This window comes from Wyeomyia smithii, chromosome 2, assembly GCF_029784165.1.
Source record: "Wyeomyia smithii strain HCP4-BCI-WySm-NY-G18 chromosome 2, ASM2978416v1, whole genome shotgun sequence".
Taxonomy (NCBI): domain Eukaryota; kingdom Metazoa; phylum Arthropoda; class Insecta; order Diptera; family Culicidae; genus Wyeomyia; species Wyeomyia smithii.
Genome location: NC_073695.1, coordinates 206474560 through 206618738, shown reverse-complemented (window position 1 = coordinate 206618738; position 144179 = coordinate 206474560). Strand labels below are relative to the sequence as shown.

The 144179-nt window shown below is 38.8% G+C and overlaps 3 protein-coding genes and 1 non-coding gene across 4 annotated transcripts; 3 read left to right on the top strand and 1 right to left on the bottom strand.

The window, feature by feature from the left end:
- The first annotated feature begins 19044 nt into the window (after positions 1–19044).
- LOC129720366 (putative odorant receptor 83c) lies at positions 19045–20587 on the top strand. Its single transcript, XM_055671830.1, has 5 exons — positions 19045–19850; positions 19909–20008; positions 20067–20156; positions 20211–20363; positions 20415–20587. Exons 1-5 carry the CDS (start codon positions 19045–19047, stop codon positions 20466–20468), a joined length of 1203 nt encoding a protein of 400 aa, XP_055527805.1. The 3' UTR covers positions 20469–20587.
- Positions 20588–21328: 741 nt separating this feature from the next.
- LOC129725968 (putative odorant receptor 83c) lies at positions 21329–22975 on the top strand. The gene is made up of 6 exons (XM_055682459.1): positions 21329–22134; positions 22189–22288; positions 22346–22435; positions 22490–22642; positions 22700–22883; positions 22944–22975. Exons 1-5 carry the CDS (start codon positions 21329–21331, stop codon positions 22751–22753), a joined length of 1203 nt encoding a protein of 400 aa, XP_055538434.1. The 3' UTR covers positions 22754–22883; positions 22944–22975.
- Positions 22976–33524: 10549 nt separating this feature from the next.
- LOC129721623 (insulin-like growth factor-binding protein complex acid labile subunit) lies at positions 33525–128615 on the top strand. The gene is made up of 2 exons (XM_055674383.1): positions 33525–34187; positions 114197–128615. Exon 2 carries the CDS (start codon positions 114207–114209, stop codon positions 115833–115835), a length of 1629 nt encoding a protein of 542 aa, XP_055530358.1. The 5' UTR covers positions 33525–34187; positions 114197–114206; the 3' UTR covers positions 115836–128615.
- Positions 50036–50107, bottom strand: Trnap-ugg (transfer RNA proline (anticodon UGG)). The gene has a single exon. It is a non-coding gene; the product is annotated as a tRNA-Pro (tRNA).
- Positions 128616–144179: the final 15564 nt, after the last annotated feature.

Genomic DNA, 144179 nt, shown 5'->3' with positions numbered 1-144179 from the left:
GAAACGCGGATATTGGCGTCGGTTCGTGAACGAGACGTCGAGGGAGACATCGATGAGCACTCTTTGGAACACAGCCCGAAGAATGCGGAATCGCGTAACGGTCAACGAAAGCGAGGAGTCTTCAAGTCGGTGGATATTTGATTTTGCCAGGAAAGTATGTCCGGACTCTGTTCCTGAGCAAAACATTGTTCGCGATGCGTCTCCGGGCCACGACGCGATAGCATCACCTTTTACGATGGCAGAATTTTCAGTTGCCCTCCTGTCCTGTAACAATAACGTGCCTGGGTTAGATAGAATCAAATTCAACTTGTTGAAAAATCTACCCGGCAATGCCAAGAGGCGCTTGTTGAACTTGTTTAATAAGTTCCTGGAGCAAAACATTGTACCGCAGGATTGGAGGCAAGTGAAGGTGATCGCCATCCAAAAACCAGGGAAACCAGCTTCTGATCACAACTCTTATAGGCCGATTGCAATGCTATCCTGTATCCGGAAATTGATGTAAAAAATGATACTCCGTCGTTTAGACCATTGGGTCGAATCAAATGGTCTACTATCAGATACTCAATTTGGCTTCCGCCGATCCAAAAGAATGTATGATTGTCTTGCGTTGCTTTCAACAGATATTCAGCTGGCGTATGCTCGCAAAGAACAAATGTCTGGCAAATTCATGCACGATAAGACAACTTGCAGACGACAGTGTAATCTCTGTTACAGGAGCCAAAGCTGCCGATTTGCAAGGACCATTGCAAGATACCTTGGACAATTTGTCTGCTTGGGCTTTACAGCTAGGTATCAAATTCTTTCCGGAGAAGACTGAGATAGTAGTTTTTTCTAGGAAGCATGAACCTGCTCAGCTACAAACACAATTAATGGGTAAAACAATTTCTCAGGTTTTGGTACACAAATATCTTGGTGTCTGGTTCGACTCTAAAGGCACCTGGGGTTGTCACGTTAGGTATCTGATGAAAAAATGTCAACAAAGAGTGAATTTTCTTTGTACAATAACCGGACAATGGTGGGGAGCCCACCCAGGAGACCTTATAAGGCTTTACCAAACAACGATATTGTCTGTCATTGAGTACGGGTGTTTCTGCTTCCGCTCCGCAGCAAACACACATTTGATCAAACTGGAGCGAATACAATATCGTTGTTTGCGTATCGCCTTGGGTTGCATGCAGTCGACCCATACGATGAGTTTGGAGGTCTTAGCTGGAGTACTACCATTGAAAAACCGCTTCTGGAGCCTGTCTTCTCGCATTCTTATCAAATGTGAGGTCTTGAACCGTCCTGTGATTGAAAATTTTGAAAGGTTAATCGAACTTAATTCTCAAACCCGTTTTATGACATTGTATTTCAATCACATGTCCCAAAATATTAACCCTTCTTCGAATATTCCAAATCGTGTCGACTTATCAAATACTTCTGATTCTACTGTGTTTTTCGATACATCCATGATAGAAGAAACTCGTGGAATCCCGGATCATTTACGCGTGCAGCAGATCCCCAAAATTTTTTCCAATAAATATCGAAACATCAACTGCGACAATATGTTCTACACTGACGGATCACTTCTTGATGGGTCCACTGGCTTCGGTATTTTCAATAACAATTTAACCGTCTCCCATAAGCTTGATAATCCTGCTTCTGTTTACGTCGCAGAATTGGCTGCAATTCAGTACACCCTAGGGATTATCGAAAAAATGCCCACAGACCATTATTTCATCTTTACGGACAGTCTCAGTTCCATTGAAGCTCTCCGATCGATGAAAAATGTTAAGCACTCTCCGTATTTCCTGGGGAAAATACGGGAACATCTGAGTGCTTTATCCGAAAAATCGTATCAGATTACCTTAGCGTGGGTCCCTTCTCACTGCTCGATACCGGGCAATGAGAAAGCGGACTCTTTGGCTAAGGTGGGCGCAACAAACGGTGGAATTTATGAAAGACCATTTGCCTTTAATGAATTTTTCTCATTTGTACGTCAGAATACGATCATCAGTTGGCAAAATGCTTGGACCAGAGGGGAACTGGGAAGGTGGTTACATTCCATAATCCCCAAGGTGTCGACGAACCAGTGGTTCAAGGGGTTGGATGTAGGTCGGGATTTCATTCGCGTGATGTCCCGGCTTATGTCCAATCACTACAGATTTGACGCGCATCTCCGTCGTGTTGGGCTCGGGGAAAGTGGTATCTGTGCCTGTGGTGAAGGTTCTCACGACATAGAGCACGTTGTTTGGTCATGCCCTGTACACCGTGACGCCAGGTCTAAATTAATAGCTTCCCTGCAGGCCGAAAGTAGGCAGCCGGCTGTTCCTGTTCGTGATGTCTTGGCGAGCCGTGACCTATCCTACATGTCCCTTATATACGTTTTCCTGAAATCCATCCACGCCCCAGTTTAATCCTATTCCCTTCCGCCTACATCCAACCAGACGACAAGAACACGTTAAGACCCCGGATCCGGAAACAGCAACTAGACCCGCACGATACTCTCAGGTCCCGAGGGAGACAACCCAATATGCCAGTCCGTAATATCTTGGCCCAGCAGCGGAACATGTGCTTACCTATGGCAATGAAAACCATCATACAGTAAACCAGTGCTTTTAATGCAAAATATTATAGCCTTAAGTTACATTTAGTTTCAGCTCGTAGTCGGCAGCGAGGATAAAAAATTTGCTTTTAGTTATTAAGATACTTTAGAAAGTAAGCTACCAGTTATAATCGGCGCCGTTAAACATTAAATTGTATTTGTGCCGTGTCAAATAAATTATAGATGAACAAAAAAAAAAATGCGTTCTTCATGTGTTACAATATAGGGATTCCATACAATGCAACAGTATTCCAGAATTGGTCGGACGTATGTAAAATATAATAATTTGATTGTATGTGGGTCTTGAAAATTATGGCCGAAGCGTTTTATAGAGCCCAACATACTATTTGCTTTGTTGATTATTGTGTTATAATGTTCTATGAATGTAAGTTTGGAGTCTAAGACTACGCCTAGGTCCCTTACGATTTTGCATTTTTCTACTGGTTGGTTTTCTAAGAAAATGTCTGTTGGTGGTGTTACTGTTTTTCTGCTGAAGGCTATTGAATTACATTTTTGCCTTTCTCCTAGAAAGGTATAGCAATCACTGGAAAAACCGAAGGTATAAAAGTGTTCCCAACGGCCGAATGTCATATACCACTCGACTTCTTTCGACGAACTGAGCATTTTCTGTATGTATGTATGTGTGTGTGTGTGTATGTGTGTATGTGTGTATGTGTGTGTGTATGTGCAACTTTTTTTCTCACTCACTTTTCTCAGAGATGGCTGGACCGATTTTCATAAAATTAATTGCAAATGAAAGGTCTAGTTGCGCCATAGGTTTCTATTGAATTTCATTGAAATCGGATTTTTAGTTTAGAGGTTATGTATCAAAATGTAAAAATCACGAAACATCAATATCTCAGAAACCACAGAACCGATTTCAAAAAAAACTGGTTTCAAATGATTGGGCTGTTCCCAAAACCCTTAACTTTTGAATTTCGTTATGATTGAACATATGGTTCAAAAGTTATGTGAAGAAAAGTTATCCTGAGGTTGTTTAAACTCACTCATTTTTCTCAGTGATGGCTGAACCGATTTTCACAAAATTAGTGTCAAATGAAAGTTCTAGTTGCCCCATAGGTTGCTATTGAATTTCATTGCAATCGGATTGTAACTGTGTCCGTTGTTCATAAAAATGTGAAATCACATAATGAAAGTAAACATATTGACTTTCTCCTATAGATCACTGACTAATTAAAAGGTAGAAAAATGATTGAAATGGCCGAATGTCATATACTACTCAACTCAGTTCGAATAATCGAGCATTTTATGCATATATGCATGTATAGGTGTATATGTTTGTGTGTGGGTGTGTACGTGTGTATGTGCACCTTTCTTTCGCACTCACTTTTCTCAGAGATGGTCTGACCGATTCTTTCTATCTTGGTGTCAAATGAAGGGTCTATTTGCCGCTTAGGTTGCTATTGAATTTCATTGTAATCAAACTTTTAGTTTTGGCGCTGCGTCAGAATGTGAAAAACGCTCTTATATCTCAGAAGCTATGAACATAGTTGAATTCAATTAAATGGGCTTTCAAACCCTTAAACAATGAATTTCATAATGTTTAAACATGTGGTTTGAAAGTTATAGAAAAAAACGAAATTCGCAGACTGTTTAAAACTATAGCTACGATTAAAATATGTGGCCTCAACATCATTTAAATTTAATATTGTACTATTTCAATGTTTGCGGCCTTGCTCGGGATTGAAGTTGAGATTAAAAGTCATTTCTATCATTTCACTTTTTGCCTTTCTCCTAGAAAGGTATGGCAATCACTGCAAAAACTAAAGATATGAAAGTGCTCAAAAAGGCCGAATGTCGTATACCACTCGACTCAGTTCGACGAGCTGAGCATTTTCTGCATGTGTGTGTGTGTGTGTAACGCTCTCCCAATCTCACTCGATTTTCTCAGAGATGGCTGGACCGATTTCAATGAAATCAATTGCAAATGAAAGGTCTAGTTGCCCTATAAGACCCTATTGAATTTTATTGTAATCTGATTTCTAGTTTACATAACCTATCAAAATGTAAAAATCACGAAATATGAATATCTCAGAAACTACACAACCGATTTTAACAAGATTGGTTTCAAATGAACGGGCTACCTAAAAACCCTCAACTTTTAAATTTTATGAAGATTGAACATATGGTTCAGAAGTTACTGAAAGAAACGTGTTCTGGAGACTGTTTAATCTCACTCATGTTTCTCAGAGATGGCTGGACCGATTTTCATAAAATCAGTGTCATATGGCAAGTCTTGTTGCCCCATTAGACCCTAATGATTATTACTTTTCCTGTTATGTTTAAAAATGTGAAATCCAGCTATGAAAAGAAACATATTCTGATGACTACTTGGGCTCACTCACTTTTCTCAGATATGGTTGACCCGATTTCCACAGAATTAGTATCAAATGAAAGGTCTACCTACCTCATAACACCCTATTGAATTTTGCTGTAATCGGAATGTAACTTCGTCTGTAATGTATCGAAATGTGAAAACCACGAAACTTCATTATCTTAGAAACTACACAACAGATTTGAACAATATTGATATCAAATGAACGGGATAGTTAAGGGTTAACTGATGAATTATGATTGAACACGTGGTTTCAAAGTTTGGCTCCCCCATACGTTCCCTTTTCATTTGATTGTAATCAAACTTAAGCAACCGTTATGTTTTAATTTGTAAAACAAGGAAAGTCTATTATCTCAAGTATTACACGACTTATTTGAACATAACTAGTGTCATACAAACGAGTCATCTCTCAAACTTACAAATAACAAACTTCATAAAAATTTGATATACTGTTTAAATGTTTTGTAAAGAAAAGAAATTCAAAGACAATTCAACACTATAGCTGCTTTGATCAATATGTATGGCCTCAACATGATTTAAATGTGGTATCGTACTATTTGAACGTTCCTGGTATCGCTCGTGATTGAATTGTTCAAAATTAAGAGTCATTTCTTATATTTCGCTATTTCTGAAGCACTAACATTACGTAAAATTTCATATTCTATAATTTAATTACAACATCAATATATTAGAACCCAAAGAGTGAATATACCTTTTTGGATTTAAGCATTCATGTAAATCTATTTTTTTCAAATAATAAGTTTGAATGAGAAAGGCTGAGTCTGACCGCTAGTTGGATTAATTTAGGTTATGAGTTGCAATAGACTTTCGTTGCACCATGTGTAGAATACATTAATTTCATTCTGGTATATTTCGAAGTCTTTTGCATTGATTATTTTTTATAAAGAGCTTCATGTCGTCAGCATATACAAGCACATGCATTGATTTAAGGAGAAAGGAAATGTCATTAACGTGTAATATAAAAAGAAGAGGGCCCAGATGAGAACCTTGAGGAACCCCGGAAGTTACTTATATTGGGTTTGAAAAGAAATTTTGAAAGCGGACTATTTGTGTTCGTTTTGTTTAGTATGACTGCAGTCATTCCAAAAATTTTGTTTCAATTCCGTATTTTTCAAGTTTGAAAGGCATTAAAGGTATGTCGATTCTGTCAAATGCCTTGCTAAAGTCCGTATAAAAAGCTTCTAAGTGGTTGCCGTTGTCCATTAAAGTTAAAGTGAAAGTTATGAATTCCAAAAGATTTGTGGTAGTTGATCGGCATTTATAATAGTCGTGTTTTTGAGTTGTAATTTGGCTTTTTACTTGCTGAAAGATTTTTTAATTAATTATTGATTTAAATAATTTTGGAAATGCATAAAATAATGGCAATTCCAAGATAATTACGAATGTCAAATCTAGTGCCAGTTTTGAAAATTGGCACTAAATATGAGGGTTTCCAGAGTTATGGAAAAATTCCATTTTTCAGAAACATATTAAAGAGGTGTAGTAAAGGTGTAGTTCTTCTGCCAAGTTTATGAGAAAAATTGGTGCTATTCTGTCAGGTCCAGGACTTTTCGTAGCATCTAAATTTTTAAATGCGCTCTGAATTTCGAATTCAGATATTTGATTGACAGATAAAGAATTCGAATATTCGAATAATATTCGAATAATATTCGCTGACGTGGTCTGTTTCTTCAAATGTGATGTATATTTCTTGAAAAAAAAAAGTGGTAAAAAGACTACATATTTCATTACTAGTATGTCCTACATTACTGTCAAGATACATTCGTGATGGAAAGTTGTTATTTTGTAGTCTTTTTTGTATATTTTATGTGCTTTTTGTTTATTTTATTTTTTAGGTTCTTCAATTGTGGATTAAACCACAGTGGATATTTGTTGGTGTTCGTTCGTCTTCTTTTTTCAGTGGAACTGATCGTTGTCATTCCTACTTTATACCTATAAAAATTTTTGTGAAAATGATCGTTCGCTGATCTTGAACTAATGAAACTTTTAATCATTTCTGTTGACCTGCTGATCTTTCACCGAAAACACGGGAAGTGTTTCGATATAATGTTTTTTCAAGTGTACTATCGAAAAATTTATAACTTTGATGTGATGATGTGATTTTCTCTATTCTTTCGAGCAAAAAAATTATAACCCTGAAATTGCAATAAACTTGTTTTTCTTTATTTAACGTGAAGGCCAAACACCTGAAAAGAAAGCTTGGAAAGTGTTCGGTTGGTCAATGTTTCGACTAACATCTTCAATCAACCTTGTGTTCTCTTATTAAGACCGTTGGTATTACTTCGGAGATAAAAAACATATATGTAGCTACTCTTTCAATTGTAAAAAAAATCGAATTGGACCAACCGAATGAAAAACCAGTTTGAATTTTAATACGAAAAGTGTAGCCAACACGCCCCTGTGACCTTTCATGAAGATGATTCTAAAACGGGATTAAGGGTTAACTGATGAACTATGATTGAACACGTGGTTTCAAAGTTTGGCTCCCCCATACGTTCCCTTTTCATTTGATTGTAATCAAACTTAAGCAACCGTTATGTTTTAATTTGTAAAACAAGGAAAGTCTATTATCTCAAGTATTACACGACTTATTTGAACATAACTAGTGTCATACAAACGAGTCATCTCTCAAACTTACAAATAACAAACTTCATAAAAATTTGATATACTGTTTAAATGTTTTGTAAAGAAAAGAAATTCAAAGACAATTCAACACTATAGCTGCTTTGATCAATATGTATGGCCTCAACATGATTTAAATGTGGTATCGTACTATTTGAACGTTCCTGGTATCGCTCGTGATTGAATTGTTCAAAATTAAGAGTCATTTCTTATATTTCGCTATTTCTGAAGCACTAACATTACGTAAAATTTCATATTCTATAATTTAATTACAACATCAATATATTAGAACCCAAAGAGTGAATATACCTTTTTGGATTTAAGCATTCATGTAAATCTATTTTTTTCAAATAATAAGTTTGAATGAGAAAGGCTGAGTCTGACCGCTAGTTGGATTAATTTAGGTTATGAGTTGCAATAGACTTTCGTTGCACCATGTGTAGAATACATTAATTTCATTCTGGTATATTTCGAAGTCTTTTGCATTGATTATTTTTTATAAAGAGCTTCATGTCGTCAGCATATACAAGCACATGCATTGATTTAAGGAGAAAGGAAATGTCATTAACGTGTAATATAAAAAGAAGAGGGCCCAGATGAGAACCTTGAGGAACCCTGGAAGTTACTTATATTGGGTTTGAAAAGAAATTTTGAAAGCGGACTATTTGTGTTCGTTTTGTTAAGTATGACTGCAGTCATTCGAAAAATTTTGTTTCAATTCCGTATTTTTCGAGTTTGAAAGACATTAAAGGTATGTCGATTCTGTCAAATGCCTTGCTAAAGTCCGTATAAAAAGCTTCTAAGTGGTTGCCGTTGTCCATTAAAGTTAAAGTGAAAGTTATGAATTCCAAAAGATTTGTGGTAGTTGATCGGCATTTATAATAGTCGTGTTTTTGAGTTGTAATTTGGCTTTTTACTTGCTGAAAGATTTTTTAATTAATTATTGATTTAAATAATTTTGGGAATGCATAAAATAATGGCAATTCCAAGATAATTACGAATGTCAAATCTAGTGCCAGTTTTGAAAATTGGCACTAAATATGAGGGTTTCCAGAGTTATGGAAAAATTCCATTTTTCAGAAACATATTAAAGAGGTGTAGTAAAGGTGTAGTTCTTCTGCCAAGTTTATGAGAAAAATTGGTGCTATTCTGTCAGGTCCAGGACTTTTCGTAGCATCTAAATTTTTAAATGCGCTCTGAATTTCGAATTCAGATATTTGATTGACAGATAAAGAATTCGAATATTCGAATAATATTCGAATAATATTCGCTGACGTGGTCTGTTTCTTCAAATGTGATGTATATTTCTTGAAAAAAAAAAAGTGGTAAAAAGACTACATATTTCATTACTAGTATGTCCTACATTACTGTCAAGATACATTCGTGATGGAAAGTTGTTATTTTGTAGTCTTTTTTGTATATTTTATGTGCTTTTTGTTTATTTTATTTTTTAGGTTCTTCAATTGTGGATTAAACCACAGTGGATATTTGTTGGTGTTCGTTCGTCTTCTTTTTTCAGTGGAACTGATCGTTGTCATTCCTACTTTATACCTATAAAAATTTTTGTGAAAATGATCGTTCGCTGATCTTGAACTAATGAAACTTTTAATCATTTCTGTTGACCTGCTGATCTTTCACCGAAAACACGGGAAGTGTTTCGATATAATGTTTTTTCAAGTGTACTATCGAAAAATTTATAACTTTGATGTGATGATGTGATTTTCTCTATTTTTTCGAGCAAAAAAATTATAACCCTGAAATTGCAATAAACTTGTTTTTCTTTATTTAACGTGAAGGCCAAACACCTGAAAAGAAAGCTTGGAAAGTGTTCGGTTGGTCAATGTTTCGACTAACATCTTCAATCAACCTTGTGTTCTCTTGTTAAGACCGTTGGTATTACTTCGGAGATAAAAAACATATATGTAGCTACTCTTTCAATTGTAAAAAAAATCGAATTGGACCAACCGAATGAAAAACCAGTTTGAATTTTAATACGAAAAGTGTAGCCAACACGCCCCTGTGACCTTTCATGAAGATGATTCTAAAACGGGATTATCTGCGTTACATCATTAACAGCTGCTCCTCTGAGTAACATTTTCTTGATTACACATACGCCTGTTAGGATATCATTAAGATAGCAGCAATCTATGTGAAAGCGCTTTCGAGAGTAGAAAAATTTCAAAATCTTGCAATTTTGAAAATGCTGTATCTCTGGAACGCTACATTTTGTTTTTTGTTGATAAATGATTCCTATGTAAAATCGTCTGATAAACACATTGGCGTGGTCAAAGTCAAAATCGGAGGGGGGGGGGGGGTATTTCGAGGAAATTGCAAAATAAGTTTTAAATCGAAAAAAATGCAAAGTTGGCAACACTGCAGAAAAAATTGACCACGTAGTTCGATTCTACATCTAAAACCTTTCAAAATGATATGTCAATATAATCTGTAGCTTTACTTGGGCCCGAGATATCCGCAAATTAAAAAAGGAGTTTTGCTAAATTTGCAAAAAGTGGAAGCAGTCCCATTGACCGAGGGGTCCACCAATCGGTACAACACTTTATATTTATAAGTTTCGGCCCAAAATACACCGACTCACAAATTTTGGTCGAAATCGGAGATGGTCGATGCATTTCCTCGGACACTTGACATGGAATGACAAAAATCGGGATCACTTCGTTTTTTTGAAGAGGCTTTGCACACCTCTAGTACTTTTAGGTTTTTTCATCATAAGTTCTATTGTAACCAGTGGCGTAGCTAGGGTTTGGTGGGTCTGATGCGGTAACAATAATGTGGGCCCTCAATGAAAAGGACTGGGCAGTTTTTCCTTTCAGAAAAGGAATTGAAAGAAACAAAAAATTTAGTTTTTTCTACTTATTTATTCCGCAAAATCAAAGATAAGGTTACCTTAGATACTCACTTTCCGTGCTTTTTGATTGACAAAATCAGAAATTCAGTGGAATCAGTGATTTCACGTTCGATGGATAAAATGGCAAGGTTATAGGCGGGGGCCTAGCGTGGTTGGTAACGTCTCCGCCAACCACGCTCGACGCCTGGGTTCGAATCCCAACGTCGACATAGATGTCGATGGTTGTGGGGTGGCGTGATCCACTCACAACCAACCCAACTAGTCTAGATTCAATTCTAGCCGATACCGGGAGATTTTCTGAGGTGAAAAATCTCTGGGATCACGCCTTCCATCGCATGAGGAAGTAAAGCTGTTAGCGCCGGTCTGTTAATCAACGGGTCGTAAGTTAGGGTCCTGAGTGGAGCCGCCTCCCCGGGCGTCGGTGGTTGGCACAACAAAAGTGGCGGAACTAGACCGACGAAAAATAAGCGAGAATAATAAAAAAAAAGGCAAGGTTTGTTAATCGTTGACCTCAAAAAGTTCTTGATCAATTTTAACTTTGAGAAACTTCTTTCACAAGCTGCAATACTAATTCCCACATTCAAATGAATCTGAGAGCGATTTCTATGTTTGGTACCGAATCGATCAAAATTCATCTATATTCAAAATGTGAAGCCGTTTTCGTTCAATAATGAACTCGTCTCTATCGATTTCTCCTTCTCAAGATCCAGCTCCGCAACAGGATCCAAAAGAATGTCGGGTGTTAAAAAAGGGTATTTCTTAAGATCTTGTGGCAATTTTCTAGAAAAATTAATTTGTAAACTGACGATATTATTTCTTGTCTTAATTCTTTCTTATAACTTAGTTTAGCGTCTGCAGCTCCTGGCATTCTCTTCTTTAGACGAACACGTTTTTGGGGGTCTGGGTCTATTTCTAGTACAGTACCCTTTCTGCTGCATACTTTAGACCACATTCCACAATTTCTTCTGGTTTATCGGTCAAAAATTTATGTAATGCCAATAACTACTTAGCACACTTCTGTTTATTCAGACCTTTGTGCTGCAAGTATCTCTGAGTATCGTTGATTTTGAGCTTCATTTGGGATCATATACTATTTTGGCCTTTTCTGGCCTTTAGAAGGGGTTTTTAGTGATTCTGAGCTTAATTTGGGATCATTTTTTCATTCATTAATCATTAATCATTAATTTGGGATTATTTTTGCCTTTCTCCCAGAAAGGTATAGCAGTCACTGTCAAAACTGTTCGTGTGTATGTGTGTGTGTATGTGTGTGCATGTGTGTGTATTCATATATGTGTGAGTGTGTGTATGTATGTGTGTGTGCATGTGTGCGTGTGTGTGAGCGTGCACGTTTATGCGCGTGTGTGTGCGTGTGTGTGTGTCTATGCGCGCGTGTGTGTGTATGTGCATCTTTTTATTCTCACTCACTATTCTCCGAAATAACTGAACCGATATTCATGGAATTAATTTCAAATGAAAGGTTTTATAGCCCCATTTGTTGCTATTGAATTCTATTGTAATCGGATTTTTTGTTTAGAGGTTATGTTTAAAAATGTAAAAATCACGAAACATCATTACCTCAGGAACTACACAACCGATTTTACCAAAACTGATATCAAATGAACGGGATGACTCCGAAACCCTTAACTTATTGATTTTGTAAAGATTTAACATGTGGTTCAAAAGTTATGCAAGATTTAACATGTGGTTCAAAAGTTATGCAGAGAAACGTTTTCTAGAGATTGTTGCAAAATTAGTATATATAATAAATTAGATTGTTACAAAATTAGTCTCAAATGAAGGGTCTAGTTACCCATAGGTTGCTAGCGAATTTCATTGTAATCGGTTTGTAACTTTATCCGTTATTTATACAAATGTGTCATACGAACGGATTGTGTGTGTAAGTTTCATAACAATTTGATGGGGTTCAAAAGTTATTGAAAGAAACTCAACCCAAAGATTGTTTGGAACTAGCTGCTATGTTCAAAATATGCGGCCTCAACATTATTGGAATTTGTTCTATTTCTCGCGTAATTTTTCAAAGGGACCTAAGTAACAATGACAGATTCTCTCCTCTCTCACTTTGTTCCGTTAATTACGTCGTCATTATATATATTTTCTAAGCTTTCTTCCCCTTAATCGAGAGATAGTAATACTGTCTTGCTTACTATGCATTGAATGTTATGAAATATGGAAAAAATAACAATATTATTGATCAAAGAGAAAGTAAACAGAGAGAGTCTCTCAATGTTAGATAGGTCGCTTTGAAAAATTACGCGAGATTTGAACATTTCCGGCGTTGGTCGGGATTCGATTGTTCGAATTTAAGAGTCATTTCTATCATTTCACTATTTCTATAGCACGAATATTACGTCAAAATTCACAAATTATACTTAAATTATTACTTTGAATATAACATAAATAATCAATCAGAAAGCAAAACGTGGATATACCTTTATTAGATTGTATTTGGCACTTTGAGGATGTATTCCAGAAAGCGGAAATCGCAAATTCGTAATTCAACATGAAGTTTGGAGTTGATTCCTGGCCTTTGAGCATCATCTCGATTCCTGAAAAACTTGCATAGGGTAATGTTTGTCCTTTTAGGTTGATTTCCAGAAACTGAAGGTTCTATCAAGAAATTAAAATGGCGTCTGAAGTTGATTTCTTAGTATACCACTACCGCAATACTTATAATGGATTTGATTTTTTTTCGGTTTAGCAGTCTCAACAGAAACAGCGCTGATCTCTATGGCGTTATTGCCAACCTTTCGATCCGGTTGGTTGGGATCTTCATTAGGGCCCATTTTAAAATCTATTCCATTACATAAAGACATAGAAAATCGGACAACACACAGCTAAAGACCCTATACCGTACAAAAATAAAAGTAACGTTGTGTATCAGATTGCTTGCCCAGACTGCCAAGGTAAGTACAGGCACCAGTCAAACGTAAATACACTGGACGAACTGCTGTCCAATGACCACCAAAACGAAGACCACGAAACACAACAACTCTGGGGAAAGGCAGCAATGATTGATCACTGCATCCAGGACAACCACCGCTTCGACCTCAACACGTCAGCTATTCTCGACAGTGCCTACAAATCACAAGCTCTGCAAGTGTTGAAGATGTGTCACATCCAGGGCCGGATTTACGATTGTGGGGGCCCGGGTCCAGTTATAGTGGGGGCCTCAAAATAAAACAAAACTGTTTTTTATCGTACGAGTTTAAAGCATTTATTTGCTGTTGAAAAATTACCAAAAATTCGTTAGAATTTTTTCTTAAGCCCTATTTAGAGTTCCAAGCGAAGTGAAAATCTCATACAACATGTTCATTTTTTCACGCTCGTGAAAAATGCAACCTGCAAAAATTTCACTTCGCTTGGAACTGTAAACAAATTCGATCCAGCGAAATCGATGGTTGTGGATCTCATCATTTTCACTTGGGTTGATTTCTTTCACGAATGCAAGCGCTAGTGTAAAAAGAAGCAGCAAGCGAAAACTTGCGTGCGTTTCTATTCTGTCAGTTGCAGCCAATTTTCACTTCGCTCGGAGTGTAAACTCGTGAGTTTCGCTTCACTTAAACTGTAAACTGCAGGGTGGTGAAATACCTGCGTGTTCCACAAACGGGTTTTCACGACAGATTTCGCAAGCGAAAATTTACGCTTTTTCACTTGTCAAATTTTTTTCTTCGCTTGGAACTGTAAACTATGCTTTACGAGTTTTTTTGCAGAAAACTTATTAATTAAATAATCAACATTCAACTTCTTCAGTATACTCGTACTCGAAACTTAATAATGCTAAGTTTGACTGCCTTTCATTCTTCACAGTCGCACGCAACCTATTTTTAATAAGTTTCATCTTCAAATTTTTTTCTTGATACCTGAAAAAAAACTACCGCAATTTGAAAAAAATGCGATCCACAGGCAAAAATTTGCACACAATTTGAGAAAGACTGCGCAAATATAAGACGACTCTGACAATAATAGAAACTAGGAAAAAACTACACACATCTGCAGGTCAATAAAATCTGCACACGAGCTCAGAAAATCTGCATTTTGCAAAGCACATCTGGTATCCCTGATTCGGACAAGTTAGCAAAAGCAATGCATTGAAAAAACTTGTGGGTTATTTTCTTTCTCTGCTTTACCTCCCATGCGCGCTAAAGCCCTAGAGTTAAAGTTTGGCCGACTGTCACTGGAAAGTTCCAATCAAACAGTCAACAGTTTTTTCATCATAGTTTTAACATTGCTGATGTTCGATTGAAACGAGTTTTGACAGTTCGATTGGCGCTTTTAGTGACAGTCGGCCAAACTTTAACTCTAGGCGTTTAATGCACGCTGGTTCGATTCAAATGGTGTGTTAATGTGTGTCATTCCAAGAGAATCCAAGGTGAACTCTTATGGATGTAGTTGGGATATTGGCGCTCGCGAAAAAATAACACTGAAGGAAAGTGTCAGATTGAAATGGTCTGTTCAAATTTTCTTACTGCCCGCAAAAGTTGGATGGTGCGAAACCAGTACAAAATTATGCGTTTTTAGCGCAATTGTTGATGTGGTTTGGAACCAGTACAATGATTGCGTGTTGGGCATAACGCAAATAATGCTCTAGCGTTTTTTCAATGTATTTGTCAGCTCCAAACTACTACACCTAAACAGTTTCAGCTGGTATCAAGCAGCACTGCAAAGCGAGCGAGAAGCAAAACCTTTCTCCTCCTTTCTGCTTGAGAACGAGGCATATGCTACGCTTCTCAAGTCTTTTGCACACATGCTTTCCCCTGAGTAGCAGCAAACACGCACCGACAGTATGAGTGAGACTTACAACACTGGCAACAAGTATGTACAGCACGGGTGTCTCGCTCATTTCGTAAAGCGACGAGACGTCTCTTGCGCGTCGCAATCCGAACCGAAAAAGAAGCGAAAGAGCAACCTGCAAATAATATGTGATGTATCTAGTCTCGTCGCACGTACATGGAAAATCTACGAGCAAGAAGGAAGAGCAGTCACTAATACACTCGATGTGAGAAATAAAGTGTCGGTATATGATACATATTCTGATTTCAATCTATGTCAATGTATTCGCAGTACAACTGCTGCTTTATCCTTTTCACATGTTTATTGTGCGATTTTAGTGCAAAATTTGTGCGAATCGGGAAGTACAATGATTGTACAAGACTTGATTTTTTGCGTGTGTAAATCGAACTTTTGATTAAATCTCATTTTTAAAGAGAAAAAATCTTTTTGTCGATTTGTGGGGGCCCGGGGCCCGGCCCCCCCGGCAGCCCCCGCCCCCCCCCCCCGTAAATCCGGCTCTGGTCACATCGCAACTAAAACCAACACGGTCAACCATCGGACTGACACCGACAACCTAAACTGTGCGTACGCAAAACTCCTACTCTCGATCAGAGATCGAAGAGAGATGAGGAATGCGTCGTCAAAACATAGTTGGACCGAACACACAACTCCATATAACACCCCCCAACACAAACACAAACCCCCATTTTTTTCGGGAAACAGTTGAACCCAAGTAGTAGCCGCTAATTAGCACGAATAAACAATTAAGTAAAGTGTAGATAAAAAGTGAGACTAGAGCTGGAATAAATGTTTTTAGATGTAGTGCAATTCCCCCCTTTCAAACCTGACTTACACACGTAGGATATTTTCTGTAACTGTACAAGCTGATTGATGTCGAGTGATTTTTCTGTTTTGTTGTTAGCTAAATGTAATTTATGTCCGATTTTCTATGTTTTTATGCAATGAAATAAATTTTAAAATAGGCCCTGATGAAGATCCCAACCAACCCATAGAGATCAGCGCTGCTTTTATTGAGACTGTTAAGCCGAAACAAAAGGGGTCTTCACATGGAGCTCGTGAGCATGAGCATGAGCATGAGCATGATTGACCGCCCGCGGTTGCTACTCCGTTATTGCCAGATCATCTGTAATTACACAAAGAACCAACAGATGATGTTTGGGACCAACATGTATCCTCAATGTGTAAAAACAGGTGACCTAAATCTTTATATTAGGCAATACCAGCGCCGGCCGCATCCGAATGCAGGTCAAAGAAGGAATTTGTATAGGAATATGTTGACGTGATACTCGCTTTATTGCTTTATTGGAAGCCGAGAACACCTCTGCACTTCCACGAGAAATCACTGGGATGTTGGAGAAAGGGAAAGGTATACAGCAGGGTTCGTTTTGGTAAACGATGCGCTATATTCGAATGTCGGGGTCTTCAGAACAAGTGCCGCACCTACAAGTTTATTACATCCGCCACGATATTCATAATGTGATTCGAACTTATTTAGTTTGATAATGTAACACCGGAACAATAAAACGTACGCGAGGATACAGGACCTTTGACTAAACCGAGACCACTTAAAATTACCGTATATCTCCTCGTAAGGTGATCCTCTTTATACCCAAAACTATTGCGCGTTGTTGATCTATCTGTAGATAATACGACCTCATGGAAGGTATCGACGCGGAGGTTGAAATGATATTTATCAATTGAACGAAATCTACTTCGATTTGCGATGTATTAATTTAGATGCAACGCGCGAGCAGTCTCCGGCTCAACGTTGATGAAGATCAGAAAGATATGATGAAATACCTGGGTTGACTTCGCGAAATCACCTGACGCCGGAAGTCCATATATAAGCAAAACCCGCCCGGGCTGAATACGCGTTTACACCGAAGCGTTACGAAAAACCGTTTTAATCCCGCCGGCCGACACGGACGCGCAGGAGCTCGGCGTTTACGTCGATTATCTCTTAACGATGTACGAGTTGCCTAATAAATATGAAAATTGGCAAAGTTCCATGCATCCAAAGCCTCAACAATTTAAAAAATGCAAATATACATATTAGCCAGAATATATTTTTAAATTTGTTGATAAAGTGCCGAACTAGTCATAAATATAACATATTATGTTATAACAACTGGTCAAAAGCTAGAACAATCAAAAAATCAAAGCATATGATTCCGGAGAAACACATACTCCAAACTCCACAAACCACACTAACACTTTGTGGACAAAAACAAAACTTGTTACTGAAACCCTGCGAGAAATATACCGCGCACAAAATTTCAATGATGAAATCAAAATCTCTCTGTATCTATTTTCTCACAAAAAGTAAAACTAGAAACAAGCACCAAAATATCACTTTACAATACAGACAAGACAAAACGTATACTTAGCTTTCATATCTTCATTTTCCAGTTGTTTTCATCGTTTTTGGACTTTTCTTTAAATGGCAGTACAGTGGCAACATGCATGTATGCCTTCACACACTCGTTTAATCCATAGAACATTTCATTCGTTGAAAAGAGATAGCACATAAACACTGTAAACGGCGATGCGTGGTTTTGCTCTTATTGGCAAATTTTCAATTCAAGTTTAATTAGTTACTGGCCAAATATAATTTGCACTATGCCAACGGATAAATTCCTAATGAGCATTCAGTCACTATAAAACTATGTGGAGCAGCTGCTCGAAAAACACTATTCTTATTGTATGCAATAACACCACACACTCCACACTTTCAAACCGTCGCCAAGACAGCGATAGAAAATAAAACAAGAAAAAATAAACACTTCGGTGAATCTAAAAAGCAACGCAATGATATTCAATTTTCACAATTAAATTAACTTTTTTGTGTGGAACTTCACACTTTTCGCACTCAGCACATTGCAATAGAACACCTTTATGTATGTTTAACAATTCTTTAAGTGTAAAATAACCGAAAATCACCAAATAATATGATGATTTCAAAGCAGGAACCAGCTCAAAAGGGGTCTTCACATGGAGCTCGTATACAAATACTCAGCCGTAAACTGTGTATCTTCCATTACTCGTCAATGGAGGTGAGTATTTTTACGGCTGGGTATTTGTATACGAGCTCGACATGAATACCCATAAAATCAAATTTAGTGTCACAGTCGAATCCTCGTATAAAACTTATAATGGAAGACATTTGGACACTTTAGAATACCCAGAATAGACAATATTTGGTCATTTTAGGATGTATTCCAACAACCAGAAGTAGTTATTTGGTTGTTTCGCGTGATATATTGGAATCATATTTATTTGAATGATATTTGCCTGTGTTTGTACCAATGTATGTTCGTAGGTGTGTTAAAGTTTTGAATGTTCGGTATAGTTTTATTGTTGGCTATCAAAAGTTTGTTAATTAGAGTGAAAAATTAATCCAGTAGATATTATCAAGGAGTAATTTTTTTCTAAAAAATGAAGTGTTCGTGTAAATCTGTTGCAACAAATAGTAAATTCGAACGAGAAAGGCTGTGTCTCACCGCTAGGTGGATTGATTTATGTTATTTCAGGTTCAGAAAGTATTGTCCTACAATTAATCCAATTACTAATTCATTGGGAAGAATAGAGATCTGAAATGCTACCAAAGCATAAGCCATCGGTTCATCATGTACCTGATTTAATTACTCAATTAGTTCAGCTAATTGTTGTATTACAATAATTATATGTCTGTGAAAGTTACGTTCCTGTGCAGCTGTTAGAACTTTCTTATATGATTTGATCTTGTTCGTGCTTTACTCAGTTCAATTCTACTCTTCCACAATGGAGAGGGTTAAAGAAACGAAAATTTTCTGCAAGATTCGTGACAACATGACCGACCCGCATAAGGTATACTGCGATCTAGTGATGAATCTGAACTCGTGGGGTCATTACGCACTCGGCATGAATATTCTGGATTTGAATTGCTCATTCGTAAATCCTCGCTATATTTTTCTTTTATTCATAATGGTCAGTTTCCTTTACGCGGACTTGGAATCGTCGATGTTGGCAGCGGATTTGGAGGGATTCGTGTTTAACATTGCAATGCTCGGTTTTGGCTTGCAAGGATTCGCAAAATTTGACGCGTACGTCTACCGGAAGAGGGATATGTATGAGGTGTTCCACATAACAACCGATATTTTGATCAAACATAAGAAAACGGAAAGGTTGAATCGGATTATGATCGACTGCATGTCTTTTAATACTATGCTTTGGACATTCTACAAGGTTCTTTACATAGTAGTGTTTATAGTGTTGTGCACGTTTGGAACATTGCTAACCGTGTACAGTGGTGAATTGCAGTTATCATTTGGGTTTCAGTTTTCATTTATTGATACTACCAACAAGTCTGGATATGTTGTGACCTACCTTTATCAAGTTACCTGCATTTTTATGCTAGTCGTCAGCTCATATTGCAATGATATGTTGTTAATGGTGATATATATCAATGCGTTGTCCATGTTTGACTGCATCATCAGTGATCTGAAAGAACTCACAAAACTTTCAAAGCTGGAGAAAACACCCGCCAATAAATGCGCGATGACAGATCAAATAAAGTCAGTAATTAAGCAACATAAGGATGTTTCAGAGTGAGTTTTTGGTTATTTATTATTAAAAAGACATTTCAAAAAAACAATTTTCTTTTAGTTATCTCAATCAATCCAATAAAGTTTTCAGTTTATATTTTTTCATGAGCCTCACATGTCTTACTGCTGCTATTGCAGTTTTAATGATTGTATTAGTGTGGGTAAGTATAGTATTCTTATTGTAAAAAATTCTGTAGAATATTATATTATCTTTTCCAGGCTCACTGGTATGCAGCAATATTTTTGAGCGTGCTTACATCGTTTCAGATTCTTGTTTTATGCCTGCTGGGAACTTTACTTTTAATGAAGGTGATAACAATTTTTTGCGATAAATTTTAAGGATTATGATATCATTTTTGTCAGGAGGAGGAATTGATTCGGGAAGTGTACAATGTCACTTGGTATGATCTGACCATTCCGGACCAGCATTTGTTACGTTTGATGCTCTTGATGTCGCAGCACGCCAAAGGAATTTCGTACCGCTTTGGTGTGATGAACATAGAAACATATGTGAAGGTACTATAATGACTAACTTATAATGCAGTCTGATATCTTTCTATGTTCTAGAGCCATAAGCTGATTTATAGTCTGTTCACTATGCTGGTCACCACCCAGAAATAAGGAGTATAGCGTTTTTTGCTAGTAGCATTGTAATATTCGTCATGTTTGTTAGTTCACTCAGCAGCACAAGCTCACGAAATGTGATTGATCTCATGCCTTTCCAGCATGGACGGGATAAAGTCATCAACGACCATAGTTAATGAAGTCTATTTCTGTATGTTGTTCAATATAATTTTTAGCACTTGCTATTAGTTTTTAAATAGCACAGATGATTTCGATGCCTTAAACTAGTTAAAACAGATTATTTACATTAAAGGTGTTTAGACATTATTGAAATTGTTAATTTTTCCTTTTTTTTGTGTAAATATCACTTAACTGAGTGGATTAATTCCAAAGTTATTAAACATTTTTAAGCAAAAAATATCATTGCTTTCATAGTTGTACTAAAAAAGAAATACAAATGTTCGTTTGAATTTCAACAATTTCAGGACGATTTTGCGTGGGATTATACAAAGTGATCAATAAAATTTCAAAGTCAATGTTTGTTTTTTGCTCGATTTCGCAATTTCGGCTGCTAATTTTCATTTGTATATATTGTTAAAAGGATTTGAAAACGAGAAATTTTATTATACACTGGAATACCATTGTTTAGCTTCTGGTAAATCAGAAGAATCTTTCCTCGGAATGACTAAGCTGGTTATCCCTTCCCTTTGCGTTCAATGCTGAAAACTGCATGGCTTGAATACTTAATAACATTCTCTGCAAGGCTGCTAAATTCCTCCTGATGCATCGTTTTAATGACTTAATTTGTAAGGTTTATTATTTCACAACGATAATTGTCAGTATGTGAATCTAACAACTGTTGGGATTCTAGAATACCAACTGATATCCTTCGTTAGAGTATCAGTTCACTTCTCACAATGGACTTGGTTAAGCAAACAAAAATTTTCCGCAAGATTCGTGCCACCATGTCGGACCCCCATATGGCATATCACGATATGTTGTACCGTTTGAATCTTTGGGGCATTTACGCACTCGGCATGGACGTTCTGGACATGAATTTCTCATTCGTCAATCCTCGTTTCATTTTCCTTCTAGTTATTATGACAAGTTTCATCTACGCGGATTTGGAATCGTCAGTGCTGGCACCGGACATTGGAGGGTTCGCCTATAACATCGCGGTGCTCGGTTTTGGTTTGCAAGGGTTCGCAAAGTTTGACGCCTATATCTTCCGGAAGAAGGATATGAACTCGTTGATCTTTAAAGGCAGTGCTATTTTGGCTAAACATAGGAACACGGAAAGGTTGAACCGGATTATGATCGAAAGCATGTCCTTCAATATGATGGTTTGGAAATTTTATAAGGTTCTATATGTGACGGTATTTATAGCAATGTCATCGTTCGGAATTATGTTAACCATGTACAGTGGCGAACGACAGCTGTCTTTCGGGTTTCAGTTTTCATTCATAGATGTTACTCATTTGGTGGGCTTTGTCGCGACTTACGTATATCAAATTGTTGGTGTGTTCATGGTAGTCGTTAGCTCATATTGCAACGATAACTTGATAATGATTGTTTTCATAAATGCGATGTCCATGTTTGATTGCATCATAAGTGATTTAAAGGAACTCTCGAAACTGTCCCAGCTGGAAAAGTCACCTGCCAATCAACGCGCGATGACAGCCCAAATAAAGTCGCTAATCAAGCAACATCAAGATGTACTAGAGTGAGTTTTTGAACATTCATGAAAATTTTCAATGATCTTGTTCAATTGTTTTAGCTATCTAAACCTTTCAAATGAAGTTTTCAGCTTGTATTTTTTCATGAGTCTCACAGTTCTCACGGGTGCAATTGCAATTTTGATGATTGCTTTAGTATGGGTAATTCCTTTATTCTAGTTGCAGATGATTTTACATAACTTATAAGCACGTTTTCAGGCTCACTGGTATCCAGCAATATTTCTAAGCGCGCTCGCCTCATTCCAGATTCTCATCTTATGTCTACTTGGAACCTTACTTTTAATGAAGGTGATCTGAACTGTTCGGGTATATTTTATGGAAATATTATTTTGTTTATTCTAGGAAGAGGAAGCGATTCGAGAAGTGTACAATGTCACCTGGTATGACCTGGATATTCAGAACCAGCATTTACTACGTTTGATGCTCTTGATGTCGCAGCGTGTCAAAGAAATCTCATTCCGCTTCGGTGTAATGAACGTTGAAACGTATTTAAAGGTGTGGTGTAGAGTACCTTTCAATAAAGTTAAAACTAATTGTTCTCGTATATTTCAGAGCCATAAGCTGATTTATAGTTTTTTCACCATGTTGGTGGCGACCCAGGAATAAGAATGGCACAGCGGAAACTTTTACCAATTTTACTATTTGAAGAGCTTGTTCATAGCTTTTAAATGTTTTCGTCACCAATTTTGTATACTTATAGTTCTTTCACTCTGTAATCGATTCGTCAAATTTGAACGTAGGAATTTGTAGGATTTGTAGCAAAGTAATCAACTTTTCATAATTCATATTACTCTAGGCAACAACACTTTCTCAACTCTATTTAAAGTCACGTTCGAAGATTGTTTTAAGGTAACACGATTGAAATACAATCAAAAGTTTCAAAATGCTTGAAACCTTAAATTTAGAGTTCCCTCTAATTTTCAAAATTCTTTTGCAAAAAGATAGAAAGTTCTGCGTTGAGTGTTGAAAGTGCAAGCTTGACGTAGGACTACCTGGTTAATGTACGGATTCTTTATAAAGGGTGTTACGGTTGGTCAACATTTGCCGTATTATTTTTATTGTGCATCATGAAATACCTGTACACCGCTCATTACAAATATGTATGTGTATAGTAACATGCCTTATGCTTGATTTTGGCATTTGCTCTTCAGGTGTAAAAACGGCGTCGAAACGAGAGAAGCAACGCATCCAAATTCTACTCAAGCATCGCGAAAATCAACCGTCACTAACGTTGTAAAAGTTTTTTGAGAACATAACAAGCAACACAGTTGAACCGTTCTATTATATCTTGGTACGCTTGTGACATGTGACAACGATATGAGCGGTGAAGTGAAACGACGAGTTGCAGTTGCAAACAGAACATTCCACGGACTACGTAACCAGCTAAGGTCCCGTAGTTTGCAAAGTCACACAAAACTAGCGCTGTATAGAACGCTGATACTCCCGGTGGCCATTTACGGACATGAAGCATGGATGCTGAAGGAAGCTGATCGACAAGTGCTCGAAATTTTTAAGCGTAAAGTTCTGAGGTCGATATTTGGCGGTAAATTGGAAGATGGAGTGTGGCGCAGGTACATGAATCACGAGTTGTACCAGGTATATAAACATGCTGATATAGTGAAGGTAAGACAGGCTGGACATGTAGCCATAATGCCTGACGAGAGAGCCCCAAAATTATTTTCAGTAGAGAACCAGGAAGAGGCCGTCGACTCCGTGGTAGGCCTCGCACGTGGTGGAAGAAGATGCACGATCTGCTGGTGTACGAGGAGACTGGAGAACGCCTGCCCTAGACAGAAGAAGCTGGACATCTCTAATTAGTTCAGCCCCAGAACGGTGAACGGTCCGTTAGCCAACAAAGTAAAGTAAGTACGTAAGATAGAACGGAATAGACAGGAAGAGGCGTCAGTAGCATCGCCAAACAAATGACAATGTGCATCTCTTTAATGCACGGGAATCGAATGATCATCCTGTTTTTTGTATGAGAGGCGACGGTTGTTCTACATTTAGGAGCGAAAGCTATGACGCACGCTAAGGAAGCGAAATCAAATGAAAATTTTGATCGTTTACAAGCCGACTTTCAACACAACATCTTCAAGCGGAACGTCAAGAAGACACGCTAGACAGTTGTTGAAAAGATGCAGTTTAAGGCTAACTGGCGTTCTGCGGCGAACAACGTGATTAAAACTTGACTAACTTTAAGTAACTTTTACAGAAAATACTCTGTAACTCTGTACCCAATGAAGATAGGAATTTTGCTTGTTCAACAAAGTTTCATATTTTTGCACGTTATAGAACTTTGCCGAATTAATCATTTTTCTATCTCTTAACATAAAAAAAAGTTAGTATTTTTAATATATGAAAACCTACTGTAACATATGCTCGCCGTACTCTAATATGGGTGTATTAGGACAAATGGAACCTAAAGGAGTTTATAGTACTTTAGCTTAACTTCAAGGAGAAGTATTGACATCATGATTCCACTTGCCCCTTTTAAACCTATACGTTCGTGAAGTTATCGAAAAAAAAGCTAAAATATTATATTACTTTGTAAGGAAAAGTTCTGGAGATGTATGATCTGTGGCAAAAATGTGTGTTTTGTATGCCCTAACAATTCATTCGAAAAATACTTTCGTGTAATATGCAACTAACAAAAGTTAAGTACAAAAAACTGAAAAAGGACGCAAAAATTTTGATTCGAATAAAATGATGCACTCGTATTTGGATTAGAAAACTATGTATTTATCTCAGCTGAAAGAGTTGCTCTGCCAAGTAATTTTCTAAGAGGAAGTATCCATTTAGGCATAGGCTTCATTCAACCTTATCCACGCAAAGAAAAATCAGTTTTTTTCTGCGAAAAATGACCTTAAAACTCTTATTACCCAGTACTTACTTTACTTTACTTGGTTGGCCGACGGACCTTTTACCGGCCTAAGGCGGAACGAGTTAGAGCTGTCCAGCTTTTTTTATATTGGGCAGCCGTTCTCCAGTCACCTAGTACACCAGCAGATCGTGTATCTTCTACCATCGCGCACATCCACCGAGTGCGTGGCCTACCACGGAGTCAACGGCCTCTTTCTGGTTCTCTGCTAAATATAGTTTTGGCGGCATTCTGGTCACATGACCAGCCCACTGAAGCCTTTTCGTTTCTTTGCACGTTTGCTCTTCGTTTTGCACCTTCAAGGGGGATTATAAACAGTAAGTTTATTGTTTATTTTTTATTGCTCATTGTTTATTCGTTTTCGATGTAAAATCGTACAGACTAAATCTTAAACTATGTGTCTAATGATAGTTTTAAAAGACGTTTTCGACATACCATACTCGTGGAAACTGCTTACATTATTGTATGCTATTAAACCGGAGCTAAATGGACTAAAATAGCCGTTAATAAACGGGTCGTGAGTTAGGGTCCTGGGTGTGGAGTCGCCTCCCTGGGCGTCGGTGATTGGCCACAACAGTGGCGGAACTAGACCGACGAAAAATAAGCGAGAATAAAAAAAAAAAAAAAATAGCCGTAATTAGTTCTATGTACGGAAAGATGGCTGAAAAGCTTCGAAAATTACGTCGAGGGATATTAATGTTGATTTGCTGCAACAGTTCCGGACAGTCGATGTTCTCTTCAATGATGTCGAATATAAACATCCGCTGCAGTTTGATTCGACGAGCCGATAAAGTGTCTAAGCTGATAAGCATACAACGTGCTGAGTAATCAGGTAGAGCCATAGGATCCCTCCATGGAAGTCTGCGTAATGTCCACAAATTTCTTTTGTATTCGTTCAATTTTAGCAGTAAAAGTCACCTGATACGGTGCCCAGATTGCAACCGCATACTCTAGGATGCTGCAAACCACGTTACAGAAAAGCATTTTTAGAGTATAGACTTCAGTGAAGTCGGATTTTTGCCTTCGTAACAACCCCAGCATTGCAAATGCTTTGCCTGTAACGATTGAAATGTGATCGTGGAACTGCAACTCAGAATCTATTGTGACACTTAGATCGCGAATGGACTGGGCCCGTTCCAGCGTAATGCTATTGATGTATGTGGTATGGATAATTGATTGCATCTAGGCGACGAGTAAATGTGATCAATTTACATTTAATAACATTCAAGTTCATTCCATTTTTACGACACCACAATAAGAGCTCATCCACATCGCTTTGCAAGGCTAAACAGTACAGCTCGGATGAAATTACTCGGTATATTTCGAGGGCGCCAGCAAAAATTTGTTCCGGAAACCTCTGTCGGGAACAAACACCATTTACGAACAAGTTAAAGAAAAGTGGACCAAGCACGCTCCTTTGTGGCACACCGGAAGTGATGACGAATTCTCAGGAGTACGCTGAGTTAACACAGACTGATGCTTTACGATTTGTAAGGTAGGTAGCCATTCGGTGATATGTTCTGGTAATCCCATATGCTTGAGCTTTTCAAAGACGTAATTGTGTGGAACAACATCGAACGCTTTAGAAAAGTCGAAATAAAGCGAGTCAACTTGCTTTCTGTTTTCGACTTCTTTGAATAAGTAGTTCATGTAACACATAAGGTTAGACGTGTTGACCTACACCGCAGAAACCCATGTTGGTGCTCTGATATCACAGATTTCATAGCTATGTAGAGTACAGTTTGAATCATTGTTTCGAATACCTTTGCAAGTGAAACTCCACGATTATTTTTCACTTGATGAGTACTGCCTGACTTAAGAATAGGCACAATTCTAGATAATTTCCAGATATCTGGGAAAGTCTTATATAAAAGCGATAGATTGAAGAGACAAGCAACAGGAAAAGCCAATGAAGATGCACAATTTTTCAGGAACAGTGGCGGTAATCCATCGACCCCGGCTCCTTCAGTCGGATCAATGTGTTCGAGTTCTGTTTGAACTTCGTTGGTTGAAAAAGTAAATACTGGGAGATTGATGTCATACGTTGGTACTCGCTTAAAGGAGTCTGGATGCAAAGCTGGTGTCACTGTGCTATAAACACTGACAAAGAAATTGGCAAATAGGTTGGCCGCTTCTTAATTGGAGTTAGAACTTGTTCCGTTTTGTTCAACATTGGATGGTATCCTGGGGCTCGCCTTCAAAGACTTGACATGTTTCCATAAAGACTTCGGATTCTGCCTCAAGTTCTGTTCTACATTCTGTATATATATCCTTTTCAGCAAGGTGTTCATTATATACAGCTTCTATATCACGAAGAGAGTTGCAATTTTCTGTGGTTCTTGATTTAAAATAACGTTTTCGCATTTTTCGAAGCATGTTTCTCATTAGGCGAAGCTAAGCTGTCCATCAAGGCTTACGCATTGGAACGCTGGAAAGACGTCTTCGTATACGCGGGACATTTTCAGTCAGAACTTCCAACAGTTTTTCATAGAAGATAGACACATCCACATCAACTGAATCGCCTGTTAAATAGTGCCACTAGTCGATAGACATAATGAAGTTATTTAAAGCATCGAAGTCACAGTTTCTAAAGTTTAACGCCATAAACCAGTTTGTTGCTCATTTTCCTCGAAAAAAGTCATTGTTAACATCAAGTAAAATGACTAACGGCTTGTAAAGAGTATCAACTCGTAAGAGTGGCTGAGCGGGTTCAAATACTTCCACCTCATCAGGTACGTTAACAAAAGCTAAACCAAGCAACCGTCCCATTGAATTTGTAAACTGGTTAACTTGTAGAAGTCCGTAAGCAAGCATTGATTCAGTGAGTTCTAATTCATGTTCAGAAGATGCATTAATGGGTAAATAGCCATGAAGATCCTAATCAAGTTGCCGCATGAGGTTCGGAAAACTAAAGTCTCCCAAAACCATCAGAATATCAGTGTCTTTTAGACGATCAGAGATGTCAAGAATTGCCGCACAGTGACCCTTGTATAGATCAATGGCAGAGTTTGGAGCCAAAGTTGGAGAACGCATCCCCTTCTTCAGTCCATCTAACGTTACGAACGTGACTGATGTCTCGCCAGCTATCCGCAGGCACGATTTCGATACCTCCAGCGTCATACGACTCAGCTTAATTAGTTTCACCGGGAAACCGCATTTCAGTATGATCTGCCACAGTTCGTTTCTTTTCACTGATTCATATGATGGCTTAAAATCCTTGAACAGATGGTGAGTCTGCAAGTTTTACTCCCGGAACTTATCGAGAATCTGTCGCAGAGTGAAATTTTGGCTGTGGAACGCCCCTGTCAAAAACCAATCTGGTATTCGCCGACGCAGAATTCCGTTAACGGTCTCAATCTGAAGAACAGGATTCGGGAGAGCACTTTTCTTTGCCGTTTGTTTCATTCCATGTTTCTAATTTCGTTATTCATGGTTAGGAGAGGTTTCGGTATGCTACCTTACCAGGGTCGCGATATCTACATCCTGCTCATCGGACTGCCATCTTAGATGTAGCTGGCGGAATACAGCATTTCATGATTCAGCCGCCAGTTCTGGTCAGACGCTGTTGTACGCCACCCCTAACATGGGGATACAGTCCGGTACCCCATTACCAGTTAGCATACTACCAAAGTTTAAACAATTATGATTATTTTGCCGAGACTTCGCCAAAAAAAAGTAAGCTTGGCGAATCTCGTCTGATTTTTTTGCCGAATTTATCGTTAACTCTCTAGTGCCCAACCTATACGCAAAAGTTGGATGGTGTAAAACCAGTACAAAATTGTGCGTTTTTAGCGCAAAAGTTGATGTAATTTGGAACCAGTACAATGATTGCGTGTTGGGCATAACGCAATTTCTGCTCTAGCGTTTTTTCAATGTATTTGGCAGCTCCCAACTACTACACTTAAACAGTTTCAACTGGTATCAAGCAGCATTGCAAAGCGAGCGAGAAGCAAAACCTTTCTCCTCATTTCTGCTTGAGAACGAGACATATGCTACGCTTCTCAAGTCTTTTGCACACACGCTTTCGAGATACTCTTTCTTCTTCATGCATTCCCCGCAGCAAGCACGCACCGCCAGTATGAGTGACACTAACACCACTGGTATCATGTATATACAGCACGGTTATCTTGCTCATTTCGTAAAGCGACGAGACCTTGCGCGTCGCAATACGAACCGAAAGAGAAGCGAAAGAGCAACCAGCAAATTTCTAGTCTTGTCGCACGTAAATGGAAATTCTACGAGCGAGAGAGAAATTTCTCTCGTCGCTTGAGAAAAAAGCGCGTGCAAAGGATGACGAATAATACTTATTCACAATTTACAAGTGTTGCCATAAAAAAATCGGCAACGCTTTTGTGGCTTTGTGGGATGGAGGGTTTTGCTAGTTTTGCGGTGAAGCTAGCGTTGATTACAAAATGTTGTTAACATAATTTTGTTTCGTTTTTTTTTTTTGCAAATCATTCAATGGTACTTTTTAATGACCAAATCCATCGAGATAAATCGTTCGAGTATTATAGCTATTTAAATCTAGTGAGTTCACAAGTCGTTGTTTGCTGCTTGCACTGCTCCATGAGTAGCAGTCACCAATACACTCGACGTGAGAAATAAAGTGTCGGTATATGATACATATTCTGATTTCATTCCTTGTCAATGTATTCGCAGTACAACTGTTGCGTTATGCCTTTAACACATTTATTGTGCGATTTCTGTGCAACATTTGTGCGAATCGGGAAGACACAATGATTGTACAAGACTTCAACTTTTGCGTGAAATTTTTAGACGGACTTCGGTAAAATCACTATGAATCTTTATAAACATTTTTTAAGTATTTATTGAAGCTTTTTAAAAGTTTGACTGAAGTCCGTCTAAAGGTTGCACTGGGCACTAGAGGGTTAAACACTATTGATGCCGATGTCGGCAAAAACATTACTAATATCTCGGCACGAATTTTGCTCGTTGCCGAGTTTCTCATGAACGAGTTGTCTAAAATTTGTGCAAATTACAAATGTTTAAAAAGTGTAGTACAGATTCGTGCGAAGTGGCAGGGACCAGAGAAAGTTAAAAATCATGCAAACGCCTCGGGTGCGAACAAGCAGTAAGCAAAAAAAAGCACCTCAAAGTAAAATGGACGCGGTACAACAGAAACTGCCAGAGAAGGACGTGAGATTTTTGAATATTCTGTAAACATTCAATATTTAAAATGAATAAATTTATATACTTACTAAAACTCATCGGGCTAATAAATTATCTTTCGAAAAACAAACTACTGAAAATTATTCTCTACGATTGGATTTCGCTAAAAAATCGGCTCTTGGCTGTGCCGAAACAATCAGCTTATATAACCATAAGGTCGTTATACTAGTTTGCCGTCTCTCGGTTATATTTGCCGAGAGCGCAGTCAAATGTGTACCAAGATTCTCGGCAAAACAGATTTAGACGAGATGGTTGCCGATCACTCGAATTGCAATTGCAAATTGCACAAATAATGCCGATATTTGACGATTTTTTTAAGTGTGTATGCTTACGTCAATGATGTTTTGATTAAATAGCAATTACAACTTGACAATAACCTGTTTTCAACATATTTTCCCGCATTGGTACCCGAGATGTGTTTTCCAACTTCATTCTAACAAGGTGGCTTGTTTTCATTAAGTTATGTAATACTTCTTATAGTGTCATAACTTGTTGTAGTAGTTTTAATTTTTTTTCTGGTAATATGGATGTCATGGTGTAGGTAACGTCAACTAAAATCTAGCTGGTTGTACTAGAGGAGTTATCTCAACTATTCTATTACAGCATGTGTTACTTGGAAAGCTTCTCGATTTAAAATGTTTATTTGGAACATTTGAAAGTTCTAGAAAACAAATATTTTAAAAATTGCTGCAATTATTGTTGCCTTTGGAAGAGCAACCACTGGCAAAACCAAAGGTATAAAAGTGGTCCCAATGGTCGAATGTCATATACCACTCGACTCAGTTCGACGAACTGAACATTTTTTGTATGTATGTGTGTGTATGTGTGTGTATGTGTATGTGAGTGTATGTGTATGTGAGTGTATGTGTATGTGAGTGTATGTATGTGTGTGCATGTGTGTGTGTATGTGTATGTGTGCGTGTATGAGCGTGTGTATGCGTGTGTGTAAATGTGTGTATCTATGTGTGTATGTGTGTATGTATGTATGTGTGTGTGCATGTGTGTGTATGTGTGTGCATGTGTGTGTGTGTATGTATGTGTGTGTATGTATGTGTGTGGGTCACCTATATTGCCTTCTTCATAACTTCAAATGTAAGTCATAGGCAAGCTTCTGAAAAAGACAGCATATCTATGACAGCAAGTTTTCAACTAATTCGGCTGTCATTGCATTGCCGAGCTCCCCCGTACGTTCGGTACATCACCCGACAGTAACTAACGACAGCACACACATGCAGTGCCAAACGGGCTGTTGTTTTTCTTTCCTTATGTCTGTTGGTTCTTCCAAGCTGTCGCTAATGACAGCCTATATATATATATATAATAATCTTTGACATCCTTCGGCACAAATCCGAGCGGGATGTCAGGTGATTATGAGGTCGTTAGAGTGAAAAGAGAGAAAAGTCGTAAGTATAGTGTCGTTCTACAGTCTTTTTCCTAAGCCTGGTTATAGGACAACAAATGTAATTAGTTTATGAAGGTAAAATTAGAACTAATAAGCGTTTTAAAATCAATGATTAGTTGTCACAAACTGGGAAATAGGTTTCCTCGGACCTTTATTTGCTGGTATCGCCGGGTCTAGTTGCTGGTTCTGAATCGGAGGTCCAATCGTGTTCTTGCCGTGAAATTGGGTGTAGGCGGAAAAGAGTGGGACTTAGATGATCTTATTGATATGATTCCTTCGTTTCTGAGGTGAATTCGATGGTAGAACGGCCAAATACCATTCAATATAAATATTTTCAGAACTAGGATGATGCCCAGAGACCAGAATTTATCTCCAGATGTCATTTTGAAATCATCACCGGTCTCTCTAATACAGTCTAAATAGGCTAAATAAAATACACTATGGAAAGTGAGTTGTGCTAAAAAGACAGTGACATATAAGAAATGAATTCCAAACTTGTACCCTTTAACACCGAGCAACGCCTTGAAGGTTCAATTAGTTCAATATAAAAATATATAAATTCGTAACGCAGCGATAAAACCATACGAACCCATACATAAATACTTACTGTAAAAATCTTAGAATTGATATACTTCAGTAATAGAAAATATACTGTCACTCTTTGAATGATTGAAATATATTGAAAAATCTGACCTCGACTTGATTTTTATAAACTGTTCTCCGTAACTTCGAACCACAAGTTTAATCTTCATGAATTTCATTAGTTAAGGGCTTTTTTTGAATCGGGTCAGTAATCTTTGAGATATTAGCGTTTTGTGATTTTCACAAAACGGTGTATCTTCCATTACTCGTTAATGGAGGTGATTATTTTTACGGGTGGGTAAATGTATACGAGCTCGATATGAATACCCGATATGAATTTATAAAACCATGCAGTTAAAACAAACTAGATGACTGTCAAGTGTTTTATAACGTTATTCTATAGTGATGCACAAAAAACCTATAAACTTGATGTCTTAGACCCCTCTGAATTATTTTTGTATGTTCTGTACGAGTTCTGATAGATAAATCCAATTGTACGAATATTCAAAAATTGTGCAACGGGACGGAAACATATAGGTACGTGCATGTCGCATAAGTTTGAGCATCATTAATAATGCAGCAAAGAAACAGTTTGAATGTTGCGTGCATCAATGTTTCATAGCACAGGTAGACGACGACTTCTAACTGCTCGAATCGCTTCCCAGGACACACGATTTTCCCTTTTTGAGGTTGTGAAATATTTCACTCTGCAATCTCCACCAGGAGTAAGCATGCCGGGTCCGCCTGCAAGAGGGCACTTTCGGAGCAAAACAATCCTTTGATACTGGCGCTCGTTCTCTTCGTTCACGTTGTTGTGGTGAGGAAAACTTAACGAAACATTCGCTCTCTGTGTCCTTTCGGACACAGACATATTTCACTGCAGATTCACTATGGCGAGAAATTTTCCTCATCGTTGATAATGACAGCACAGAGAGAAGGGCGAAGAGCAACAATTGCAGGCCGTCTCGTTGATGCTTGGTTGTTGGATGGAAAACAACCGGATGAAAGTCTCTCCCTCTCTCTATTCTGTATCGACAACTTTGGGTTGCTTGCTCTGTTGCGAAAGGGAAAAAAATCACCCCTATATCGTTATGCTGCCTAAAGCGTAGCTACGTTAGGGTGCATGAGTGAGAAAAACTATATCATATTACTGTAGGATAAGAGTGGGACAGAGAAAATGCGAGAGCGGGCGAAACAGGACTCGGGATGCCGTGCGTGTGCTGTTTGTTGTGGGTCAAACCGTACCGTTCGCCGTATTCGGTACGGACAGAGTGAGTGCACCGCAAAAGGATGCTAGAAATTTATGCTACCGAGAGAGAAGAGATTAGTCGGAGCTGGATGTTTCATAACATTGGGTCGTCCTGGAGGGCCGTGTGTGAGCCTAGTCGAGTTCGTATATCGAGTGTGCAGAAAAGTTCTTCCTGGCTGGGGCAGGGGTGGTGTGCGTTTGATTCCCGGTTGGTGTGAAAGATATTTTCCCATTGATTAAATCGAAGCGAAGAAAAAGTGATTCCGGTGCTATCGAATGATATGAATTGTGGTTTGGGGCAAGCGAAAGGATACGTGCTTGAAGAAGGCTCGGATAAATAGGCTAATTAGAAGGTTACGACCGAGTATTTGTGGTTTTTTCTTCGTTCGAAAATCGTGAAGAACTGGCCAGAGGGTCCGCGTGGTGGGAGACGAAAGGGAGTCTTTTGCGGTTCCGAGATTCCAGTCCGGGTCAGGACGCTAATTTCGCTGTAGCGCGTTGTGAAAGTGCTATGCAAATTTCATTTGTGCGGATGGGCGTGATTCGTTTGTGAACTGAAAATATACGCAAAGAACTGCCGAACAGGGGTTGGATGTCAGCATGCCAATCTAGGTTCCGTAGTATTGCAACACAGGAAAGATTGTGCGGTACTGGGAAGCAGGACGTTCGGTTCGGGGTACTGAGTGGAACCATCATCTAACCCTAACGAAGGAGCAAGGAAATAGCCAAGCAAACACAGGTTGGTAGTTATTACATTCTTTAAATACTGCTCATGCTTTCCGTTCATTTCTTTGTTAAGTCATGAATTATTTATAACGGAACGTTACGATTTCTTTGGTCGTTGTTTTTCCCAGAAGCTTTTCCAGCACCCGTGGTTGAGATCGGTGCGTAGCCGCTGTCTGTCGGTATCGGCGATCCCCGAGTAGCTCGATTTCCACTTGTGGAAATATTTGCTTAGGACCACCCTGGCCCGGGCTGTGTGGGTGGTGTTGGGGCTGAAAAGCAGAAAAAAACATTCGACAGTGTGAAGAGCCAATGACTGGCAGCAAGACCGTTCCGGAACATTGGAAAGAGGTTGTTGATGGCGGTACCCGCGGGGTGGGGTCTACATAATGATTTCAGCCGTCCGTTTTGCAAACGGTCCTTGACCATTTTACTTCTTTTCGCATCTCCTCCGACTCCAGCCTGCGAAGGTTGGTATATGAAACAACCCACGCACCCTCATTTTCACAATGGATCGGTGGTTTCGAAGAATCTTGAAAGTACAGTGTTAGACCTTGTAAATTACTGAATATTTCAGGACTTCAAAGCCCACTGGCCAAATTAAAGGTGACGTTAAATCGTACACTTTGGCAGCCGGAATGGCACGTGACTGAGTCGTTTGGGTGGAATGGCATTGGGACTAGATGGGTGGTGTTTTATTTTGACCGAGGAGAATCACGTTTTTTTTTTCAATAAAAATGAATGTTTCTCATAGTGTTTTTCATTAATAATGTATTTGAGACGTTTGAGTGACCGATTTTGGTCAATTTAGATACTTGCGTTATGTTAAAATGAAGGTAACAGTCGCTCAATTTAAAGTGACATAATTTTCGATTGGTGTCGATTAATGCAATTCTAGCGACTGTTTTTTACGGAAATTGAGAAACGCTTCCTTAATACGGTTGATTTTTTTGACCATGCCAATAGAATAGGGGTTTGTTCCTCATTTTGACTTCAGACTCCGAGTTAGTGTTTTTTCATTAGTAAACTATAAGATTTTAAGCCAATTTGTGATATTTAAACATTGGATTTCAGTTTCAGATTATGAATTTTGGATTTCGGATATATAAATCTGGATCCAGGAGTGTTCACTGGGGACTAATTATGGTTTTAAGCCTATAAATTTCAAACAATTGAGACTTGTTGATAATGATATGGACATTGTAATTCGCTAATTTGAGCTGTGGACTTTTGATGGCGGGCTAAGAAATGTTGGTCTTAAAACTGAAAAACGCGGATTCTAAAATGTAAAGTTCAGAGCCTACTATAGAATTATGAACGTGCTGTTTGGACGTTTGATTACGAACTCTAGATGCTGGATTTTGAATACTGGATTGAGGTGGAAACCTGATTGGGGAAGCCTTAGAGATAGCCCCGTGGTTCTGTGGTTAGCGATGTCGATCGGCTAGCTTCCCAATACGGAGGTGATATCGCCTTGACAGTTTAAACGTTAGATTCTAGGTTTTACACTTTTGACTTATGACAATTCAGATTCTAAAATCATGAACCTTATGGTATTAAATACTCGTAATGAAGTATGGATGTCGAATTCTTATCTCTGAAACTATTTATTAGATGTAGATAGAAACCTGTAATTAAAACGTTAGATTCTGAACCTGGGAGTGCAAATTTTGGAATTCATACTGTGCATATTGACACTATGGACTCTAAATTTTATTCTGGGGACTTTGATGTTTTCACCTTCAACCCACGACACTAGAACAAGCTAGGTCCAAGAATAAGATTTGTACTTATGACTTTTAATGTTTACTTTCAGAATGAAATTTTGGATTTTGTAAAATAAGATGGAATATGAATTGTTTTTTCATTGATTTCGGATTAAAGACTTTAGAAATTTGGCTTTGTAATAAATGCTCTATGCCCCGTAACTGGTAAGGAAAGCTTCCACTCTACTACGAACGAAAATGGCCTGAGGCTTGTTAATTTCGCTGCAGCTAGGGAGATGGCTATCTGTAGCACTTATTTTGCACGCCGGAACATACGTAAGCACACCTGGATGCACCCGAATGGAGAGCTTTGCTCTCAAATTGACCACGTTCTGATTGATGGACGATTGATTTCAGACGTTACAGACGCGAGGTCGTTCAGAAGACCGAACGTTGACTCGGATCACTTTCTCGTAGTAGCCAAAATCCGCGCCCGGCTGTCCAACGTGTTGAAATCCGAGGCAACGAGGAGGATGCAGTTGAACATCCAGCGGCTATCAACTGAAGGAGTGGCTGCAGAGTATTCGCAGAAGGTTGATGAACGGATTGAGGAAAGAGTAGAAGGGAACCTGAATGGACAGTAGAGACACATCCACAGTTCGATCAACACTACAGCGCGAGAAGTGTTGGGTACAACTGCGGCAGCTGCGTCCAATGAGTGGTTTGACGCTGAGTGCCAGCGAGTGACGGAGGAGAAGAACCGCGCCAGGGGTCACATGTTGGCCACGGCTGTGCCTTGTCAGAGCGTGGGTAGATATCGAGATGCTAGAGCCGCTGAAAAGAGACTCCATCGCCGGAAGAAACGACAGCATTGGGAGCGTATTCTTGCGGAGGCGGAAGGTTGCTTCTTCAGGCATGATGCGAGGAGCTTCTACAAGAACGAAACGGAATCAGGAATCGAAACGTGTCAGCCCCTGTCATGTGAAACTATAGGGAGGGGAACCTGATAACCGATAAAACAGAGGGGACCAGGCGTTGGAAGGAACACTTCAGTGTGCTGTTGAACGGTGAGGGAAACAAGGTCTACAAAAAAGGTCATCGCCTGGACTGTAGCAATTATCGGGGCATAACTCTTCTCAATACCGTGTACAAAATTCTCTCCCGCATCCTGTTCCACAGACTGAGGCCGTTGCAGGAGACCTTTGTTGGAGAGTACCAATGCGGTTTTCAAGGGGGACGCTCCAAGATGGACCAAATGGTTACCTTGCGACAAATTCTCGATAAATTACGAGAATTCAACTTGCAGACGCACCATCTGTTCATAGACTTCAGGGCAGCGTACGATTCAGTTAAGAGAAATGAGTTATGGCAGATTATGCACGAACATGGATTCCCAACAAAGCTGATTAGGCTGATACGTGCCACCCTTGAAGGTTCTACATCAAGCGTCAGGATAGCCGGTGAGATATCGGACTCGTTCGTGACGTTAGATGGTTTGAAGCAGGCTGACGGGCTGTCGAACTTATTGTTTAACATCGCATTGGAAGGTGCTATACGGAGAGCTGGTGTGCAGAGAAGCGGCACCATCATTACGAAGTCGCACATGCTTTTAGGTTTTGCGGATGATATCAACATTATTGGTATTAATCGTAGAGCAGTGGAAGAGGCCTTCGGACCTCTCAGGAGGGAAACGAAATACATGGTGGCTGGCAGAGGGCGTGGTAGTCCGTCGGAGGTTGGTGCTGCGGTATTGCTAGATGGGTAAACATTTGAAGTAGTCGTCGGATTTATTTACCTGGGAACATTAGTGACATGTGACAACGAGGTTAGCCGTGAGATAAAGAGGCGGATACGGCCGCAAACAGGGCCTTTTACGGATTACGTAACCAGCTAAGGTCCCGCAGTCTGCAAATCCGTACTAAACTTGCACTCTATAAAAACCTGATTCTTCTGGTGGCTCTCTACGGCCATGAATCATGGACGCTGAAAGAGGCTGATCGTTGAGCTCTTGGTGTATTTGAGCGTAGATTTTGCGTTCAATCCTTGGCCGCAAACTAGAAAATGGTGATTGGCGCAGACGCATGAACCATAAAGTGTAACAGGCATACAAATCGGCGGATATAGTCAAGCGGATAAAACACGGCAGGCTTCAGTGGGCTGGGCATGTAGCGAGAATGCCGGATGAGCGTCAAGCGAAGGTTATATTTAGCAGGAATCCCGATAGAGGTCGTCGACTTTGGGGTAGACCCCGCACTCGTTGGATGTGTGCTGTCGACGAGGATGCACGCGAAATAGGTGTTAGGGGCGATTGGAGGATAGCTGCCCAAAACCGAGGGACATGGCGACGTATTCTGGATTCGGCAATAGATCGATAATCGGTCTGTCGCCTTAAAAGTAGTAATAAATGCTCTATCTTTGAATCCTAAACATACGACTCCTAAACATTGAACTATGTTAAAATTTGATCAATGAGTTTTTTGCCAAGTTTCTTAGTCTTGAACTATAGACGTATCTCTACCATTGATGTTACTCCGCTTGTTATGAATCTGAGCTGGTGAATTTACGTTTGACATGGCAATTCAGTTCCTTTCGCTATGTTAAAATCGATAACGGCGCCGCAGTGGTCCAAAATACTACAAGGTATACAGCCCTAGGGTTGTATGAAATGGTGACGTGTGACTAAATACTGTAATTACAGACACAATAAATTCGTTTGTTAAGTGTCCTTAAGTCAACAACACTGCAATGCATAGTATTTCGCACGTTGCTATCCGAGCTCTTGCATAGTCGGTTCTTCGCCATTGACGTTGCTTCGTTTTTTTTTAAGGGGGGGAATTGTTAGTAGCTTAAGTATTTATGATAAATATTAGTAAATAATGAGTATGTGTGTCCACTGTCCAATCACAAATGGTGACTTCTCAACACTGTTAGAAATTTGTAATTTTAATTGTTAGGATTTGTTTGCTTTCGCATTTAGGACTTGTCATTCGTAGGGATTTAAACCTACTTGTCAGCAAAGGGGAAGTAAACTTACAACTAACTTAATTGCTAACTTATTGACTATAAAGGGAGCTTATCGTAGCAATTGAGGATTGCAACGATTTTTGTCGAAAATTGTTAATAATTTTATTTGACATAGCTTCTAATGGTTCAACACCAGTAAGTCTATGTAATTCGAGTGTACCAAACCAAGGAGGACGCTTCAAAATCATTTTCAGAATTTTATTCTGAATCCTTTGTTGAACAGCAACCTGACCAGATCGGTACAGCATAGGGCATTGCTGGTCTAAAAATTTGTTTGTAAATCAAAAGTTTGTTCTTTAAACAAAGTTTAGAATTCCTGTTAATGAGAGGATATAAACATCTCGTATATTTGATGCACTTGGCTTGTATACTATCAATGTGCTCTTTGAAAATAAGTTTTGACGTTACTTCGTTTATTACGTGTTACTGGTGTTACTCTAATTCGCACAGGATTCGACCTGCTGGCTGGTAAAACTTGTCGTAAAAGTGTGGTAGTGAAAGGTTGTTTCATTGATTTGAAGTGCCTTAGGGGCCGTTCAATAATTACGTAAGCATATTTTTCCACTTTTTCGACCCTCCCCCTCCCCCATTGTAAGACATCGTAAGATTTTTTGATACCCCCCTCCCCCATAGTAAGTTCTTACTGCCAGCATGTATAGTTTTTTTATTTTAGTTTTATCATTATGAAGCAAACACAGTACTTCGTTTCCTCTTCTGTCCTTTATTCGAGTAATCCTGTTATTTCCTTCCATGAATTTTATCGTCCACGCTTTCATGAACATGGGTATTTGAACAGCTGCAATACCAATATTTTTCTTACGTAAGATAATCAATTCTCCCCCCTGCCTCCCCTGTAAGATAGCGTAAGAAAATTGCATACCCCTCCTATTTGCTTACGTAAATATTGAACGGCCCTTTATGCGACTTCCATAATTCATGTAACGCAAAAACCCCAATTTTTGGACCCCCCCCCCATATGTAACGAAACGTAACGCCAACGCCAACCCCCCCATAAAAATTACGTAACGCTGTAGAAGAATTTGCTTAACAAAAATGCTCGCTTTTGGAAAGTCTCTTCAGAGTTTTTTTTTGTTACGTAACGCTGATCTTACCTCCCTCTCTCCCCTATGTAACAAATAGTAACGCTCAAGGATACTCCCCCTCTCCCCTATGAGCGTTACGTAATTTATGGATGCCACCTTATTATTTATTATTTAATAAATAACATATATCTAAAAAATAATTGTGTTTTGCATAAAATGAAATGAAGAAGCATTTCTCACCGATGTTTTAAACTCTTGAATCTGATGAGAAATGGCTGCGATATAAGAGTTTAAAACGCGTTCGTTTTCAAACCCGGACCTTCTTGTAAGACGTAGTCCTGCATCAAAAACCGCATCGACTCAACATTAGAGAAGTGATTACTCGTGACACAATTTGGCTGTGAAACAGTCTGTTTTTCAGTGATTCCCGTAGCAAAAGCTCCATTCGAGAACTTGGCAAAACATATCGAAATCGAAAATAAGAATTGCAAATTTTGCAGCTTGTTTTTATACCCGCTTTAGCAGCGTTGTTCCTTAAAGCTGTTGACCGAAGCTACACCGGGTTGTCGGGCGGGAAAATTGCTTCCCATGTCACGCATCGGAATTTGAATTCTCTTAGGTTTTCTTCCGGATGGCAGTAAGCGGAGATGAAAGAAAAAAAATGCCGCGCCCGTGATAAATAACAGTGCCACGGAGAGGCGGAGGGGCGCAGCGGTTCGGGTAACGACATCGATATTGAGATTTGCGGAAATTTTATTGACTGATTTTTTTCCCTGTGCCGGTGGCTTGATAGCGGGCCAAGAGGTGGCTGCAGAGCCGCAGCAGAGGGCACTAAAGCTGCTCATGCTCGGCTGGAAGGTTTGGCAGCTGCGAGTGTTCAAAGATTTATCGGTGATGACGTTTGGGACGCGACGTTGTTCGCTAGCTGGTGCAAAAAAAGAATCTGCTCCGAACATGCCGCTTCGAATCAATGTGTACGGAGAATAAATTCGATTTATGGTCTTTGGAATAAATTTCCCAAAGTCGATCGGAATGAAACCATCACAGTCCCGGAATCGGGGTGTCGGAGCTGCGCTGCGAAAACGATGCGGGATTTCCGGGGCACGAATTGAATTTTTGGTGGGCTCAGTTAGTCAATTGTCGATTTGACAAGAGAAGCGCAAATTAAATTTTATGCTGATAAATTCGACTGTCATGACACGATATGTGGGATACGACAAAGTGCTTCCTGTGTCACACGGGCCTCATGTGGGACGGGGCGGAGGCTCAGATTGAAAGGTCGGTAGGCGCGTGCTGGCAGGGAAGATATCGAATTTCATTTGATGACTGTTGAATGCAGGTGCTTTCGAACCTTGAGACTAAATTGAAATTGATTGTTGTTGTGGTTTTTCATCGAACCGAATGAATGTGGGTCAGAGAAATTGGGAGTTCGGGGGAAATAATGATTCTGGATTGTAAACTTATTGGATTTTGGTGTTAATAATACACATTCTATGCTGCAGCAGATTTCAATTCACACCAAGTGGTTATTAGAATTACTTCGCATGTTTAGTAATCAGCTGAAAGACAGTAATTTCATTCATGCCTCTAAACAAAGGAAGGAAATTTCCCGTCAAATAACTTTCTAATTGGCTGCTTTGTGTTCCCTGGCTGATAGGCACACGCAAGGCTCGGCTTTCGTCGGTGTACCAGCAAATCCCTTCTAAGCTTTTACCGATTCGAGTTCAGCCGCCGACAGACGCCGCGTGGGCAGAGTGGCCCTTAGCAGGGCACTCGTCGGAAAGCAATCATCGTAATTAAAGTTCATCAATTTTCTACCCCAAGCTCATCATGGCTCTTGTCTACCGGCTGTGGACTGTGCGCAAACGTAACCTCAGGGGCTATTTATGCTCCTTTTGCGTTCGTAAATTCGATTCGGCTCGGCTTAGACTAGTCGACGTTTTGGCGGGAGATAGATATGGCTCTGACCTCTCATTTTTCCCTCTCCTTTATCTCTCCGTGGGAATAATCATTCATTAATAATAATTCATTTTTCTGAACTTTTTCCTGATACTTCTCTGCTTCCTCGTAGCTTTGCTGCTATACCTACAGGATGTAGCACATAGTCGAGAAAGAAGCAGCAGCAGCAGTTGCAGTGGTAATTTAGACTGCGGCTGTAGAACGACCGAAAGGAATAAATATATCCGAAACGGCCGAGATAGCACGTTTTTATCGCTAATCTATTTTACGACCGTTGCTGTTGCTGCTGCTGTTGCCGCTGCTAGGCAACTAGGCTGGCAGAACGAGGATGTTTTCGCCGAATTTTCGGGCCGAGAGCATACGGTTGAGATGGGATTTGTATACATGTATAGGCAGCTACAAGGAAGGTGGACGTGTAAAACGCTCTTCTGCCGGTGCAATTACGGTAATTAACATTCGTCGGTGCAGTCGTAAATTACCAAGTTATTTATGTCCCACGGGAGAAAATAAAGACATCATAAATGGAAGGAGTTACGGTTCTTGTATACTTCGCGGGGTGTGTGACGCGAGGACAGTGTCATTTTGGGAATCATATTTCCTCGATTTTTGTAATCTTTTATTGACTCACGGGTTAATGTTGCTTCTTTGTTCTTGTTAGTTGAACGAGAACAAATTTAGGAGAAAAAAAGGCTTAAGCTCAGATAATAACTCTTAAAAACTCTGTTTGAATCCTACACACACTTAGAATTTACTACCGAAGCTGGGTAATTTATTGCCGAGAATGGCACCACTGAGTGCTCGTTAAAAAAAATCGGTTCAACTTAACTGAAATTTCGGTACAAAATATTACCGAACTATCACTACCGAGATTTTGGATATTTTGTACCGAAATTTCAGTTAGGTGGACCGGGATTTACGAAAAAACGTGACAGCTCTCACTTTGTTCCAAGCCCACGTGGCTGAAAGCTTCATCGATCTAGTTCCACTGTTTCTCAACACGATATGTTTCGTACATTCGTATTGCATATGAAATAAAACCTTGAGAAAACATTGAGAAACTGAGAAAACCACAGAAATTATAAAAAAGTATGAGGGTAAGGTATGTGCCTAAGCGCACAAACGCAGGTTCGACGTTTGACTACGAATCGTATGATAAATTTATCTGACGGTCTGTTGTCTCTTAAACTAGACATCAACATAAATAAAGTTATTCAAGACTCAAAACATCTACAGACAACGCAAACCGAGTAAATTTACACAGTACGAAGTATTACGTACGGCCAATATAAAACATGTGAAATTGAAATAACGAGCATTCTTTCATAGCTGCTGGAAGCAAAGCACCAGTTTATATATATTTATGGAACCAATGCTTGGAGACGTTTCATTGATGTCTGCGTTAGGGAAATGCGCCAATCGTATGAAATGTGTATGGGAAAATTCGACCTTGAAACTTTTCCATAATTTTCATCGTGTAATAATAAAATGATGGTGATGATAATCATTTTATGAAAATCTTGTATGTTTCAGCTTTCCAACGATACATAAATTTTTAAATTCGGTACAGTTATGTAAGAGCTATTCGCATTGGTAATCTTTGATTTCGCCAACATAAAACGTTATTTTTTTACCTAATTTCTATTTTTACAACGACTTTTACCAGTTTACACTAAAGTTCATAAAAGGCAGATAGTGTGTGCAGCTGAGGAAGCGAAAAATAAGCGAACTGAAAATATGGTACAGATTTGGAAAAATATACCGCATCCAGACGTTACATGCTTATTTTTGTTTTCACAGAATGTACTCCAGTATAGTGAGGAAAGACGTACTCCTACGTCAACAGGCGGAGCCACAACACTGCAGTCTAAAATAAACATCGCGACATGTTATTATTAAAACAGCTCAAATACAAAAACCTGACAATACAAAGATGGTATTATGGCAGATCGAATATCGTACGGAGTCCGATTATGACGCATGTATGCGATAACGGAATGAAATTTGCAGTAGCATTAATCAGCTTTTTTGAGATTATTACACATATTAGAAAGACGTTAGTGAATGATTTTCATCACATTGCAAATATTCACCACAACTCGATCATACTGTACATAAACAGCTGTATAAACAAAACTAATTCGATTTTGAACAAACGTTCGGCGTGTTCTGGAGAAAATGCTTAATAAGTTTCAGAAAATGTGTTACACTTCATTCGAAATATTGAAACGTTAAGGGAGACAGGTAATTTGACTTCCAGCAGCATTTTGAACTTCATTCTCCTATCTGCCACCAGTCAACAGCATCCCAAACAGAATTTTGTTATCCATCAGCCGCACAACTGCAATATGTAACACGCAATAGCGTTGCATAACTGAGAGTACGGAATCTCCGGATATCTGCTTCAATCCAACACGAGAAAAATTTAATCGTCTTCCTCTTATATCGCAATACAATGTTAATTTGTTGCCTGATTGAAAGCTTTATTAAATGGGGAAATGATTTAAAATGAAATAGGGTGGAGCCACTTACAACGTAGGTCTAAGAAATATTGCCAATAGAAATTGAGCTCGTGATTTAATAGTCACTGCTTTTTTAATTGATTTTAGTCCATTTTTCAAGTGTACAATTGAGAGATCAATAATCAATGATTATGGCGTTGGTCGATTTTAAGTTATCTAGAACGAGATGAGCCAAATTGAGACATATATTCAGCGTTGCCAACCCTTCAGTTTTGGCTCAGCAGAACGAATCCATACATGCCATTCGACGATTATCAGACGACCATTGAACAACAAAACACTGATTGGAAATCCCATGCTAGTTTTAAGTTAGACTTAATTTCAGCTCGTAGTCGGCAGCGAGGATAAAAAATTTGCTTTAGTTTTTAAGTCATCAGATATAATTGGCGCCGTTAAACATTAAATTGTATTTGTGCCGTGTCAAATAAATGTTATGTGAAGAAAAAAAAAAAAAAAACCCTTCAGTTTTTCCTGGATATCTCCAGTTTTTTTGGGCACACCAATGATTTTATTCCCCTTACATGTATGCTCTTTCAGTATTTGGTGCATTCATGACAGAATTTATATCTAGTGACTAGAATCACTAGTAGTAAAATATTGAAAATAGCAACTAGGGTTTGCAATATTCCCGAGAATAGATTTCCCGGGAAACGGGAATGATAAATCTCATTGCCCGGGAACCGGGAAAGAAAAAAATCCTTAGCAAAAATGAGATTTCAAATTAAGTTTATAAAAAAAAAGTTTCAAACAATCGTTAACAATTTAATTATCAATTAAAGAACAAAATTTATTCAAGTTCACTCCACAAATTCATGAACAATCGTCTATCAATCGCTTCAGTTCCGCTGACAATTTTCCGTTAGGCCCAAATAATGTAGTTCCCTTCTGTAAAACTTTGCTTAAGATCGCAGAATCACCGCTGGGGTTTGATTTCTAAAATACTTCTAAATCACCGATTCCAGCTCTTGGTACATTTCATCTGAAAGTGAAACTGAAGAGTCCAATACTTTTAGTTTGTTGAAGATAAAGCTGAGTGTTTGGCAGCCAGATTTTGGAGCATTTGAATGCCTTCGTAATTAATGTGAAATCGCGGCCACGACCCAAGTTACACTGACTGAGTTTTATTAATTTGTTTATTTCTGGTCGCATTGGTTTACGGGTTCCAATTTTTTTTTTTCAATTTACAGGTTTCAAAATTTTTTGTCAATAAACAAAGAAAAAATCAAGCTACTATCCGCTTAGTAGTAAACTTACTAGCAAAAAAATACATGAGACGAAGAAAATATTTCTTAATTCATCGTTTACCGAATGAGACAGCATATATTTTTGACAAATAAATTAAGCAAATAATTTGATATTACACGGCAAGCAAATATTGATCGTCGTTTCAAGCAAATATTTGCTTCGTATAATGCACACTATGAAGCTGCTCTACACTTCTACGACGTAAGTTTCGTGTTTTGATACGAAATTTAGTTTTATTGCAATATTGTATGGAACTTTTTCCGAGGAGCTCGGGAATCCCGGGATCCCGGGAATCAATATTTCTATTCCCGGGATCCGGGAATCCCGGGAAAAGGCAATTCCCGGGAAATCGTTCCCGGGATTGCAAACCCTAATAGCAACACATTGTTTTTTTCCCCTTCCTGGTTAACATGCAAAAATACGGGGCAATTTATGTATATATTTATTATTTACACAAAGTTTAACCAACACCGAAACAAATTTCTTTGAAGTTTTACAATTAGATTTCCTGTTTTATCCAGTTTTTTGTTTTGAATTTTCCCGGTTCTTTTAATGTAGAAAGATGGGTGATCAATCTACCAAAGAGGGGGGCGGGACACGAGGCATATGGACGCTAGGCATATGGATGTGAGGCATAATGGACACGAGGCATACTGCCACAAGGAATAACAGACGCGAGGCCGAATGGACGCGAGGCCGAATACAATGTTGTACGATCGCATGAGATCCAATTATCGTGACTATGTGCCCCGGATTTGCAACATCCATATCAGAATGTCAGAATTGAAAAATATCCATCAGAATGTCTATTGAAAAATATGTTGCACGTTTGATGATTGACAAAAAGCGTCATACAACCAGTTGTATAAAAAATTCAGATATGTTTTACTCTACGTTTGTAGTTCAAGTGTAACTATATTCCTAAGGAGTTTACGACCCGCCGTCGGTACGGCGGCCTCTCGCACACAAACGACTGATCTACTGGTTTGCTAGGTCTACTCAAACAGAGTTTCTTTCCCTTAGTTAAGTCCGAACGAGCGGTAGCGAGTCAGGACAGCATTCGCTCGGAAGTCACTCTGAAGCGGAATACATGTTATTAAAAGAGGGCTGTGATAATGATGACGATATACCGTATTCCGGCTGACTTCCCCTCGGTCTTGTGTCCATTCGGCCTTGCGTCCATTCGGCCTCGCGTCCATTTGGCCTTGCGTCCATTCGGCCTCTCGTCCATTCGACCTCGCGTCTATATGTCTCGTGTCCGTATGCCTGCCGTCCATTATGCCTAGCGTACTATGCCTCGCGTCCGTATGCCTCGCGTCTGTATGCTTAACGGGGTGTCATCACCATGGAATGAGATAAAAAAATACTTTTCAATCAGAATAAGATAGACGCAAGGTATCTTCGACAGAGTTTTAGGTTATCTCAAAACCAGAAACTTTACCGAAGACATCATGTATCTATCTCTTACATATTACGAGCAACATTAAGTTTTAGAAGGTACTAAAAATCACAACTTTCGTTCTAACTTTTATCGCAGATTTTTTGAAATTTTTAAACCTTAAACTAAGTTATAGCCATCCAAAAATGCATTTGTTTTCTAAACATTGTTTTTTTTATCTCCCAAAATAAAACAGTTATTTAACATATTTGTTAAAATGCAAAGTTTTCCACATATAAAAATGCTTATATCTCAGCCCCCAATAAGATATCAAGGACCTATTTTCGTGTAAACTTTTGTCATAAATCCCGCTTTGCAATGACAATTTCAGTAGTTGATTAAATTTTTTTTTATTTGTGTTTTGAAGGATTTTGTCTGAAAGTTATGGAAAAAATTATTTTTTCTGTGATGTTTAATTGGCTCTGGGAGTCAAATAACTGAACGCAATGCTGAACCATGAAAAATATTCAAAAACAACCCCACAAAAATGAAAAAAAAATATATGGAAAAATGTAGGAATCGAGCAGAATTGTAAAAAAAGCAAAAGAGTGGGTTTATAGCATAAAGTCATTTTTTCATAAATCACGTTTGGGCAACCTGAAAACAATTTTTTAGAAAGTCGAAATGCTCTACAAAAATGCTATAATAACATTATTTTTCAATTTAGGGCTGAGCACCTTGACTTTTTCAACACCAATTTTCTTGGTACACCCTAGTATACAACCTATTATACCTTGATTTCGAAGTAAAAGTGCTATTTTATTACCGATAGCTTAGTTGCTTAACTAATGATTTAGAATGTTTTGCATAACTAAACTCTAAACATTGAGGTTATTTTTATTCGGAGTTGATTCTAAAATTTTACGGCTTCATTAAGACTTCAATTTTTTTTTAATGTTTTTAAATAGTCTTTCCTTGAAAATATTTTATGCAATGTGTCATAAAGTTGGACAATTTATGAATCTTTTATTATTTTCTCAATGGTCATTTATTCATGTAAACAATTCACCAGCTTCTAGCGCTCCATAATGGCAGTAGAGCGTCTTTCCCGTGACGTCCCGGAAATAGCAAAATATTTTCTGCAATGAAAATTATTAGTGAATCGAGTTTAAACTGTAGACCCTTTCAAAACTGCGTACATATCTGGGCAATGCTGAAAAATGCACTGGAAGTATGCACTGGAAGTAGGTGAATATGTTGAAGTTGAAACCTCGGTTTTTGATGCCAAATACCTTAGAAATACATGACTCGTAGACATCTGGTACTTTTTCGAAAAATATTTTTTAATCGACTTTCTAAGACCAAAAAAATCGATCTTAGAGAATCCCAAACCCAAGAAATGCTCTTAAATTTTTTTTTAAATCAAACCACATCTCGACGTTACATGCATTTCTAATACATTTGGTCTAAAGAAGTCGATTTCTAAAGTGTCAAAAACAACTGATTGTTTTTTTTTATTTTGACATTGACTTTTATTTTGACATTTTGACATTGAAAATAGTTATCAGTTTGTTTATAAAATCCGATCAATCTTTGTTCATTGTTTTAATGTTTTTTTTATAATTCTAATCATTGAATCATGTTTTCAATTCTTTCACAGCACATAATATGTTTAAAAACTTGGCCTTTTTAGAAGTCTTCATGAATTTAATTGAATCAATAAATCTGGCGATATTTGTGTTGCCAAATCACCAGAAATTCCAGCACTGACGTATGCATTGCTTACTAAGCAGAGAGGTTTGCATATTACAAACACGCATTATAGCGACCGCCATTATGGTTCATAAAAAGTTGGATTAATATGACTAAATTCAGTGATTTTCCTAAAAAGATACACAATGATATCTTTCGAAAAGCATAATGCTATCTTGATGTAGACTTTCGAGTAAACATTTTTTCCAATAACATAAACAAAATTACCTCCGATAAAAGTCGTGTTTTTTAGCGCCCTGGCAAAAATTATTCACTTCCAGTGCAATCAAAAGCTGTTATTTGCTTTTGAAAGAATCCAAATTCCAGGTAGGCTCTTTAGGGACGAGTGTTAAAGTTACCCATAGCACGCCGTTTGCAAGAACAGCCCCAGCAGTAAAATTTTATGAGTAAAACCCGCTTTATTTACATACCTTTTTATGACCTTGCAACGCCACATGGCACATTCGAGCAAAACCAGGCCGATTTCAAACTCTCATCAGCCGGCCCCGTGATAATCAGCAGTGGGAGCTTACCTTCTGCTGTTCTGTCGGTTCACGGTGGCGATAAATGATATACCTACCCGAGCTAATAAGAGAAAATATTGAGGCTTTGAAATGATTCTACACCGTAAGCAAGCAGGGTCACGAGAGAAAGTGAGAGAAAGCACAAACGAATGTTTGAAACTACCCTCTCTCAGCTAAGCGATCGTCGTCAAGTTCGAGATTTTCAATCAGCCGGAAAAATATCCATCCCGATAGCAATTATTTCGAGGATAAACACTTTTTCGATTTCCTATGCGTGAAGAAAGAACGATTTTTGTTTGACGGACGCTTTTTATGTGTTCTTGCCTGCGGCAAGTATAGGACAGTGTTTTCACGATTATTTAGCTCTTTCCGGAAAAAAGTTGTGAAATACAGAAATAAACAATCATTCTGTCAACATTTTCCTTTGCTCTGTTACCTAGCAGGAAACTTTATGTTCATTCAGACCTTTTCGGTTCTATTATCTTTCTCTTTTTTCGATTGCAGACCTCCTGGTGGTGAACGATCTCCTAAGGGCGATATTATACGGATCGGATTAGTCGAAGTTTTTTTAAACGTTATTTTCTTGTCATGGTCAGCTGCGTGTTTACGGTAGACTCGCGCAAAAGAAAGGTTCCATAACGAGATGAATAATCGCCCTGGGAATTTGCTTTGAAACTAAAAAATGTCATTAATTGAGGAATAGTACAAAAATATGGGCTCAACCGGGATTTGAACCCGGGACTTCTCGCACCCAAAGCGAGAATCATACCCCTAGACCATTGAGCCACTGTTATGGATTAAATTGATTCCAAACACCGCGCTTCAGCAAGGTGGAAAAAGAGCGTTTACAACCAGAAAATTAAAGCACGACCGTGACAGTTAAAATATATGTTAAGTGATTTTTCAATGAATTCATTTTCCGCTAAACGAAGTAAAGTTCGATGTATTTTCCTGATATCAAGCGGTCAATGGTCTAGGGGTATGATTCTCGCTTTGGGTGCTAGAAATCCCGGGTTCAAATCCCGGTTGAGCCCAATTTTTGTTGAACCACACCTTTTCTAAAGTATGTCTAATCTCTTTATCTCGTTTATTGTTTGAAATTGGATGCACCGATAATATCTATAATTCATTTTAGTTTTCTTTTCAAGACCGAAAACAAAATTGTTGTATCCCATTACATGATTTATCCCACGATTGGAAGTCTTGTAGAGCACTTTCGAAAACAAATTACCCGCTGCAACGCAGCAGCCAAGATCTAGATCTTATGTCTTTTACCATTTTTCTTGGTTGCAAACCCCAGCTCCGATTCGGAGCAATTTGTCCTTCATCGTTACCTGTGTACACCAGTCGTTAGCAAGTCACACGCCAGGAGTTCTCCGTAGCTCCGCTCTATGCTGATGCTGATGGGAAGCCCGAGGTGCGATAAGTCAAACGCTATCCTGCCGAGAAATGAAACGTATCTTCATTAGCCGTGTTTTCTTGTACACCTTCTTCATTCTGGCCTACAACTGACGCAGAGAGAAAAAAAATGACCAACGGCTCTAGAACATCAAAGTTTTCTATGCTTTTTTATTTCATTTGTCTTTCCTTGTTCGCTGGCAGAATCCTGTTTTGGGCAGGTAAAAATCCTAGGTATGTCTATAAGCCTGTCGGAAAAAAATTAATTATTTTTTGTGCAGTTTCTCTGTCTGTTTTCCGCATTGGCTTTGATTTTTTTTGGTTGAGCTGCGTAAATGGGCAGCAGACCTTGGTGCGTGTGAACACCTGTTATTTTCGGTCGTAAATCTTCGTTGTTTTATGGACCTCCTTTTGCATGTCTTGCAGTGCGATAAAACAACAGAACATTGTGAAGGGAAGAAGAAGCACGATACTTTTTTTTTCGGATATTGCAATCTCATTAAATGCTATTAACATTGGTGATTTAGATTTTTTCCCGCTGATAGGAGAGTGAAAGAGAATGGTCCAGCCCAGGGCCGGCGAAGATGTTTAAACTTACGCCAGATGGGATTTGTGATGCGGGGAAACTTTCCGGCTGGTGGAAGGATATAATCCTTCATAACTCGCGCGTTAGGTACTGAATGAATCAACAGAAGGATACTGTTCGAGGATGTGAAATATCATTTCATATTTTATGTTTCGGGAGAATTGTGGAACTAGGGAAGACAAGTGAGAAAAATATATGTAGAAATTCCTTTTGCTGGCAGGAGCGGAATGAATAGAAGCAATCGGTCTTCATATTTTTAATCCGTATCTTATGATTTCATTGCGTAGATATCGTGCGCGTGTAGATAAATACAACGTTTGATGGATTAAATCTCTCGGAAGGAAAAATGCAGCAAACAAAATTATCTGTTGATGAATCCTTTTTATTTATTCAAAAACTGAGTTAGGCGGTCATTCATTCCTTGGTGGTAGAAAAATGAACAACTGTGTGCCTTATTTCTATAGAAAAAAGCCAAAATTTGTTTATACTTCCAAGAATTGATAAATATCCATGCAGTTTGAGTGATAATGACTATAATTAGAAACGAATAACACCATAGATGTCATTAAATGTTGCAATACCAGGATATGTGTTAAATATTCAAAATTTTTTCTGCGAAGGCACTTCAAATTTCTTGAACATTTTGTCAAACTTTGGAAAATCATTCTAGCGGTTCATAAATTATGATTTTTCAAAGGCAGGTCTACTTAAAAAAATGAATATTTTGGCTAGTTCAAAAAAGGCCCAATACAAAAAAATGAGGTTCTAAAATTTCACTCCAAGGAACGAATACATAAAGTTTAAATAAAATCAAAGAGTTGGTATATGCTCTTTCAACAGAATTCATTGGTTGACAAAAGCGAAAAGAAATTGCCATAGAGCTCGAACTAGAAAAAAATTGGAGACTCTAGCTTTTGAGCCGTTCCTTGGAGTTTCGTCCAATTGCCGCATAGTAATTGCTTTTCGGGTTCGTCTTTTCTCTGTTTGCTTACAAGAAAACTTCATTGAAATATCTGAAAACTTGACACACTTACGAGGCGTTTAAAAAAAATGCGCACAAACTTTAATAAAGCTATGACACATTGAAATAAAGCTACGATAGATTAAAAAAAAATGTTTTTGCTCTAAGTTTCTGACGTAGAACTACGTTTCTCTTTAGCCTACCACATATAGGTGTAAATTGAAAATATATTACCTGAGTCTTTTTTCGTTCGTTACGAAAATTAAAAGCGAATTATTATATCTTTCGTTAAGTGAATATGAATGAATGTGGAATATGAGCACTCTTCGACTGAAAAAGAGTGCTTCTGGTCAAACTAGTAGCATTCTTTTGGCGAAAGGTTGCGCCAGTATCAGCTGGCTTTCCGAATCTGTTTTCGGCTTAAACGAATCACTTGCCCGGTTGGTCACATATCTCAACAACAGTGCGATATTTTTCAGTGTGTGTTGTCAGAGTGCCTTATTCCTACACTGTCGAAGCAGCACAAAGGTTGCGATCAGCATCATATCCAATTTTGAACAGCAAACTGCCCTTTACACGACAACTAAACAAGTTATGAAAGATTACCCATGTTTTTGAAAGGTCTCAAGCTATCACAGACATATATTTTGTACTCCAGCATGGCACGAAACATGCAAATTGTTTCTTATTAGACTCCCAGTGTTTATTTCATGAAGAGTTTTATGATTCGAGTAAGCAATAGTGATGACGAGTGATTAATGAAACACTCTCAACAGTGCATTTGTTAATAGTGTGCGTAGTGCGGTCGGGTTTGCAACCTCCTTCTTTTTGTTTCAATTTTTATCGTTAAAACTGTTTTGGAACGAACTAGAGGACTTTTTACTTGTTTTTTTGAAGTTGTGGGTTTGAGTCCCATCTACTGAACTATATTTTTCGTAGTTTCTACTATCACATTTCCAGTTAATTAAATTTTCTATCTTCGTTACTAAATTTACTACTTGAACCAAAAACTAAAAATAGCATGACTTTGCTTAGAGTCAAAAAAATAAAAATTAAACAATATCTATTGTAAGGAGTATTTTTCAAAAACATGTTATTTTTATATTCGGGTTAATTCAATTTGAAAACATGGCAAAAAATTTAACAGCATACATATTTAAATTCTAGGTATTTTTTAAAACTAGAATTTATTACCTTCAATTTGATCCAGAAAGATTAAAAATCGCTCAACTGATTCAAAAGTTATGAACTTTTGAAAATTCTTTTTTAAATAAAATATATCGAAAAAAGTTGTTTTTAATGGTCACCATATGAAAAAAAATTATGTACCCCATGTAAAAATAAAATAAACCCTCCTAATTTAAGTTAGGTATTAAATTATGCGGTCGTTCGTTTACCGTACCATGTCTAGGGTTATTGGGAAGAAGATTGATTGGAAGCATTGATGATGAATATAATTAATATTCGAAATACGTATTTGTATAGACAAGTAATATTTTCAATATTTATTTCTCTAATTTTCTAGTACAGTTTAATGGAAACATACAATTCATTTTTTCTGATTTTGTATATTCTAAATGAAAAATATCATCAACTTTGAATAAAATTAAGGTATTACGATGTCAGCCTTACATATCCCTTATCTGTAAAAGTCCCAAAAGTCTTACAAAGAGTTTCATTCAGAAGTGTCTTGAGCAAAGTTTTTTGTGATATCATTATTTACAACTTTGCTGAAAATACCATTTCTCTAATGTGCAAAACTGAAAAGTTAAGTTTTGCAGCGCCCCTAGTGGCTGAATCCCAAATTAAAATTAATTGTTAATTTTTTTGGATGATAGTATGCCAATAAAACCACTATTTGGATAGTAAACGAAAAACTTCACGATTTTGAGCTAATTTGAGAACGGTCTGTGTAAAAGTTATTTTATTTGTGTCTCCTACAATGATGTGTTTCAATGATATAAAAATGTACACAGAACATTGATGCCAAATGCTACAGTTGTGTAGATATAGGAAAAAAATGTAGAAAAAAAGTGTCTTCAGCAAAGTTATTTGTGACATTATTATCCAAACTTTTCTAAACTATTTCACTAAAGTGTAGCACTAAAAAGCTAGATTTTGAAGCGTCACTGGAGGCGGAGTTCCAAACTAAACCTTGCTGTCATTCTTTGAGGCTTTTGATATTCTATTTTTTTCTGAAAATAGTATGCAAATAAAACTAGTATTTGGAGAGTAAATTAATAAAACTCATGATTTTGAGCTCTCACACCACTGCACACTATTTCCAAAGCTGCAAAAACGTGATCGAAATTCTTTTGACCCAAAATAACTGTTTTTAGAACCAGTCAGCGTCTTCAGCAAAGTTGTTTCATTAATTATTCTCCGTGTTTTAGAAGTTGAAATTTTGTGATTTATTCACTTAAAAGTATGATTTTGATTCATTTTTGCATTTTAAAATCCAGTTTGTTCGGCAAAGTTGTGGCACATTTCATAGAAATAACATTGCCAAAATGGAAAATAATTATTGGAATAACTTTGCTGCAGACACTGTGGCTCTTAAACTAACTTTTTTGGGTCAAGAAAATTTCGATAACGTTTTAGCTACTTTGAAAGGAAACAATGTGCATCAGAGCCTGACAAAGTCATTTTCAATTGACAATTATTAGGTTATAGTGACGCTTTGACCCGTCCCTTTCAATTGAAAAGCTTTTGTATCATTTTCGAACACTTCGTGAGTCACATGAAACCCAGTCGAAAGCTCTTGCTTTGATTTCGACAACTGAAGGGCTTGAAATTAAAACAAATGCTTTTCATTTGAAAGCGGAGTCACTCTCACATGACGATTCTCTATTGAAAATGACAGTGAGCGCTGACGAAGACAGGGGGCTTCCATACAGTATTCACGCATATATAGGAAATAGGGAGGAAATATTGATCGGAACTTGCATGACGTATTTATAGGATGCCATTGCCGTTTTAATTACGGCTTGCGGTATTAGAAAACTATCATCAAACGACGCGATGTGGTGCTAATTTTAATTGAGACGCTGAAGGAAAGGAAAGAGTCTCTCTCTCCGTCAATTGAAATAGTCATCAGTTTCATTTGAAATGATCCGTTGAACAACAGACAGGAAAGAGAGAAAGAAGTGATTCGATTTGATTCGATGACAGTAGCCGAAAGAATCAAGTAAAAATTGAACTGTTCTAATCGAAATGACAGTGCGAGATTTTCAGTTTTATTGTTTTGTTTCGAAAATGTAGAGTCCTGGTGTGCATAGCAACATAGGGTAAACTACCATAGATGGACCACGTCCTTTAGTGGACCTTCGGTCAGATGAACCAAATTTATGCAAACACTCAAGGGATTTCCAGAGAACGTCCATCGGGAAACACCTTATCCAACTAATGTGCATTAGAATCACGAGAAACATTTGAAGATTCCAATTTATAACAAGACAATAAACAAGTTTTTGTCAGGGTGGTACACTGAAGGAAGTGGTCCATTCAAGTTATTGACTATTCTTGATGGGGTTGATGTTCTACGCAAATGTTTTTATGGGTTCAAGTTGTAATTTTGTGCCATTGATTTTTTTTGGATCAAAACTAATATTTGAAATAAATAATTATAGAGTATAACTAATATTTGAAATGAATAATTGTTTATTAAATTAATTGCTTTGCATTTAATCCTTTCACGTTATGTTTGTAACCGCAATGCAGTTTTACAATTTCGTAACATACGATAGTAAATTTTCCTCCCAAATCGAAATCCCGCGCATTGCAATGAAAAAAGGTTATGAAGAAAAGTAATATATATAAAATCACAACGGGTCAGGATTAGCTTTTGTCTACCGAATAACAGTTAACGGGAGATTCATTCACAATTACGTTGATAGACTTTCGTTATACAAATCAAGAACAGAAAATCATTTCGTCCACTAATTTCCTTATATTTTTGTAGGATAAGAAAAAGTGATATCCATCGACGCTTTTGACTTTATTTTTTCCACAAATCCCCCGTACTTCGTTACGACTAGAATACAACACGAAAACGACTTGCATCTGTGGAAAAAAAGATCTTGCGATTGCAACCAGCTCCCTTCACATCGTAATTTTTGTTTTTCATACCATTCACCTGGCCAGCACGAAAACACCCACCAGAATACGCACCCATAATTATCTCATTCTCAACAATGTGCTAGGCCCAAGAGGGGTTTGAACATTTTTATGAAGCAATATGGTATAATCATATAATTTGGGCAACCTTTTTCGCTCCGGCTGCAATACAAGGCAACCCTCACGGTTTCAGTTAGATTTTTTTTTTTGCTCAAAAACTCACATTAAGCAGGATGTGGCTGCGAGTGAAACGAGCTTGTTGATGTCGATATTTTTTTTTGCTGCTCTCGAAAAGTTTCCGCTGTTCAGACCAACAAAAACCCACAGAGCTAAGAAAATGTTGGCGAACGGCAGACAAGAAGGTTTGAAATCACAGCTATTTGCTTCGTTCGTGTGGTAGTGCTGCACCCCACCTTAGTATTGCGCCAATAAGAATAGAAATCCCTTTTCGGATTTCTAGTTTTCTGTGGGAAAAATTCTACACACACACAAAAAATTGTTAGCGAACAATAAGCATGTTATTTCGCCTGAAACTCAGTTTCGATAGCGCTTTTTAGACTTTTACGTGCCAGCTGGTGAAGCCGAAGATGAAAAACCTGTCGGAAAAGTTACGCGAAACTTGGGAAACCTACAGCCAGTTAGAGAGGTCCGTTTTCTTTGCATCGTCCAATGGTGGAACCAGAAACCAAGCTCGAACGGAAATCGATTGGCTATTGTAAGCCATGAACGTTCCGTTCCCAGTGCTGACCTTTTCCTTCCTACCCAACGCTCGCTCGGTTGGTTCAGCCGGACCTTTTCGAAGGCTATTATTGCCACAAGGTAAAAGAGAATTTAGCTCATCATAGCTGCGGGTCAGGTCAGCCGACAAGGGACTTGATGATGCGAGCAAGGCAGAACTAATCGTCCAAAAATAGAGTGAAGCCTCGTGAGGCCGCTGCTGCTACCTCACTCGCAAATGGTTCCCAGGAGCAATTGGTGCCCTTTTCTGCTGCGAGCTGATGGTCTGGTCTATTGAGTCACTATGCAGTAAACAACAACAGTAGCGGGCACTGCAGTTTTCGTTATGTAGGTTGGGACTTAAAACCAGCTTTAAAATAGTTTGCTTTAAATAGAAAATGCTGTCTACATTGGGCTACTGACCAGTCGGTAAGTCGGTTGGGATAGCTAAATGTGTTGTGCACTTCCTTCGTGAAGGTTTATAGACTATATTCATTATAAGTCACTTATGAGTTGTATCAGTTGTCCTGATAGGTTAGACTTCCAAGAATCTTATTCAGTTGAACCATGAGCTCAGTGCGACGATTTGTATTCGATCGATTTTTGCATACACACTTAAAGTGGGGTAGGTCGGACAAGTTTACCGAACTGCACGAAAATTAAGAGAACCAATAAAAAATGAGACCAATCTCGCTTGATGTAGTGTCCACCTTTTTCTGTTTTATAGTGCAGTTTGGCTCTTCGGAAATTATGAACAAAATCTCAGCTTCAGCATTCAGTTTAGTTGATCGATCATGATTTGTATAATTTGAAAACATGAATTAAATTCCAAATTTTCAGGGCCATGGATCTATTTCTTAGTTTGATGAAATTAATTTGAGGATGTATGAATAAAATTTATGGTTTTATAAGGCGAGAAAAAGATTTTGTCTCGTGGCTTCAATATAAACGATCAAAAATTTCGTAAGTCAAAATCATGAATTGAATTCCTAGTTAAGAGAGCCACGCAATGCATTCTGAGTTTCATGAGTTTTATTCACCATCAGCAGCTAGCATTGCGTAGAAACGAGTCATTATATCACATTAGATTAATGAAATTATGAATCATACATCAACAGAACGACGTGTTTAATCTGCATCTCGCCTCGAGACCAACTGGAAGCAACTGGAGCAAACACAACTATATTATTTCGAGCTGATAGCACTGATTCATTCTCGCTGCGACCATCCACCGTCAATTGCCTATTATGAATTCAGGAACAGTTAGTGGTCTTTATACCGTAGGCGGTGGTGAGCCAGCCTGTGGCTGAAAACTACCTTGAAAAAGAGATAAAAAAATCTGCTAGTTGGCCTTGGGGTTTTTACAATTATATTTATCTTTACTGGTAGCTTTCAATTGGGATCGAAGCAAGCTGTGATCAAGAACGGACGTGAAAATGTTTCTCGTCGGAATTTTTCTTCGTTTTTTCAAGTTTTTATAAGTTATATATTTTCTATCTGGAAAAGTGATGTGTCTACGTTTATTGAATGAAGGCCGCTGTTGTTTCGGTGTGAATTCCGAGTGTTTGATTTGAATCGCGATGAAAAGTTCCGAGGGTTGTCGAGTACGGTTGGAGATAGTGCAATAATGTCGACGTATTTTAATTAGTCTCCCGTCGCGTAATCGTTATATTTCAAGTGCAAAGGGTGGAGTAAAAGGTAATACGAAATGTGGCGGTTTCGTATTATCGGTGAGAGTGACGTCAATGTTGAAATCCGTGAAAGATTCGTGCAATTTTGTGGCTAATTTGTGAGAGCTGCATTTCGTTTTCGGTGGCGGAGCACGTTTCCCGCTAGCCCTTGCCTTGTCATAAGTGTGTGTGAGTTGAGCGGGGGCCTAGCGTGGTTGGTAACGTCTCCGCCAACCACGCTCGACGCCTGGGTTCGAATCCCACCGCCGACATAGGTGTCGATGGTTGTGGGGTGGCGTGATCCACTCACAACCAACCCAACTGGTCTAGATTCAATCCTAGCCGACACCGGGAGATTTTCTGAGGCGAAAAATCTCTGGGATCACGCCTTCCATCGCATGAGAAAGTAAAGCCGTTGGCGCCGGTCCGTTAACCAACGGGTCGTGAGTTAGGGTCCTGGGTGGAGTCGCCTTCCCGGGCGTCGGTGATTGGCACAGCAACAATGGCGGAACTGGACCGACGGTAAATAAGCGAGAGCAAAGAAAAAAAAAAAGTGTGTGTGAGTAAGTGCAATGTGAACAAGGAAAAGCGAGAGAAGTGCGAGTGCAGGATGACCGTTGCTCTCGCGTGCGGCACGTTCTCGCACTAGCATGATAGTTCAGAGAGGACGCGGGAATTAAAGGATAAGTATTAGTGTTGGTGACGTTTTGCCTGTGTTTTTTGTTTGATTTGCATGGCAAAAGGGAACCAATGTTTTTTTTTGTTTTTTTTTCTCTGCTTTCATTTTGAGCAGTTTTATGCACTTGTTTTATGATTTTTCTAGCTTTTGAGTGAATACTGGAACACATAGACAGTTTTTAATTTAATTAAGTAGAAATCTTGTCGGTTAGCATGGCAAAAAAATTTTGATTGGGATTGTTTTGGCATTTTCTTGAATCTAATTAGTACTCGGTCTTGTTAGATATGCATATTTGCATTTTGTAAAAATTTCTAGCTATGAATGCATGAAACTTTGCCAGTTTTTCATACTCAGTAGGTATCTTCGCTTCGTTAATCAAGAAGTAAGTGGTAATCAACGCGAAATACCGTGTCTCCGCGTATGCGTCGGTAAGAGGGAATAGAGCGGTCGCGCATAACTTTCCGGGGTAAACGTGTTTTCGGCCCAGGTGAGCTTTGCTCAACTATGGATTTCCGATGTTTTGTGACTTCCGAGGTGTACCAAACCATTTATTCGCAGACTGTCCACCCGTAGGTTCTATTTCAGCACGCAGTGATTCGGAGTAGGTTCAGTTCGTTCGATAAATATCGTAAATAATTAATCGCGACAAAACATCGTAATTAATCGCGACCAAATATCGCAATTATTTGCAATTAATATCAGGATTATACGCGACTCGTCTGTCAACGCACACATCCTTTTTTTCTTTTTCTTTCTTTTTTCGTTCGTTTCAAACGGCAATGGCCAAGCAAATAGGCCGTTTTTGAAGTTCTCTTGCTGACCGCTTGCAGTATGTGTTGAGGGCCTATATATTTCTTGTTTTTGGTTAATGCATATCTGGTTGCTTCGTAACATTGTGTAGTCAGCTGAGATAAATCAATGAGAGATACGTTTCGGTAGTTGCATAATGACTTCATAAACAGATTTTCGAATATTTGAGTCTGTCTTGATTAGGCTATAGGTCCGGTATCCTCGCGTGTGCGTTATTTTTGCGGTGTTACATCATCAACCGGAATGAGTTCGGATCGCGTTATGATTTCCGTAAAAGATATAATGAACTCGTACGCGCGATATTTGGTATTATGAACCTGCTATTAGAACTCAGCGAATCGTTTACCAAAACGAAATCTGCTGCAAACCTTACCCTTTTCTCCAACATCCCAGTGATTTCTCGTGGAAGTGCAGAGGTGTTCTCGGCTTCCAATAAAGCGAGTATCACGTCAACATATTCCTATACACACTCCTTCTTTGACCTGCATTCGGATGCGGCCGGCGCTGGTATTGCCTAATATAAAGATTAAGGTCACCAGTTTTTACACATTGAGGATGAATGTTAATCCCAAGCATCATCCAGTGGTTCTCTGTGTAATTACAGCTGATCTGGCAATAACGGAGTAGCAACCGCGGGCGGTCAATCATGCTCATGCTCATGCTTATATTTATCTTTACTGGTAGCTTTCAATCGTTTCTAACTGGCTTTCATTCCTGACATCAGTCATCTAACTGTTATAAGACAAACTTTTTCTAGTTTTCATTGTTCTTTGCTGTGAGTAGTTTACATGATTTAATTGGTTTGAGTTATTGAAACATCTGTAATCCCTTGTAAAATATACTAATTTACTATCACCTTGCGTTAGCCTCATATTTATTCGGTCTTGTAATTCAACCACCTCTTATAAATTCAAATATTTCGTCAATCCATTCCAGCTTGAAATAATTCCGACTTTATAAATTCGGATGGAAGGATTGAAGGTACCTACTAATCCCGCGATTGTTCTATACACAAGCTAGCTACGAAATTTGTATAATTACAAACGGTCACATTTCGAAACCGCAACTTAGTAATTAGGCTTCGGTTTTTGTTTATTATCGGTTCGGTTTATATCAATTGGGCTCCAATCGAACAACCCACATCGAGTAGGCCCACATCGAGTAGGCCCACATCGAGTAGGCCCACATCGAGTAGGCCCACATCGAGTAGGCCCACATCGAGTAGGCCCACATCGAGTAGGCCCACATCGAGTAGGCCCACATCGAGTAGGCCCACATCGAGTAGGCCCACATCGAGTAGGCCCACATCGAGTAGGCCCACATCGAGTAGGCCCACATCGAGTAGGCCCACATCGAGTAGGCCCACATCGAGTAGGCCCACATCGAGTAGGCCCACATCGAGTAGGCCCACATCGAGTAGGCCCACATCGAGTAGGCCCACATCGAGTAGGCCCACATCGAGTAGGCCCACATCGAGTAGGCCCACATCGAGTAGGCCCACATCGAGTAGGCCCACATCGAGTAAGCCCACATCGAGTAGGCCCACATCGAGTAGGCCCACATCGAGTAGGCCCACATCGAGTAGGCCCACATCGAGTAGGCCCACATCGAGTAGGCCCACATCGAGTAGGCCCACATCGAGTAGGCCCACATCGAGTAGGCCCACATCGAGTAGGCCCACATCGAGTAGGCCCACATCGAGTAGGCCCACATCGAGTAGGCCCACATCGAGTAGGCCCACATCGAGTAGGCCCACATCGAGTAGGCCCACATCGAGTAGGCCCACATCGAGTAGGCCCACATCGAGTAGGCCCACATCGAGTAGGCCCACATCGAGTAGGCCCACATCGAGTAGGTAGGGACGTTGCGATATCATTAAGCATCGATACTTGGAACCAATACTGGTATCGAAAGCGGGTGCTGATACTCCGATATTATCGCGAAAAAAATATCGATACTGCAAAGCATTGTTGTTCGTTATCATGCTCATTTGAGGTAACACTCATATTGCTGTTTTTGCATATTTATTACTCGCGATATAAATAATAGGATTGTTCAATTTAATTGAACCTTTCTTTTTTACCTAATTAACTAAAACCAATGAGCTTCTGAAAATGTTACGCTGATTATGCTCTCCAAATACATCCAATCTTTTCTGATCCATAAAGTTATTATCATAACACGTATCTTACAATTACAGTCGCGTCGCAGTAATATATCAAGCAGAATAAAACACTTATGTAAATACGAATTGTGAAAAATCTGTTTTTTTAATCGATCAATTTCCGCAATGGATTTCTTGCAATAAGTTTGGGGATACATTCGATTGGGGTTAATCATTTGTGGAACGGTAAATTTCAGTTATAATTCTTTGCCAACTTTCTTTTCTACTAAATGATAAGTAATCTTGTCTTGGTTTTGCCCTGGAGCATAAACTGGAAAAATATGAAAGATTATAGCTTTTAAACCGTTCCTGTGACTTTTGGTGCTTCTTGCCAGCTCGCATGTGTGTTAAAAGGCCACAGAGTTCGTCGTTTCTCAGTTTGCTTACTGGTAAAATTCATTTAAGCCTCTGAAGGCTTCGAGCTACCAGATTTCATTTTTATTCAGTTTGAGCTCTAAGGCATTCCTGTGGCTAGGGGCACCGGAATTCACTATATATTAACATGAAACGAACAAAACATATGTGAGTCACAGATTTTGTTAACAAATTTAATATTTTCCAAGCCACGAATCGTTAATTGATTCTCACAGTTTCCCATGAAGATGTAACTGATCAATTAATAAGTTGCTCTACTTCTTTGAGACTGCACAGACCAAAATAATCTCAACTCACTTTAACTACTTTACTACAAAATATGTTTCAAGAAATGATCTCATAACAAATGTAATTTTTTTTCTATGCATCGAGATGACCGAGATCCGGTCAATTTAATATTTTTTCAACCAATTGAAATCTTTTTTTTTTGCCATTTTACTCCATTCTCGATTTTTTGGCATGCGATCCTGCTAAAATAGGACGTTATCCTATGTCAAAAAGGAATTTCTACAGGCAGTGTAGAGGTACGAAAGCACGAGAGAAACAGCAAGTTTTTTTTGTAGCAACATTACACTTTGATCTTAGCCTTTAGGCCGAGAAGCAATTGTAGCAACGTTGTTTCGGTTTTTTTTCTACAGTAGTGTATCAACATTGGCTAAGGATCGCTTGCTACGCATCGATACCAAAGATCGAGAATCGGAAAGAAAAGAATCGATTCCAAGTTAGTATCAGAGGTATTGTAATGTCCCTAAGAGTAGGTCCACATCGATTAGGTCCCAATTTATATTGTGAAAATAGTATCCAAGTTTGATGAATTTATGTGTTTTATCTAGAAAAATACTTCGTAAAAATATTTTATTTGCTTTCTGTATTTTTTTTAAAGAAATTGCATAAATTCGCAATAACGTCAATAACGAACAGGTTTTCAGATTTTTTTTTAAAATGCTAAGGAAAAAAAATAGAAAAATCTTATCGCGTTTATTCCTCTTTTCCTCTTACTGTTGGTCGTGAGGATCTCTAATAGCGCCACTCGGTGCAGTCCCGGATCCAGCTCCGGATGCAGTGGTCTTCGGCGGGGCAAGTGTTTTTTGCTCCTTGGAATTTAGTTGTGGGTAGCAGATAGCGTAGCTCACCCAATCCGGTGAGCAAGCACCAAAACTCATTCACTCGATCGGCGGGCCAACGAAACAATCTTCGTTGGAACCACATTCGCTCTCACGCAAACTGTAAAATAAACTTAGCTTTCTCAGTCTTTTTTGGAGATATTATACGACTACTACACTTCCCTTGAAAAAGGCCGCCTATAAGGACCGAAACGTCGGGCGATTTACACAGATGGTCATATAATATTTCTGAAAAGGACTGTGAAAGTCAAACTAATCCCCTCCGCATGAATAATACCAGTAGTTAATTTTACACATTTCCAATATGGCTTATGAGAACAATGGTTTCTGTAAAAATAAACGCACAACATCACGGCTCGAATGTTCCGTACGATCGAGGTTTAACTGATGATTCCGATATGGCTGTCTCCGCTGCTGATCAAAACAAACCCGCCGGGACGTCCAATTTAGTACCGGTTTTTGACAGTTAGAGAATCGCGGCCAATTTATCATCAAACATTAGTTCACAAACATGGAAACTACATCTGCTTAAAGAGAACATATCGTTCACGAACGAAAAAACGAACGAAATCAATTGAACTTTCGTGAATGATATTCAGCGCATAGTGGTGAAAGATTGTCTTGTTTCCACACCCTGCGAAATATGAATCACTCACACACTTTGCATCATGTTCTTTTATGAAAAAACTAATGTTGTCTCTGTTGTATTATTTCAGCAATGCTTATTCAATGAGATATGTACAGGTGAGGAAGAAGTGAGAGAGGGGGGCTTCATAGCCGCAAGGTTACAGAGTCCGCTTTGACAAGTAGGGTAGTCCTGGGTTCGGAACTCAGTAGAATCCAGGTCATTGCAAGTCAACAGACTTAAGCATGGATTTGTTCTTAGGCTCCCTACTAATCCTTTCTGAAATCTACAAAACCTCGGCTATGATCTCTTGACAAAAATAAGTTTTTCTTACTATAAAACTCCAAAAAATACATTTCTCCAGGTAACTGGGATAGTTGTTCCATTATTCATCTCATTAAGCCGGTATTCACGAAGAATGCACGGATTAAACACCAAATCAAGAAATCATTGAACAAATATACAAAATACGCTTACGTGCTCTTATGGAATCGGCCAGCATGGTATATTTAGTAAGCTTAGCTAGCTTTATCCTGAATTTTGTGAAACAAAGCATTTATCACAACGCTCCCATATCCATCTCAAAACTTAAATCACTTATCAATTATTCATCTCACGACGCCCCTATATTCATCACACTGGTAATCATGAAGTTCGTGTAGGTTACCTAGGTATCTGCTGCAGTTGTTTACGTGCAAAATTGGTAACAAAGGTAACCACTGCAGTGCTGTCGATTAATGTCATTTATGTCGGAATAATTCAACATTTTCAGTATGATATTTTCGTATTACCAAAAACTGATTTGGCAACTTTTGATTTTATTCAACGCAGTGAAAACAAATGAAAGGATTTGTAAAAATTCATCTCATATATTTCTGCTAATTCAAGGAGATTTGAGGTGAACATTTTAAAGATTAAAGTGTTCTTAGTGTAGCGAGTGATTTTGTCTAGTGATTAAAATAGAAAGTGGTTCGCTAGTGATGAAACAAACTTTGTTTGGCTGTTGAACGAGTCCCGTTGTAGCCATGTAGAATAATGCGCGGATTTTATTTTCTGAGATAGGTGGTTGAAATAAATGAGTTTCTACTATATGAGAAATCTAAAATGAACTAAGAAGAAGCCATTCCATGGTTTAGTTCAAGGTTGCATATTCAATTTCGGGGTGTCAATTCCATTCAATTTGCCGCGTGCCGATAGCTCACTCTACAAGTTTATAACTTGATGTACGACAAACTTGCAGTCCAAAAGTAATGCTACAAGTTTGTTGAAGAAAGAAATGCTCTTACTCTTGTACATAAAGTGTGAGAGCCTATATTCAGCGGGATGTTCGGCCAATATTCGCGGTGAATATTATAATATTCCCCTATAATTGGCGATAATATTGGTCGGAGGCAGCGAGGCTCGGAAAAGTAAACTTAAAAAGGAAGGGTGAAAAAACATACACACAAGCACGAATTACAATATTTATGTTACTTACTCGTAGTAGTGGTAATACTAACAATAGAAGTGCGGAATACAACAAATACCCGGGCGATCAATGTTTCTGGTCACAGTGATGTGTCCATAAAGAAAAAAGAGGAACGAGAAGACATTTGTCTGTATTAGTGGCGAAAAATAGGCAAAAAACACGAGCTTTCATGATGTGACGCAGATCTCCGTCAACGAGCAAATGCCATTTGAAGTGGTATTCCGTATTGTTAAATGGCACAGGAAGGAAATTTTTGTTTCGCAAACCATTTTTTTTTTGTGGACGCCAGAAGCACAGCACAAAGCAAAGGAAGGGGTGTGGTGCAAAAAATTGCTACACGAAGCGCTCATGCTGAAGATGAAGTGCGTGGTGAATTTTGATTTCGCTCTTTACATATATTGATGAGATTAATAAAATTTTATTTATTTTAGTTCGAGCATTTGATAGAACCATTACAAACTTTGATTGACACTTTTAAACTAATTTACTTTTTAATTCTATCACATTCACTTTCACTTATTACTTTTACGATATGCAAATACGTATTCCGACGCTTACTCAGTGTCTTCATTAGTTCTTACATGGACTAACACAGTCCATATGCCCATAACTTAATATTTTGCAGATTTAAATTTGTGTTTAACCTAATCATGAATACTATGTTTTATTATTTTTGGTCTTTCGACTTTTCTAGCGAGTTTTCTGAAATGTGAACTAGCTAGCTTAACCCGCATTTAAATCGTAGAATTATTTACAATTTTTATATTTACTAGATTATTTTTATATTTAATAGACAAACCACCCACACTTCTGCGCGGCCCCAAGAACATTTTTATTGTTTGCTAGTTTAACTCTGTCACACACATTTGTGCGTGGCCCCAACAGTCTTCTCATGGTTTGTTGTTTAAAATCGGATCTTCAACGTGTAATAAAATAGTTCCAATTTCCAATATGTTCAAACAAACATCAATGCTAATAATGTGCACTTTTCGTAGAAAAAAGTCAGATATTAAAAAGTAGACTTTTGGAGATATTCAATTTATAATTATTTTTTAAACTTTTTCTCAAGACAATTTTTTTTCTTATGGTGTATATTTTTCCTGAAACGTTGAAAATACTATCTACAATTTTGCTGAAGACATAACATAATTTCGAAAGTTTTGATATTATCGTTTCCTACTTTACCGTTATCGAATTGTGATAGATTGTAGTACCGTAAAACGGATTATCATTGATCAGCGGGGTAACATTGATCAGTTTCACCCTTCTCATGTATAGTTGAAATAAAACTGCTCTGTGATTACTTTTGCTAAATTTAAGTATAACATCTTAGTCTTGTGCCATTCGAGGTCTGATCGGTTGTATCGGATGAAATTTTTTATTGTTTTTTTTTTGTTCACACAACATTTATTTGACACGGCACAATACAAATTAATGTTTTACGGAGCCAATTCAATCTAATGCCTTATGGTCTAGAATATCTTATACTAAACTAAATCTAATACTAAAACTAACATGTTTTTTTTTATCCGAGATTCGTTTCGCTGTTAAATGGGCACCGTGATGCTCTTCAAATAGCTATAAACATGTATGTTTCGCTGGCAAGTTTCGCTGAGCGAGGATATCACGAATTGGCACATACGGCTGTATTCCTCGGGCCCTGAGGGTATCCAAAAGTAGAGATCTGACGCTTTTTATTGTTTTGATGACCAAATTTTAAAATTAATTTGACCGTTATTTTTCTTACTCTCAGTAAGTGCCAAAAAGCATTTTATACTAGTCGAGTATTGAGCAGTCAAGGAGATCGTGACGTCAATCCGGGAAGCGTCTCTGAACATGTTATCTAACATTTTTAGTTAAGAAATGTTTCAAAACTATTTGAAATTGAAACTGATCGAAGTTACCCCAGTCGCTTTTTACGCGGGTTTCTTTTTACGCGGTTTTTTTCACGCGGATTCCGGAATTTACGCGGTTTTTTTACGCGGATTCCGGAATTTACGCGGTTTTTTACGCGGATTCCGGAATTTACGCGTTTTTTACGCGGATTGCGGAATTTACGCGGTTTTGTTTTGTACGCGGCATGTATCCCCCGCGTAAAAAGCGACTTTAGTGTATTTTGTTTTTATTCGATCCGAATCTCAAATGGATAGTTTGTATCTGAAATAAGAACAATAAATCGTTCCCTGCACAAGAAACACTTCGAACTACATAATATTTTTCCATAGGAAAACGTTTCAGCGCTCATCACTGCCATAATAATGCTGTTTTCAACCATTATATTGTGACAGCTCGGCTATTATAGCGTTTGGTACTGCCAATAAAATAAACAAGTAGAATACCTTTCCGCCATTCTTGTTTTCATTTCTTCATCCTGCCAAAAACCTGACAGTCTTCGCACGTTCCAGCAATGATTCAAAACTCAAGAGCCGCAGCCAATTGCGTTTGCTACGGCGGGGCGTCATTTATTTTCCGCAATTTCGGCGGCTGAAAAAAGACGGGAAACCTCCCCCTAAATCGCTTTTCACACCACATTCACGCTATATAAAATAAAATATAAAATTTAAAACTGCTCATCAGCGTTCTGTCACTCCTGCTCTCGCTACATAACAAAACGCAACCACGGGCAGACAGCAAATTGCACAAAAATGTACAAAGCAGCTAATTGCATTATCGAGTCTAGCAACTTTGCAGTGTTTCCGCCCTATGGTACATTTTCGCTCACTTCCGCTGTCAAACGCGGGGTGGACGGGCTCTTCGGTTAGGCCCACCGCGGAGCGGACAGACGACGCAAACACGAACATCCTTTGGTACACGAACTTTGTTTCTTTCTCGCGTACCGTACCGTACCGTACGGGTATCCAAATGCCACTACAAGCCGCGCACTTCGCTGGTGGGGGAGATTGATGAGCAAATAAACATAAATTAAATTTTCCCTTGAAGCCTTCTGATCCCTACACGCTTTTGGCTGCTCGCGTTTGTAATTGCACCGTTAAATAGACACCGGGGGATTACGCGGGATATCGACCCGACCTGCGCTCCTGTTTTGTTGAGGCACGGAAACGAATCTTTTCTTCGAATTTTTTAGAGCTGGATGTAGATAAAGTATTTTCTATTCTGTAGCTAAATATTGTAGCTGTAGCTTGTTTAGTTGAAAACGACAAAACAACAAAGAGTTTGCATCACGTACATTCTACACGTAACCAATCCCTCTAAAGTTCAACGTCTCCACAGGAGTACCTAGGCAGGCTTCGCGATTCAAATTAGAGCTAGTCCCACTCGAACACCGTCGTTGCACTTTGGCACTCTAATCACGTGCCGGAAAAATCGCGACATGATGATGAATATAACCCACGCCAGTGCCACCCCTAATTGCGACTAAGGGAATGAGTCCGAAAGAACTTTTAATCAATCCTCTCCCTTTCCCACCCTACCGACTCCAAATTCAAACCACTCGACGCAGCATGACACACAGTTAAAGTGCAGTTGACCCATACTTAATGCCGAGTGCCGCTAGCAGTCGGAAAATTCGCTGCCCCTCGCCTCCCGCGCTGCGTGGTGCCCTCAAACTGTCTGCTCTGCTGCACGTTGCTGCTTCGAAGCGAAATTAAACCGCCCTCTTAGCTTCTGTTGCCGCTTCTGCTGTTCCACTTTAAGATTGACATTTTTCCAAATGCAATGTGAAATAAAGCCGGCCGGAACATGTGTTCGTTTTGGAAAAGCATTGGCTACGCTTTCCGCTCCCCAACAATCTGCCTTCCAACATTCGACGAACAACCAAGCGCCTCACTGCACCCTGCATAGTGAAGAGAAGTGAAGTTGTGCAAATTGGGTTCGCTTGACTTGTACTTCGGGTAGTTGAGCATATTAACTCTACCGCCCCCATCCTGACTATTTTCCAGGCTTCTTTCCCTACACTAGAGCCGACATCGTAACGGTCTAGCCGGGGTAAATTCATATCGAGCACGAAACTGCTTGTTTTGCAAATGCTTGCTAAGTGGAAAAGGGGTTCTCGATTTTAAAGTGCACGATCCAAATGGAGATGGAGTCTCCGTCTGAAGGCAATGAAAGTTACTCGGAGTAATACTTTAAGTTCAAGATTCTTTTTACAGAGGCTATTTTGAGCATTATTACACTGTAGGTTTCAGTTGGTTTTTGTTTACAACAGGAGCTGGAACGCTCTGATTGCTTGAGATGTGCAGCACAGAACTCGTACATATTGGATTCCCGTCTCTGAAAGGGTTCTGTTTTTGGTTAATTAAAATTAAACTTGTATCAAAAGTAGATACTAGTAAACTAATGACTTTTTTTGGGATAGTTTGTAAACTACTATCATCTAGTTGAAGTGTTCCGTATATATTATCTTTTAAAGAAGAATATGCCCTTTTTTCTATAGAAAAATGTGTTCTTTTTTAAATTGCAATACTTCGGATTCGCTCAATCCACTAAAATAACAAACTATTCTTAGAAGATTAGTTTGATAGAGCAATAGTACAACGAGTTGAAGCTAAGCTAACCTATAATAATTGAAAAAATATTAATAAAAAATAGCTGTAGAGGATATTGAATTGAAACCTGTTATTTTTTGAAAATATATTATCAGTAAATAGGTATAATTGCGACTGGACGATGAATTCTTACTTTACATAGCTTTTAGTCATTAAACTTTTTTTAAAACAACCGTTTTGGGGCGTTAGCTGCATTGTACAGTGTTGCGTTCAGTTTATGAAATACTGCGAAAATATAACACTGAAAACTAGAACTATTAATTTTATTGCGTCCTCAGCAATGGGTTGGTGTACATTATACACTTAAATTTTTTTTTACCTAAAAAAACGCTGAAATTCCGGAATCTGCGTTAGAAAACCGCAGAATTTCCAAAATCCGCATAAATTTCGAAATCCGCGTAAAAAACTCTATTTGCTAAACGTTTTAATTCATTTGTGCTAAATTGTTTCGAAAAAAAAAATGAATAGCTGTGCTATTTACGAATGCGAATCGAGCTGAATATGGAAGGAAAATAACTTGTTCATGTTATCAATCAATAATCAGTAACTGAATTGAGTTACCTCGTCGGACACTCTAAATAATCGTTTTGAACACGAAAAACCAATACAAACATACCGTGTAAAAACGACTTTGCTGAAAAATCCGTGTAAAAAACCACCTAAACTCCGATATCTGCGCGAAAAAAAGGCGTGAAAGAAACCTTAGTGTATATTAGGAAATGAAAAAATTAAAGCAGTCATTTAATTCGAAATAAGCTCATTATTTTATCAAAGATTTTGATTTTGATTCAAATTATTTTAAGCGTCAATGGTTGCTTAATAAAGTTTTGGGAAGCTAATAATCTTAACCCTCTAGTGCCCAGTGCCGCCTTTAGACGGTCTTCAGTTAAACCTCCAAAAAGCTTCAGTCAATACTCAAAAACATGTTTATAGAGATACATAGTGGTTTTTTCGAAGTCCGTCTAAGAATTATTTTGGGAACTAGAGGGTTAAAAAAGGGGTGAAGCATCACTTATCTCAGTTTCTATTGAATTAGTCCGATCTCGATCTCCTTTCACGGTAATAACTGAAAAAATGATTCCGGTTCGGTTTTTGAAGTAGAATACTTCTCTCAAGAAGTTTGACTACATAGGGATGTGAAATGAAAATCTAAAACCGAAAAAAGTGAAAAATATGTCCAATTTCAAATGCTAATAAATCGGTTAGTATTCGGTGGATTTCCTTCGTTCTTGCAGCAATAGATTGGAAAATCTTCTAAGATTCTTCCCAAAATAAGATAATTGTAATTTTATTTTTCACACTATTGTACTATTGAAAATAGTCAAGCCTTGTCAAAACGAAAAATTCGACCTCTGATTGGTCGTTATATGCTTGCTTCCCAAGCACGGTCGACAGGATCATATACCTTGCAATTGAAAACATGCTATTTGGCCTATATAAGAGCCTGTTTCAGCCGGAGCCGCTCATAATAGTTCTAGACAGCGACAACAGCAGTCGTCCTTCCTTAGCAGCAGCACTAGCCCTGTGGTTGATCACCACGTCTCAGGAGCAGCGCGGTTTTTCTCAGCGTGTGTCGCCAGACAGCCATTATTCCCCCCGTGTTGGGGCAGCATGAAGATTGCCATCAGGAAATCCAATTTCGGAAATCAAAATGCTTTTTTCAAGGCAAATAAACAAGTCATTGAAGGTTAATAATTTTTGTCAACGCACGCAAGCATTCTGTGTTGCATCCTAGCAATTTAAATTTGTCGCACCCGTCTAATTTACTGAATGTGAAATAGCTTCCACAGTGCATGTTGTCCGTGTATCTTAATTCCCCCAATGTTAGGGCAGCTCAAAGGTTGTAATTAGTAACCAACTTCGAACCGCAACATGCTTTTTTCAAGGCAAATAAACAAATAATTGAAGGTTAATAATTTTCTGGCATCAACACAAGCAGACATTCTGTGCGGGATGCAATCAAATTCTGTTGTAGTTGTCTAATTTTTACTTTATTTAGTAAACCCCCCACTGTAGGGGCAGCGCAAAGGCTGCGATCAGCATAACCGACCTTGAATAATAAACTGCCCTGTTAGACCGCATTCACAAAAAAGTTAGTTCGACTATGCAGAGCTAATATGAAGTCGATTCAATCAATCAGCAGTAACAGAATTTCGTCGTCTCCCAGTTGCCAAGTTGCAACATGATGCAACACGCAACAGCGAGCAAGCGAAATCGCTTGATGTTATAAACCGCAATAAGATACGGGTTAAAATCGTTGCGTGTGTAAGAGCACCATCGGTGTTTATTCGCTGGATACAAAAATCAAATGCGAATTGTGGAATAATTCGTCTAAAGAACATAAGGAAATGGTAAACCTGAACTGAAAGGCGTGGCCTATTACGTAGCACCCTTCGTCTATAAAAGAGTGTTTCTGGGAAAACTAGCTACATTCATTAGTCGGAAGGTGAACTGGATGGACCGTTCACAACGTTGAACGCAGTAACAGCAGATATCGGCACTCAGCAGTAACAGACCATAGCAGCGGGTCGCGCCTGTGGCTGCCTTCACTGCCTTCACAAATCACTTGCCCTGTGGTTGGTCACCACGTCTTAGGCCTCTGCCAGACTGAACGCCAACGCGAGCGATCGGGCGAGATTTTTGCGGTACATCAGCCGGCACTTCCTCTAATGGAAAAGTGGGATCATTTTGTTTAGAAGAATATTACTGTCGGTAATATTACAGAGATGCGATTGCATCATATCCGATATGGAATTGAACAATTGTTTTTTTGAGGACAAATAAAACACTTAATTTGAAGAGTTAATAGCTTTGGGTACCAGTAGCAGTATGGTAACAGCCTCAGCGGTAGGTGCAGCCGGTACTTCCCTAAGGCCGATGAAATAAGGAAGTAAATGGAAGCGGCACGGCGAAACAGTTCGGGTGTTCTTAGACGCGCGTCATTTTTCGAACGATAGCGGCGGTATTAGCGGTAGATGCATTTGCCAATACTTACTCCAGCCGTGTCTAATTTTCGATGTGAAAACACCTTTCTATTGTGTTGGGCGTGCGCATTAGGCCTCTGCCAGGCTAAACGCGATAAGCGGCGCGAACCGATACGCCGGCCGTAGGTTAATTCAAAGCCGTAAGTAGAACTGTGTAAAAGTATTCTACTTCAACCTTGCGGTCGTGGCTTTGCACACAACCCTCCTGTAATTTTCTTGTTGTCACCGTAAGGTGAGATTCTTAATAAGGCCGTAAACAACATACCTTGGCTTGCAGACATGGACCTGAAAAAAATCATCAAGATTTCCGTCCTCTGTGCATCGTCCTTATTACGAAAATACTCATAGTGGTCATTGTTTGGTCATTTTAGGCTGTTTTCCGGAAACCTTGAATTTCAAGATTGCGTCATATTAGGAGTTGGTCATTTAGGGTTATTTTTCAGAAACCAAAAGTCACCATATGGAACTTAAAAAAGGCGTCTGGGATTGAGTTGCAGTCTCCCGGGTATCATCTCAATTCCAGTAGTACCGTATTAGGCGGCAAAAACGTGCGGACATTGACACAAAAGATCAAAAAACTACTGGTTGCAGTGGGGTTGATACAAAATGAAAATCTCACCCTGGATGGCAACGACTGGCAGGGCACTTCGTATTTTACTTCCCCAACGATGGAAGTGAGCTTCTAGGTGAAGTTTTTTTCACACACTAAGCTCCCTAAGAAGGTGCTGCTATGGCCGACAATCAACGAGAAGGGGATGTCAAAGCCGCTCTTCTTTCGCTCCGAACTCGCCGTGAATGAGGGAATTTTTAGTACGAAGTGCCTGCCGAAAGTTGCGTTTTCATCAAGAAGTACCATAAGGGCTTGGTGTGAAAAAAACTTCACCTAAAAGCTCACTTCCATCGTTGGGGAAGTAGAATACGAAGTGCCCTGCCAGTCGTTGCCATCCAGGGTGAGACTTTTTTCCCCACTGCGACCAGTAGTTGTTTGATCTTTTGTAGCTTTGTCCGCACGTTTTTTCTGTTCGCACATTTTTTTTATTCTTTTGCAGGGCTACCTATTGAGTAACCTGCTTCGTGTTATAGTGCTTTTTGTCTTCTCCTTCAGACCAAGTAACCTATCAAATCCTCCTGCATTATCATTCTAACAGCGTGAGACGTGATATAGTCTATGATATTATCGAAACTTTAGACCAATGGTTATTACATCTTGAGGGAAAGTTATAGTGCTTTTTGTCTTCTCCTTCAGACTTAGTAACCTACATACACATTTTGGCATTAGTGATTTATTTTCTTTGAACGATATGAAGTGGAAAATTATTCTTATTTTTATTAATTTTTGGGAACCATTAGTCGACTAATCTTTCTAGTTTTTGTAATAGTTTTTAGTCCACGTTTAATTACATGTTCAAATTATTTTACTTATATAATTTTCAGTTTTTTTCATAATAGTTTATAGCATTTCTCATTCATTCTCGTATTCAACCTTTTGATTTTTACCACTTTATATTGTTTTTCTACGTTCTATTGCAGCCAAAGCCTCACAATACTTCTTCATTTATTTATTTCGCCAAGCAAATGTAGACTACATACAATATTTCATTACAATTGTTACTTATAGTGTTTTACAATGTTCTTCTTACGTGCTAAGCATTATTTCTAGTGTAATTCAGACAGTTTTAAATTTGTTTTTTTTACATTGTTTTGCCAATGATTTCTTGTAGATTATACTGACGCATCATTCGATTTTTGGGACCATTTTTTGCATAATTAGTTCTGCACTTTGTTTCTGAAAAAAGTTTTCTTGTTCTAAGATGCCGTGAAGGTGTATAAAAGCTGAGTTGTGAAGGTAATGCAGATGAGTCTATACGATTTTTTTTGTTCACACAACATTTACAGTCTCCCCACGATTATGGATCACTTAAGAAGATGTATGAATTCAAAAAATCATTTCTGACCAATTTTATTATTCATAAGTAATCTCTTAATGTTTTCAGTCATAGAAATATGTAATCTTTCACTTCATTGAGTATTTGTTTCCATATTTTGTGAATATTTCTCAGAAAGTATATTTATTTCATAACTAACCAAATACACAATTATAGATCACTTTTGAAAGCGGTTTTAATTATGAGCCAATTCGCATCATATTATGGATCAGCATAATAAAAACAGCTTTTGGCAACGAATTTATTCAATAAACCTTATTCAAATTATGTAATTTGAAGAAAAAACATATTTTAAATCGTATTAAAGATCCCGCATGGCCTGGCCACATTTTATGTGGCTTTTGAGGGTGCAGTTAGATCGAGAGTCCAGGTCTGTCGCTTCCGAAGATAGCAATCAACCATTATATACGGTACATCATAACAATTTCCCGCTTTACGTAGCTTTCCTGTCCCTCGTGCCTTAGAAATAATATTTTCCAAAGGCTCAGCACTGTTTAGCTTCCGTTTAGAGCTCAAAAGAAGTTGAGAGGGGTTTGTAATTGGTGAAAATCACATTTGAATCGGAGTGTTTCATATTTATAAAGAACTATCTTGTCTCGGTCCTTATTATGGAACACTTAGAAAATAACTAGTTTTTACAGAAAAATCGTTATTAACCATCAACATATTGATGAATCGTGAAGAACTTACCTTGATCTTTGTGTATGAGTTATTTTTTTCACGAGAATTAGCGATAATATCACATATGAACCTTATGAATGATAAGCGTGCTACTTACGCTGATTGAGAAAAACGACAAATATTTTGATAGATTCTGGAAGACAATATTTCACGCTTATGAAAAACACATCAATCTAGGAATAAAAACGATGTTTTCTGTGTTCAAAGCTAGCAAATATGGCATAGTTTACTGCAAAAATGTTACATGCCTTCGAACCGTTAGTTTAACTGAGTTAAGTAACATGAGACACAAAAGTGATCCGTAATTGTGGGAGTTCCATAATTGTGGGGGGAGTGTATTTGACACGGCACAATACAAGTTTATACGATTTGAAATAATGTAATTGACGAAAAATAGCATTGCAAATTCGCGGCGTTGTTTAAGTGTTTTCAGATTCATGAGCATGCAACGTGCTTTATACGATGGCAGAGGAAATGCAGTCCAATTCAAGTTACGGAGCACGTATAGAAGGAATTGTTTTTGGACTGATTCTACACGTTCTTCGTGTGTGGCAGCATAAGGATTCCATAAGAGATTACAATATTCTACAATTGGTCTAACATATGTAATATACAATAATTTGATAGTGTACGGGTCTTGAAAATTGTGGCTGAACCGCTTAATAAAGCCCAGAATACTATTTGCTTTACTTATGATGGAGTTATAGTGTTCTGTAAAGGTTAGCTTGGTGTCTAGGATTACTCATAAGACCCTAACAATCTTGCATTTTTGTACAGTTTGATTTCCTAAAGGTGTTACAATAAGTAGTATTTCAATTTTTCGACTGAATGTTATTGCGTTACATTTCTTGACATCGAGTTTGAGTAGGCATTTATTGCTCCAAGTGTAGAATAAGTTGACTTCTTTCTGAAATTCTTCTGCGTCGCTAGAGTTGCTGATTCCCATGAAGAGTTTCATGTCGTCTGCGTAGATCAATATGTTTATTTTTTTAGTATGAGGGAAATATCATTTACATACAATATGAAAAGAGGTGGACCCAAATGCGAACCCTGGGGTACAGTTCTATGCATTTATTTTGACCATCTCTCTTTTTTGCACATTGTTATGCATTTCTCTTCGTCGTATGATTTCTTCTATTGTTTTGTTTTCCAGCACGTTTTTTGATTTCTTGATATTGAAGGAGCATTTGATAATACATCTTATACATTTCGCTATTAAAGGGGTCAGAATAACTGTATTATTGAATGGAAATTGGCGATGCTAAAAGATCAAGAAATCTCTACTGATCTCGGGTCTTCAGTTGTAGACGAACTTCATACAAGGCTAGCAGGACATGGGTACGAAGTGATTAGCTTTGCAGACAATGTAGCCATAAAAGTTCGTGGGAAGTTTGATGACACGATATCTAATCGGTTACCAAGCCTACTCTAGAATGAGCTCAAATTTAGTTCGCAGAAAAAGTCAAACATCTCGGCGTAACTTTGGAAAACAAACTGAATTGGAATTCCCGTCTAGACAAGGTTGTTACTAAGGGTACAAATGCCCTACGAGTTTGTAGCAGGCCCGTGGGAAACTACAACCCAAAACTGGATTTATTCGGCAATCACAAAAGTCTCACTTATATGGTGCCCTAAAACTAACGGGGTATCCGCTTGGTAAATTGCAGAGGCTTACCGTAGATCAATAACTGCGACAATAAAAAGTACACCATCAGCTGATTTGGAAGCTCTTCCCTACATGCTACCCTTAACAGAAGCAAAGTAAAATCTTGGTACTACATTCCGATGCGGAACTTGACCTTCTGTTTTTTATACACAAACTTTGCAGCCGACTGTTTAGTGTACAGGACAACTGCGGGGCTAGCGCTATGATCCTTCTGACACTAACAGTCTCTCCCTAACCGAGAAGAGCGACTTTGACATCCCTTTCTCACCGATTGGTCACAGCTTGGTGTGTGAAAAAATCTTCACTTCCATCGTCGGGGAAGTAAAATACGAAGTGCCCTGCCAGTCGTTGCCATCCAGGGTGAGATTTTTTTTGTATGAGCATCATTGCAACCAGTAGTTTTTTTATCTTTTGCGCTCTGCAATTTGAACGTTATAACAATGTTTTAGACAATAACCTGGCTGGTCATTTAAGGATCCTTCAGGAATTCAGACTAAACTCCGATGCTAAAGTAATAGAAGATTGGATGACAACGAAATCAAACTATGACATTACCTTCAAAGTATTTAGTTAAATAAAACCGCTATGAATGGGGAGGCAGGAAGGCCAAATCTGCGTCAAGGTTTCATATGTTTACACTGATGGATCTAAAATGGGTAAAAATATTGAAGCCGGAGTGTTCGACCCTGGAATCAGTAGAGCTATATCAATGAGACACAGTTCAACGGTTTTTCTAGCATAAATTCATATCATTACTGAATGTAAACAATTGTTTAACAAGGGAACAAGCAAGTCTCCTTCAGACAAGCAACTTTTGATGCACCTAAAGCTCTTACATGTAAATCGAGGCTAGTGTGGGAATGCGTTCTTCCTTCGAGACAATCGGCAGTAAGAACAAAGTTACTTGGCACTGTGTGCCCGGCCATTGTGGCATTGAAGGAAATGAAAAGGCCGACAGCCGAGCAAGAGAAGATTCAGCATCAAATTTTACAGGTTCCGAACCATTTTGTAGAGTTTCTGATTGTGCAGTCCTCAGACTGAATTTAGATCTGGGAAATGTCCATGATAGCTGGAAGGGGAGCTCCGTAGCCGCAAGGTTACAGAGTCCGCTTTGGTGAGCGGGTGGTCATGGGTTCGAATCTTAATAAAATCAATCCATTTGGTTGTCAAAAGGACTTTAGCATGGATTTATTCTCAGATTCCCCACCACGTATCCTTCCTTCAATCTGAATTCTGCAGTACCCTCGTTGACTCTTCGTCTAACAAAAATAAGTCCCTATTATAATAAAAACTGGTGTGAGTAACATATGAAAGTTCTCTCCAAAGAATTTGTAAACTAGGCGATATGCTTAGGATGGACAGAGACTCGGTATAGTAGAGCAGTAAACTTGAAAAGGAAAGGTAAAACTTACACGCAAGCACGGATATGAATGATAAGCGTATCTCTTTACTTCAATAGTGATACTGCCTATAATATGAAGTGCGGAGTACAGAAAACACCTGGGCAATATCACAATAGATCTAATCTCTGGTCGCAGTGATGAGTCCACACAGAAAAAAATGGTAGCTGGAACGCCATAGATACATCCCAACAAGTTAACATATGCTCTGCAATTGTGGAGTATTGTTCAACCGAAGTAAGTTCGGAAAAGAGCTACTAGAGCCCCTTGAAACTTGGAACTATGATCCCTCGAAATTTGGCATTATGATCTCGGTATTAGACTTCATAAAACGAGGTGATCCTAACTGGGAGCGGGTACTATGTCAACCAATGTCCCTCACACCTTAATTGTGATATGATATTTGACTAATACCAAATCAAAAATGAGTCTCCATTAATGGACGTTGTGTTTGGCTCTACGACAAACAAAATATATATATTTACATTTTCATTTCATTCTAACTTGAAGTTTCTTAATTCCATTATTTGGCTGGTCATGCTGAAGGCGAATGCACTTCTTTTACCTAACTTATTTTGTTTGCAACTGTTTTGCTTTAGACCTAATTTCTATTATCTTACTGTTTGGTCCATTTAATCTATTAAATAAAAATAAGTTGGTGTCTGTATAGCGGCGTTTCACTTTAAATAGAATTAACGGATTTGAATGATTTTTTGTGTGTTTGTTTTGTCTTGATCTTCGACGAGTTAATAAGCCATAAAAATAATAATAATCAACTGATAAAGTTTGAAAAAAAAAAAATTGAAATACATTTTCACCTTTTCCCGCCTTTTACTCCAAAAACAACGTCATTAGACTACTATGATTGCAAGCTATGAGCGGTAGACAAGCTGTTAGCGTCGTTGTTGAGTAAACAAGCACCTGTTGATGATTCTCATATAAAGTGATATTCGTTTTCGCTGCCTACCACACCTTTTCTATGCGAAAGCGCTATAGCGTGGTAGCAGCAAACTCGACATGCATGTGAATACTCTCAACGTGGCTTTGATTTTATTCAAGGGCATATACTTGATAATGTAAATTAAATTTCTGGCTTATTTGAGCAAAGTTGCATATAATCGTTTTATTTATCTGATTAATGAAAAGAAAGAACAAGAATAACACTACATGTGACCCTCCCAGCTGGTCTCGAGGTACGATGCTGGCCTAACAAGCCAGTTGTCGTAGGTTCGAGTCTCGGCTCGGGAGAGACTGTTAGTGTTAGTAGGTGGATCGTAGCGCTGGCCCCGCAATTTTCCTGTACACTTAACAGTTGGCTGCGAAGTCTGTGTATAATAAACAGAAGGTCGAGCTCCGAATCGGAATGTAGCACCAAGGCTTTGCTTTGCTTTTGTGCGATGATTTAATTTACCATTGCTCGGATCTAATCAATCTGTTCAATTTTCTCTAAAATGCACACTGACTTAGATCATTGACATATGCTCATGCTGCAAAGTTTCTGTTAGCTGGTAAAAGAAACGTGTAGTTTTTGCTTCTCAACAAACATTGATTTCTGTTCATGTTTCGTTAAATAGGCACTATTGCATTCCTACAAATCTCTGGATTTACAATTAATTGTTTAATGTTGAATTGAAAACTATAATGTTGCGAAGTGTCAATTGCACTGTGCTTAGGCAGCAGATCTGCCTCAAAAAGCAGATAAAATATTAATGTCATTGAAGCGAAAATTTCGAAGCTCCGTGTACCTACCAATTTACCATTTAATTTCAAACGTCTGTATGTACCTTCGCGCTCCGCAGCTGGGTGATATTCGATAATGCCCGAAGCCCTGATAACTGGTGGCATTAAACCTCAAACATGCATATTCTCGCATAAACAGCTCACATGGTCACTTGAAGAACAATTCGTATAATGTATGCTTAAAAAAGAAAAAATACCCGTAAAATGGTTGGCCATTAGGTTTTGCGAGAATTTTTGTTTAAGACAAAACCATATTGTCACTATGCCATGGCAATAACGAAAGTCAACTGGAAAGTTATAAAACGTTAAATTGATATTTCCCGCCCTTCTGAGATTCTGAGAGGTTTTCTGTGAGTTTTAGTGAGTAACGATTTTTTGTTGCCTTTGATCGGAAAAATTCGAAACAAGTTTTCATCACCGGGGCGTACTTAAACGATAGCCTTCAATTTTTTTCAATACTTTATGGAATAGTTCTATGCGATTTTCGTATTGGTTTCTGTTGATGCCACTTAAATTCAACGTCGGTTTTTGTTAATTTGTGCTGTGACTGTTTTTCAAAAAAAAAGAAGACACTGTCGGTACGTAATAACATAATAGATTAAAAATAAAAATGTGTTTTTGCAAGAATTCTGAGGAGTACTCATACTGGTTTCAGTTGGTTTCGAATAATTTACTTCCACATGTAGTGGGAATGCTTCCTAACGAAGATGCCGCTAAGGGTATATTATAAAAGGAATGTTCCCTAATCTACATGATCAAACTGATTCTTGCATATCTTCCAGTTGACTTTGACAAATGTTTGCTGTGGTCGAAGTGTTTTTTGTTCAGATGAAGTTGTTGTAAGTGGAATGTTCAAATACTTAACATGCCGTTGAATTAAAATTAAAATCGTTGTTTTTGTTCCAGTTTTGCGAGTTAAGACACGAGTAGTAGCAGGTCAATGAAAGTGTCAGGCTCCGCAACACTGTAGATAAAATATTAGAAAGTCAGGAAATATACGAGTCCCGAAGGGAAGTTGATCGGTTAAGAACAAGACGAGCTCGAAATGCGCCGACGTTCGACACCCCATATATCTCAGAATCGTCAGTTACACACTTAGTTTTCATAGTCTTTAAACGAGTCTTGAACAAAAGAAAAAAAAGTATAGTAACTTAAACACTCAATTGAGAGAAAAATGCTAATCAAATATTTTAAAATACAACTGTTTTATAGATTCAGGGTAAAATTTACCACCGAACAGGTGCATTGCTGCCACTACCCGGTGGCAAATGTCCTTGAGCGACAATTCTGATAGGAAACTGCAAAGGAGAAATCGTAATAATCCCGCGTATCCCGATTACTCCTACCGATTTGCCGTTTAATTTTAAATGTCTGCAATTTCCCGTGCGTCGCGCATTCGCGATGAATATTGATAAAACCCAAGGACAGTCACTGAAAATTTGAGGCATAAACTCCGAGTATTTATGCTTCTCACATGGACAGCTGTATGTCGCATGTTCACGTGACCCGGACCCCGACATTGTGGAGCAAACCAAAATCGCCTTTTACGCGGGGGATACGTGCCGCGTAAAAAAAAACCGCGTAAATTTCGGAATCCGCGTACAAAAAAACCGCGTGAAAAGCGACCTTAGTGTATATAGAAAGTGGCTGAGACCGCCTTGACCACTTTTACTTTACTTTATTTGCATTAAGCCAAGCTTTTGAATAATTGAATAAATAACGTAATAATTTCAGAATATTCAAAAAAATGACTGTTTATTTTCAGACATGTATTGAAATAATTTTATTATGGTTGAAAGGTGCTTCATAATGTTCAATTAAATAAAAACTCAGAATTTTACGAGCGCTGGATTGAAAAAAACTAAAAATACTACCGAACTAAAACATATCTTGGGTTTGTTTTTCTTTAGCAGCAGTTAGATATTTCAGTTTTTGCAATACAACAATCAATAAAACTCAAGGCGGCGGTACGAAGTTTGCCGGGTCAGCTAGTTTGTTTATAAATGGGTTTTGTGCATTCTACTGGTTTGTTATTTTAAATGCTTTAGATATTTTTTTCTATTTTCAACTTTTTTTTTGAACCAATTTCATATTTGGATCCAACGAACCATTTGAACATTATGTCGTTGGTTGTTCAGCCGCATTTTAATTTTTTTTCTAGTCCTCCTCTTTTAAAGTTCTCCTTTTTATTTTTATGTTACGTTTTCTAGTCGTTTAGTTGTTCTTCCGTTTCTGTTTTTTGCGATTATGTCATGCCATTTGGACAAACAACTAGGATTTCCCAAATTTTGATTACTCTTGATTATTATAAACTCTCCCTGTCCAAAGTTTATAACAAGTTTTTAACATCAAATTATGACCAAAATTTTCAAGAATTCAAAAAAGTAACTGTGATTTGTCTCCCGACTTACTCTTTATTTGCACTTTGCAGTTTTTGTTTGATTTTTTTTCGGATCCTGCGCTGTTCGGAGAAAACATATTGTAAAGTATGTTTGAAAAACGTAATCTGGAGATCTCCCTGCAACACAACTACCTACGTCGAAAATCTAAGGATATTGTAATTTTCCGGTTTACTGGTGTCTCATCAGAAATATCACTAAATCTATAACTTATCTTGATTATTTATTTATTTTATTCGCCTTATCATGGGTGTTAAGAGCTTTAAACCATCCTAACACCCTTATTCCTCAGTTCCATTCCCTAACAACGTAAATCGTTGTGACACCGCCGCAACCGACCTGCGATTAGTTGCGAATGACGAAGTCAGAGCAGATTACACTCCTCAATCACACGCCGCAAACCGTATGCACTGCTAAGTGGAAGAGGTTGGGGTCAGGCTTACAAACCTGAATTCATCAAAGCGTTCTGTTTGCCTCCAATCAACCGCCGATACCGGGACACGTTCCGTACAGTGCTGCTACGGTACGACGTCGCGAAGGGTGAGTCAGTCAGGTTCCCAACTCTGGGTTGGGACGAACGATCGAATACGGCTGAGGGTTTCCGATTGCACCCTTCCCTCCGGTAGAGCTCCTTCCAGCATACCAGACCGGTGTGTAGATGGTTGAACGGATAAATATTCATGTTCGTATGATGCGCAAAAAAAAGGCAGCGCTACCGTTCGGTTCGGCTCGTTCACCACCGAAATACGAGGGGTAGCGGTAATTGCAGTGTTTGTTTCCGAAGGAAGCAGAAAGAAGGATATGATTTGCATACCTCCGCACGAATGGGGATCAGTAATTGTCTTCGTGGTGTAGCACATTAGAAGGGAAATTTTCTGTGGCAGTTTTATTTATGCATAATTTTGTTTATGATAATGTGACACAAACGGATCAGTGGCGCAATTCTAATGCTCGCTTAACGGACTTGACGATAGGCCATAGTGGAAGGAGAGGGGTTTGACGGCAATCAGATAGGCACAATGTTTTTGAAAATCTTTTAAACATTAGGGTTTACGTTACGAGAGTTAACATTTTGAATTTTGGAATTCAATGGTATTTTGAATGCGAAGCCGTTCTACGCTTGGAACATGTCTACGTGCTTTGAAAAAGTTCTGGCTAATTGACACTTCTGCGCTAATTGCGTGCTATGATAATCTTCGTTTCTTCTTTCGTCCCCCGACCTGAACGCTATAATAATATTCATTTTTTTCACTAAACATAATTATGCTTCGAAGTTGATTCTATCGGATTGACCGTTCATAGCAAGGTGTGAAAATTTACATTGAGCTGGAATATGAAAAAAAAAGTCCTGTCGCCTTTGTGTGACGGCTAAGGCAACACCTGGTCAGTATTTGAAATAATAGGATTCATGTTTTGACTTGAATTTATTCAATTACAAAATTTGTTACTAATTTAATCAACTTTAGTTTGAATGAGAATCGATTCTCATACCCATTTGTGTTCCTGTCTTTGGTATTTCTTACCATAATGTCTGGGTTTGTTTAATAGATATGCAATTATTGATGTGACAAAATTTCATTGAAACCTGAAACGGTGTTGCCAACTTCATAGACGAGTTTGCGTGAAATCCCCCCGAAAACAAATCAAACTTTGCATCCCACGTTTACCGCCCTTTTTGCTCAGTACTAATCAAGCCGCACCCAGATGCGGCCAAGTGTCTCTTGGGTGGGAAATCAATGCCGACAGCAGGCATCCATGTCGAAGCTCAGTGATACGTGTAACTAAGAAACACGAACGGAATACATTTTCGCACCGGCACACAGAACTTCCGAAGAGTCTGATCCGCTACGTACGGGGCTCTCGCAAACATAGCCAGCACACGCAGACCGACAGCCGGGACGAATCGTAGTCCCAAAGGAAGACGGATGAGTTGCCCATCGATTTGCTAATTGATATCGACAGTTCGGTGTTGCACTGAGAAACATTTCTACCCGCATATGGGGCCGAACGAATGAGATTGATCAGACATCCTGGCAAATAACGAAAAAAAAATAAGGAAAACGTTATTTGTTTGACATAGGTGGGACTAATTTGGTAAAATTAGACACTTGAAACGTCGTTGACCTAGCCATTTTTAATCGACTAATGAAAAGCAATATGTTTCTGTTAGGATTCTCACACCTACGATGACTGGTAACGACAGTCGCTTGTCATTGATGCTTTTCAAGAGCAACTCTCCTGCTGAGGATGAAAATATTTTATCGCCCACAAGCAATTCACCGTTTTCGTTGATAAATGGCATTGCGGAGGCGGTATAATATAAAATAGTAAATATCGTACCCGTAGAATGGACCTAAAATGACCCCTTTAACGGCTGTTTACTCTACAGCCTCAGTACAAGGCATTGAGTATCATGTTGGTGGGTGATGCAGAAGCTTATCAGTTATCCTTCTGTAAGCTAAAAGGGTGATTCAAAACTTCGCCAGTGGGCTTTTGGTTCGTGTTTAGGATTTAGCCCAATACGCAGACTGTAGGGTAGGGTGTCTTGAAAATCAGTTAATAATAGAAAGGACAAACATGAATGAGAGAATAATGTTTTCAAAACAAAGATTTAAAATATTATATTACAGGTTATGGAATTTTTCAGACGCAGAGAAGCTTCAAGGTTACAGAGTCGGCTTTGACATGCAAGAAAACCTGTCTGATTTTTTTGTTCCATTCATACTTAAAATCGCTATAGTTGTTCTTTATCCGAAAATTTTAGATCAGTATTTTTTGACGTAGAATTACGTCTTACGAAAACAGAAACGGAAACTGTCCACTTTTTCCTTTTTTCTTACAACAATCGATTGGAAAAATAGTTACGCGACCACCAAAATGCGAAGAATTGCGATTTTGTGACACTAACCGCAATTGGTGTGCAGCCGGACTTTTGTACTATTGGAAAATGTAGAGCCTTGTCAAGCGCATGTTTCGACCAATCAGAGCTAAAACAAGGCCTTCTTCCCCAGCACAACCGACGCTAAAGTATACAAACGACCTCATAACCGACTTGTTGTTGTTGTTTCACTCGCTCTAGTCGACAAAGACACACCACTCTCAGTAGTGCAGAAATTTAGTTTTCATTGTATTACTGATTACATTGATCACTGCATCAAAAGGACGGTTAACGCTTACTGGAAACTGGCTTGATGCGCAGCTCGCAGAGCGCCAGCTGATTTTAGCGCAGCAAGGTTGAGCAGGCGACTCATTCAATGGCAGCGTTCCACAGCAGACGAACCAACCGGCGGGCTGCAGCACTGCACAGTATTGCTGAACGTGCCCGGACATATTAGTAATCTGGACCGGATCTGTCGCGTCGCGTTTGCTTTCAGCCATTTGACCTCTCACCAGCCTGGCCAGATTTACGGATCTGGCAGACAAAATCTACGGATATTCTAACTTATCTATGGGAATCTAGAGATTTTTTAGAATATCTACGGAAATCTACGAATTAAGTCAGTTTGCTATCCTGTGATGAATGTATAAAATAAATTTGAAAATCCACCAACCATCCGATTCCATTTAAAAAATATGGCTGTTAGTGACCATGCTTGTCTTTTCTCCTCAGAAAACCTCTAGAGTGCAGGAGAACATCTTGCACGGCGAAAACAACTGCCGTCACACTGAAGAGCGAATCAACGCTCATGCTAGAAGAGAGCGACAAACGATTTTTATCTGCTGAGCTTCCTGAACGCACTGCGGTAAAATCTGAAATCTCTCTCTTGCGAGACAATGAACTATGGTGTACTTTCTCACACGTGTGGACATCACGCACAATAATTACACTGTAGAGCTATCTGCGGTGCGTTTCACAGTTGGTTTCTTGAGCATGGCAGAAGAGGAAAAGAGATTGGGAGAAAAAAAATAGACTGCGTTGCTCGTGCCGCTCATGCCGGTCGAATTTACTCTGGTGGAATTCGTTTTCGCATTGTAGCTACACGAGGACTACATTTTTGCCCGGTAGGTTTTTTTTCACCTTCCGGACTACTCGCCAGTGGACACTGTTGTGTACTTCTGCGTTTTCTCTGTAGAGTGATTCACCCCTCTTGCTTCTATCAGATTTCGGGTGAGCTGGAAGTGTGTTTGTCTCTCTGTAAGCTGGTTGAGACACTTTGGAGTGAGAAAGAAGCAGTGTGATGAAAGCGTTTGCTACACGCAGACACATACTGGAAGGGAAGTACGCGGTGAATTTTTTCTCCCTTTCACATACTGAGGAGAATGAAAAGCATGTTAGTGACATAGAAATATGTACTTTATTTAGCCTTTCATTCGAAATTTTACCAAAATGAAAAAAAAAAAAATGCGCTGACATCTCTGCCACTCACAGCTGTGAGTGTGCTGTATGATCATTATGTCTCGTTTGCAGTGTGTGCGGAGCGGAGAATAACAAGAGAACTAGAGTTATCCCTTTTTTTTTTTTTTTATTTTCGCTTATTTTCCGTCGGTCTAGTTCCGCCACTGTTGTGGCCAATCACCGACGCCCAGGGAGGCGACTCCACACCCAGGACCCTAACTCACGACCCGTTTATTAACGGACCAGCGCCAACGGCTTTACTTCCTCATGCGATGGAAGGCGTGATCCCAGAGATTTTTCGCCTCAGAAAATCTCCCGGTGTCGGCTAGGATTGAATCTAGACCAGTTGGGTTGGTTGTGAGTGGATCACGCCACCTCACAACCATCGACACCTATGTCGGCGGTGGGATTCGAACCCAGGCGTCGAGCGTGGTTGGCGGAGACGTTACCAACCACACTAGGCCCCCGCTCGAGAGTTATCCCTTGTCAATCCAAAATCAACGCCTTTCTTTAAGGCGAGTGTATTCCCAAACCTATTGCAAAAAATACATTAACATAAGATCGCAATTCTGGGTTAACCTTGCGATCGTGTCTTATAAACAACATTTTCAACTGGTTGTTTGGCATTTAGGGTGACACTTTCAGTCATAGAGTTGCCCAAAAATCGACCTTTTTAATATACAAAAAATTAGTAACTTTGGCATAAAAAAAATATTATAAGCCTTTTTAAAAATATATCACTTGTACTTTAAAGAACTAAAACCGTGCGAAAATTATAATATAAGCCGTTTTTAACCGGTTTGGAGGTTTTGAGACTCAGGAGTCCCTATCGTTTGATTTTTTTTTGATTCTTCAGTAAATCATTTTACTATGGAGACAGAACTTTCAAATCCCGGATATCCACTAGAACCACCATGCGTCTCCATTGGCAAAAGCTACTGCGAAGCAAAAATAGCGAACAATAGACTCTATGAAATGGATCTTGAAAATTGGGTTTCATAAAAAGCAAAATGCAATTTGTGTCATGATACTGTATTATGCAGTATGCAGTAACTTTTTCCAAAGGAGACGCTTGGTGGTTATGGTGAACATTAAAGATTAAAAATAAATCTATCTCTAAATATCATCTAAATATCAAACGATAGGATCTTCTGGGTCTCGAACCCTTAAAAATAGCAAAGACGGTTTGTATTATAATTTTCCCCTGGTTTTTATAGTTCAAAGTACAGTTTGATATTTGTTTTTGAAAGGTCCCTTTTTTTTTTTTTTCTTCACATAACATTTATTTGACACGGCACAAATACAATTTAATGTTTAACGGCGCCAATTATATCTGATGACTTAAAAACTAAAGCAAATTTTTTATCCTCGCTGCCGACTACGAGCTGAAATTAAGTCTAACTTAAAACTAGCATGGGATTTCCAATCAGTGTTTTGTTGTTCAATGGTCGTCTGATAATCGTCGAATGGCATGTATGGATTCGTTCTGCTGAGCCACGATGTCGTGAGTTGGGACAGAGGCTCGTAGTCCTTGGGTCCTGGTTCTGTTGTGCGGGGTCTGGTTGCTGGTTTTGTGCTTAAGGTTCAAACGTGTTCTTGTCGTTTTGTTGGGTGTAGACGGAGGGGAACGGGACTAGACTGGGGCGTGGATGGATTTCAGGAAAACGTATATAAGGGACATGTAGGATAGGTCACGGCTCGCCAAGACATCACGAACAGGAACAGCCGGCTGTCTACCCTCGGCCTGCAGGGAAGCTATTAATTTAGACCTGGCGTCACGGTGTACAGGGCATGACCAAACCACATGCTCTATGTCGTGATAACCTTCACCACAGGCACAGATACCACTTTCCCCGAGCCCAACACGACGGAGGAGCGCGTCAAATCTATAGTGATTGGACATAAGCCGGGACATCACGCAAATGAAATCCCGACCTACATCCAACCCCTTGAACCACGGGTTCGTCGATACTTTGGGGATTATGGAATGTAACCACCTTCCCAATTCCCCTCTGGTCCAAGCATTTTGCCAACTGATGATCGTATTCTGACGTACAAGTGCGAAAAATTCATTAAAGGCAATTGGTCTTTCATAAATATCACCGTTTGTTGCGCCCACCTTAGCCAAAGAGTCCGCTTTCTCATTACCCGGTATCGAGCAGTGAGAAGGGACCCACGCTAAGGTAATCTGAGTAGATTTTTCGGATAAAGCACTCAGATGTTCCCGTATTTTCCCCAGGAAATACGGAGAGTGCTTAACATCTTTCATCGATCGGAGAGCCTCAATGGAACTGAGACTGTCCGTAAAGATGAAATAATGGTCCGTGGGCATTTTTTCGATAATCCCTAGGGTGTACTGAATTGCAGCTAATTCTGCGACGTAAACAGAAGCAGGATTATCGAGCTTATGGGAGACGGTTAAATTGTTATTGAAGATACCGAAGCCAGTGGACCCATCAAGAAGTGATCCGTCAGTGTAGTACATATTGTCGCAGTTGATGTTTCGATATTTATTGGAAAAAATTTTAGGGATCTGCTGCACGCGTAAATGATCCGGGATTCCACGAGTTTCTTCTATCATGGATGTATCGAAAAACACAGTAGAATCAGAAGTATTTGATAAGTCGACACGATTTGGAATATTCGAAGAAGGGTTAATATTTTGGGACATGTGATTGAAATACAATGTCATAAAACGGGTTTGAGAATTAAGTTCGATTAACCTTTCAAAATTTTCAATCACGGGACGGTTCAAGACCTCACATTTGATTAGAATACGAGAAGACAGGCTCCAGAAGCGGTTTTTCAATGGTAGTACTCCAGCTAAAACCTCCAAACTCATCGTATGGGTCGACTGCATGCAACCTAAGGCGATACGCAAACAACGATATTGTATTCGCTCCAGTTTGATCAAATGTGTGTTTGCTGCGGAGCGGAAGCAGAAACACCCGTACTCAATAACAGACAGTATCGTTGTTTGGTAAAGCCTTATAAGGTCTCCTGGATGGGCTCCCCACCATTGTCCGGTTATTGTACGAAGAAAATTCACTCTTTGTTGACATTTTTTCATCAGATACCTCACGTGACAACCCCAGGTGCCTTTAGAGTCGAACCAGACACCAAGATATTTGTGTACCAAAACCTGAGAAATCGTTTTACCCATTAATTGTGTTTGAAGCTGAGCAGGTTCATGCTTCCTAGAAAAAACTACTATCTCAGTCTTCTCCGGAGAGAATTCGATACCTAGCTGTAAAGCCCAAGCAGACAAATTGTCCAAGGTATCTTGCAATGGTCCTTGCAAATCGGCAGCTTTGGCTCCTGTAACAGAGATTACACTGTCGTCTGCAAGTTGTCTTATCGTGCATGAATTTGCCAGACATTCGTCGATGTCATTTACATAAAAGTTGTAAAGAAGGGGGCTTAAACATGAGCCCTGGGGAAGACCCATGTAGCTAATGCGAAAAGTTGCCAAATCGCCATGCGTAAAATGCATGTGCTTTTCGGACAACAAGTTGTGCAAAAAATTGTTCAAAATTGGAGAAAATCCTTGTCGGTGAAGTTTACCCGAAAGAATGTCAATAGAAACGGAATCAAAAGCCCCCTTAATGTCCAAGAACGCAGACGCCATTTGTTCTTTACGAGCATACGCCAGCTGAATATCTGTTGAAAGCAACGCAAGACAATCATTCGTCCCTTTGGCACGGCGGAAGCCAAATTGAGTTTCTGATAGTAGACCATTTGATTCGACCCAGTGGTCTAAACGACGGAGTATCATTTTTTCCATCAATTTCCGGATACAGGATAGCATTGCAATCGGCCTATAAGAGTTGTGATTAGAAGCTGGTTTCCCTGGTTTTTGGATGGCGATCACCTTCACTTGCCTCCAATCCTGCGGTACAATGTTTTGCTCCAGGAACTTATTGAACAAGCTCAACAAGCGCCTCTTGGCATTGCCGGGTAGATTCTTCAACAAGTTGAATTTGATTCTATCTAATCCAGGCGCGTTATTGTTACAGGACAGGAGGGCAACTGAAAGTTCTGCCATCGTAAAAGGTGATTCTATCGCGTCGTGGCCCGGAGACGCATCGCGAACAATATTTTGCTCAGGAACAGAGTCCGGACATACTTTCCTGGCAAAATCAAATATCCACCTACTTGAAGACTCCTCGCTTTCGTTGACCGTTACGCGATTCCGCATTCTTCGGGCTGTGTTCCAAAGAGTGCTCATCGATGTCTCTCTCGACGTCTCGTTCACGAACCGACGCCAATATCCACGTTTCTTTGCTTTAGCCAAGCTTTTAAGCTTGGTATCAAGCTCCGAATACCGTAAATAGTCGCCAGGTATACCTCCCGTCTGGTAGGCCTTAAACGCGTCGGATCTTTGCGTGTAGACATCGGAGCACTCTTGGTCCCACCACGGAGTGGGAGGCCGTTCTTTGATCGTTACGCCGGGATATTTCTTCGTTTGGGCTTGCAGCGCGGCGTCGAGAATCAAGCCCGCGAGGAGGTTGTATTCTTCAAGTGGTGAATGATGTTGAATCGACTCGACCGCTTTTGAAATCATTTCCTCGTATAACTTCCAATCGACATTTCGTGTGAGGTCATACGGAATGTCAATTGGTCGCATGCGAGTTGACCCGTTAGTAATTGAAATAAGAATAGGCAGATGGTCGCTACCGTGAGGATCGAGGATTACCTTCCATGTGCAATCCAACCGTAGCGACGTCGAACATAAGGATAGATCCAAAGCGCTTGGGCGCGCTGGAGGTTTCGGGATACGTGTCATTTCACCGTTGTTTAAAATAGTCATGTCGAAGTCATCGCAAAGGTTATAGATTAAAGAGGAGCGGTTATCATTGTATGGGGAACCCCAAGCCACGCCATGAGAGTTGAAGTCTCCCAAAATCAAACGTGGCGAGGGAAGAAGTTCTATTAAATCAAAGAGCAGCCGTTGCCCAACCTGTGCTCTGGGGGGAATATATATTGAGGCAATACAAAGCTCTTTACCTTGTATTGTCATTTGACATGTAACAACTTCGATGCCTGGAATCGAGGGGAGGTTAATACGATAGAAAGAATAGCACTTTTTAATCCCTAAAAGTACTCCTCCATATGGGGTGTCTCGATCAAGGCGAATAATATTAAAATCATGGAGGTTGAGATCAATATTTGAAGTAAGCCAAGTTTCACAAAGGGAAAATGCATCGCATTTGTTTTTATTTATCAAAACTTTAAACGAATCAATTTTTGGTAAAATACTTCTACAATTCCACTGTAAGACAGAGATAGAATCCTTCATATACGCAGTTGAATTAGGCATCGAAGGATACAATCGCTGCAAGGAGAGGCCATTGGGCAGTCAACTGCTTCAAAAATGATCTAACTGTTGGGAGGAATGCTGTAAGAAAAATTTTAATTGGATCGGGTACATTGAAAGTTTCAAAAATCCAGTCCACAATGTCAGAAAATTTCACTAATCCAGAGTTTGTTTCATCAACTGGGAGTGTAAAAGGAGCAACTGGGGTTTTAGATGTTCCTGGCAGTGCAGGGAACTCCTTCTGGGACTTTAAATTTGCCAGCCCAGGAGGAGTTTGCTTCGGTTTTTCCGCAGCACTGTTTGGTTTGTTTGTAACCTTCATTTCACTTTGAGAAATCTTAGGACCTTTTCTGGGAAGTTTAGGAGAGGAAACACTTTTCCTCTTTCTAGACTCCCCAGGATTGGCGTAAGATGCTCCCGCTGGTGAATCGTCAGAATCGGTTTCCTCAGAGGGCAACAGATCGAAGGGGTTCGAAGTAACGGGAGAAGTGGTAACGGTCTTCTTCAGCATGTCAGCGTAGGAACGCTTTGAACGCTCTTTGAGAGACCGTTTTATTTTATCCCTGCGCTGCATGTACACCGCACATGTCGAGAGCTCATGCAGATTTTCTCCGCAGTGAATACACTTTTCAGCGTTAACACTGCAAGAATCTTCCGCATGAGACTCCCCACACTTGCCACAACGTGCCTTATTGCAGCAGTAGGCGGCTGTATGGCCTAACTGCTTGCAATTCAGGCAGTTCATGACGCGGGGCACGTAGAGCCTCACAGGGAGACGAACCCGGTGGATCGAGACGTGGCTTGGTAGTGCAGACCCGGCGAACGTAACTCGAAACGAGTCTGACGGAGTGTATACTGTTTTGCCACCGATGATCGATGCTGACCGCAATTGCTTGCAGTCGAGCACCTTTACTTCGGGACACGTTTTGTTCTTAAAGCACCCTTTGGCACTTTGCAGTATACACTCGACGGACAGACTCGAATCGGTTATGACACCGTCGATCTCCACGTCTCGTGCGGGTATGTAAACGCGATACTCGCGTGTGAAGAGCTCAGAGCAAGCTATATCGTTGGCCTCTTTCAGGTTACCGACCACGACACGGAGCTTGTTAGGCCGGACCTTGGAAATTTCGGTCACGCCCTTGTACTCCTTCGTCAGGTCTTTAGAAATCTGCAAGAGGTTCAACTTTTTCGATTTCGGTCCTGCCTTTGGCCGAAAATAAACAGTATAGCTGCCCTGGGCTCCGTCTGGGTAAAGCCTGGGGCGAGGGGGGACTGAAGAATGAACAGGGGAGGGGGTAACAGAAGGGTCAGGGTCAGAGGGGTTCGGGGATGGTGGCGCGGGAGGCGAGGGATCTACATCCATCGCGCTATGTTTAGCGCACTAGCGCTGACAAGAACACGTACCTTTTTATTTCTCCCTTCCAGTAAGGTTGGTTGTCCGATCGTTCGAAGTAGCAGCCGTTACAGCCAGCAGCACCAATACAGCAGCACCAAACAGCCACCAGCAGCGAGCCAGGTGTGAGATCACTCCACACAGCGATACGACTCGCTGACACTGATGGCTTCTTCTTTTTCCTCGTTTGTGTCTCGTCCACTGCTGTAGCACAATCCAGCCAGCAGCCAAATCGGCTTACGCACCAGCTGGCAGTCACGATGCGAAACAGTTGCACAAAGGAACGACCTTGAACCCGGATTTATTTCACTCGACCAGGCAAACAATGCCAACACTTGTTCACACGTCTTTTGTTTTATACTCTATCGGACCGATCACCAAACACGTCCAGTACTGATGCGTGTTCGGCACAGAATGAATGAAAGGTCCCTTAATAACATTCATTTTAATGCCAAAAGATTTCAAATCGGTTTAACGGCTCGAACGTTATAAATCATGAAAATTGAAAATTTGGGAAAAGTCGATTTTATGAATAACTCTATGGGTCTAAAATTTTTCTTTAAAAAAATTGAAAAATTGAAGCGATTTTTACATAGAATTGCTGTATAAAATTCTCAAGAAATAGGTAAAACTTAGGTTTGTGCAGATTATTGAAATGTTTGAATCTTGAATGTCTTAAATAGCATTCAAATGTAATGTTTGGTGCATTCAACCATATGCATAATTTGTATTCAGTTGTTACCACTTATCTATTAGTTATAATAGCGTCTCTATTTAAAAAGGTTTACAAATCTTAGAAAACACATTTTAAACGCAAAACAAATGGAGAAGATATTGTTACTTTCGAGCAAGATTTTTTATACTTTTTGTGTCTTATTACCGCTCATTCAATAAATTTTTTTTTCAATCAAATTACCGCTCATTCGACACAAAAAGTATTATACTAAAAGTAACAAAATCACACAACCAAGAGCCGAAATGTGTATGTTGGTAAGACTTCACCTGCTGCTTTTGTATTGATGCAACCTTTGGGTTCATTTCAGTTTCCTTTATTCACACATATGCAGAATCTCTTCCGTAGCGCTCCAGGCTCAAATGTTTAATTGGAAACGCAACTGTTTTGTTCACTAGCTCACCTCACTGTTTGTTTTTCTTGTTTGCTTTGGCCTGTTAGTTCGGCTAAGGCCGCTCACGGCCCATCTGGCCATACCTCGCTGTCTACCGCTTGAAAATGAAACAAAAACACTAAGGTCTTTTTTTACGCGGGGGATGCGTTCCAAATTCGTATGGACCGGCGTAAAAAAGGCTTTTTTGAGTTGCAAATACAATGAAGGAAATCATTCTAACATGTTGGAACCTCGTTTGAATATGATAGTGGTCAATCTAGAGACCAAAATGTAATATTTTGAATTTTAAGTTTTTATATTAAAAATTGCGATTTTTTTTCGAAAACTGATAAATGATCATTCGTTGCTTAAAATGGAAAACGTGATTGAAATTAGGTCGATATCTTGTACCGTTTTTGAGTAATGAAGGAGAGCAACCTCGTAAAAAAGCGCGTAAAAAAAGACCCTACTGTATTACATTACGAGCAGCGTTGTCGGAAATGATTGAAAAAGTATTACTAGAGCGAATATGGGGTTTATAGATTGGCACGAGATTTTTACTATCAAATGAGTTTTTTGTCACGGTTAACAGGATGAAGTTTTAGGAAAAAAAATCAAGAAGAAGAAAACTTTATTACATGCGGACCTGCAAATCTGTTTGGCATCTATAATGCGAAGAGTGTATATTTTCAACATGGCTTGAATCCCCTAGCAGAATTTTCTCTAACGCAGTTAACAGATCGTGAAGTTGTTTTAAAATGTTTATGAAATCCTTGAAAACATCTACATTTGCAACATGACGGAATAAAAAACTTCTTGTCATATAATTTCTTTACTCCGTATGTCTATGACAAACAAACTAATACATGTACACTGGATGAATTGGAGATGAAAGAAACTAGTAACAGGTGAAAAATATGTGACAGTCTGTGTTGTTACTTGAGTGAAGATGAATGTTATTGCTTTTTAAGCAACAAATTTGTTACAAAAAGGAGAATTTTTCGTTGTTGCTTTTGAAGTGCTTTAGGAAAATAGTTGTGACAGCTATTATTAGATACTCGTGATCTCGTAACATGTGCACAATATATGAAGGTATGTGTTGTTGCTTGACCGGGGATGAATGTTGATTCTTAAGTAACAAATTTGTTACGAGAGAGACAATTTTTCGTTATTGCTTTGAAGTAACAAGTAAAAATTATGAGTGAGCTTGACCGACCGCCGATATCGTAATTGCTCCTTCGAAATGGATCCGGGCTGTTAAAATTGCACAAACAATCACATATAAGGAAATGTATAATGATCGAGACAGTCCGAAAATGTACCACGATTGGAACAATTTTTTATTTGCAAAATTTCTCCATCATTTAATAGAAAGAATATATTAAACATTCAGTAAAAATTCTAACATCTTCTCCTGATGCTGTTCAGAAAGTTTCATTAAGATTGTATGAGTATTATTATTAGTGTGAAAGTTTTAGAGAATGAATATTTTTTGATTATTTTAACGAAAATTGATGTCTGGTATATCTTCAAGATAACGTCTTCTGTTATTTTAAAACAAAAGAAAACATTGAAGTCATTAGAAAAACATTTTTATTTTGAGGATTTCGACAAGTTTGATTTTCAAATCCACTACGAATGTTGTACTTGTACAATTTCAAGTTTGGTTCTAGTCACCCTAACTTGTCCAATCGTCTGCAAAAGTTCTACTTTGCACAAAGCTTTCCCGTCCCAGCAGAAGCTGTTGTCGGTTGTGAATATATTGCGAACGTGTTCAGGTGTCTACAGAGGGTGGGTATGTACATTGCGTGATGTATATTTATATTTCTTTCCACATCCGATGGGCGGCGAATGGTACCATCAACCCCTACTACTGGAGGTGGAAAATCATTGCTACGTGCGTTAATGTTACAGGCGCGTGTGCTGCTCTCGCGGATGGCAGACTATCTGCTACAGAGCTCGCCGCGTGCTGTACGTGATTCGACAGAAGCTTTCCAAAGTGTTATTTATCTTGCCAACATCCGCAGGTGAGCGTTTGTTGCCCGCCAACAACATGCTTTTTGAGTAGCACTTGGAAAAATAAACGTTACCAGTTGAATAGAAGTACGCAGAAGTGATTATGGGGTAACGTAGAAGCCATCTAGAATTTGTTTTTTTTTTCACGGATTAAATATTTTTTTGTGTACATGATGCCCCCGAGTAGAGCCATAATTAACGGAAAAAGCCCATTCCAGTAGCTTACCATAATCGATGATTGTAATCACCCAGGGTAATTCCGTAAACCGTACTCTCACAAGAATCGAAATAACAAGATAGAGCATAACTGTTACTGAACCTAAATTGTCGGGAAGTCCGCCCTAATTCTCAATGAAAACATAAATAAGTGCATACGAACAAAAACCAATTCAGAAAAGGCTATTGTTCAGCTCGTACCCTGAAGCCAGCAGTTAATTTCTGCGTTGGAAATAATCTAATTCTATCCCTGTCCGCACAATGACGCAGCACCCTTCTGCTGCATAACAGGAAAAATCGGTTCGGGACATTTATTTCGTACACACAATGCAACAATGTGAAGCCCGAAAATCCAAATCACACCCAATGTGAGCCTCGACCGAAGAACCAGAAAATCTCTTCTTAGAAAACTCCTTGCTCGAATTTATCGAGCGAGTCCGGTGGGTAATTCCTAGGGCGCAGCCTTGCATGCACAAAAGGCAGAAGAGTTCTCGAGAACGGGCACTAGGAATCCCCTTACGGTGTTGACAATAAAGCTTTTGCCAGAGACGATGCAGATGCGGGCAGTGATATTACGCTCCGAGGACCACGGGAAGAACCCGAACACGGGTGACGAACAAGTAAGAAATCCAAAATCCTCTTACCGCACATCTAACTTTTTTCCAATATTTGAACTATTATCCAGTTCGATTATACGGTTTGGGTTGACTCTCGAAAGGAAAAGTGGTCCTTCTCCCGGGGACGGTTTCGGGATTGACTTTCTGCTGGCACTACCACACTGGTGAGTTCTGTTTCAAGACGAGAAATACCGACTGAAAGAAGGCTGACAAATTGAGTGGGTTGTTAAAAAAAATTGAAACTAAAAGAGATCACAGCATCTGCTCGATAAATGGCTTGTCTAACAATTACCTACTACCGTTGATGCCGACGAATATTCATGAACATTGCTCCAAATTGAAAAGGGATTTTTTTTGTTTCGATGTGCCTGGGAAACAAAATTAATTTATTTCTAATGGTAACCGAAGCAATTCATGCGTTCTGGGGGTTGATGCAATAATTGGAGTATCATAAATCGATTTTCTGAGTTAAAACTTTCCAGGCAGAAAGGATGCACTAGCATTTATTTAAATTTATTCCTGGGATAGAAAGTTTTATGCTGTAAACTTGGCATAAAATTTGAAGTGGTGTTCTGCACCTAGTTTTAACTTCATGTTTCACGATTCTATTGAATAGTGATAATGTCACAAGATGTTACATGTACGACACATTCATTTTCATCGATATCTACCCCGTTTCTATTTTTGCCAATCATATACAACCTAAGACCCTGTTAGTGAACGCCCCATCAATCAACGTTTTGCCGCCACCAGATTTACATTCTCAGAGAACGCAAGAAGATATTTTTACGGCAAATATCACAGGTATCGGCCGAGGTTGAGCTTAGATCAGTTGGGATTTCAGAAGATTAGGTCTACACCACAATCAACCGAACGTCGGTTTCGATATTTTGGGTGATTTGTCAAAACTGATGCGCCTGGATTTTACCTTGGTATCGACGATTTTTAGGTGACTGAAAAGTTGATTAGCAAAAATGTTTAATACTCTTCACCTTCATATTATTTTGAGTCACGATTATTGACTAGTAATGCTTGAGAAAGCCGTATTTTTAGTGTTTTAGCAAGCACCAAAGCACAAGTTTTGGTTGTGACAGCGAACAATTCTTTAGTCGAAATGAAATGAAAACCTAAATTAATCCACCTAGCGGTCGGACTCAGCCTTTCTCATTCAAACTTATTATTTGTAAAAATAGATTTACATGAATGCTTAAATCTAATAAATGTTTATCCACTCTTTGGTTTCTAAAATATTGATGTTGTAATTAAAGTATAAAATATGAAATTTGACGTAATGTTAGTACTTAAGAAATAGCGAAATAAAAGCAATGACTCTTAATTTCGAACAATTTGATCACGAGCGATGCCGGGAACGTTCAGATAATACTATACCACATTTAAATCATGTTGAGGCCATATATATTGATCGAAGCAGGTAAAGTGTTGAATAGTCTTTGAATTTCTTTTCTTTCTAAAACTTTTAAACAGCATATCAAATTGTTATGAAGTTTGTTATTTGTAAGTTTGAGAGATGACTCATTTGTATGACACTAGTTATGTTCAAATAAGTCGTGTAATACTTGAGATAATAGACTTTCGTTGTTTTACAAATTAAAACATAACGCTTGCTTAAGTTTGATTACAATCAAATGAAAAGGTAACGTATGGGGCAGCCAAACTTAGAAACCACGTGTTCAATCATAATTCATCAGTTAACCCTTAACTAGCCCGTTCATCTGATATCAATATTGTTCAAATCGGTTGTGTAGTTTCTAAGATAATGAAGTTTCGTGATTTTCACATTTCGATACATTACAGACGAAGTTACAGTCCAATTACTGCAAAATTCAATAGGGTGTTATGAGGTAGGTAGACCTTTTATTTGATACTAATTCTGTGGAAATCGGGTCAACCACCTCTGAGAAATATGAGTGAGTCCAAGTAAGTTGTCTTGGAACATGTTTCTTTTCATAGCTGGATTTCACATTTTCAAACATAACAGGCAAAGTAATAATCCGTTTGTAAAAAAAACATTAGGGTCTTATGGGGCAACAAGACCTTTCATATGACACTAATTTTATAAAAATCGGGCCAGCCATCTCTGAAAAACATGAGTGAGATTAAATAGTCTCCAGAACACGTTTCTTTCCATAACTTCTGAACCACATGTTCAATCTACAAAAAATTCAAAAGTTAAGGGTTTTTAAGGTAGCCCGTTCATTTGAAACTAATTTTAATCAAATCAGATGTGTGGTTTCTGAGATATTGATGTTTCGTGATTTTTACACTTTGATACATAACCTCTAAACTAGAAATCAGATTACAATAAAATTCAATAGGGTCTTATAGGGCAACTAGATCTTTCATTTGCAATTAATTTCATTGAAATCTGTTCGGTCAGACCATCTCTGAGAATAGTGAGTGCGAAAAAAGGTGCACATACACACGTACACACCCACACACAAACATATACACCTATACATGCTTATATGCAGAAAATGCTCGATTCGTCTAACTGAGTCGAGTAGTATATGACATTCGGCCATTTGGATCACTTTTCTACCTTTTAATTAGCCAGTGATCGTTAGGAGGAAGTCAATATGTTTACTTTCACATTTTCATGAACAACGGACAAAGTTACAATCCGATTGCAATGAAATTTAATAGCTATGGGGCAACTAGACCTTTCATTTGACACTAATTTTGTGAAAATCGGTTCAGCCATCTCTGAGAAAAATGAGTGAGTTTAAACAACCTCAGGATAACTTTTTTTTACATAACTTTTGAACCATATGTTCAACCATTACGAAATTCAAAAGTTAAGGGTTCTGGAGACAGCCCGATCATTTGAAACCAATTTTATCGGTTTTTTATCGGTTGTGTGGTTTCTGAGATATTGATGTTTCGTGATTTTTACATTTTGATACATAACCTCTAAACTAAAAATCCGATTACAATGAAATTCAATAGCAACCTATGGCGCAACTAGACCTTTCATTTGCAATTAATTTTATGAAAATCGGTCAAGCCATCTCTGAGAAAAGTGAGTGAGAAAAAAAAGTTGCACATACATACATACACACACACACACATACACACAAACATACATACATACAGAAAATGCTCAGTTCGTCGAAAGGGGTCGAGTGGTATATGACATTCGGCCATTGGAACCACTTTTATACCTTTGGTTTTTCCAGTGATTGCTATACCTTTCTAGGAGAAAGGCGAAAACATTTATAAAAGTTAGATAGTTAGGAACAACATCAATTTTGTGTGAAATTAGCGCATTTTTTGATTAGGTTTGAAGCTTGGATGACGAATGTTCTGAAGAGGTAAACGGTTTATCAAAGTCTTATGAGAATAACAAGTAAACGACTTTCTGGTAAAAATATTTTTTTCGTGAAAGTACTTGGTAGATACATATAATGAACCACTATATTTTACCGGTAGGTTTTGGATCTGACGAACACAAACAACTTTTAATCAAGTTTCATCTAAAATATTCGTAAGCATAATTTCAAAAGCATTATATCAAAATGTCGCTTAAATGTAACACACCCGTTACAGAAAATCGCAAATACTACCTGATTTTATTAAAATCATATCATTAGGTGCACAAAAATGAATACCTACAAATCAACTACTTGATATCTGTAAGAATTCAAAATGAATCTAAAGTTTATTCTTCCCAAAATCTATTGATACATACTAGAATACAACCGGAAAAATTATACCGTTTAAACTAACATGTCACTTATTCCTATCGGCTCGGGAGAGACTGTTAGTGTCAGTAGTATCGTAGCGCTTGCCCCGCAATTGTCCTGTACACTAAACAGTCGGTTGCGAAGTCTGTGTATAAATGAACAGAAGGTCGAGTTCCGAATCGGAATGTAGCACCAGGGCTTTTATTAGATATGACCAACCTTCTTACAAAACTGACTTTCGAGTCGATTTCCAAGCAACGCGAGAATGCGAATTGTGTTTATTCATGTTTTATGGTATTTTTTCAAGCTTCACTTAGTTCATCAAGTTCATTCATAATCATGTTTTTTTAAGTATTGTAATAGTGATATTTATTGATCACTTACTTCACTTTACTGTGTTGGCTAACGGACCGTTCATCGGTCCAGGGCCGAACGAATTAGAGATGGCTAGCTTCTTCTGTCTTGGGCAGCCGTTCTCCAGTTTCCTCGTACACCGGCAGATCGTCCATCTTCTTCTTTAGGATGAAATTTCGGAAATGTGACCATGAAACTATCTTCAAATCGTTTTATCTCAAGGAAAAAAATGCATCTTAAAAAATAGATATGGGTTTTTCCATCTCGAGAGTGCTAAAATAAGTATAAGGATGTTAATGACCATCTCAGATTTTGCTCAACCTTTAGAAAATTGTTCATGTAAGATCACTGTGCTAAAGTTCCGACTTTGAGGCCCATTGGAATTTCATTATTCTTTTCATAAGGGGGAAGGTGAGGTTACTATTAATATGAGCCTCACTGTATGACCTCAACCTTGCGTAAAAAGTTTGAACAAATATAGGGAACATTATACAAAAAAACAATATAGCCTTAATGCATTTTCGCTTTCAGCCTAACCTACGATGTGCGGTCCAACCTTCGGCGCGAGAGTGCAAAGGAGGCATCAAATTACCCATAGCGAACGGCAAGGCGTTCGACTATGTAAAAAACAGAACATGTATATGCGTCTGTCACCACAATTGTTTTAATTATCTGTCTCCGTCTAGGACATATTAATAATTACAACTAAATGTGTAAACTAATATTTTGGAGATATTTGTACAGAGTATAAATGATTTATTAAACGAGTTCAGAGTCAGTTGACTTCTGGCTTTGAATTCTACTCCACCGGTCTTCTTTGGTCCTGTGGTTTATGTTCAACTGTTTTATCACCAGTCTATCGCAGTTTGACAAAAAAGATATCCACACCCTTCTTGCTTCGTGGGACCCTCTATTTATTCAATAAAAGTGAGTTCAAGTCCCGTCGGGATGCGGCATATTTTTCCAAATATGTATCATATTTCCAGGTCGCTTATTTTTCGCTTTACCTGCTGCACACATTGTCTGCTCAATGAACTTGAATGTTAACGGGTAAAAGCCGTTGTTAAGAATTGAAATTTAGTTCGAAAAATTTAGCCCTACGGAGCACCTTCCGTTGTTGTGTCGCGCTTGCAAGCACGACTCAGACTAACTTTGGTCTCGATCACACAGGTCTGTAAGAGTTATCAGCATCAGCTGACTCTTCTGTGTGTGATGAGACATTCCTTTCAGTCGTATAAATAACGCTTGCACAGCAGTGTGTGTAGTTAGGGATGAGCAATAGAATAAGTCGGCAGTGGAATGTGATACGCATATAGATTGTGGAACAGTACCACCGTCCCCCCTAGTTTAATTGGTCAAAGCACCATGCCGGAGACAGGGAGAGTTCAAGTCCCGTCGGGATGCGGTATATTTTTCCAAATCTGTATCATATTTCCAGTTCGCTTATTTGTCGCTTTCCCTGCTGCACACATTGTCTGCTTAATGAGCAAAAGTGATGATTTTCATCAAAAAGCCTTATTTCCTTAAAATGATGGCAACAAATACGTAATATCTTTCAAAAACAAACACATCATTTGTGAATAAAATTTGTCGAGAAACCAACAACATAAAATATCGATTTTAAGCGTCAGTGCGATACGTGCTTTTTTGCTTTTTAAAAATTAAATTGCCTTTTTTGGCAAATATATTTTGATCCCAATTTTGCGATGTTTCTTAGAAAATTTAACACGAAAAAAAGGTATTGTGGGCAAATCTTGAGTTACAGCATTTTTAAAGAAAAAAGTTAAATTTTCTCTGGTTTTAAGTTATTTTCTTTTCTAAGTACCCTAAAACGGGGTAACATTGATCAGTTTTACCCTTCTCAGGAATAGTTGAAATAAAACTGCTGCGTGATTTTGCTAAATTTGAATATAACATCTTAGTCTTGTGTCGTTCGAGGTCTAAACAATGTTGTACTGGTTGAAATTTTTTATTGTTTTGATTACCAAATTTTAAAATTAATTTGACCATTTCTTACTCTCAGTAAGTGCCAGAAAAGCACTTTATACTAGTCGAATATTGAACATTTCGTATTCATTGACATGTTTTCCAAATTCGTTATTTAATTTTCTCAATCAACTAAAAAAATGTTATTCAAATTAAATACATTTACAGTTAATTTTTTTATATTAGTTAAGGAATGTAGTTTTATGCTCTAGCTAAGACAACATCATGGCCTACGCCAGAATGTTGTCTTGGCTAGAGCATAGAACGTAAGAGGCTAGAACTGGCCTATTGATACTTCCGTTGTTGGAAAGGCCTTGCATATATGATCAACATACTTTTTCTGAACACAAACATTTTACAACGATTGCTGTATCCTGAGTAAGAATCCCCAGGATATAGATTAACACATTGACGGAATCGTGACAGAAATCGCAAACATGATCCGGAGGATTCCCACTCACGATTCTTATTCAAGAATCCTAGAGCCATATACAGGACATTCCTGAAGATTCTTTTTTCAGGAATCTTTTTCAAGGACGCTCACGAATCCAATGTGAGGAATCCTAGAGAATCTATGCGAATCGTATGTGTTCGTCCGGGTACTCACGAAAAAGTGAAAAAAATGATCATTGTTACCCCGTTTTACAATAGTCATAATACCTCCGGATACTTAACGTCATCAGACATTCCAGAAATTGAATTTTACAGTAAAATAGTCAAAGAATCTAAAAGAAATATCAATTTTAGGCTGCAGTATTGCCATATGTGTTATTTCTGTATTTAAGAAATATAAACACGTTTTCGGCAACGAAGTATTTTCTGATTTCAAATTTGACAAATTCAATACGTTTCTGAGAAAATTTTACATAAGAAACACTGCAATTAGTTTCATGGAAATCGGTCCAGCCATCTCTGAGAAAATCGAGTGAGATTGGGAGTCCGTTACATACATACACACACACACATACAGAAAATGCTCAGCTCGTCGAACTAAGTCGATTGATATACGAGATTCGACCATCTGAAGCACTTTTATACCTTTGGTTTGCCCAGTGATTGCTATACCTTTCTAGGAAAAAGGTAAAAACTTTTATTTTATGAGCAAGAATCTATTCTTTAAGCTTGAACTTGAGCTTAGCGCCCGCTCATTTCGTAGTTGCTTCTCTGTGATGGATCTGAGCTCATGAAGTTGCACGGAGATCCATTTACAGTAACTGTTCGCTAACTGGGTGCTGTTTAACTGGGCGTTTGCTAACTGGGCTATAGCCCAGTTAAAAAGCAGATGAACGTCAAAAATCAGAGTTTGGCATGTTGCTGTCAAAACGAGATAGGGGCACATGAATAGTAAATTGAGATTGATTTTTTCAGTTCATTTGATAGAATAATAATAATAGATTTTGAAAGCATTTTGATAGACGCGGTTCGGTAAAAGGTATACATCACGATATTTATCGACCTGAAAAAATCTACTCCGGTTTGCAACCTACTTAAATAAAACCAACGAGCGAGCAGTTTCTGGGTTTAGTTCGTAAACAACTAACTGGCATCTCTTCTTACTTGCGTCGTAAATCGCAATGTCGTTTCTGTTTTCCTGGGTAGAATCTGCAGGAATACAGAAATTTGCTAAATGCAACACACTCCAATCTATTTGCTGAACACACATTTTGATGTCAGCCCACTGTGCATATAAGGCAAGTCGATAGGTGTTTTTTCGTGTTGAATTTCCTCAGGAACACAATGATATTATCAAATTTGAAATCAAAATTCACTGCTATACCAAAAAAAGCAATAAATTCTTTCAAAAGCAAAGAGAACAAAAATGATGTTTGGAGGTGAATTCCTATATATTAACTGTAAATTTTCTGTTTATGTTTAATTTCTTACTAAACGGTATCAATTTTTAGGAGAATTAAGAAGCCGCGCAGAATTAGGGCGCCTCACGGTATTTGATTGATTTTATCAGAAATAATGTATAAGTTTATTTCTAGAAATAATATATTTGTAGCCATAACTTGAATAGAATATGTATTTTTTTACTTATGACATTTTTATCATTAAAGGGGTGGGTCCCACGGAGCGAGGGGTGGTGCAATCAGCACCAAAATTGGAAATTTTGCATTGTGACCATATATGAATATGAATATATGAAAACTTATTTTTTCTTGCAATTGAACATTATTCAAAAATTTTCGATAAAAGACCTGTATGGAGAAATAAAAAACAAATTTTTATTTGAAAGTCAAATTTTACACAATTTTATAAATTTAAATTATGTACAGAAAAAACAATTTCCAATGATGCAGTACAATTTTAATGATCATTTTAAATCATGAAACTCTAGTAAATGCTCTAAATGCATCCGTTTTTAAGATATTTTTCACTTAAGGGGTAGTATCCACCAAATGCTCAAAAAACCAAGGCTTTTTTCATCACTTTTTTGAAAGACATTTGAGATGTAAGGTATAAAAATAATATATCATTGGATTGAGCAACTCTTGGAGAATGAAAAAAAATATTATTGCTATTTTTTTTACAAAATGGCGGCTGTGCAGCGATTGCCGTGGACCGCTTGTTTGAAAGTTCTTCCACGGCGAGCAGTAGAAGTCGTTCCTAACTCCACCTAGAACCAAAACATTTTTTTATTATCTACATTAGTGTCACTAGTGAAGTACGCATGATTATATTTTTAGAATTTTTTTTCGCAAAATGGCAACGGTTTAGAAAGAAAAAACTCTTTTTCGACAAAAAAATTGACTTTAATTGTTTATAACTTTTGTTGTTATTAATCAATCGCTTAAAGCGTCTACTTTACTGGATAATCTAATGGAGAAGCTACAGTTAAAATTTCAAGTCAATCGGATGTAAACTTTTTCAGTTCTACTGTTCGCCGATTTTGAAAACATGGTTTTGAGAAAAAACGCGTTTAAAGTTTCAAAATGGTATAAATCTTAAGAATCGCAATAATAAAGCCCTCAAAAGTTTTTTAACCTTCAGTCAGCTATTTTTGTGCCGTAAAGTTGTACTTCCTGGGTCTTATTTTTCTCTTCTTCCTTTTTTGTCTGATGTAAGGCTGCACCTAGCCACTTTCACGATATCGGACATGCAATACTCAGCGACTTTGACACAGTTGGCGTCCGATCCCACGAAAAACTCAAACTTGTCACTCATATTTAAGTACTTTTGAATATAACTCACAGTTGAAAAGTATAGAAAAAATCAAACAGAGAACGTACACAACGAGAACGGCTGATCGACTAAACAAAAGTAAATTGTGAGTAAACACGTGCTGTAGAGACGCTGTAACGGTCGACTCTGTACTTCAAATTCAAAACACAATATCGATCATAGGTAACTTATACTAATTTACAAAGCCTTGAAATTAAAAAAAAACCTAAATAAATCCACCTAGCGGTCAGACTCAGCCTTTCTCATTCAAACTTATTATTTGTAAAAATAGATTCACATGAATGCTTAAATCCAAAATGGTATATTCACTCTTTGGGTTCTAAAATATTGATGTTGTAATTAAAGTATAAAATATGAAATTTGACGTAATGTTAGTGCTTCAGAAATAGCGAAATAAAAGAAATGACTCTTAATTTTGAAAAATTTAATCACGAGCGATATCGGGAACGTTCAAATAGTACGATACCACAATTAAATCATGTTGAGGCCATATATATTTATCAAAGCAGCTATAGTGTTGAATAGTCTTTGAATTTCTTTCTTTACAAAACTTTTGAACAGTATATCAAATTTTTATGAAGTTTGTTATTTGTAAGTTCGAGAGATGACTCGTTTGTATGACACTAGTTATGTTCAAATAAGTCGTGTAATACTTGAGATGATAGACTTTCGTTGTTTTACAAATTAAAACATAACGGTTGCTCAAGTTTGATTACAATCAAATGAAAAGGGAACGTATGGGGGAGCCAAACTTTGAAACCACGTGTTCAATCATAATTCATCAGTATATCCCTCACTAGCCCGTTCATCTGATATCAATATTGTTCAAATCGGTTGTGTAGTTTCTAAGATAATGAAGTTTCGTGATTTCCACATTTCAATACATTACAGACGAAGTTATAGTCCGATTACAGCAAAATTCAATAGGGTCTTATGGGGCAACAAGACTTTCCATATGACACTGATGAGATTAAACAGTCTCCAGAACACGTTTCTTTCCATAACTTCTGAACCATATCTTCAATATTCATAAAATTCAAAAGTTTAGGGTTTTTAGGTAGCCCGTCCATTTGAAACCAATTTTGTTCAAATCGGTTGTGTAGTTTCCGAGATATTGATGTTTCGTGGTTTTTACATTTTGATACATAACCTCTAAACTAGAAATCAGATTACAAGAAAATTCAATAGGGTCTTAAAGGGCAACTAGACCTTTCATTTGCAATTGATTTCATTGAAATCGATTCAGCCATCTCTGAGAAAATCGAGTGAGATTGGGAGAGCGTTACACACACACATGCAGAAAATGCTCAGCTCGTCGAACTGAGTCGAGTGGTATACGCAAGCTTAGGAGAATGACTGGAGAGCGACTGACGACTTTTCCCTCTCTTCACTCTAACAGCCTCATGCATGCGCTATTCATGAGAGCTCACATACAGCTACAGCTTAAACAATGCAAAGAAACGGTGTTGTGTTGCGTACGACAGCTCATTCTTGCGCATGTATTTTGTTCGTTCGGACATGACAGCCTAGTTTGCTCATTTTGAGGATGTCCTGTTCCTGTTGACAGCCTGCTGATCGGCTGCGGCTGTCGTCGACTTGCATTTTTTCGTTTCTCCTTTTTCACAGGCCGGTGGCATATTGAATACAAAGCAAACCGTTTCCATTGTTGATATTATTCCCCACGTAAGAAAAAACGTGCTTCGCACCATCTCTCTTTCATTCTTTCATCGGCCTTACTGTCGTGATCATCATCACCTGACATCCCGCTCGGATTCGTGTTGAAGGATGTCGGAAGATTATAGGCTGTCATTTACGACATCTTGGAAATACCAACACACATATGAAGATGAAAAATAACAGTCCGTATGGAGTTGCATGTGTACTGTCGTCAGTTGCTGTCGAACTGTTCACCGAACGTGTGGGGAGCAGTGAGAGCTGTGCAATACAATGAGAGCCGGATCAGTTGAAAATTTGCTGTCATTGTCTTGCAGTCATTTTCATAACACTGGGTATACGACATTCGGCCCTTTTGAGCACTTTTATACCTTTAGTTTTTGCAGTGATTGCTATACCTTTCTAGGAGAAAGGCAAAAAGTGAAATGATAGAAATGACTTTTAATTTCAACTTCAATCCCGAGCAAGGCCGCAAACATTGAAATAGTACAATATTAAATTTAAATGTTGTTGAGGCCACATATTTTGATCGTAGCTATAGCTTTAAACAGTCTGCGGGTTTCGTTTCTTTCTATAACTTTCAAACCACATGTTTAAACATTATGAAATTCTTTGTTTAAGGGTTTGAAAGCCCATTTATTTGAATTCAACTATGTTCATAGCTTCTGAGATATAAGAGCGTTTTTCACATTCTGACGCATCGTCAAAACTAAAAGTTTGATTACAATGAAATTTAATAGCAACCTAAGCGGCAAATAGACCCTTAATTTGACACCAAGATAGAAAGAATCGGTCAGACCATCTCCGAGAATAGTGAATGCGAAAGAAAGGTGCACATACACACGTACACACCCACACACAAACACAAACACCTATACATGCATATATGCAGAAAATGCTCGATTCGTCGAACTGAGTTGAGTAGTATATGACATTCGGCCATTTCAATCATTTTTCTAACTTTTAGTTAGCCAGTGTTCGTTAGGAGAAAGTCAATATATTTACTTTCATTATGTGATTTCACATTTTTATGAACACAAAGACAAAGTTACAATCCGATTGCAGTGAAATTCAATAGCAACCTATGGGACAACTAGACCTTTCATTTGACACTAATTTTGTGAAAATCGGTTCAGCCATCACTGAGAAAAATGAGTGAGTTTAAACAACCTCAGGATAACTTTTCTTTACATAACTTTTGAACCATTTGTTCAATCATAACGAAATTCAAAAGTTAAGGGTTCTGGGGACAGCCCAATCATTTGAAACCAATTTTATTGAAATCGGTAGTGCGGTTTCTGAGATATTGATGTTTCGTGATTTTTACATTTTGATACATAACCTCTACACTAAAAATCCGATTACAATGAAATTCAATAGCAATCTATGGCGCAACTAGACCTTTCATTTGCATTTAAATATGAAAATCGGTCCAGCCATCTCTGAGAAAAGTGAGTGAGAAAAAAAAGTTGCACATACACACACACACACACACATACACACATACATACATACAGAAAATGCTCAGTTCGTCGAAAGTAGTCGAGTGGTATATGACATTCGGCTGTTGGGACCACTTTTATACCTTCGGTTTTTCCAGTGATTGCTATACCTTTCTAGGAGAAAGGCAAAACGAGCATCGCCAAAATAGAAGAAAAATGTGATTTTGAAGCATAAAATTTTTTTGGTAAAAATTGATTTAATCGAACATTGAGTTTAGATCAGTACTTGAGCGATGTAGAATTTGATTCTAGGATAGTTTTGGCATGATTGAAGCCAACAAAAAAAGGACCAAAATAATTTTTTTTGCTGGAGTTAGGAAATTTTTATTTTTTTTTTTTAAATATTGTGAGTTATTTAAGGGTTCTCCAGCAGCAAGCAGAAATTTATGGAAAAGTATAGTCAATATACTAGAAATCATTCTTTGACAGCAAAAAGATTGGATAGATGGATATTTAAACAGCTACCTTGTTCCCGGTTTGAGCTCTAGGACACATAATCTAGCAAGTTCTCCTGACTTATTGAAGTGTTTGGTTGATGAAATTCTGAAAAAAAATGATAAGAGTTGTTTGAACAAGACAGATTCTCGCATGTGATAAGGCATTAGTCCAAATGAAACAAATAAGTTCAATCTACTTCATCACGCACTTCAGGTACCACATTTAGATCTTTAACTTGAAAGCTGAAGAGTCTGTGACCTAACTGTCCATAAACGCAAGCTTTGTCGTTTTGTTTGGCTATGAGTCTCATGTAAATCTCATAATTCTAACTTTTTCTATCATTCGAAATGCAAAGATGCTTTTAAACTCTTCGTTACATAATACAAATTGCTAAGATTCGAACTAAAACAATGTTTCGTACTGATTGCTGTGCACAGTTAGCTATGCGAGCCATACAAAACTAAAGATCACATGAAAACGCCAACGGCCAACATTTGCACAATATGAAGGTGCTTTGAATTAATTTGCAGAGTTATTGGCAAATGAAACCTGTGTCTTTCAAATCTCCATGCTTATTTTAGTTTTCACGAAATTTACCTCAATTTAACGCAATGTTGTTTTAAAACAACACTACTAAAAACGTTTTAAAATATACGTATTTTAGTATTTTTTAGAAAAAAAATTCATTAGAACAACTCTCTAGACTCTAACGAAGAAAACTTAACAGCTGGAAGTGTACTGTAGTTAAATGTTTTGTTTTTATTTTTGGTGTCAAAATCTCGGAAACGAAAAAACATGGCGATATTCCCGACTGGTGCTGACTGTCTTTGAAAATTAATTTTAAAATAAGGTTGGTGGTTAGTGAAAATGTTTGAATTATCAGTAATTATACTGACAAAAGGTCAATTTTATAGTAACTATTAACAAAAGTAATTGTTTCGACTTTATTCTGCGATAAAGTCACAGTGTTGTTTAAAAACAACATGGTAATATTTGCACATTAAAAAGAAAATCTTTCAATTTGTTTATGCATATTGGTTAGTTTTAGAGCAGTTAACCTGTTGAACAAAAATTTTATGTTTTTGGATGATTTTTTAACATCGTGCGCATTTAAGGGTTAACAAGGCAAATGTATGTATTCCTGAGTCGAAAAAAATTGCAAGATGACAAAAGACTTGCTAGCTTTAAAAGGGTGGATTTTTCAGTTGATAGCTATTTCCATCAAGAACATCGCTGGGAAAATTTTAAATTGTAAATCGAGTAAATAGAGACTGCGTTTAACAAATATATACATCTCTGTCTCGAGTTCTTAGTTTTGCATTTGTCATCCAGAAGACGTCTTTTCTAGGATGCGACTCCTTGTAGTTTATTAAAATCAAATTTATAAATAAATACAAATATCACTGTTGTTGGACATTGTACCGAACGTTTATTCCAGAATGAATACTCCTCCTAGGATGGTCATATTTCATCCTATTTGTACGATCCATTGAGCAATTCTTTAGTCTATTGAGCATTAGATATATTTACAGACAGGATAATGTATCGGTTTATTTTTACCTATTTTCAACAATCTGTCTATTCTACATTTGATTGTAAGGGTAGCGGAATCAGGTTTTAGACAAAGATTTTTTTAGTTACTAATTGGATAAAAACAATACTAGCACAAACAACAATAATAAATAAAAGCTGCACTTTCTGCCAGCTTCACACTCCCACGGTGGCTAATCGTATGGTTCGATTCGCACAACAACGATCCGATCAAATTGCATACGACAATCGAACTCCCCAGGGGGGGGATGGAAAAGGGCAACTTGAAAATCCATTTAAAACTTCCGGCCTCGGGTTGGTGGAGCAAAAAGTTCCGATGCTGAAGCGAAATTCAATTTAAAGTCACTTCAACCGCTTACGTATTGGTAACTAAACAAAAGAGGGGCGGTGAAGAAAGCTCTTATCAAACTCAATTTAGGGCGAACGAGATATTGATTAAAGTGGAAGCTTTTTTACGGCTCCCCACACGTTTTTCCCTGCCGGGGTTGAGAGGGAATGTAAGAAGCTTTTACTTTGTTTTAAAGACAGCGTGGGTGGTAGACTCCGTTGCTTCGGCTTGCTGTTGTTGCACACATTTTATCCGGCTTTTCCATCGTTTGCTGCAAGCAGGAAACCAGCGACCGAAAGCAAAGACTTTGTTTTCGTTCGATTTAAATGGCTTAACTTTATCATCTCCACTTAAGGATGTCAGGAAGAGTAAATAAAGAAATTATTGGAAAAGTTATGTTCTCACGAGCCAGACTGCTCGGGTGTCGTCCCGCTATGCAGGTAGGCAGCATTCCGGTTAACTTTGGTCGCATATTTTCCAGTGCGAGAAAGCGGGTGGAATATGAGGGAACTCTTTGAGTAAACTTCAGGCTCTGCACCCGTTAGGTAAAACTTAATCGGCTTCCTCTCGAGCAGCTCCGGTGTGGGGCTGGGCGATGGTTCTGGACTGCTGCCGTTCGGAACCATCCTGCTTCGTCGTCATAGTCGTTGTCGATTTGGCTCTGTAACGAACGGCTGTTCGGAGTAGGATGAGAAGGAGGAGGAGGATGAGGTATCGAAAGTAACAGTGAATGTGTCGTTTCCGCTCCGCTGGCAATGATGCTGACTGGGCTTCCGAACGAAGAACACACACTTTTCATCGGGGGCAGCTGGGCTGACGACGATGGCGTCCTGTTCCATACTCCAGAGCAGAGCGAAAGGTGTTGGAAAATTGAATTTTGATATGATAGGATGTGACACATGTGGTGCCGGGGAGAAACTTTTCGCTACACATGACTGCAGTGGAGGGGTGATAGGTTCAGGTACTAGCTTTAAGTCGGGAAGATACATGACATTAAGCGGTTTGTATGAAACGTGGAGAAAAGTTGGCGAATACTTCAGTGACCTCTATTGCTTTAACATGATAACACTATTTCTTTGTTTGTGTGTTACTGCTGAACTTATTTTTTTCCTATTTTCTTTTCTTCTATTTCAGATCGAACACCATGACTCTAATTCTGTCCTGGCTGTTCATTTTGGTGCTGATCGTGCCGGATTTGTCTTCTAGTTTGCTGCATTGTCCATCGCGATGCCACTGCGACGACGAGAAGCTGGACGTCAACTGCGAAGAAGGCCATCTGGACGTGGTTCCGATTGCGCTGAATCCTTCAATTCAGCGGCTGGTAATTCGGAACAATAAGATTCGGATTATCGATTCCTCGGTGCAGTTTTACTCGGAGCTAACACTGCTGGATTTGAGCTTCAACTATCTGTTCAACATTCCCGATAGGACTTTTGCGCGGCAAAATAAACTGCAGCAGCTACACCTGAACCACAACAAAATTAGTGCCGTGTCAAACAGGACCTTTGTTGGGTTGAACGAGCTGCTGGTGCTTAATTTGCGAGGCAATCTGATTGATTTAATTGAACCGATGACTTTTACGCCGCTGACTAAACTAGAGGAACTTAATCTGGGTCAAAATCGAATCACGAGCGTTGGTTTGTCGATAGTTGGATTCCATGGATTGACAGATTTAAAGATTTTGTACTTGGATGATAATCGGTTAGAGGTAGTACCGCCCGAAGAGACCTTCCAACCGGTGGACAAGTTAGCTGAGCTCTACATCGGAACGAATTCGTTAAATGAGATTAAAAATAGCGCATTTGCTGTTTTGTCCGAGCTGAGTTTGCTGGACCTAAGGAGTGCATTGTTGAGTAATGTCACCAGCGAAACATTCGCAGGCATCGAAAACATTAAAAGCCTCAATTTGGCAGATAATCGATTCCAGAAAATTCCATCTGAGGCGCTGGGATTTTTAAAACGATTAGAGGACTTATCGATTGGACAAAACTACTTCGAAACTGTGTCAGCTAATTCGTTTAGAGGATTATCAAATCTAAAAAGATTCGAGCTGAGAGGTTCGCTATTTTTAAGAAAAATCGAAAAAGCAGCATTCCAAACAAACACCAATCTCGAAAGCATTGCCATCGACTCGAACAAAGCCCTGACCGACCTGGAAGAGGAAACATTCTCGGGGTTGCTGTACCTGAAGCACCTGAGCCTGCGAAATAATGGCTTCGAACGGTTGGATGAGAACATGCTTTCCTGGAACAGTCTGCGGACGTTGGATATTTCGGATAATCCGATAAATTGCGATTGCTATTATTCGAAGCTGCTGCACCGGCTGCAAACGGCTAGCAGGATCAGCTACAATGCAACCGGTTGCCCGCACCACCTGCCGGACCAGTGGGAGTGCGAGTACATTTTGGACAAGAACAAAAAAGTGATCTCGGTGCTGGTGCTAGCGGCGGCCCTCGTGACAGCCATCGTGCTCACCTTCTTCCGTTTCCGCGGGCTGCTGCTGGAGTATGCTCACAATGGGTGTAAAAATACGTCTCACGGCAGTGTTAGCGGCGGGGGTGGCAGTGGCGCCAGTGGCGTCCGACCGGTGGCCCTCACCGGTGGGGAACTCAACAGCGTGGATTACGAGAAAGCCATCACCGAGGACGATTACGTGATCCGGCAGAGCAATTTGTACAGCAATCAGGTGCAGCCGATTCTCAACGGCTATCCGGCCTACATGCAGCAGGCTAATGTCTACTACAATAAGCCGCTCCCGATTACCGAGTTATAGTATTGAAGGCTGGTCGAGTGTGATGTCAGTGTGTGAATTTTTTTTGAACCTTGGGCCCCGTGTTTATGGTTGGTTGTTAGCTTTTTAAGTGGTGGCTAATGAAAGGCTAATCTCTGGTGGCTGGTGGTTGTGCTAGGTGATCTACTGTTGGCTATAATCGGTGGGGTGTCCTTGAATTTAAAAACGGTTTCGATGATGTTCGACTTGGTAATTAGATCATTTATGTTATTTATTATTTGGGAATTCTGTTTAATTAATGAAATAAATGACGTACTCTAATAAACTTTATAAAATTTTATTAGTTATTAAAAACGTTTTTCAAATTTGGTAAATCAATTTCCTCACAAGAATTGTTTGCAGGCTTGTGATTCATCATTTACCAAACCAAGATAGGATGCGTTACACTTTGCTGTATTTTTTGTGAGAAGAAAAGGCAACATTACAATCCAACAATGACGGAAAAATATTCTCCTTGTATGTAAGATTTTGAACAAACAATTGAAATGGTTTAAACATTTAAGGTTGATTATTTCCAGAATTCCGATTCTAGTTTCTGCATTCCTAGGGAGAGATTTTATATGATTGATTAAGAAAATTGATAAAAATACCTTAAATCTCTAATAACTAGTTTCCTCCTCTCGATACCTAATATCTACAGAAAAGTAACCAGAAACATAAAACCATCGACTAAGAATAATACTTTTCTAGCAAGACTCGAACAAGAATTGTTCTGAAACATACAAATGCATAAGCAAAAGTTAACTGATGTGATACCTCATCAATACTGTGTGGAGATTTTGCAATTGTCGATTGTTGTTGAAGCTGGGATAAGGAATGTGTCTTCGCTGTGACGAAACTCTTGTCAAGCGTACAATTCCAAATATAAAAGACAGTTCCACGAAGGTATGATGTGGCATTCTTGTATGACGTACACCTAAATCAAGCACACAAACAAAATTATTATGAAAATTTTCGTGGTTTCTTCTGAGTTCGAAATATTTCTGAAAGTTTTATGTTTAAAGTTAAATTTTATGGTCTGTGCTGGTGAGTGGATCTTCACCTAAAACACACTACAAATTGACATCTTTCTCCGGTTTTCTCCAAAAAATTCGAATTGTCCCCGCAGATGTTTGGCCCTGGGTCCTTGAATTATTTATTTGACCTTGAATACACTACATACTGCATGACTACTGGGATTATACAAATGGTTTATTTCAACGAATTTAGTTGTGCTGTTATAGTAAGAACAAAAAACTAAACGAGCGATTAGGTTACCGACTAAATAAATGCAAAACATATGTTTTACCTCAACCTTCTCATATATAAATGCGAAAATCCGTAACGCAGTTGATCTTATGTATATTGATCCCTGGGTTTCTAAGGCGTAGTTGACTATAGAATGGCCAAATATAACCCAATAAGGATAATTTTTAAAACTTATATGGCACTCAAAAGCCGGGAACCAACTCCGAGGTACAAGGTACGTATCCTCCGCGTAACGAAAACCTGACTGTATTTTGAAGTACAAGAAGATGACATCCTGACTCTGAGAAACACCCCAAAATGATTAAATTCCACCCAATATGAAGATTTTCCAAAGTTTTTGAGTGTTTTTGGTACCTAAATGATGCTCAGAATCTGAAGATCAACTCCAGAAACAATTCAAAGATGGAGACTTTCGGCTCTGGAAAAAAGCTCCCAATGACCAAATATCATCCTCTAGGCTCCTCTGCCGGAAATTGAATTGCAAAATGGCGACAGCCGGAGTTCCTATTTTCACTTACCACGGGTATTTCCTATAGCTTTTGTGCATTTCCGGAGCCGAAATGGTCCCTCGAAACCGTCAGAGGCCGGAAACTGACCCACGAAATCGTTTTTAAATCCAAATAGGCAACTTTCAATTTCAGGAAAACAGCGTAAAATGGCTCAATACCAACCAATAAGAATATTTCCAGACAATTGATGATGCCCAGTGGGTAGAAGCTGTCCACAGATGCCATGAATTCTGATTACTTGAAAACAGCCCAAAAATAGAAAACTGAGCCCGGAAAACGACTCAAAACACCATTTTTAATCGAAGATGGCTGAATAAGTAATAAAATATAACAAATGATTCTTGACGCCTTATGTTTCTACCTTTGAACGGATTTTACACCCCACTGTCTTGATCGAAAGATGAAGATTGCCAAAAATCTTGTGATATAACAATTGGCATAGCTTTTCAATAGTGAATTGATGAGAAGTTCAATTGAAAAACAAATATTTCTATTTAACTTCGCAGAATGTCAATCGACAGGTGAAGTTTTTCTCGAACTTTTGGTATAAAAGTTTGCATATCTTTCCACCACTGACAGCCTGAAAATAATTGGAAAAGCAGCAGCTATCCAATCCCGAGCTCACTTTCTGTTCCTGATGTTGGTTTTAGAGCTATCTTCTAGCTAGCACCGCCTTTTTTCAAATTCTGACAGTTTGTTTCAGTACGCCATATGATTGTACGAAAATTGAATTTTATTTCGTGTTGAAATTTTGCGGAGCCGGACCGATAGAGCTTTCATAAACACAACAATTTTACACGTATTGTGTTGTGTTGCGGCTTGAAAGGAAGACAATAAAATTGATCTAGTGTCGGATAGCAGCAGATACCAAGAGTACAACTGTTGCGTGTTGCATATTGTTGAGGTGCGACTGGCGGAAAATTTTGTTCGTGCTGACGTGACTGGTGATGTCTAACTATAACCGTCTTTTTTAAGACGTTACATCCTTTTTAATGAAGTGCTGTTTACTTTCTAGAACAGATTCAGCATTGTTAGCAGAACATGCCAAGCTTTTCTGTTTAAAATCGGATTAGTTTTGAATATTCATTGTTATTCGCTATTCATTGTATGGTATCATAGAAGTGTGAAAATCACACTACTATGCATCTGTAGCGGCTCCTAATCACAGTGGCAGTTTGATAAAAAAATTTAACTAAGTTCTTTCAAACTTTCAAATACATGTAATAGCCTCGAAAAACAAAATTTACGAGTTTGTGTTTGAATTTGCGAAAAAAATCGATATTGTGGCAAGTTTCTTTCGAGCTAGTTTATCGTTTCGTTGGAAAATCGTTGCGTTTTTATTTTCTAATTAGTTATTATTTGCAATTATCAAATAAATATACCAAGATATTATTTGATATTTATATCTCTATTAATACGTTCCAAAACTTTCAAAATTGTTGAAAGAAACATTAAATGATTTATATATTTAATATTTACATTTGATAAACCGGACATTACGCTCAATAACTACACAATAGAGCTCACTGCAGTGCTTTTACTGTGTGTCTCTTGAGCATATACCAAATGCGGGGAGCCTCTAGGTAGGAAAGCAGATTGTGTTGTTTGCTTTGCATTTCAAAATTAAAAAAATGAATCTAGCCGTCTGCCATGCATGTTTTCTCTTCGAATATTATCGAATTTATCTCAGCAGTGGTCACCGCGGTGTACTTCTGTGTACAGTTAGGTTTTCTTTACGCGGTTTTTTGAGGTTTTTTAGGTGGATTTTTTAAATTACGCGGTTTTTTAAGCGGATTTTTTAATTAACGCGGTTTTTTTACGCGATACCGCGCTAATTCAAAAAAATGTTCACGGATATTCGAATCAACGAGAGTTGGGAACCAGAAATGTCTCAGTGTTTATTGAGTAAAAGACTCAGCCAAAAAAAAAAAAACCTGGACTCCGGAAGATCCGAAATGACCGTCAAGAGGACAATTTTAAATACTGGTCGCAGAACGTCGCGGGTTTTTTTCTAAAGCCTTTCTTTGTGGTTCACTTTATGCGGATTTTTCAATTACCGCGTTTTTTCACGCGAATTTTTGAATTGACGCGGTTTTTACGGGGTTCGTATCACCCGCAGAAAAAAAAAGTGACTGTATTCTCACTAGAGTGATTCGCCACTCTTGTTTCACAGAGATGTGGCGTAAGCAGAAAGTGCGTTAACTTTCCTGCGAACAGCAGAAACACAGCACATAGCAGATGGAAAAAATTGCAACACGCAACACTTATGCAGGGTAAGAAGTGAGCGGTGATTATTCCCTCTGCTCTTCCCACATATTGAGGAAAACAACAAACTTACAGAGCATCATGAGAAATCGACATTAATGTTCGGTTATCCTAAGTAATTTTAAAAAGCTGTGAAAAAAACTATCATGAATCAACGGGAACACTGTAAATCATCCACAAATATCAAAAGCGATTGGAAATCACTGAAAATTATTAGAAATTATTAACAATTGAAAAAAAAAAGAAAAATATATTGAATATAATAATTACCGAATACCATATAACATAAAATCAGAGAAAATCAGAGGTTACAAAAATCTTAAATATCAACGAAAAAGCAAACGAAATAAATCGCTGCCAAATTTTAAGAACAGAAAGTCACCAGAAAAATAATTGTAAAACATTATTAGCAACAGTTATCAGATATGATCAACATTCATAAAAAATCATTCTCCCGAAATAATCTGAAATCATGAAAATCATATTCAAATATTACCAAAAGTTAACAAAAATGTCGAAAAATCACCAAAAACAATATAAAACTAATTATAGCCAGAGAAATGAGAAGAAATAAAGTTGATTGAACAATCATCAAAAATCGTTAGAAATACTTTCGCAGGTTGACGAAAAACATTAGTGATTATAAAAAAAATAGTCGGAAAAGGTCATATTTTTTTTCTAATTTATCGTAAAGTGATAATCGAAAAACTACCAAATTTAATCAATTATCTCGAAACACTAAAAATATAATCAAGAATCTTCTGGAATTAACAAAAAAATGACTCTCTATTAATAGGAATCATGAAGCAGAATTAATCATCAATTATTTGTGAGAAATCAGCAGAGATGGCCTTGAGTTATCCAAGTTCGTCAAAAGTAATCAAAAGTTGCCGGAGATCATCAAAACAGATAATCTAAAATTACCAAAAATCATAAGAAATCGACTAAAAATATAAACAAGTCATAAAAAAGTCTGAATCCATCAAAAGTAGGAGGGTGGTATCCAAGACGCGACCGCATGACGTTGAAATACGGTATTTTTATATTCCAACAAATAGTAGACGAAATTGTAAATCTGGTATTTTCTGCAATTTTATTTAAAAGAGCAAACTTTACCGATAATTTATGATAATCCTTTTACCGATAATTGTATGATGCGTATGATATCGGTACAGTGCACAGTGGTGGAGGAATGCAATCTAGCGGAACAAAATTAATAACTCCCGATCGTGTTGGTTTTTTTGAGATAGTGTTTTCGGCAATGTACATGAAAATCATCAAGGAATATTTTTGTATGAAAATATATGTACTAAACAAGTACTAAATTTTTTTTCTTCAGTTTGTCAATTTAGAAGGATGGTTGCTTTTACAAAGTTTTTTATTAGCCAATAATGTGAAACTCTTCCGAAGTCACAACTATTCAAGAAGCCATAGTGTATGATATATTGATTTTTCTAGACAACATGGACAAAAAACTTTTATTTTTATTGTTTTTATTTTTTGTAAGTGTACTAACGAACTCTATGAGTATCTAATTATAAATCTCTTAACCTTTGAACTTTGCCGCAGAATTAAAATTACCAAAAATCATAAGAAATCGACTAAAAATATAAACAAGTCATAAAAAAGTCTGAATCCATCAAAAGTAGGAGGGTGGTATCCAAGACGCGACCGCATGGGTTGAAATACGGTATTTATATATTCCAACAAATAGTTGACGAAATTGTAAATCTGGTATTTTCTGCAATTTTATTTAAAAGAGCAAACTTTACCGATAATTTATGATAATCCTTTTACCGATAATTGTATGATGCGTATGATATCGGTACAGTGCACAGTGGTGGAGGAATGCAATCTAGCGGAACAAAATTAATAACTCCCGATCGTGTTGGTTTTTTTGAGATAGTGTTTTCGGCAATGTACATGAAAATCATCAAGGAATATTTTTGTATGAAAATATATGTACTAAACGTGTACTAAACAAGTACTAAATTTTTTTTCTTCAGTTTCTCAATTTAGAAGGATGGTTGCTTTTACAAAGTTTTTTATTAGCCAATAATGTGAAACTCTTCCGAAGTCACAACTATTCAAGAAGCCATAGTGTATATATTGATTTTTCTAGACAACATGGACAAAAAACTTTTATTTTTATTGTTTTTATTTTTTGTAAGTGTACTAACGAACTCTATGAGTATCTAATTATAAATCTCTTAACCTTTGAACTTTGCCGCAGAATTAGGATGGCTATGGCCAATAGTTTTTGAGATATTCAAAAAAACGAACATTTTGGTGGTTTTTTTAAATGTCATATCTCCATTAGCGCACAAAAGCGCAACCTGAAACTCTCAGGGCTGAAAGAATATAAAACTAGGTGTGTGTAGACAAAATTTCAGCCCGGAACTCCTTGGAGCTTTTACACCGTGAGTTATTTTGTAAAACTCTTAAAAATTTGAAAAAAAGTGCTATTTTGTTTTCAATATTATGCCAAATGTCTTCGGAGACGTTAAAATGAGTTAAATATGAACTCTTTTGGTCTAAAAATATTGAAAACTAATCAATACCATAAAGGTATCATTGTTCAAACTGATTTGTTCCTATTCCTCTTCATTTCTCCATACATTTAAAAAAAACTTAAAAATCCAAGCATTACTTTTTAAACTCAAACTTCATTTTTAAACTTAATGTTCCATCTACTGTAAGATTTTGGACTTCGCTCGGAAGATAATCAATTAAATGGTCTTTTCTTCTGTGATGCGGATCGTATGTGAGTAAAAGGCATTTGGGTGGTTGAAGGTGGTTGAATTTGAGTGTAATTCTCGATCATTTTTGACGGAGTTTTGCCTTTTCTGAACTTCTTCTGACATCAAACCAAGTGGCACCGTACTGTACATTAATAGTCTGTGAACTGTCGGTGAAAACGGATAAAAAGAATACAACTCAATTATGCGTTATTGATTAGCATTTTAAAAAGTATCCTATTAAAAAAAAAACAATTCATAAGACTAAAATAGTTCATTGTAAATATTGAACTAAATATTTTAAGACCAAAAGAGTTCTTATTTAATTCTCTTCAAAATCTCCGTAGACATTTGGCATAATATTGGAAAAAAATAGCACGTTTATTCCTAATATTGTAGAATTTCACAAAATTACTCACTGAGTAAAAGCTCCAAGGAGTTCCGGGCTGAAATTTTATCTACACACACCTAGTTGAATATTCAGCCCTGAGAGTTTCAGGTTGCGCTTCTGTGCGCTAATAGAGATATGACAATAAAAAAATATCATCGACATTTTCGTTTTTTACAATATCTCAAAAAATATAGGCCATAGCCATCCTAATTCTGCGGCAAAGTTCAAAGGTTAAAAGATTTATAATTAGAAACTCATAGAGTTCGTTAGAATAATTAAAAAAAAAATAAAAATAAAAATAAAAATAAAAGTTTTTTGTTCATTTGTCCAAAAAAATAAATATCTCATACACTATGGCTTCTTGAATAGTTGTGATTTGGGAAAAGTTTCATATTATTAACTAATAAACAACTTTGTAAAAGAAACCATCCTTCAAAATTGAGAAACTGAAGAAAAAAAATTTAGTACTAGTTTAGTACACGTTTAGTACAATTATTTTCATACAAAAGTATTCCTTGATGATTCTCATGAACATTGCCGAAAACACTATCTCAAAAAATCAACACGATCGGGAGTTTTTAATTTTGTTCCGCTAGATTGCATCACTGGACCACTGTGCAGTGTTGGAACGACAATGATGGGCTGAAATGATCGAATGGTACATACCTCTTATATCAAGGTTTCGTCAGTTATTTGGAAAGAGGGGGAAGTTTAGGAGAACAGGTAATGGCAAGGAAAGTGAAACAACTACAACAAATCGTTTACAAAGTCAGATCGGTTGTATCCGTTAGTGTCAGCTGTGCTTGGGAAGAGAGGTAGTGATTGGTTGCTCGGTATGATTCAGACAATCGATGTTTTTTACCAATTTTTCAATAGTGTATCTTAAACAACAGGTTGTTTTTGTTACATAAATTTAACCGTGAAAAAAATTCTGATTGGTTGAACCCAAAATCTCTTTATTCTGAAAAGTAATGAATGATATATAGGCGCTCAAAACCTGACCACTTTCTCTGATTTTCCCTGTTTGAGTTACTAGATTTTCAAATTTCGGTGCCTAACTTCGAGATAGACGTTAGTCCAACGTAAAAACTAATTATAAATCACTACAAAAACTGTTGAATAATGTCAAAAAAAAAAATCGGATATGATAAAAGACATTCAAAATTCTTTGAATCTACCTCAAATCAGCAAAAATCAACATCGGGAGTCATCAGTGCAAAAGTTATAACTTCGCCAGGGACTTGTGGTTTCAGAGCAATATGGAGAAGTTGCTTGAAAACTAGGGTGGTTCTAGGGCATATTTCGAAAATTGAAACGTTCATAGCATTTCAGCCGTAAAAGATATCTCAAAAGTTTAGCCACCAAACGTTGCGTCTTTTAAAGTTCTGAGAGTCATCTCTACTGAGAAATTTGAATTAAAAAAAATAAGAGTAAACCATTGTTTTTTCAAAGTCGCCTTAAGCAAAATTGCTCTAATTCAGCCAATTCAAAATCTACAAAAAAGTAGTCTTCTACAAAGTTACTTAAGATAATGTGATCTACAACTTCATTGAAAGTAATATGACATTTCTTTTCAAACAAAAATTTTAATTATTTTATTTCGCTGATTTTAGGACCACCCTACTTTTCACTTCAATTTAAATGTAGACCTACTTAAAAGAAGCAATTTCTCCATGTACAGTATGGCTCTAAAAACACACGAAAAAATCGAAAACTTATTTTCCGCCTAAATTATCGTGGAGCAAAATTGAAAAAGTTACTATTTCAGATTATGCACCAGAATGTTGCGGCAAATGTCTGAACGTTTGTGGAAACGACGGAATGTTAAGTTTTCACCAAATTTTAAGAAGAAGGCCGGTACATCTTCTCCCACTCACGAGCCGTAAGTCATCTAAAAGAGATGACTTACGCCGGTCAGCTGTTGAGGCGCGTACCTATTTTGTATTACTACATGTACAATGTTTTTTTTAGTGTAATCGAATGTCAAAAGATGAATAACGATCCTATTATAACAGCTACATATGTTTATTCGATCGAGTAATTTAATATGTTGGGAAAATATCTAATAATTTGCCTTAAACGATTATAACAAAATTTGAGTATCCCGTCAAAGTCATGTTGCAAACTATATTAAAAATTCCGTGACGACAAAAAAATCATCATACCCATAAAAAAATCAGAATTGAAAATTACCATAAAGTGCGATTTTTGCTGCATTACTTTCTTCAACGATGTTTTGATGTGCTTTTGCATATAATCTCGAACCACTGCTGAAGAAGAGCGTTAGCCCCGCAATTATCTTGTGTTTCTTACGGTTAACTGGATGTCTTTATCGAATAAAAAAGAAGATCAAATTTCGCGTCGAGATGTAGGATCTAAGTTTTGCTTGCTCGCACTTAATCATTTTTTTTTATTGGTTAAAATCATGCTAAAGCTATGCTAGAATCAAAATCTACATCGACCAAGTACTAATCTAAGCTCAAAATTCGTTTAAATCAATTTTTGCCGAACAACTTTCATGCGCCAAAAAACCATTTTTCGTTTATTTTGGCGGTGCTCGATTTTGTTTTTAATTTCGAGGCTTTGTAAACTAGTAGAAGTACCTATCATCGATATCGTGTTTCAAATTTGTAGTATAGAGGTCGCTGCATCAAGTTTCGACCGTTATAGCGTCTGTACAGCACGTGTTTACCCACGAATTCTATTTGTTTAGTCGATCAGCCGTTCTCGTTGTGTACGTCTTTTTTTTGAGTTTTTTGATACTTTTTAACTGTGAGTTAAATTCAAAGTACTTAAATATGGGTGACAAGTTTGAGTTTTGCGTGGGACCGGACGCCAACCGTGTCAAAATCACTGAGCGTCGCATGTCTGATACCGCGAAAGAGGGTAGGCGCAGCCTTAGATCAGATAAAAACCAAAATTAATCCACCTAGCGGTCAGACTCAGCCTTTCTCATTCAAACTTATTATTTGTAAAAATAGATTTACATGAATGCTTAAATCCAAACAGGTATATTCACTCTTTGGGCTCTAATATATTGATGTTGTAATTGAAGTATAAAATATGAAATTTGACGTAATGTTAGTGCTTCAGAAATAGCGAAATATAAGAAATGACTCTTAATTTCGAACAATTCAATCACGAGCGATACCGGGAACGTTCATTTAGTACGATACCACATTTAAATCATGTTTAGGCCATATATATTGATCAAAGCAGCTATAGTGTTGAATAGTCTTTGAATTTAATTTCTTTACAAAACTTTTGAACAGTATATCAAATTTTTAAGAAGTTTGTTATTTGTAAGTTTGAGAGATGACTCGTTTGTATGACACTAGTTATGTTCAAATAAGTCGTGTAATACTTGAGATAATAGACTTTCGTTGTTTTACAAATTAAAACATAACGGTTGCTTAAGTTTGATTACAATAAAATGAAAATGGAACGTATGGGGGAGCCAAACTTTGAAACCACGTGTTCAATCATAATTCATCAGTTAACCCTTAACTATCCCGTTCATTCGATATCAACATTGTTCAAATCTGTTGTGTAGTTTCTAAGATAATGAAGTTTAGTGATTTCCACATTTCGATACATTACAGACGAAGTTACAGTCCGATTACAGCAAAATTCAATAGGGTGTTATGAGGCAGCTAGACCTTTCATTTGATACTAATTCTGTGGAAATCGGGTAAACCATCTATGAGAAAAGTGAGTGAGCCCAAGTAGTCATCAGAATATGTTTCTTTTCATAGCTGGATTTCACATTTTTAAACATGACAGGAAAAGTAATAATCCGTTCGCAAAAAAAATCATTAGGGTCTTATGGGGCAACAAGACTTTCCATATGACACTGATTTTATGAAAATCGGTCCAGCCATCTCTGAGAAATATGAGTGAGATTAAACAGTCTCCAGAACACGTTTCTTTCTGTAACTTCTGAACCATATGTTCAATCTTCATAAAATTCAAAAGTTGAGGGTTTTTAGGAAGTCCGTTCATTTGAAACCAATTTTATTGAAATCGGTTGTGTGGTTTCTGAGATATTGATGTTTCGTGATTTTTACATTTTGATACATAACCTCTAAACTAAAAATCCGATTACAATGAAATTCAATAGCAACCTATGGCGCAACTAGACCTTTCATTTGCAATTAATTTTATGAAAATCGGTCCAGCCATCTCTGAGAAAAAGTGAGTGAGAAAAAAAAGTTGCACATTCACACACACACACATACACACATACACACATACATACATACATACAGAAAATGCTCAGTTCGTCGAAAGAAGTCGAGTGGTATATGACACTCGGCCATTGGGACCACTTTTATACCTTCGGTTTTTCCAGTGATTGCTATACCTTTCTAGGAGAAAGGCAAAAAGGAAGAAGAGGAAGATAAAGCCCAAAAAGGTCAACTTTAAGGCTCAAGGTTAGCTGACTGAAGGTAAGAAAAATATTAGGGGCTTTGCTGTTGCGATTCTTAAGATTTATAGCAATTTGAAACTTTAAACGCGTTTTTCTCAAAACCATGTTTTCAAAATCGGCGAGCAGTAGAACTGAAAAGTTAACATCCGATTGACTTGAAATTTTAACTGTAGCTTTTTCATTAGATTATCTAGTGAAGTACTCACGATTTAAGCGATTGATTAACAACAACTAAAGTTATACACAATCAAAGTCGATTTTTTTTGTCGAAACAGAACTTTTTTTTTCAAACCATTTTGCGAAGAAAAATTCTAAAAATATAATCATGTGTACTTCACTAGCGACACTTATGTAGAAAATGAAAATAAATTTGTTTTGGTTATAGGTGGAGTTGGGCACGACTTCTACTGCTCGCCGCGAAACAACTTAAAAAAAAAGCGGTTCACGGCAATCGCTGCACAGCTGCCATTTTGTAACAAAAATAGCAATAAAAATATTTTTTCTATTCAGCAAGAGTTGCTCAATCCAATGATATATTATATATATACCTTACATTTCAAATGTCCTGTAAAAAAAATTCATAGGAAAAGCCTTGTTTTTTTGAGCATTTGGTAGATATAACCCCTCAACTCATCTGTGAGGTTCAAATTCTGTTCATCTTAATGGTGGAAATAGAGGACGAAATTTTTTAAAACATTTAATTACATTCCAAGGACCAAGAAAAATAAAATTTATTTATTAGGTTGTGTAGTTTGAAATCAGTCAACCTGTATCACATGTTAGGACATATTTAAAAATCTATATATTCAGATATCAATGAAAATAATCATTAGAAATTATTTATCATCAACTACATGAAATCTTCAAAAGTCATCACAAAATCATAGAAATTATCGAAGGTGGTAAATTTTATTGAAGCATTAAGAAACTCGAAAATCTTCAAAAATCCCCGTCTAATCAGAAAACAATTTGGAAATAATAAAAGTTTTGAGTTTTCAGAAAAATTAGAAAAAATCAGAATGCATCAGAAATTTTTCGGGAATCACCAGAATTCGTTCATAAAATAAGAAATCGCCAATTAAAACATATCATTTGCCATGAAAAATAATAGGAAATTATTAAATATTGTCAACAGTTCCACAACTATTAGAAATCATTAAAAGTATGTCAAACAATGATAAACGAGACCAATATTACTTTACCTTTACTTTTATGACGACAGATCATTAAGATCCTATGCCGAATCCAGAATACGTCTCCACAAAACTCGGTCTTGGGCTGCTACTCTCCAGTCTCCCCTTACACCCGCTGCTCTGGCATCCTCGTCGACAGCACACATCCAGCGCGTGCGCGGTCTGCCTCGTAGTCGTCGGCCTCTATCCGGTTCTCTACTAAATATTATCTTTGCCGGTCGCTCATCCGCCATCCGTGCTACATGGCCAGCCCACTGTAACCTGCCGTGTTTCATCAGCTTGACAATATCAGCGTGTTTGTATACTTCGTACAGCTCATGATTCATGCGCCTGCGGCACACCCCGTTCTCCCCGTTCTGTGTGGAGTCTCCCAAGTGCATGGTATGTTCCGGGAAACGGGACGCCAAACACTTTATGGGAGGCCCCAGGTGCCCAGCCGGTAAGCCGGCTGCGAAACCACGGGCGTAAGGGTGACGCAACTGAACCTGAACCATTGCTTCGCGGCTCAGCAGCTGCTACACCAAGCAGCCACTGAGTCGTTGTCGGACATCGCTGTCATATCGGATCCCTACCGCATCCCTCCCGGAAACGGTAATTGGGTTGCGGATAAGTCCAGTTTGGCGGCCATATGTACGACGAGCAAGTTCCCGGTTCAGGAGGTTGTCTCAACCTCAGAAGAAGGGTACGTAGTTGCTAAGGTAAACGGAGTGTTCTACTGCAGTTGCTATGCTCCGCCACGTTGGTCTACCGAAAGGTTCACCCAGATGGTCGACCTCCTATCCATGGAGCTAACGGGCCTAACGCCGTTGGTGGTGGCGGGCGACTTCAACGCTTGGGCTGTTGAGTGGGGAAGTCGCTTCACGAACCAGAGGGGCCAGATCCTGTTGGGGGCTTTTGCAAAGCTCAACCTAGATCTGGCCAACGTTGGGAATAAAAGTACATTTAGCAGAAATGGTGCGGAGTCGATCATCGACGTGACGTTCTCCAGCCCAGGACTGATCAAGAACTGGAGGGTAGACGATGGCTACACTAATAGCGACCACCAGGCGGTCTGTTATAGTGTAGACAACAACGAGAGGCGGCAAGCGACGGGTAGAGCCAACACTCCGACCGTTCGCGGGTGGAAGACATCGCACTTTGATGCCGAGGTATTCGAAGAGGCAATGAGAAGGGAGCGCGAGGGGGGCAGTTGGCTCCGCCCGACTGCTGACCAACTAGTTGCTATGCTATCGCGGGCGTGCGACGCCACCATGCCTAGGACTCGCCAACCTAGGAATGGAAAGCCACCGGTTTACTGGTGGACGGACGCGATAGCCGACCTTCGCAGTGCGTGCCTCCGTGCAAGACGGAGGATGCAGCGTGCGCGAAACGAAGAAGAGAGGACAGAGCGCCGCGCAGCATTCAGTTCGGCAAGATCGATGCTAAAGAGTGCGATAAAGGCCAGCAAGAGGGCCTGCTTCGATAGGCTATGTGCGAGTGCCAATACAAATCCGTGGGGTGACGCCTACAGGATCGTAATGGCCAAGACTAAAGGCGCGCTGGCGCCTGCAGAGCGATCACCAGCGATGCTGGAGCGTATCATCGAGGGACTCTTTCCACGCCACGAGCCAAGTCCTTGGCCTCCGGCAGTCGAGTCTCACGTCCGACGTTCCAGTATCTCAGACATAGACCAGAGATGGTCGGCCAACCTGCCGAGCATCCAATCCGTGAGCGACGACAGCCGTGTCGAGGCAGGGGAGGAGGCAAGGGTTACGAATGAGGAACTCATCGTGATCGCCAAATCCCTAAAGGTGAGCAAGGCACCGGGACCGGATGGTATCCCTAACCTGGCGATCAGGCTGGCGATAAAAACGGCCCCCGGGCTGTTCAGGGCAGTCATGCAGAGGTGCCTGGATGACTGTCTCTTTCCGGACAGGTGGAAGCGGCAGAGACTGGTCTTATTGCCGAAGGCTGGGAAACCGCCAGGGGACCCATCGGCATATAGGCCTATCTGCCTGCTGGACACCGCGGGCAAGGTGCTTGAGAGGATCATCCTCAACAGACTGGTGAGGTACACGGAGGGTGTACACGGTCTGGCAAGTAACCAGTTCGGCTTCCGGAAGGGCAGGTCCACGCTGGACGCAATCTCTTCCGTCATCAAGACGGCGGAGGTAGCAATCCAGCGCAAGAGAAGGGGAATACGCTACTGCGCAATCGTCACGCTCGACGTGAAGAATGCGTTCAATAGTGCCAGTTGGGACTCCATAGCGCTCGCGCTCAGGAGCATCCATGTACCGGTGTCGCTGTACAAGATTCTGGAAAATTATTTCCAGAATCGAGTACTTGTTTACGACACGGAGGAGGGTCAGAAGTGCGTCCCAATTACCGCAGGAGTTCCGCAAGGTTCTATCCTGGGCCCGGTGTTGTGGAATGTCATGTATGACGGAGTGTTGAAACTCAAGTTCCCTGTAGGGGTTGTGATCGTCGGCTTTGCAGACGACATAACGCTGGAGGTTTACGGCGAGTCTATCGAGGAGGTCGAGTTGACGGCCGCGCACTGTATACGCAAGGTCGAGGACTGGATGCGCTCCAGGAATCTGGAGCTCGCGCATCATAAGACGGAGGTCACGGTTGTGAACAACCGTAAATCGGAGCAACAGGCGGTGGTCAGAGTCGGAGACTGCACCATCACCTCGAAGCGATCCCTGAAGCTCTTGGGGGTTATGGTGGACGACAAGCTCACGTTCGGGAGTCACGTCGACTATGCCTGTAAGAGGGCCTCATCGGCTATTGCAGCACTATCTCGTATGATGTCCAATAGCTCAGCGGTTTATGGCAGCAAGCGAAGACTTCTTGCCAGCGTGGTTTCGTCCATACTTAGGTATGGTGGGCCAGTGTGGTCAAGAGCGCTAGGTACTAACAGTTACCGTGGTAAACTGGAAAGTACCTACAGGCTCATGTGCCTGAGAGTTGCGAGTGCGTATCGTACGGTGTCATACGATGCAATCTGTGTCTTGTCCGGCATGATGCCTATCAGCATCGCCATCAAGGAGGACAGAGAGTGTTTCGACCAACGTGACACAAGGGGCATACGAGGTACCAGAAGGTCATTCTCGATGCTCCGCTGGCAGCGGGAATGGTCCCACTCCACAAAGGGCAGATGGACGCACCGACTCATACCGGAGATATCCGGCTGGGTCGGGAGACGACATGGTGAAGTGAACTTCCACCTGTCACAAATCCTGTCAGGCCATGGTTGTTTCAGGCAATATCTGCACAGGTTCGGACACGCGGTGTCCCCCATGTGTCCCGAGTGCGTGGAGGAGGAGGAGACTGCTGAGCATGTCTTCTTCGTATGCCCCCGTTTCGCAAGAGCGAGGAGCAACATGATGGCTGTGAGCGGGCCTGGCACTACTCCGGACAATCTAGTCCGGAGGATGTGCGACGACCCGGACATCTGGAACGCGGTCTGTGCGGCCGCCTCTCAGATTGTTCTGGAGCTGCAACGTGTGTGGCGGGTCAACCACCAACACGCCAGTGGTAGCTAATTACCAGTCTCCAGGTAGTTAGCTAGGAGGTTATAAGAGTAAAGAGGGTGCATCACGCACAAAAGCCACTCCCCGACGTAATACTTAACCGTCGTTCCGGGAAGACCAGGGCTGGAGACTGGAGGGGTTTTAGTGGGTCGGGACAGGGATCAGTAGGTGTCTGGGCGAGTGTAACTACCCCAGCATCTCTCCCCTAGTCTCATCCCCACACCCTGAGTTCTCTTCTCAGGTGTCTGTTTGCAGATTTCCCCGCCACCTTTAAAAAAAAAAAAAAACACCCCGTTCTCTAGTTTGCCTCCGAGTATTGATCGCAGGATTCTACGCTCGAAGACCCCAAGCGCTCGTCGATCGGCCTCCTTCCACGTCCACGATTCATGTCCGTAGAGCGCCACCGGGAGGATCAGAGTCCTATAGAGCGCAAATTTCGTACGGATCTGTAGGCTACGGGACCTAAGCTGGCTACGCAATCCGTAATAAGCCCTATTCGCCGCCGCAATCCGCCTCTTCACCTCGCGGCTCACCTCGTTGTCACATGTCACGAGAGTACCAAGATAAATAAACTCGTCGACCACCTCGAAAGTATCCCCATCCATCTCCACCGCAGCACCAACACCCGTAGAACTACCACGCTCTCTGCCAGCCACCATGTACTTCCTTTTGGCAGTGTTTATGGTAAGTCCAAATCTCGCAGCTTCCCTTTTGAGAGCCGTAAAGGCCTCCTCAACTGCTCTACGGTTAACACCAATTATATCAATGTCATCAAACGAGACCAATATACGTCGTCCAATATCGCCAAAAACTTTTTTTTGGGTAATTCTCATAAATCACTGGAAGTTTTTAGAATTTATTGGGACATTTTATCACGGTAAAAATATACCATATTTAGTAAATGTTAATGTTTTTCTGGCAAACCATTACAAATTTGGTTTCTGTTTGAAACAAAACCATACAAATGATAGAATATTTGACAGAGTCGTTTGTTGTTTATAGTTTTATGCTATAACCTAAAAATATCTAGTCTTCGAAGAGATGGAATCTCATGGATTGATACTAATATTAAAAAGTAAAACTGTAAACATTTACATTTTCTCACTCGTGAAAAAATACAGTGCGGTAAAATTCCGAATCATCGTTTGATCATTTGAAAAAATGAAAACAGTGACACCTGCCCGACCCGATGGTGCGGTGTGGCTTTTGCTACGGTGGCTCATCTGCATACCCTGGTAACCTGATGATGCGAGCCAGCCAGCATCAACCGGTAAACAATTTTCACAGATGCTTCACGCGGCCCACCATGCAACTGATAGCAGTCGGATAATCCTCTGCTTCTAATTCAATTAAAATAAACGAGACATGCTGAAAATTAAAGCATGTGGCACATCCTCCTGGTGCGGCGGCCGATAAAAACTCAACCCCGGCTGCTCGCTTCGGTAGATAGGTACCTACGTGAACAAAATTTCCAGATCAAGTGAAAAACTTTTACGGTGTGGTGTTACTGTTCGTATTCGGAATACCGAAACCACAGCCACCGGCACCAGGTAGAAGGTTTTCCATTCTCATGTCCTAACTGTTTCCTCGCCGGTACCGCCCCGGAGCCACGGTTTTAAACATCGAATGTCCGAAATAGTTAGCACGTGTGTGAATGAATTGCGCATCTTAGGGGAGTGCCGTTTGAGAGCGATAATAATTCCACGAAAGTTATAACAAGTTTTAACTGTAATTGTTGAAGGTTAGTGAAAAATAGCTACGGCGGAGTTGGCTTGGTTTGGTCTGCGTGCGCGGTTTTTCCAGTGTTTTTATGGCGTTTTTCTTCCAAGCGCGATGTGAGGAAATGTAATTTGGGGCGCTCGTGTGGTTTGCTCTTTTTCCGGTGTGTGTGTGTCTGGACTCTGGTTGTTGAAGGGTTAGCGGATTTCGGTTTTCGCCCGGAGGCAAACCGACCCTACCGTTTTCAGCCGAAAGAGGATGGATGGTTTCTGTGGTTCTAGGTGATTTCCTTTGATAAGCCGGTTATGGTTTCGGGGGTTTTCCTAAAATTGAATGCGTTCCATTAGTCTTGGCGGGGAGAAAGAAATCGATTGTTACCTGTTTTGGGACTCGTTTAAAGTGAAATCCGTTTAAGGTAAAAATCCTGCTTGATAAAGCACAAACTGGTGGTATTCTTCAAACCGAGATTGTTTCATTAAAAAAACCGTTCCACTCACGATTCTGCGAATATGTAATTACACGTCTGAGACGCTGTACCCATAAGCCGAAAGGTGGACTCGAGGTCGAGTGTAATGGTGCGAAATTTCCGTTCCGAGAACTCCACAATTGACCATCGGGCTCCGCATTATCCATCCAGGTTACGGCAGTCGGTTTCGTCCCTCTGCTGGGGTGTAAAATTATGGCACCCCGGTAACCGCACGGTCAGTTGGAAGGATAAATATTAACAGTACATTTAGCGGGGCAAGTGTTTCGTGTTGAATTTTTTAAGCGCAATTGCGGGGAAAATTGCCTCTTCGGAGTGGAGCGCCGGCCGCAGCCGGATACAGCGGCGTTGTTTGTCCGGTACGAGCAGCATTTACATTTCCAGATCCAAGTCAGATTTGGCTTTAATGACAAAGTGATGATTAGGAGCGAGAGAGAAACTTTTTGTTTTTTCACCCCACCACTTTTAGCTAAGTTTTTGACGGCCTAATTCTCCGGTGCTGGCAACTGGATGTTGTACGGACAGGTTTCAATTATTTCCTGACGATACCCTACTCACAATCGGTCGATTAGGGTTTTCCCTTTTTTCGGTTTGGCTCTGTCAGACGTTGCAAAATAGTGGAAATGTTTCCTTAGGACCTCGAAGTTTAAACTTTGCAATTGATGGGTTGCTGGAATGTTTGGGATGGTTTCTTTATGAACAGTTCTCGTTTTAACGAGGCCACTAGTTGCGTAAGGTCTTTTAAACTTAATATCAATGTTAATTGATTGAAACTTTTAGAACAAATTATAATACATTTTTCATTACAATTGATAGACTCTTCGGTCGTCAAAGGGTGAGGCATTTTCAAAAAACGTTAAACTTTTAGTAACTTGATAGTTCAATCGAACTGAATCTGTTGAAATTCCGTCGAACTGTATACCGAGGAATAAAAGGCTCGATGAAAACATACCGTTTTCTAAACGACTGAGAGGACCAGTCGTTTAGAAAACGGTAAGTTTATTACAAGAACTGAAACGGAATTGGAACGCTTGTCTACGTAAATTGTGACGTAGGCGGTCAACTGATTCGATACAAAAATTCTGCTGGCGTTGCTGTACAGGAAGAGGAAATCGAATTAAACTTCAATCTCACGAGCTGATATTTGTGTTTGTACTGAAACATAATGCAAAAAGTGGATGAAGGGAATTGATTTTATTCATGCAAGCAGAAGCTGGACTTGATAACCACTTTCGCAACTATGTTGAAGGATTCTTGAATAACGAGTCAGATGAATATTTCAGTTAGTTATTCATTGATTTTTGAACTGAAAACAAATTTTTGGTATTTTTTCTATCGGGATTTGAACTATCTTTTATTCGGTGTGCAAAATCCTACGTTACTACGTTGCTCTTTTAATTATAAATTACTTTTCACCTCATGCAAACGATTACCTGCATATTCTTCTGCTTAATACCGAGCAACATCAGTCGAAAGAGGGACATTTAGGTAGATTTCAGCCATCCTTTCGAACCTAGTAAAGTTACACTGCAGTAATCCTTCCAGAGATGGGCTTCAACTACTGTCTACAGTTTGTCACTAGCCACCAGTCCGTTTTCAATTTACTGCCCGCAGAAGACGTAGTTTCGGAAAACTTTTACTAGACCCAGAAGTGGTACCAATTATGATCACCCCCAAGAGGGTGTGCGGCGATGGGTGCACTAAATTTGCGAAAACTGAAGATTATGATAAGCGGAGCCGTCTTACAAGGGCAAGTCGATGAAAATACAACACACTCACAATCACACAAAACAAAAAAAGTCGAAAATACAGAGACCCAAAAGAATAATCCAAAAAGAAAGGCTGTTTCCAGTAGCGTGGCATTTAGAATAAATTATGCAAATGTGAATAAATTTTTAACTTGAGTTATTATTTTATCACTTTCATCCGGGCGCTCTGCTCGCAGCAAAAAGACACAAGAAAAAGATAAAGCCTTTTGTCCTTTCGGTGGTGGCGCTGCTACTCGTTCCCGTCTGTCGGTTTGTGTCTCTTCCAGCCCAGTCCAGGAGGCAGTAATTTTATCAGTAGGAAGATATGAATATTTATAACTTCTCTACCTTGAGCCGCGGGGGCCCGAAGTCGACAGAAGGTGAATTAGAAGTAGAATTAGGCCACTTATCGCAAAAGTTGTTCCTTCATTTCAGCTGATAGCCGAATCAGACAAACATTCCAAATCCTTCTCTCCTACTTAAGTGGCCGAGTTGGAGAAACGAAGGCTAAACGCAGCAAAAAAAAAAAAAAAAACATTACATAGTCTAGTGAACACGGAAGCGGATATCAAACAGTAGTCTATTAAGCAATTGTTACATTCCATGCTAGTGGAAATGCATTATAAAAATAACGAATCTCTAATCAGTAACCATCCTAATAATAACATTTTTAAGCAAAGTAGAATTATAGCTCAACAGTTTTCTGTAAAAATCAACACAAAATATAAAACATATACTCCCCATAAGTCTAACCGGAAAATATTTTGGTTTTTGTGATGTACGTGCGATTTATGTAATTTCGTTGTGACCTAAAATTATAATTGTGGTGGTTTTATTTATGATATAAGTTGGTATGTTTCACCAACTGTATGTACAAAGAATTGGATAAAATTAAGTTGAAAATACGTTTACGTACAATATTGATAGTAATTTTAATGCTAAGATTCCAAACTGTATTCAATGATATTGACAATGCGAAGATACAAGCATACAAAATCATATTTCTCCCACGAAGGAATTAAATTGTATATTATGGAAATTTTAACAAACTTTAATATAAATATATTGTTTGAAATCAATCGGTGCGTTTGATAATCCGAAATCCAATGCTGAGTCGAATGAACAAACCTCTCCCATCGCCAAATTCGCTTGTTCCGGCGATACGATACCCGCAGGATAATGAGCCTCCAAGCTATGCTATTGTTTTAAATCGACTCATTCCAAACTGTACGAGAGCGCTACCGTCTCGGTTGCCTTTTTGCTTTGGTGCACGTTTCCTGAATTCGATAACAGAGCGATCGCGCAGCAATTCTGTTCGCCGAGCGGATAGGTAAGTAGTAGCAACCCGCTTCCGGTTTCCGGGGCGTTTGAAAGAAAAATGAACTTCACAACCGATTCCTTCGCTTTCCTGCTCTGTACAGCTTAGCGGAATGAGCTCATCCTAAAATCAATAAAATTTAAACTGTCTGATGGAATGGAGCCACACTATGGGTAGGTAGTTGATACTGAGCTGGAGGTTCAGTCAGATAGCAAAGATAAGCGACAGGAAGAAGCGCCAAAGGAAAAAAGAAGCTCCTAAAAATTAATCAATGTCAAAAGATTTTCCACCCTCGGGTCGTTTTCGTCTGCCAGAGGGAGCAGTTGGTTTTCCTGAGGTAGCTATTCGGAAAACAGAGGAAAGAATTTCTTCGCTTCTGGTGATTGGGAGAAACTCGCTATTTCATGGTGGGTCGAAACATGTGATCTTTGGGCAAAAATTTAAGTCGATGGTGATCAAATTCAACAAAAGTTGCAGAATAGATATCATATTATAATTGAAATTAATCGAATGACAAGTCTACAACATTTCTTGTAGTTACGCTGCTGCTCAACGAATTGGCCAATCCATCAGTAAGCACTGGTCGATCTGAAATGTAATGAATCAAGCATCAATCATTTGGTAAGCAAACTGCTTTGACACGTACTTTTATTGAAACGTCATCTAGTTTAGGTGTGTGAAAATATCTGATTTTGTACCAAGTAATTGTCATTTGTTGTTCTAAGTAAAACAACGTTTCGTTTTTTTCCGTCGCTTTGAAGACTGGTATTTTAATAACCAATATAGTATGATTTCTTTTGTTTGTTTGCTATGATTCACGATTATTAGATGCATTTTTCAGTTTATTTCAAGCCTGATTTGGAATCAATCCTTTTTTGGACTGTTTGTTGGAGTTGTATGCGTTTTATAGCAACTCTTTGCCGAATATTGGATTGTGTTGTTTTTATTTTGACATTTTTGGCTGTCTGTGATAGATTTTTTAGTAATTTTGGGCACTTCAGGAGTGATGTTTTCTGACTTTGGTACAATTTATTCTGTTGAGGCGCTCAATAAAGGATTGCCATTTTGTATCCTTGTCTGGTTTTTAAAGTCGTTTAAAAATTCAATTTTATATATTCTTGAAATTCGTGGTTTCTAGAACTAATTAAATATGTAAATAATAATATTTGACATCTATATAAATAAAAAAAAGTTGCTGTCCGTATGTTACGACTAAACTCAAGAATGGATCAGCGGATCAGTGTGAAAATTTGTATATAGGGTCAGAATTCGTGAAACGGATCACTAAAAATCGCGATGTCTAATTTTTTCAAATAAGTATTGAAAACTCCAAGAGTTTCACTCGGGAAGTTGATTTTCCAATTTTTATTGAATTTGAGTAAGTTTACAAGTTGTTATTGTCATTTGAAATTTAGGTCAAAATTGTTTTCAAACAGACATAGCTTTAAAAATATTGCATCGAATTTGATGAAATTTTTACAGCAGATGCATCCTAAGTTGTAGTTTACGAAAATATTTTTTTTGAAGAAAAAATTATTTTTTCAATAGTAACTATTTAAAACAATATGTTGAAAATCTATGTTCTGGGGCACTGAAAAATCTGAAAAATATCACAAGTGTTTTTGACGAGATTTCGAAACTGCCCAGAAAATTTCGCGGTGGTGATATTTTTTGATCAAAAGAGATGGGCCTTCAAAGTTGGTGCCGCAACGCATTTTTCAAGCAAGAAATGCTCCTAAACCAAGTTTTATTCAGTTCTCATACCAAAAAGTGCACCATAATGGCTAAAAGTAATAGCACGGGCGATCTTAACCCGCTGATGCCTTCTGTACGGCTGTCCCCTAACTAAATTTTGCATTATTTTTTTAGTAAAATGTGTAGGTAGGCTTGCGGGTTGTAAGGGGCATAAAATATACTTTCTTCATCATTAAGTTGGGTAACATACTAAGCATATTTTGACTCTTTTTTCGACTAAAGATCATTTCTATTAAACTAATTTTACAAACCTTACAGAATTTTTGCATATAACTGAAACTGGGATTGTCAATAGTAGTACTGCTCACTCCATTCTCGCTTGAAAATGCGCTTGGCACCAACTTTGGAGGCCCATATCTTTTGATCAAAAAATATCACCACCGCGAAATTTTCAGGGCAGTTTCGGAATTTCGTCAAAAATACTTGTGATTTTTTTCAGATTTTTCAGTGCCCCAGAACATAGATTTTCAATATATTGTTTTAAATAGTTACTATTGAAAAAATAATTTTTTCTCCAAAAAAATTATTTCCGTAAACTACAACTTAGGATGCATCTGCTGTGAAAATTTCATGAAATTCGATGCAATATTTTTAAAGCTATGTCTGTTTGAAAACAATTTTGACCTAAATTTCAAATGACAATAACAACTTGTAAACTTACTCAAATTCAATAAAAATTGGAAAATCAACTTCCCGAGTGAAACTCTTGGAGTTTTCAATACTTATTTGAAAAAATTAGACATCGCGATTTTTAGTGATCCGTTTCACGAATTCTGACCCTATAGAGATTTTAAGCAACGGGGAAAGTTTTCATGGTGGTTTGAGACCTCTCCATTCTCTGGGTTTGAATAACTCAAGAAATGATCAAGCAAGCGGAGCCAGATTCGGCATGTAAAAGTTTTGGAAACAAGACATATTTCTATAGTGGTTCGACAATCCTTCCTCTTTTGGAAAGGAGGGGTTTCGTACAAATGCAATCGAATTCCTGCGAAACTCGATAACTTATCAAGCAAATGGAACCAAATTTGACATGAGGAGGTTTTAGGGCGCAAGAAATGTTTTCATGGTGGTTTGATACCCCTCCCTCCACTGAAAGAAAGGGATCCCATACAAATGAAACACAAATTTATACATAATTCTAGAACTGATCTAGCAAATAGAACAAAATTGGAAATGGGAGGATTGTAGGGTACGAGAAATGTTTCTATGATAATTTGTATAATTAAATAGATTTATAAATTTAATTCAATTAAATTTAATTAAATAGATTGTATAATTAAAGAGAGGGGGGGATTTCTCACTTTTTTCCAACCAATTTTTCCGGAAAACAGCTTAAAGTGATTGAGATGATGCACATAAGCCATAAACCGACCCATATAACATTTTGAATTCTAAAATGGTGACTTATGGTTTCTGGAAAGCACCCCTCCTTATTCTGGAAGGAATGAAACACATATTTCAACCATTTTTTTTCGGAAAACAGCTTAAAATGATCCAGATGTTACCTAGAGACAAGAATTCAGCTCCACATACAATTTTGAAATCCAAGATGGCGACCTCTCTTCTCTGGAAAACAGCCCAAAATTATCGAATATCACTCAATATGGGTATTTGCGTGTTCTAGAAGATGCGTGCCAACACAGATCGAACTCGATTATCCGGAATCCGATTATCCGGTATTTTAGACTAGATTATCCGGAATAACATTTGTTGCTATTTGTTTAACATTTTTTTTTTTGAAATTTTACCTTTCAGCACATTTGTTACCATTTCTGACCTTTCTGGCATTTTTTTCACGCCTTGTAGCATTTTGTTGTTGGCATTATCAAAGTTTTTTGAATCTTTTTAAAGTTTTTTGAATCTGGTTAACTTCTTGATTTTCTATTCAATTTAAATATTTTTTTTTACATTTTAAGACAAGTTTTAGCCTATTGACAAATTTTAGTATTTCTGACAGCTTTGCTTTTTGAGGTAGATATGTCACGAAAATTGTCCAATTCCAAAAGCTCAAAACTCATTCAGTTTCCGACGTGTTTATGACGTGTTTTATAAAAAAAAAATTGATTTTTAAGCTTGTTTAAATAATCAGTTTTTAATTTTCCGTCTAACCTTTTTTGCAAGAAAAACATTTTTTTTTCAGAGTGTATATTTTTTTCTGAAAGACTAAATTGTGAACTACAACTTTGTCGAAGGCGTCATACCGATCAAACAAACCGTTTTGGTCCTAAAATATGTGTAATCATTCATCTTCCCAGAATAGCATTTTTTATCCGTATGCCTGAAGGATACTGAAATGCCACTGCAACATTCTTGCTGTTTGCTTTTGTGGCGGGCCCGGTTGCTATGCACATGTTACGGATTGCTCGTGCTCATTGATGGAGTAGAAATGTTTTGTTGTAAACCTGTACCCCAATTAGGTACAACATAGTTGATGAAACTAATGACCTGCTTGAAATTAGTGCTCCATAATTGGTATGGAGTTAAAAGTTAGCTTTCTAAGAAGTTGTACCTAAAGGAAGCAATGAGCGTCGCAAGAGCAAAGCAAATGCTCTGAACTCTATAGTTCAGATTTGCAGAATCGACAGGTGTCGCTCAACACTACGCCGACTTTCTTAAAATGATAAAAAGCGGGACAGTGTCCGATAAGGAGCCCCGTGATTATCCTTAGTTCACTACGATTTAGACTAAGTAGCTTTCTGGCGGTTCCAGGGTTCGGATAGATAAACTGTTTGGCTTGTCTACAACCCTGTACATGTTGCTATTTCTAACCTTGGGAAAGTTTGCTTTAGATAGCGGAATTGGACGTACCCAGAAACGGCTCGGGGCCAATAAACCGCTGAGCTGATATCTGTCTTGCTAGGTAGTCAGCTTGTTCATTACCCTCGACTCCGCAATGTCAGGGCACCCAAAACAGAAAAACTGAGTTCTGCCGGGAGAGTTCCCGTAGAGTTTCAATGCATTCCCAAACAAGTTTGAAAGCGCATTTGACGGACTTAAGTGCTAGTAGTGCTGCTTGACTGTCCGAGAATATATCGATTTTCGCATGTCTGTAGTTGCGTTTCAGACATATTTTTGCGCAGATATATATGGCATATACCTGCTTGAAAAACGGTGAGCCATTTGCCCAGGGAAAATGTTTCTCTGAAACCGGGTCCGTATATACCGGATCCAGTTGGGGATCCCATTTTCGAGTCATCCGTAAAAAAACTGACTATGCCATGGTGAAGATTAGGCCCTCCATTGCTCCACATAGAGCGGTTTGTTTCCATCACTCTATACGGAATATCCATGTTGGTCCCAACGTCCATCCAGTCGGAGACTGTAGTTAATAGCGGAGTTAGTTTGAACTCCCTAAGTATGCGAAGGTGGCCGATTTGGTCCCCTTCGAGTATAGTTATCCTCCTTTGCAACCTTAGAGCGCCAAGCTCTGGTTCCTTTTTCACATGAAGATGTAGAGGCAGTAGGCAGAGCATTGCTTCCATGGCTGCAATTGGAGTTGTTCGCATAGCGTTGGTAACCGAAAGACATGCAAGTCTTTGAACTTTTTTGAGTTTGGCTTGCGCAGTCTTTTCGTTCACCTTGGGCCACCACACAAGGGCAGCATAGGTGATTCTCGGTCGGGCAATGGTCTTGTAAGACCAGAGTGCCAAGTCTGGTTTCAGTCCCCAGGTCTTACAGAGTTCTGCAGGCCCAGATCGCCGAGATTGCTTTCTTAGCGGCATGATCCAGTTGTGCAGACCAGTTAAGTTTCTTGTCCAGAATAATTCCGAGGTATTTGACTTCATTACTGAAGCCCAGTCTGACTCCATTAAGTGTTGGAGGAGTAATGGAGATCTTCCTTCGTCTACTGAAAGGAATTAGGACTGTTTTATGGGGCTTATGTATAGGCCCTCCTGTAGACACCATAACGTGGTGGCATCCAGAGCCGCTTGCATTCGGCTCGACAGAGTTGCGTCATCTTTACCTCTGACGCTGAGGACGATGTCATCAGCGTATCAAATGACCTCGTATTCAAGCTGTGAAAGCTTGTTGAGAAGTGCGTCGACAACCAGTGACCATAAAATGGGCGAGAGAACTCCTCCTTGCGGGCATCCCTTGATCACTGACATTGTTACAGACGAATCTCCCAAGGTTGCTGTGATCACTCTGCTAGAGAGCATTGCGTGTATCCAGCTCCTTGGAATGTGGTCGATTCCCTTATTGGAGAGAGCCGTATTAATTGATGCAAAGGACGTATTATCGGAGGCCCCTTCAATATCAAGAAAGGCACATAGCGCCGTCTCTTGAAAACTCAGGGACTTTTCAATCAACGTCACTAAGCTGTGAAGAGCAGTTTCTGTTGACTTGCCGCTTTGATAGGCATGTTGGTTCCTATCCGGAATATGGCCCAGGATAAAGCTGGCTCTGAAGAGGTTTATGAGTTCGGACATGATAGCTGCGGCCGATTTTTGTAGAAAGATGGATAGTATGCCGTCTGGACCTGGAGACTTCATAGGGTCGAGTGAGCTTAGAGCCCAACCTAATGAAGCCTCCGTGAACAGTCGTCGGGCCAGCAGGATGGACTCCCGAGACGCCATATGTCTCGAATTGTCCCGCCGCGACCCATCACTATTTAGTTCTTCAGTCTCTGTCGATCCGGGAAAGTGGGTGTTTATGAAAACCTCCAACGTTTCCTTGGTAGTGACAGTGAGGCATCCATTTTCTTTCCTTACTTGTCCTAAATCGTAAGTATGGTCTTTGGACATCGCCTTCTGGAGCCACGTAGCTTCCGGCAGAGTTTGGATTCTTTCACAGAAACTAACTCTGGATTTCCGTTTAGTCTTGCGTAGCTCGGCGTTGTCCTTAGTGAGGGACGCTCTGTAGTCGTCCCAGTTAGATGTGACTTTCGCCCTGTTGAACAACCGCCTAGTTTTCCGACGAAGGTCACTGAGTTGATCATTCCACCAGAGTACGTCACAGCATACTGACCGCTGTGTTAGTGGACAGCTCCATTAAAAGCATCCATGATTCTTTT

Bases quoted from the DNA above. Each gene is read 5' to 3' on its own strand.
- LOC129725968 (XM_055682459.1), top strand. From the start codon at position 21,329: ATGGACTTGGTTAAGCAAACAAAAATTTTCCGCAAGATTCGTGCCACC. The intron at 22,135-22,188 runs GTGAGTTTTTGA...CAATTGTTTTAG, and splicing joins CAACATCAAGATGTACTAGA to CTATCTAAACCTTTCAAATG. The intron at 22,436-22,489 runs GTGATCTGAACT...TGTTTATTCTAG, and splicing joins GAACCTTACTTTTAATGAAG to GAAGAGGAAGCGATTCGAGA.
- LOC129720366 (XM_055671830.1), top strand. From the start codon at position 19,045: ATGGAGAGGGTTAAAGAAACGAAAATTTTCTGCAAGATTCGTGACAAC. The intron at 19,851-19,908 runs GTGAGTTTTTGG...ATTTTCTTTTAG, and splicing joins CAACATAAGGATGTTTCAGA to TTATCTCAATCAATCCAATA. The intron at 20,364-20,414 runs GTACTATAATGA...TCTATGTTCTAG, and splicing joins ACATAGAAACATATGTGAAG to AGCCATAAGCTGATTTATAG.
- LOC129721623 (XM_055674383.1), top strand. From the start codon at position 114,207: ATGACTCTAATTCTGTCCTGGCTGTTCATTTTGGTGCTGATCGTGCCG.